General features: G+C 45.1%; 5 protein-coding genes and 2 long non-coding RNA genes across 27 annotated transcripts; 3 read left to right on the forward strand and 4 right to left on the reverse strand.

Moving 5' to 3' along the window:
• Positions 1–13343: 13343 nt before the first annotated feature.
• Positions 13344–20718, reverse strand: LOC100359388 (androgen receptor alpha). Its single transcript, NM_001267691.1, is given in 9 exon segments — positions 13344–13508; positions 15295–15446; positions 15614–15744; positions 16808–16952; positions 17500–17706; positions 17822–17950; positions 18336–18452; positions 18698–18834; positions 19838–20718. Coding segments are annotated over 9 exon segments (2064 nt in total).
• Positions 20719–21363: 645 nt separating this feature from the next.
• Positions 21364–31088, reverse strand: LOC120818470 (moesin a). 4 transcript variants are annotated; one of them, XM_040175589.2, is made up of 15 exons: positions 30954–31086; positions 28422–28469; positions 28109–28192; positions 27932–28027; positions 27626–27748; positions 26872–27023; positions 26686–26769; positions 26449–26595; positions 26188–26284; positions 25376–25539; positions 25103–25233; positions 24742–24902; positions 24232–24324; positions 23221–23454; positions 21364–21987 (listed from the first exon to the last, which is right to left on the reverse strand). In XM_040175589.2, exons 2-15 carry the CDS (start codon positions 28443–28445, stop codon positions 21823–21825), a joined length of 1755 nt encoding a protein of 584 aa, XP_040031523.1. In that variant the 5' UTR covers positions 28446–28469; positions 30954–31086; the 3' UTR covers positions 21364–21822. The 4 variants fall into 4 exon arrangements, with proteins under 4 accessions (XP_040031523.1, XP_040031520.1, XP_040031524.1 ...); XM_040175586.2 differs by lacking the exon at positions 30954–31086 and adding an exon at positions 29037–30122; XM_040175590.2 differs by lacking the exon at positions 28422–28469 and having other exon boundaries at positions 30954–31088.
• On the forward strand, positions 30086–35809 carry zc4h2 (zinc finger, C4H2 domain containing). 2 transcript variants are annotated; one of them, XM_040175611.2, is made up of 5 exons: positions 30086–30361; positions 31014–31185; positions 31449–31621; positions 34576–34738; positions 35124–35809. In XM_040175611.2, the coding sequence occupies exons 1-5, from the start codon at positions 30309–30311 to the stop codon at positions 35235–35237; spliced, it is 675 nt and encodes a 224-aa protein (XP_040031545.1). In that variant the 5' UTR covers positions 30086–30308; the 3' UTR covers positions 35238–35809. The 2 variants fall into 2 exon arrangements, with proteins under 2 accessions (XP_040031545.1, XP_040031546.1); XM_040175612.2 differs by having other exon boundaries at positions 30294–30864.
• Positions 35810–35849: 40 nt separating this feature from the next.
• Positions 35850–36862, forward strand: LOC144406294 (uncharacterized). Its single transcript, XR_013467543.1, has 3 exons — positions 35850–35950; positions 36145–36273; positions 36367–36862. It is a non-coding gene; the product is annotated as an uncharacterized LOC144406294 (long non-coding RNA).
• A 764-nt stretch (positions 36863–37626) lies between these two features.
• LOC120818480 (ankyrin repeat and SOCS box protein 12) lies at positions 37627–46449 on the forward strand. Of its 2 annotated transcripts, XM_078102075.1 has the most exons (5): positions 37627–37673; positions 38022–38078; positions 43162–43486; positions 44116–44644; positions 44739–46449. In XM_078102075.1, the coding sequence occupies exons 3-5, from the start codon at positions 43202–43204 to the stop codon at positions 44882–44884; spliced, it is 960 nt and encodes a 319-aa protein (XP_077958201.1). In that variant the 5' UTR covers positions 37627–37673; positions 38022–38078; positions 43162–43201; the 3' UTR covers positions 44885–46449. The 2 variants fall into 2 exon arrangements, with proteins under 2 accessions (XP_077958201.1, XP_040031541.1); XM_040175607.2 differs by lacking the exons at positions 37627–37673; positions 38022–38078 and adding an exon at positions 42623–42855.
• LOC120818463 (rho guanine nucleotide exchange factor 9) lies at positions 45680–87535 on the reverse strand. Of its 14 annotated transcripts, none has more exons than XM_078102069.1 (15): positions 87217–87535; positions 84413–86082; positions 83071–83403; positions 82219–82345; positions 82000–82100; positions 60995–61174; positions 60223–60312; positions 58918–59118; positions 57261–57440; positions 56810–57042; positions 55704–55833; positions 54658–54789; positions 52660–52903; positions 52326–52394; positions 45680–50291 (listed from the first exon to the last, which is right to left on the reverse strand). In XM_078102069.1, exons 2-15 carry the CDS (start codon positions 86012–86014, stop codon positions 50116–50118), a joined length of 3798 nt encoding a protein of 1265 aa, XP_077958195.1. In that variant the 5' UTR covers positions 86015–86082; positions 87217–87535; the 3' UTR covers positions 45680–50115. The 14 variants fall into 14 exon arrangements, with proteins under 14 accessions (XP_077958195.1, XP_040031494.2, XP_040031497.2 ...); XM_078102071.1 differs by having other exon boundaries at positions 46726–50291; positions 52303–52394; XM_040175560.2 differs by lacking the exon at positions 60223–60312.
• Positions 87536–90114: 2579 nt separating this feature from the next.
• Positions 90115–97378, reverse strand: LOC120818491 (uncharacterized). 3 transcript variants are annotated; one of them, XR_013467544.1, is made up of 5 exons: positions 97087–97378; positions 93657–93963; positions 93073–93173; positions 91799–91901; positions 90115–91435 (listed from the first exon to the last, which is right to left on the reverse strand). It is a non-coding gene; the product is annotated as an uncharacterized LOC120818491 (long non-coding RNA). The 3 variants fall into 3 exon arrangements; XR_013467546.1 differs by having other exon boundaries at positions 90115–91381; positions 93299–93963; positions 97087–97351; XR_013467545.1 differs by lacking the exons at positions 93657–93963; positions 97087–97378 and adding an exon at positions 93299–93439.
• Between the last annotated feature and the right edge of the window lie 46475 nt (positions 97379–143853).

Raw genomic sequence — 143853 nt, forward strand, 5'->3', positions numbered from 1 at the left:
TTCGGGGGTGGAGGCCCCGCGCAGATGTGGGCATGCGAGAGGGAGACGGGAAGACGGAGGAAAAGAGAAGGGAAGAGGCTGAAGCTAAGGCTCATTATGCGTCTTGCTTACAGGCATTGTGTAGACATTCTATTAGCCATATCCAAAGTGTAATTGTACCGTAGGGGAGGAGGCACCGGGGGGGGGGGGGGGGGGGGGGGGGGGGTTCGGTGTTGTTGGAGGTGCCAGGCTTTCTCTCAGCGACTAGCGGAGTGTGGTAATCTCACACACCATCTCATTACAGTTTAAACCCCAGCAGCTGCTCGCATTAGACTTTTATTACACGCTGCCGCTCACAGCTGCGCTGGCGTAGGCCCGGACAGGATGGTGAGAGACGGGAACAAAGACGGACAGACACACTGGGATTCCAGCACAACATTTGGCTCCCATCACAGAAGTGGAAATATCGGAGCAGAGGCTTGTAATGACCCTAACAGCCTCTCGCTGGGATGAATCCACGCCCCCCCGCCGCCCCGCACCCCAAACCGAGGCCAAGGACAGTCGCACAGATGGGTCGAAGTCAAACCCAGTCACACTGGGATTCAATCAGAACTGCCAGAGGAGCGGTCGGCGCAAGGAGCCCCCCGCCGGGAAGGCCTTCATCTGCATTTGTCTCGTCCCCAAAGGAGCGTGGGTGGTAGTCTGTCGTCTCAACAGTCAACATCTGTTTTAAGCAACTGTAAATGGGTGTGTGACTGTGCATGTCAGCAGGCAATGAGCACCGCCGCCACAGGGACCTCCTATTTGATTGAGTGAGTTGAGTAGTGTTGTGTTCAAAAATGAAGAAACGTCACACGGACAGAGGGCATCGCAGATCAAAAGGTTAAAATCAAATGTATTTAATAAAAGAGATGTGTTGTGGTAAAAAGAACATCTCAGCTGAGGAGCCGCTGGTCTCAGCAACCAACAGGCCCCAGGTCAGTCCTTTGACCCCCATAGTGCCCGTCTGTCGCCTCCACCAGTGAACTCGAGAACAATGGTTCCTACAGGTATTTATACCAATGCTTAAAGGTGTGAAACCTCTGGGAGTGGCCTTCTGGTAAGTTCAATGTAACTTGAACTCACCAGAACTGGATTTCGATTGACCCTCAGTCAATATCAGTTGTTGTGCTTAGTATTACATGCACGCATTCCAATTGATTACATTAAATACAATCATAACTGTACATTGGTATTATTCTATTACAGTTGCAGAATTACAGTGGTTTTACAATATTGTCATTACTTTATTGATTACACAGTTTCAGAATCATTTAGCATTGCACTTGAATCAGAATCATGGCTGTATTCTGGTGTACATTATATGCATTTTTATTAATTTTATGAACCGGGTCGTATATTTGTTTGTAATATCCTACAATAGCCGGGATGTTGAGCAGCACTCAAGAGTCAAAGGGATCTTCCTTCTTCTAGAGAGAAGCTGTCATCAGAAATAATGTCTATTCAATATGTGTTGTTATTATATTTCATTTAGGTTTGTGTTTTTAATTATTTAGTAGATTAAATTATCTGTGAAAAAACACAGAGATGTTTTTGACAGCGTTCACCAGCCTGCGAGTGACACAGAGAGGAAAAAAATGAATCTTTTGAAAATAAAGAGAAGAACTAAGACAAAAGAATACCAAATACCATTTTTGGGATTCAAATATGCACCCAAATGCTAATACGTGCAGCATAATTACCAACATCACCCCAGTGTCAGCCCTGCTGATGCGGAGAGTGGCCCGTTTTTCAATCGGCTCCTCCAGTCTGCCCGTTGAAGTGTCCTTGGATCAGACACTGAACCCCAAATTGCTCCCGTAGGCGCAATCGGTGTATGAATGTGAGTGAACGGGTAGAGAATGAGAGTGTAAAGCGTTTTGAGTGAAGACTAGAAAAGGCCTTCCATACATTTTAACATCACCATTCATTTAGCATTCACTAGGATTTGGTCAGAAGGTTTATCTTGTTTTATTCTTGTTTTTTAAGTCTCATGCAACACACATGAACGAAAAACAAGAGACAGAAACCGAAAAATTGTTTTTGAAGGAGACCATTTTTTTGAGGTAGAGGACGAGATAATAATTCCCGCTTGGCATTCAAGATGCTGCTGTCTGGCTTCTAGAAAGGGAAAAGTTTTCTCTGGCATAAATCGGGACACAGAGACGACATTTACTCTTCATTGGCCAGAATGCCATTGACTCTTAAATATCTCGGGAGGTTTTCAAAGAATTTTTGTTCCAATCCAATTCATCAGCGCCAAAAGGGAAAGAATTTAAATAATTAGATGAACAGCTTCACATTGAATTAAATTCCAATTCTGTATTCCACGTGTGTCCAGTGCTTGCGTTCATCTCATTGTGTATTTGTGGCTGCACGTGTAGCCTCAAAGTGTGCGTTCGTGTGTGTGTGCGCGCGCACACACTCGTCCTCGTGTCTCACCTTGACTTCAGTGTGACAGAAAGGACACTGGGACATGGACTCCAGCTGGGGAGGAAGATGAAGCACAGCTGGGGATAATTAAACCCAGCACTGTCACCGCGGAGGCGCCCGGCGAGCCGGGCCGCTCGGCCGGGCGTCCACCAGACCGAGCGCCGCGGTCTCCCCTCAGACCCGACTCAGCGGTGGAAATGGGTCTGGATGAAAACCCAAAGGCTCGGCTTGACTTTGTTGTTATTTTCCCTAAATGAAAAAAAACCCTGCCTTCACCTCCTCCACACCTCGCTTGTTTGTGCATTGCCGAGGTTGCGTGGAGAGCTGGGGGGCATCAAAGAAGATAAGATAATTGGTCGTGGCACGAGGGAACACGGCCAGGCCAACTGTAGCGACCCGGCATTGTCTTTGGCCCGGCATGAAGCATGATGGAGGCTCGCCTGCGTCCTGCTGGGGTTGGAGTTTTCTCTAATATCAGTGACTGTTTGTTCTGTTTCTGCCTGCCTCGGCTGATGGGTTTATAATGGCAGCGCTCTCCGTCTCTCTCTCTCCGCCAGCCTGGTTATGTACCGTTGGGGAAGAAGCGGTGTACCTTGGAGGATGTGTTAGAAAAGTGAAACCCTCTCCCAAATATCTTTTTAAAAACCCGCACGGCACGCCAACTCAAACAGCTTTAGATTGGATGAATTGACCTGCCTCGCGTTTCAAAATGCCTCTACTTGGTGCGATGATAAAACGGCACTTTCCAAGAACCTTCACAGTCCTCGCTGATGCCAGAGCTGCCGAGGTGAATGACCTAGCGCGCGACAAATTGCGGCGCAATTAATGAGGAAAGGCATTTTCGGGGGGAGCGCTGCAGCTGCTGCTCGGTGACGGCGCTATCACCACTGTTTTCTCTTCCCACTGCGAGTTGGAATAAGTCAGACCGCCCAACGGAAAGCGTTTCATCACAAAGGCATCGAGCGAGCTCATTAATGATGCCGTTAATGACATCCTCCATTATTCGGGGATCTGTTGTTGCACAAGCAGTCGATGCAGCAGGCATTTCACTGCCTTTATTAAGTTACACTTTACTGGTCTGTAAAATTTGAATGCAGACATTTTATTTGCCACTTCTTGATGGCTACGCTTGAAATACGCTTGAAATATGAGCAGCGCTCGGGGTGCATCTGTCTTGCCCTCCGCTTCCCCTCTTCCCCTCCTCCTCCATGGCGCTAGCTTATCTTACATTCGCCAGGTTGTAAATAAAGCTCCTCTCCAGCCTTCTCTTCATTTGGCCTTTGGCCAATTCCTTGCATCCTTCAACCTTGTGCGACTTTGTCGTCTTTTTTCGCGAGAGAATCGAAGGAGGCCAATGGGAGATCATTAGCTGTGGTTAGGTCAGTTGTTCCCCTGATCAGTGGCCTGATGGGTTGTCGACGATGTGCAATGTGTCTTCATTACAGAAATCATTAGAGTTGCAAGTGAACAGCTACAGCTACATGTCCCGATGAGGGGATATTACCAGTTCTTGGGGAGTTCACGGGGGATTGTTGTCCTGACAAAGCAAAGCTCATGTCGCTGTCGATTCTCTTGCACGAGCACAGAGCTGTAAACAAGCGAGCAGATAAAACGACGCACGTAATGATCAGTCAGACCCGAGTAGCGAAACAGACTCGGGATGCATCATTAAAGGGATTAGCAGCACAACTGATAAAACCGCCGGAAGCGAAGCAGCTGACAAACGACTTATCTGTTTGTTCGTCTGGCCTCGGTGTTTGCTCCAGTGGCCGCAACCCGACCGAGAACGGCGCCCATTTTGGTATCAGGTTCATGGAGAGATTAGCAAACACGCCCCTTTATTGCTTTGATGGCCATCGCGGTGCCTAACAGCGGCCCTCCCCATGCCTCACTTCCCCACAAACCAAACATTTCAATAGCGGCGCGGTTCGTGCGAGCCTCATTAAACCGAGGCCTAATAAACGCAAGCTCACCATGATGGATGGCCGAGCGACTCCGCGGCCCTCTTCCTGCCTTCCTGCCTCGCCGGAGATAAGTCTTGCAGGCGCTGTGGCGTCTCTGCTGGGTTCTTGTAGGGTTTGGGGAGTGTGTGTGAGGGGGGGGGGGGTTGTAGCAGAAAGAACGCACTCCGTCAGGCTGTAGAGGGGGGGGGGGGGGGGGGGGGCTCGGTGCAGCTTGTTAGAGTAACACGTATGACCATGTAGGAGCCATAATGAGCGGCGGGCTAGCTGGGGGAACTGTGTCTGGACGACAGAGAACATAAATCTCCTGTCCAGCGCTCCGCCACCGGGGACCGCACGAGCCCCACAGTTGTGCTAGTGAGCATGATTCCGCAGGAGGCACACACACACACACACACAGACACACACACATGTATACACACGTATAATGCAGATGACTACAGCAGTATCCTCCTGGGTGTTTCATCTACCACAGCTGAAAGAAGCAGGCTGTTTGAATTATGATCCAACAATAGAGTTCCACTCCCACTCTATAAATGAATCCAATGCTGGCAAATCTATCATGGCCCCGGGACATGCACTCGGCTTGTCTCTTTCTTTTATCGGGAGCAAATTTTGGAAATCAATCCAAGCATACTTTGCATTGCACAAACCATCTCCTGCAGGCTCTGATAATTACTCTCTGTTTTCAGAACCCCTCCTCCTCCCGTCCAATGAGCCCCTGTAAAAAGAAAAAAATGCAGTCCCTGGCATTGATCGGCTGTAGCTGCTTCCGTCCTGCTACCTTTCAGAAACCGCCGTCCTCTGTGCTCATCTGCTGTACCTGGATGATATAATGATCGAGAGGAGCGTAGACGCTGGTAGCCTTCTGCCGGACACATGCTTTCCTTCCACGGCTGCAGTGTGATAAAGTGTAATGAAGGTTTGAAAGTCCATTGAAGTATTGATCTGCGAGTGAATTTCACCTCTTTGTCTGTGGAACAAAAGCTTTGGAGCAAGCTTTAAATAAACTGCATGTTCGTGCCTGGGTGCCTGCATTAGAGAGAGAGAGCGAGAGAGAGAGGGCAAGGGAGAGTGTTGGACAGTGTGCATGCCACAGGAATGTGCACCACAGCGCGTGTGTGCGTTGTGTGTGTGTGTGTGTGAGACAGAGAGAGAGATGTGTGAGTTATATAGCCCCGGGGAACTGCAACGGTCATATTTTAACAACTCACAGTATGTTGGATTATGTACTGTGGGCTTGTAATCGCACCGTCAGGGCAAAGCCCAAACAGATTCTCTGTTAGCTGGCCCTTGGTAAGAAAAAAAAAAAGAAAGAACACACACACGTATCAGGGGACTCACCAAAACATTGTGTTCAATTCTGCAGCACTTGTGAAAACGTGAGCTCCCACATGACTCCGGTTCAAAGGTATGCCTTCGCCGTTTTGTCTGCCTCAGCACGCAGCGCTCTCTCTCCCAGTCACAATGAACAGGGCTCCAGGTTTAATAGGCCTTAAGTAGTGCACCCCCCGCCCCCTTTAGCTGCCTTTGAAGAGCAAACACTCTTTTGCCTACACTCACAGACACACACACACACACAAATATATATAAATGCATACTCACACATTGCTGTGTGAGCAATAAAAAACAGTGGAACAGTGGCTAGTTCTCTCTCTGACGCCTCAAAAGCGGCGCTGAGGGGAGTAATGTGTGGAATGGTGTGTGTGTGTGTGTGTGTGTGTAGACCAAGGCCGGGATGCCATTCGTGGTTGGAGTGTGGTTTTAACTGGCGGAGGAGGCTTGGCGGCTGTGGCTGGCAGGTTCTGGAGCCGGCAGCAGTGTTAACACACATCCCGCTGCAATCTCACGGGTTGTTTATGGCTAATAAAAAAATAAAGATTTGGGTCTTTATTGTTTTTTTTTATTTCTTACCTGAACAAAGTACAGAGAGTAAAACTCTATGGCGTTGATAGGCTTGAGAAAATGGCACCAATATCACACATACGACTCCAATAAAAGGCCATAAACGGTGTTGAGAAACATCCCGTTTCTGTGAAGCGGAAAGTGAAACCGAACTGGGTGCAGAGGCAGCGGGGGGGGGGGGGGGCATATGCATGTTCACGTTTGTGACTATCGTATGACTCAGGCACTGAGTAGGGGAAAGTTACAATTAGCCCGCCGCCGAGAGCACAGCCCCGTCCTACAAGACATGTTCGCGCTTCATGCCGTAATTACACATGTCGTCTTTTGTTTTCTCCTTCAAGTATGGGAAGAAAACAAATAAAAGAGGAGCATTGTACACGGCGCTTTTGGTCTTTGGGCCTCGGAGAATGTCTGTGGGGTTTGAAATGGGAGCAGAGTGGACCGTTAAGAGGGACTTTGCTTCTCCAGATGGGAAACTTCTGTTAAGCCGTAATGAGAATGCATAATGACGCAAAACAATCTCGATGGAGCTAGACATGGCAGCGCCTTCATTGAGGAACACGAACCACCCCCCTCCCCTCAAAAAATAAATCCTATTACGACGTTTTTTTCCCCCTATTTATTTTTATTCTCTATGATATCCCTTCTGAGCTAAGTGCAAGAGAAATGTCTTCATTAAATGTTGAAGCGAACATGTTTCATTCCTTTTTTTCTCTCGAGTTTCTATTTTTTGTTGTTGCGCCAGACGGGCCCAAAAGAGGGGGGGGGGCAATGAAAAAGGCAAGTACAAATGATGGAAAAACAAAGAATAGGAGTGACTGTTCCTAATGGGGCTGTTTTCAGCAGCTGCATTAACAAGCCCGTTTGATTCCCGCCTCCTAAGTGAAGCTGTCAGCCCGTGTGTCCGGCTCGCTGTGTTTAGAAGGTCTAAGAAGATTTGTGTTTTCTGGCAATGGCCGACGATAAAAAAACAGCGAAGAGGGGTGACCTTCCGTGTTGCTCTGCGTCCATTCTCACAGCGGACCCCAAAATACTCAAGAATCCATCAGCGGGGTTGTTATTATTTTTTCTTTACAACAACACGGATTTCCACTCGGGCCCGGGGGACTCGAACCGCCTCGCTCAGAGCTGCACACGTCTCTTTCAACTGAATCTCCCGTGTGTTGAGTTCACTCGCATCGCTCCGAGTGTGGCTCTTCACACATGCAGATGTGGGAACGCGGAATCGTCCGCTTTCATATCCACAACTCGAGTCAATGAATGCGCTCCGGATTCTGCTCGGTTGATTTGAAGTTATGCTCTGAATCCATATTTGGCACTGTGAAAAAGGAGCGAAGATTAGTGTGTCAGGAATGCCAGATTACACACACACATACATTATGATACTGGATACATGCACAAAGAAGTTACACACTATCGATAGAGCAGTGTATAGTCAAAGAGTCCTATGATTGTGAATTACTTTACCATGACTGTTTTGATGAAGATGTGTTGCCTCGTCCTTGGAAATGTGGCACGGCAGTCGATAGTCTATACAGACTCTCTAATACTCTCCACTGTGAAGGCAGACCGAAGACGCTCTCTCGAAACAGTAGGGGGGGCGGGGGGGGGGATCCTTTTGCCAAGTCTGCACTATTGGATTTGGATCGTAACACGGCAGTATCAGGTTAGGTGGAGAAAGGCCATGTGAATATCCCGTCGGAATCACAACAGACAAGGGCCGATTGTTATTGCACCGCCCCCCCCCATTAATGATTCAATCGTTTGACCCGTAACATGATTTCCCCGTAAAACTATCTCAGCCTCAGAGATATTTAAAATCCATGGGTGTGTGCGTCTCTGTTTGACCTTCCCAGGATGAGACAGAACCGATGCCTGAGGCTACAACTAAAAGTGCAATATTTAGAGGAAAGAAGAGAATGGACAAGGTATCATAGTGTAGCGTGCCTTAAGTTCATACATGTATATGGTTCTGATTAATGTTACTGTTACGTAGGCCAGGGTTGGGGTACCGCCCCTTCCGGGGTAATGTGGGTAGTCTGGGAGCACAAGAAGGGGAAGTTGAGTTCTGACTAAAATGATGACCGGGTGTTGTGGAATGGCGTGGCTGTGGCCGACAACAGGCAACAATAAACCCGAGTGATAAGAAACTGGCTCTTTATTGACACGGAACGTTACAATAGTACGTGTATGTGTGTGTGTGTGTGTGTGTGTGTGTGTGTGTGTGTGTGTGTGTGTGGCAGCTGTGCCTGCCCTAGGGTGTTCCAAAAAGCACGGCCACAGAAAAGGAAGGACCTTACTTGAAATATGCACACATACAGTGTGAGCGAGAGGGGCGGACATAAAGGGGCAGCATCGTCGCAACACGTCGTTTGAAGGATCGGTACCGACAGAGCAAATGTTCCTGGTCCGGCTTTCGCCTGCTCCGACACACAGATACGTGCATCCTTCCTTCGGTGAATGGAGCGCCGCCAACACGCTCACCGGCTCACGCAGAGAAAAAGAAAAACCAAGCGAGGGGGAGCCGGCTGAGGGAAGGGGGGAAATCTGTCCTGTGATGGCTGTAAATGAGGGCCCTGGCGGCGCTGTCACATCGCGTTTGGCTGAGACTGGGAGGAGGTGGGGGGGGGGGGGGGGGCATGGACACTGTTTACAGATAATGAACTTGGGGGAGATGGCTGGAGCATGGGCAGACACTGATTGTGTCACAGCTAGTGGTGTTCCACTGCTCCCCCAGCGACAGATACAAGGCAAAAAGGAGCGAGAGGAGAGTCAACTGAGTGCAGAGAAGGAGGGAGAAAGAGAAGCCTAGAAGGCGACGTTCGAGATGGAAACACAGCAAGGGGAACGAGACGAGGCCCGCAAGCAAAAACATCCGAGCGTTTATTCTAATTAGAGCCAGCTAATGTGTCTCCAGGTATGGAGGCCGTCGGCGCTTCTCTGTGAGTAATCCATAGCACGCGTGGTCCCTTCGTACGTGGTTGACAGCTCACTGTTCGTAGGGTGTAACGCGGCCTCCTCGCCCGCTCCGTGTGTTCAAACAGGGTGATGCACGGTTACTCCTTCAGTCTGCACCCCACCCCCCCAAAGTGCCGCATCCATCCGCCCACCCAACCCCGCCACCCTTCCTCGAAGGACTGTTTTCTCCAGCCTCCCGTCGAGGTGATGAACGTGATCTCTCACTCTGATCATCTGTCTTTCGTAAAACACACGGAATCCGACATAAAAGGATTAATCCTGCTCGTGGGAGACAGAGCCAAATGTATAGATTTATAATTCCACACTCGAGTTCCCCGCCTTGTTTTAATGCTTCATAAACACTTGGTGTTTTCAGGTCTCTGTTCCAATAAAAACAGAGAGCGCGGGGGTGTAATATGTGGAGCTGGGGGAAATTAAAGCTGAAGTTCCTCTCCTCCTCAGTGCTTTCCCAGATCTCCCCCCCCCTCTCCCTCTCCCTCTCTCTCTCTCTCTCTCTCTCTCTCTCTCTCTCTCTCTCACACACACACACACACACACACACATGCACCCAGTTAATCAGCAGCCCAGAGAGAAATCTAAGACCACATCTACACCCAGTGGAAGGAACCTGATACAACCACATCCCCCCCCCCCCCCCCTCCCTTCTCTTCCACCATTCCCCCCCGTTCTCTTAATCATCAACACACACACATGCTCCTCCTGCCGATAAATCAGACGCAAGGTTCAGTATGATTACCTAAAGTTAATGAAGACTGAAAGCGATCTTGAACGCGGTTACCACGGAGACGAAGTCTTTGAAAGCGGAGGGCATAAGAAAAGCCTTTTTTTTATTATTTCTTTTTCCATTTCTGCCTCCGCTGCTATTTCCAAAAGTCGTTTTCACTGTGCGGTGACAAACATAACCCTTCTGACTTGTGGAAAAATAAATCATACTTTCAAGTGAAGACAAATGCCTTCTCCGTTGGGAGTAGCCTCGGGCTGTAGTCATAATGGTCTCTCTCTCTCTCTCTTTCTGCCTCCCCCCTCCCTCGTTCTCCTCCTCTCTTTTTCTGTTTGTCTCAGAGCAGGGAGTTTCCTGATCTAGTTCTGAATGTCCACCCAAAACGACCTTACAGGGCAGATCAGGTGTATATTCCTGTTTTAAGACTTTATTTCATGGGAAACCTGGAAGAAAAGCGGCTCCTCAGCCGCAATATGGAAAGGAAAACTAATCAGGAAGATCTTTGCAAAAACATGTAGCGCTTCGTTAACCAAAAGGTTCCCCGGCAGGACCTTTGGACCTTCTGTTGCATGTTGTAACTCTCTCTCTCCCCTCAATTTCTTTACTGTTATTTCTTAAATGAAAGCCAGATCGAATCTTTCTCACTTATGGTGATGTGATCTCACACAAAAATCATGGCCGTCTGTCTGTGTCTGTGTGTGTGTGTGTGTGTGTGTGTGTGTAAGTGTTGGTCCCGGCTCGGGCCCGGGTCCGGCTTGGGACAGGCCAGCTGCAGGAGTCTGTCTCCCCTCCTTGGTGCTATCGGGTTGCTTCTCCTTCTCCTTGAGCCCATTACACAGGCCTCTTTATGCTGCGCTAAAAGCTGCTCATGTTCAAACACTCCTGGGAAAAGCTCCTTAAAAACACGTCAGGAAGAGAGGCCCTGTCTGGTAAAATATTAATAGGAAGTTAATTGGTTGTTAATGGACTGGTGCTTGGGTCGGAATGGCCCTCCACTGGACAGGCCACAGAAACGATCCATTCAGGGGTGTCACCTTACCGCCTCTTTTCTAATTGTTTTCCGGTCACTGTAGCCGTGAGTTGCGGTGTTAAAAACATCATCGCTGGAGTTTTATGGAAGGTCCTGCAAGAAGAATTGAGCCACGTGCCAACCGCAATTCCACACGAGCGGGAACATTATGGGTGTTCGGTTACTTGGGCGTCAAGTTTTCTTCCCTTTTAAAAAATAATTGATGGTTGTTTTCCTTTGTGTTTTATTCTCGCACATCCAGAGCAACGATTGAACTCCCGTTAAGTCTTTCCTTAATCTCCACATGAGGGAATAGTTTCAACTTTTGTTGTTTGTGGTCAGCGCGTTTGTGCTCTCTGCGGTCACCGCTATCCACCGGGAGAGAAATCCCCCTTCTGCTGGAGTAGGCATGTAATATTGATGCAGAGCAGACTCGGAGAAAACACAGGAATCAAATGGAATCCAAACGAAGTTCAAATGTCGACATCAACGCATTCATTTTTAATCATTGCAAAGCTACGGGCCGCCGATCTTTTTAAGGGGAAGCCACATGGGCATGAGAAGCTGGGAATATTTAGAAATACGAGATAAACGTGCCCTTCAAACCCAACTCTGTTCAGCTCCAATTCACTTAAGAGAGCAACAAATACTTGTTGAAAGAGGTTGTCCAGGAAATGGGAGTTAAAATGGCGGTAGAGGTTACCCGGGCAGACTGCTTTTTAGTTTTACAGGCTTTTAAATTGTAAAAACAAACCGGTCTTCAAAGATATGCCATTTTCTCTACAGCTCTAATGTACATGCATTGTAAACATGGTTAAAACATGTATACTTTTCCTATGAATAAGAATAAGATATGATTTTTTTTATTAGTGTATTCTGGTGAGGTTTTCCTTCCAAGTTTCTTACCATTTGAGCCCCAAAGCTGCCTTTGACGACAATACACCCCTCATTAACTCGTCCCCTTCGATTTGACCTCCCCTCTTGCGACTGGCCATTTAACGGTGACCCCGTGCAGATATCGAGTGAATCCGTGTCCGATGACATTAGGAAGCACGTGTCAATGGATGGAACAGATGTTGTGCATCTCTGCTACAGATGCAGATTCCACAGCTGCCACAAGATGGGGGTGAAACACCCTGCAGGTCTGCACACACGGCTGATTTCTGCAGGATAAAAGAAACAATAATAACTTTTCACTGGGACATGCTCATGACTCCCGCTGTGACCTGTGACCCGGCAGGGTGGAGACTGGGATGATCCTGAGTGGAAAAGACGTCGCTGAAGTTTTTTCTAAAAAAAACTCGTTTTTTTTTCCCCCCCCCATAACAAACGGATACACACTCATGCTTCAGTTTTTATTACACAATGAGCTGTTTCTGTGTTGCAACAAAATGAGCAGATTCTTGGCTGGACCCTACTTTTCAAACGTTTAAGCAAAAATATGAAAAGCTACAATGAGTGCACGATGACACACAATAAAGCACTTGCAAAGAACACTTTTTAAGAAACTGTAGAAAAGTCACAACGGTATGAAATGTCCCCCCTGGAAAAACTGTACTTGAATAAGTAGATACAAAACAAGCAAAGTAAACAGTTGGTTGACTAACGAGCATTGTTGATGCCGTTGAAGCGCTTCGTACAATTGTTTTCTTCAGTGTGACATTTTGATGATAGAAAATTCATAAATATACATTTGGAATTGGCATCGGTGCAGTCACTTGCAGTTTAAAAGCGTGTTTGTTTTGTGGACACCTAAAAACGATTAGTTGGCTATTATTCCTATTGATTGGATGCGCCTGTCCTTGTGTTCAGGCGAGACGGCTTAGTGTCTTAGCATGCGTGCCACAACCGTTTATCAACTGTCAATCAACTTCCCTCATCTCAGGTGCACACAATAACATTGATTGTTAAGAAGCTAGTGCAAATATCATAAACCACAGCGCGCACACACACAAGCAATGGCAACGTGAACTCTTTTCTCACCACCGGCTTGCGTCCCGAAATAAAACAGAGCCCGTCGTCTTTTAAATATGAAGCCCTCTACGTGCCAGACAGTTTCACGAGCCTTTCGTGAGCCTGTGAGAAAGAGTGCATTCTAAAAATGAAAAGGCTATTTTTTTTTTTTTTTAAATCGACACCAGGAAACACGTGCCGTGTGTAATACAGATAGCAGGCGGTAAGAATAACAAAGTGGATGCAATTAGATTTGGAAGAATGTGCTTTATGCCGTTCGTGGCTTCACTGTGATCGAGTGTTTCACTTCACCTCGTGAAATCACAAACCCTCACTTGGCGTTTCAACACGGCGGCTCGCCTTTTCAGGCCGTATCGTGGAAAAGGATGGGCTTGACCATGCCGGAGAGGATCTTGGGCACGTGGACGCTGACAATCTCGGAGATCATCTCTGGGAAGTTGACCCGCGTCTGGAGGGACTGAGCTTGCAGGAACAGATCATAAGTGAACTGGTGCAACTTCCTCACAATCTGAGAAGAAAAAGCGAAAAAAGGAGAGAGGTTATTAGGAACGGAGATGTAGCGCGGACGTTTGTGCAGCGTTTTGGGAAGAAAAAAAAAGGACAAAGCCTTCGGATTAAAGAGGAAACGGCAAAGGACATCGAAGCCCGTCTTTTGACACAAGCTTTCGGAGGCGATTTAAAAAGATGACACTCATTGTGACGCCGTAAGCCCCGCAGGCAGGTTAAAGCCGAAAGGTAAAGTCTTCATCAACTCTGGTTTTCTGCCTAAAAGGAACCTGCCAGACGATCCCCGGGTGCCCTCTCGCCCTCATGGCATTAGAAGATCTCAGATGAGAGTGGGCCGCTGACAAAGCTGAGCCCTTACGAGTAAATCCACAGTGAAAGACGTGGGGCTGACACTGCTGCAGCTTGGCTCGGTTAGGGAGGAAGCTTTCCAGCTCCTGTGGTCACGCCCAAACCAATGATAAAAAGAAATAAGTTGGATAATAACTAGTTGTAATATTACAAGCTGCAGCAGCACTAGACGGAAAAAGCAGTCGATTAACGCCCTCCAGTGGCCGCGTCCCTGTAGTGGGCGCATACCACAAAGTCTTTGTTCAAATCCGCAACGGCTCAAAAATGATAAAGAAATCTATGAAAGCAGAGTATACTAATACAATAAATGTGCCAAGGATCATGATCTATTTCAGGTTTCGCCGACTTCACTTGGGTTCTAAAAACCATTTGTTGTGACAGTTTTTTTATTTGGTAACTCAAATGAAGATGTATAGTCGCCATGTTGGATGTTAAAATCAGCTAATTTTGATGGCAGAATTTTACGATGTACTTTTTATCATTTAGGAAGAGTAATATATATATATATATATATATATATATAATGTATATACACACACACACACCGTATATGTGAACACACACACACACACACATACTTATTTAGACTTTTTGAAGCACTTCATACACATACGTTTGTTGTAGATGAATAACAGATGAGTCAATAATTTATTCCCTCATTCTCAGAAACAGAGCTTGGTTAATCTTTTTCTTGTGTTGCTTTAGTTTGCTCTGGATTCCAATTTGGACAAATAATAATCGTGCTTCCGTCTTCCTCCTCAGTAATCCGTTCAGAGATCCCGTGCAGGCGCTCTCCAGCACATTTTAAACACAATTTGAGACAGAATTTCTTTCCCGGTGTTTTCAGCCCCAGAATGTATCTGCTTTAGCGCTGCTGCTTCCTGTCAATACAACGCGGAGGTCAGTGTTGTAGTGCAGCCAGCCGGCCTTAAACAATGTTGACTTGGACTAGAGGGTTCTTCGCGTCATGGACAATGTGTGTCAGTTTGTTGTGGGACTCTACAGTTATAATTTATATTGCAATAAAACCACCAGAGAGTGACTCATTACTTTTCCCTCCTGATTTACCACCAGTGAAGAGACGTTAATGCCGTCACATGACCTTAAGGTCTGTGTTTAACCCCTGGCCGATGGCTCGGAATTAGTGCACAAACCGGTGTACCGCGAGTTACTGTTGTTGGGACGGTGTCACGGTTAATGTACGTCTGTCCGTAACTGCACGTAATAACTGATCGCCTCGATCTAGAGTCAACCAGCCATGAAATGACAAACGCGTCATGATGCCGCCTGGTTAGTTGATAACAAAAAAAAAACACAGATTTGCTGCACCATTTGTTGCTCGAGCAGTAGTTCTGTGGCGTCAATTAGGAACCCACTTCTATAACAAAGTCCCAGCGGGGTGCTCTTTCAGACAAGTGAAGGCAAATAGTGTCCATTACCGACTGGAGGGAGTCCAGCAGCTGTGTGAGCTGAAACAGTCGCTGCGTGCGGGTGGTCTCTCCGCAGTGGCTGGCCAAGCGGTCCAGCTCCTTGATGTAGGAGGTCCGCAGTTCATCAAAACAACGCTGGTTCTTCAGGCCCTCCACTGGCACTGTGAGCACAGAAAGCACACGGCGATAACTCCCCGAGACTTTATCCATCCCATCGATTCTCCGAAGAACTCTATTAACAGTCGTATTTCACTTGCACAGCGGACGCTCAAGTTATTATTTTCAAACGTGTGTCCCTCCCCACATCCCCCCCCCCCGGCAGACTCACTGATGCTGAAGAGGACCAGGGCCTTCATGCAGAGGAACTCCTCCTGAGTGACCTTCAGCATGCAGAACCTTTGGGAGAGCAGCTTCATCCTCACACAGTGTTCATACATACTGGAAACTTCCATCCGTTGGCTGTGAGGACGAGTGGGGGGGGGGAGAAAAAGAAAACACTGTGAGGTGGGGGGCGAGGGGGTAGTAGGAGCACCGGGTGTGACATAAGCAGGAGTGCCGGGGACAGAGGGGGGGGTCAGGCTGAGAGGAATATAGAAAGGACGAAGACAATTAATGGAGGCAGAAGTGAGAAAGAGGAAAAAGCCGCAGAGGTTAGAAGAAATGAGTGAGGTGGATAATGGAAAAAGAGAACGACAGAGAGGCAGAGAAAAATGAGGGTCAGCAACAAGGGCAGGCGTTTCCATTACCATGCAGGTCAGAGGCAGCCCACAGTGACAGAGGTCTAATGCAGACGGAATGAGGGTTTTGCTAATGTCGCGCGAAACGCCAGCCGAGTGGAAGCTGCTCCGACAGGGGCTGGAGCTGGCTTGAGCATTAAGAGCAACATCCTCCTTAATCACCAAAACACCATTTAATGATGAGAGGCAGGCCGAATTGTTATTTGTGTAAATCAACTCCGGGCAATTTGCTCCACAAACTCTGCGTTAAGTCTTTTTTTAAAGTAGAAATAAAAGACAGAAGACAGAAGCTCAGGTGTCGGATACGTTTTTTTGGGGAGGGTCTTATCAAAAGAGGCTGCTGCACGATTCTAAAAACGTGTCAACGAGAAAGTAAAAGAAACGACTCAACTATCTTTTGGGGGGGGGAACTGGTGGTGGGATCGGGGAAGATCAAACGGAATAAACCATCTGAGGCGATCGCTCACGCGGCCACGTATATCAGACGAAAAGGAAACGATGAAAGTAGAACAAAGTTGTTTACCGCCTCACCTTAGAAAAACACGCCGTTCATTGTGTGATTTAAAGAAAAAACCCTCTGAAGCACATCACCCTGTGGCTTTCCCTTCAAATCGCGGTGACAGGTGCAATTATACTCCCACAAGACCTAACGGCCATGTGACTATTTTGGCGGTTAAGACCTGAACAAACAGGAACGGGGAACGTCTCTGTGCTTGGTTGGCTTCCAAACCCAACGTTGTGAACTACTACAGAGTGTAGAGGGAGTGCTTTTTCCCGTGACTTACTCATTGAAAACCAGGTCTGGGGCGAAGTAGAGCAGGGAGCTGTTAGTGAGAGTGTATGACCTCCAGCCCAAAGCGAACACCATCACCCCCATCCACGACAACTGAATCACTGACATCTGGTCGTCTACGTGCATGTCACGGAAACCTGTTGAGAACACTTTGTCTTTTAAACCAAACATCTGCACACATGAGGGAAAAGAACACTTAATAACACCAGCGGATATAATAGACCCAATTACAGTCATGACAGAATGGAGACGTTGGCCTGCTACTCTTGGCTTGAACGTGATCACACACCCCTCTAGTGGCGGATAGCGGAACGAACTGAGGGGATGCTCAGCTGGCACTGACTCCTGGCATTGCCTGTTATCTCTGGAGCAAGAGGTTGAGGCCTTGCGCAATGACAACAGCTCTGAGATCAGACATTAGACTCGTCCCTGGCGGCTGTAGAGCTTTGCGGAATAATTACTGTGAACATGGGAGTTGCATTGAAATCTTCCTTTCCGTTGCTGCGTATGAAAATGTGAGCTCCGCATTTGACCACGAAGCGACTGAGCCGCCCGTCCGCGTTATCGGCGCCGACGCGGCTGACCTTGTGGTGGTTGCTTTATCGTTGCTGCTCGGGCCCGACACCGTGGACGGGGCTCGTCTGGCATTGGGGCTGAAACCTGAAACCAGCGGAAGTGCTTTACCTGGTATCGCCTTGGCCCAACGCACCACCGTTACCAGCTGTCTCTCCCCCAGCTCGTTGAGGCTGGTGAGCAAGGACACGGGGCTGTCCGGCTGCGCGTGGTCGTGTCCCGCGTTGACCACGGCCGGCTCGATGGCCTGCAGGACGCTGAGCAGGGAGAGGCACGAGCGCAGGGTCGGGGGGATGCCCAGAGCCAGGGCCTGAGATGCTGCTCAAGACACACACACACACACACAGACAAATCAAAAAGGAAATACTGAGACTCCTCTCATGGACTGTGCCCGGTGTCAAGTCAGCGCGATGGCGGCCCTCCGAATCCTCACTCTGAGCCATGACAGTTGCGCTTCCTGGTTCCATGACGTCCCTCTTCCCGACCCGTTCGCCGGGCCCTTGCTGCTGCTGCTGCTCCTCCTCCGCGCTCCTCGTCTGTCCGTTTCCCTTCAGCCTGCGACCTAGAACCGCGCCACAGACGATACGGACGAGGAGAAGACATGAGGGCAAGAAGGAGATAAGAAGCTTCCACTTCAACTTGTTATGTCTAATTTATTACACAATAGATAGCTAGGGGAAAAAAAAGACTGGAAGGCGATCATATGAATGGTTTAGTACTTGAAGGGCTTCAACCAGCGGAGCGGTTCTTTATCATAACCATGGGGCAAATGCTCTCAATTCGTGGCCGATGCATTTTTTTTAAGACTGTATTGAAGCTACATTTGATGGATAGGTTCTTATCCAATGCGTCAAAGGCACATTACCGCCCTGCAATAACGCCACTTTCCAAATAAGCCACCACACAGCCTTCCCTCTCCCGGTCGCTCACTCTGATGTTCCCGTCACCTTTAAGGCTCATTCCCGACATGAAGCATCTCTTCAGGCGGCACGAGGCGCAGTTCTTCCTCCTCAGCTTGTCGATGGTGCAGTCGTTCCGGCTGGCGCACAGGTGGTTCTGCTTACCTGGTGGTACAGAAAAAAGAAGAAAAAAAACCCCCCCCACGAGGTTGAGGGAGCGAGCGCAACAATGCCTTCGGTTCGCACTCCGAACGAAGATATGTGGGTGTTGACTGATAACGAGCAAGTCAACCTCGTAATGTCAGGTCACGGCGCCCTGCCCGCGTGGACGGGTGGGCGTAAGAAATTAAATAAGCCGTTGAGTAATTGCGCGAGTGCGTTTTCGTGTTGTTGTTTTTTGTCGCACCCACCTGCTGCGGCCCTTTTGAAGAACACTTTGCAGCTCCCGCAAGTGACAGCTCCATAATGACAGCCGGAGGCATCATCACCGCACACCTGACACACTCTCCTGTCCGACAGGTACACACCTGGAAACAAATCCTCATTTCTACACGCGCACACACACACACACACACACAGAAGTAGAATTGAGACTGTTGTAAAGGATTCCGGAGCAGGCGCGGATACGACGCGGCTTTTACGGTTTCATCCCAGAGAGCGACAAGACGGGAAGACGTGCATAGTAACAAGCTTTTAAGCCACTATGTCACTACGTCCTCAGAGGATGTTAGGCTCCCTGTTATGACATTCAGGGAACTAATTTCCTAAATCCAATCCAATTACTGTAGGATATTTCCCTGTTCCGGGATTGAATGTGCAATAACAAAGTGATTTGATCTGAAAGACAGGCACACCTGTGATTAAAGAACTCTGCAGTTGCCTGTTTAAGGCTTTTGGGGAGGATTCGAAAAAGTGGAAACGGGACATTGTCTTTTTTTTTTTTGAGAGCACACAGCAGGTGCTGTATCTCTTGTTTATGGTGACATTGATGTATTACGTTGTATTAGTGGAAAGTTACGGATAGAGTGAACTTTGATGCTAAAACACATCTTGGCCAAGGCCGCTGAGAGCACATGCGGGTGTTGGGGGACAAATGCCGAGACACATCTGTCTCTGCAGCTGGACTAGGTTTCAGAATTGAGAATAGAGCATTTGATTTGTTTGCCTAGTGGCAAGAGCAGTAATTCCTTTTTAGTCAGGGTCCGGCTGAAAATACAAGAAGAACGGAAGGTGCTAAAGTAATGTCATTGATTTGATAAAGCATTACAATTCTAAACACGCACACACACCAAATCAGACATGGTCAGGCTTATTTAGAACAATTGTAAAGCTTGGCAGATTAAAGCGTATAAAGTTCATCTGCATTTTTGTTACTGATTAAAGAAATATGAGACTAAAATGGCTGGCAGGAAAGAATGTAGCTCTATAACGAGGCTGCCCTCCTGACTTGATGCAAATTTAAAACCAAGTCGTAGCAAATCATTGAAATCCGTTTTGTGTGTGTGCGTGCATGTGCATGTGCACGTGTGTGTGTGCGTGTTTTTTGTCACCTGAAACTGCGATCGGAGCAGTCCATCCAAACCGAAGGTTCGGTCTTGATGGCGGACAGGGCGAGCTGCTCCTGAGGAGCCGCACTTTGGTAACTTTCCAGCGGGCCGTACCCTTGAGCCACGGCCGCTTGCATGCCGCCTTTGCCGCCCTGCTGGTCTTTGTTGAACCAGATACAGCGGCATGGCGGTCTCGATCCTAGAGAGCCTTGTCCACAGTTACAGTATTTACACAACAACTCGTGTCCGCCGGATGCCGCTCTCTCCGGCTCCGATCGGCCGCTGTACGCGCGCCACACACCCGGCGCGTCCCTGAACAGGTTCGGGCCGGCCGAGTACGCGGAGAACGGTCTCAGGGGGAAGAGCCCGTCCAGCTGAGAGGCCGCCGGCAGCTCCGTCGCGGGGCTCATGAACAAGTTGGATTCCCTGTAGACGTATCTGGCGATCACCGAGTCGCGCGCCTCGCCTCGCGCGCCCTCCGCGTCGCTCGAGCGCAGCAGATCCATGCAGCTCACCTGCTGAATGCCGTGGCACACTTCTCCGAATTCGTCGTCCTCGTCGCCTCCCCCCCTCGGGTCGGCGCCGCTCAGCGCGAAGCGGGCGGCTTCTGGGTGCGTCGCTCGGGCCGCCCCGAACTCCGGCGCTCTCCGGGAGCGGCTCTCCGCGGCGGCGTCGAAGTCTGCGAAGGCGCCGGCGGCGCACGGGTGCATGGCGTTGAGCGGGGAAGACGCCGAGTCCAAACTGAGGGACACGGACACGGCTTTGCTGAGCTCGGCCGTGGTCGCGCACGCACAGGTGTCCGCGGCGTTCGGGCGATCGCGCTCGTTCTCGGCCAAAGAGTTTGACGTCTCCTCCAAGTCGGACAGGCTCAAGCTGAAGGCCATCTCCGGGCTCGCGTCGCGGCGGTCTGAAGCGGTGCGCGCTGCTCGCACGGCGAACTAACGAAACCAAACCCTCCCACTCCGCGAGGCTCCGCTCGTACGCTTCAGCGGACACGAAATTTCAGAGGAGTTGACGTCGTAGGTTGTTTTCAGGGGAAGAAAAAAAAAAAAAAAAAGGGACGTCCCGCCGAGGCTGCGCCGCGTACGAAGGAGCCGGCTAACTTTCGTCTTGTTTTTAGCCGTTGCGCACAAAGTACCGGGCGGCACCGCCTGTTGAGTCAAGGAAAGAGTCCTAAATAACGGTTTGAACTCTGTGACTTGACTTTGTACTCTGGCACTCTGAGGAGTCTCGCGAGAACAGCCGGCCGGGACCGATTCATGACGGGACGCGGCTCTCCGCGGCGCGCCGCCTGGTAGCTGCCACGTTCATTTGGGACATACACGATATTTATGTCCCGTTTTGTCCGGTGGGTACATTTACGCCACAGATGTAATACATAGTGTCCTGCACAATAACAATATTTCAATATTTCAAGAAATCCAATTGTTCATATATAAAGAAAAACAATATTAATTCTATTGCAGCGTTGGAACAGTTTTCCAGGTACAGTCAAGGTGATGTGGCCTTCTTCACATGGAAAAAACAGATGGAGTTTCCGTGTATTTTTATTTCTGCGATGATGAAAACATTATGCTGGAAGTATCTTAAATGTCATCGCTCTCATTAATGAATGTCGATGACATTTTCATTGGTTGGAATAATTGGAATGGCAATGTTTTTGTGATTTACAAGGACAAAGGACAACTGATTTCATAAATCACAGCATGGATTATGATTTAAGTGGACCACGAAAGTGTTTTTTTGTTTCCATGTAACATAAATGTATTTTCAACTTGTCTTCACTTGTTTCCAGATGAAATTAAGTTCAATAATGGACTTCCACAAACTGTAACAGCATAATTTAAGATTATTTTCAGCCCGCTATGTCAGGTTCATTTTCTACAGATGCAATAATCTGCATCTACATGCTTCTAAAATATCTCGATGTGTCTCATTTCATCAACTATTCTGATGTTGCAGTCTGAGCGGGCTTACAGCAGCCCCTCTCACATGGACTCAAATTCGTCAATGCGTTGTTTGGTGTTGCCCCGCCGTATCTGGCGAAGGGTCTTGTATTTGTCGCGGCCCGCCTTCACATTCTCAGCGTGGATCAGGTCATTGGGGGTCTTCTTGCTCTCGTCTACAGCTCCAGCCAGCTCAGTGCTCAGGAACTGAAAGAGAACACAAACACGCAGTGAATAAGATCCCCTTTCCTCAGAATCTTTGGGAGACCATTCAGAAGCTTTGCCCCTCTCCAGTCACCCCTGTACTCCACTCAATCCCCATCTGAAAACACGCCATTGTGCATAGTTATTAAGTTCAGTTCTGTGTTGAGTCCTCTGTTCTGCACCATATCTTGTTTGGGCTGTGAGATACAGACCAATGTTATTTCATTTGTTACAGGCCAGGGTCTGGATGAGATTTGCGAATTGAATGAAACCAATAGAATGATAATGTACTAGCGGCAACGTTTTATTATGCAGAGTGCACTTAGTTCTGGGTGAAACACATGTTGTGGTGGCAATTAAGCTGCCATATTTAGAGCAGAGTCAAAACCTCTAAATTACTGTCAACGGGCAACACAGCGAACGTACAAAAACACTTAGAAAAGTCTCCCTGTAGCAACAGGAATGTGGGTTCCAAACCACACACTCTAAAAGTGGCAATCAACAAACAAACTGCTGAAATGTATTAAGCCTAAATCAAATAGTATGGGCTCTAAGTAAGTTTGACATGAGACTAGTTCCTTTAAAAATGACTTATCACAAAACTGTTCTGAAGAACTGATGTCAGTGATCCAGTTTAAGTCTTCAGAAGATGTACTTAGGCACAACGGTGCTTTGAGCAAAATGCTTTTGTCTGCATAATTGACATGTCCACAGTGACAATGCAGTCATACTGATGTGTAGTAGTTAGTATTCATCGGGTAATTTAGCCAGTGGGTGTGCTGACATTTAGGACTTAGGAATCAGGACTAAACACAATGTGTGACCGGGGACGCAGGAGTCCCACCCCCTTTTTTCATGTATTTATGGACATTTTAAGCTTGTGTGGCCAGATAAAAAGGCAAATGGCTAAAATATGTAATAGCTGCCAAGATTTACTCCAAATTAAATGTGTCAACGTCATGGTGAAGGCAGAGGACAAAATACTTATTGAAAAGTCATCATAATAGTGGGACTCATCCTCTGGGGACCATGAACTTGTCTATGTAATTCTATGGCAATCCATTCTGCCGTCGTCCAAATATTATCATCCGGCTGACGGACCGACATTGCCATAGAGCCATAAACTCTCAAAAGCGACGGGGCAGCCCAGGGACTGCTAATCTCTATCTGACCATGACCTCTGACCTTACGGCGAACAAGAGAACAGCAGATTTGATAGCATTCACTTAACCGTACCTTGAGTTTTTTCTGCAGCCGGTGGTTCTTATGGGCCTCCGTCACTCTTTCTTCCTCACTGCGGTCCCGGACCATGTCCGGGGAAGTCAGCTCGGCGCTCGCCTCGGCGCTGCTCTCGTCCGTCTCGTCGTGCTCGTGCATAGGAGGGTGGACTGAGTCTTGGATGTGGACGCCCATGAGTTTAGTCTTCAGCTCCTCTTTGGTTCGCTCCAAATCAGCTTCGACCACCGTTGCCTACGAACACCCACACACACACAAAGCGCTGTAGCTGCAGATGGATATTCAAGTGCAGGGAGCCCACTAGCGTGTTCTAACACGGCCCCTTTTTAGATATTTAGTCTGTTGTTGTGGTGAAATCGGACTCAAGAGCAATACTACTGTTATGTGACTCGCCTTACTAAGCCTATTGATTACCTTTCCTATTTTCAGATATTTGGACTTTTCAATAGTTTTCCTTGCTTACATAGATTATATAGAGGCATCATTATTAACTTGAGACTAATTAATAACCGGTTCAGTATTTGTCGTAACTCTAAAAATATATTTATAACAAATAATCTACACTGACATGTTTTTCGTACAGAATTCGCCATTAAAAGGAAAGTTTACCATTAAAGTTTACCAAATGTGTTGTCCTCCACTACTTTGTTACCTGTCCGGGGTTAGTCTCCGTTGGTCATTAAAATAACAGAAATAAAGTGGAAATAATGTGCCAACGGAAAGTTCAGCAAAGCACTTCTTATTAGCATACGCAAATTTGCATCTACTTTTAATGTGTTTCTTTTCACCAACTATGGCATCAAAGGGCTGAGGCTTGCTATACCCGTGACAATGAAGTGACACCCGAGTTCATACAATCCCAATCTGAAAGTCTACTTGTATAGTACTCTGTGGTCGACACCTTCCTTCTACTTTACCCGGGCCAAAAGCTAAGAAGTGTCAGACATCCCTTTTTGCTCATGTTTGATTCATCCTTTATCTCTCTCTCGTGGTTCTTTCAGTAATTCTCACCCTTTCCTGCCATCTATCCGCCTCCTCGTCCTTTTTCTTCTTGGCGTCCTCCAGCTGGGAGATCTTAGAGGTAAGCTCTGCCAGCTCAGTGGCCTATACACACACGCACACGCACACAAATGGGAAGTGAGTTAAGAGCGCTGCTGATCTGAGGTCATTGTGCTCTGTCTGCGGGGGCGCGTGTGTTAGAGAGAACATGTGCGTGTGTTTGTGCGTGTAATTATGTACGTTATGTGCCCAGGTTAATTGCTCTTCTTTTCAATCAGCTAAAAATAAGAACAATTCAAAGTATAGCGTCAGGGCAGAATTTGCAAATGCCTCGATGACCTGATGTTCAATAGCTTAGTTATCAGCTCGAAGGTGGATTAATCAATATAGGGAAATATAATGTAAAGTAAATTGGAATGATCACTTTCCAGCATTTCTTTTCTTTTTTAAAGTTTGGAATGCAATCCACTTTAGAATTCGATCGATTGAAGTGACATTGGATTTCAAAAAGGTTTCTTTTACCAGACTTTCCTGGCTCTTGATCTGAGTTTCAGACTGGTGCAGCAGGGCGGCTTTAGCCTCCACTGCAGCTCTGCGGTCCTTGTCCAGCCGCTCAGCCTCCTCCAGAGCAATTGTCCTCTCCTTCTCTAACTCAAGGGCCCTGCGAGTCTGCTCCTCCAGCTCTGAAACCCAAATGCACCCGAGCGCAAAAAAAATCATCCTGCACATATAGCTAGACGGGTCCAGATAGTATAAGCTTCATAGAAATCGAAAAATCACAAATATCTCAAAGCACTGCGCGCCGCTTTTGATGTTCTTAAACAGAAAAAAAAATAATACAACTCAAGTTTGAAAAACATTTGTATTCAGAAAGTTGTCAGACCATCTTGAGCTCTCTTTGTCTGCTCTTCAATCTGTCTCAATCTCTCCATCAGCTCCATGGTCTCACGAGCAATCTTCTCTGTTTCCTTCTCAGCATTTTCTCGCTTTTTTTTCTCACTCTCGAGCAGAGCCCTGACAGGAGAATTGTGCATAAATACACATCTGAAAAAAAAAACTACATCCCCTGACAGTTCTTTCTTAAAGCAAAGAGAACACACTGTAAACTTTTTAAAAAATGAAGAGAATGAGGCTTCTTTATGTCCTCCTTCCTCACCTCTCAATCTGCCTCTTGTTCTTCTCCTCCCTGGCCTGGGCCTTCATCTGCTGCACCTCGATGGTGTCGGGTTTACGTCTGCGCATGTAAAGGTCGTGGTTCCCCATACACAACGCCAGGATACGCTTGTTGATGCGAAGACGGGGTACGTAAAAAACAAAGTCCTTTAACACAAAAGTGAGCATTCAGGGACTTATGACACATCATCAGATCTCATTTACAGATGACATTAGGTTTGCGTCCAGAAGGGGTTTGTTTTGTTTGGGAGAATAAATCAATTTTTAATTAGTAAGCAATTGGCTTTTGCTCAAGTCGCGCGGAAATTAAAGTGTGAGGCTGAATCCATGTTTGTGAGTGCAACAAAGTAGCAGCTGCCGCCATTAAACTACTTACGCATGTGAACAAATGGTCATTTCCCTATTAACGAGGATGTGAAATCGTCTTGCATCTCCTGCTTATAATTGCAGCAGATAAATATGAATAGGTGTGTCTCTGAAGAAGTTCTTGTTGGATAGAAACTGTTTCATAAAAATCGCTAATGCTAAATTAATGAGCACTATGATTAATTCCTAAGCACTGGTAAAAGAAGCAGCTATTTAATCCCATCTACAAAGACCGATGAATTGGGTTTGGCTAAAATAAGCTCAAAGATCAACATACCCACGCAAAGTCTCACTGTAGGTATGAAGAAAAAAAAAACCGTGACTAAACCTCCTGTCAATGTGGCCTGTGCGGAGTTTCACGTAATGACACGCCTCAAAGAGTTTGTAGCTGCTGCGGATTAATCAATAGCAGTAATGTGTTTTGCATACCGGAGCTTTCTTGTCAATTGGTTTGATGAGGAACTTCTTGTCGTTGAAGGAAATGTTCCTGATCTCACTCCAGGGGAAGCCAATTTTCGGGGTCATCCTGTAAAATATTTATTTAACATTATTTAACCGAGCTTATTGTGGTCTTTAATCAGTGTTGGAACTTTATTGTGACTTTATTGTGACTTTATTATGACGCTCTGACTGTAGTTGTCCTTTGGACACCACGAATGTCAATGGAGACATTTTGAAAATGCAGCCTACTTGTCCTTCTTGTCATAGATGTTCAGCCCCAGTGCGTCCACTCCCAACCACAGCTCTGATCCTTTCTTGTTCTTGATGTTAAAGTAGTTGACCCCGTACATCTCCAGATCCTGGGCTATCTTGAGGTACTCCACCATGGCGTCTTCTCTGTGGTGCGGAAGAATTGAATGTCTTACAGAACACCTTCTTACAAATGAATGCATGAATGCCTTTTTTGTTAAAGTAAGACTGCAGTACCTCAGCAATCCCTTGTGCTCTTGATGCCACACCTGGATTCTATCCTCCCACTGATTTTTATTCAGCTTGTGCTGCTCCAAAACCCTGGTGTTATCAGTTAAGAGGACACATCGGTTAGAATTCAGATGGCTGAAACTGGCATTAGGTTGAACTTTGGTTAACACTCATAACCGTAGGACTCAGTGCCTCTGAGGCAGCAGCTTCTCTCTAGCGAGGTATCCCGAGACGTGATAGTCCTTCCTGTAGTCTCCTTGTTTGACATGAACCGCATACGAGGCCAAGAGCACCGCAGTCTCAGGTGGACAGTAGATGTCGTCATTTAGGATGCATTCTTTAACCTGAGACACGTTAAAAAAAAAAGAAAAAAAAAAGATCAGCTTGAATGCAAAAAACCCAGTTGTGTTGTGGGATGATATATGAATCGTACTCAATGGTGTTGTTGGTGTTGGTGTTGATGTTGATGCGGCCTACAGCGGGGGAACAACTGTGAGAAAGTGAGAAACGTGTTGTGGTGTTAATTTAGTGCACCCTCCTTTGTGTGTGTGCACTCCCTTATAGAAGAGCCAAGAGGGGATAACAGGATCTACATGATTCATCGTGGAATCCCCGATTGCCGTTAAGACAGGTTTAGTGTTTTGCTTTGATCCCTTTGAAAAATATCCCTTATTCATCTTTTCCTCTGCTAGAGGAACTTGCATGAGACAGCCTTGATAGCAATATCACATGCACTCTGTCCAGATTTCTTAATGTTGATTCCTATTATTGTTTGAATTTAAATTGTATGTGCGATGTTTAGTATACATCAATAGTACATGAGCGGGTCTTGATAATTCTCATTCCATTCAAATCTAATTAATTACAGTGACGCCAATTTTCCATCCCTTGTTTCAGGGTTGCCAATTTTCCTGATTAAGACAATGTGCTTGTAGTTTTTCCCAACCTGCAGAAAGAAGAGGCGTTGGGTTGCCTCCTGGATCAGTTCATCCGCGACATCCTCGGGGTAAAACTTGGCCCTGAACTTAATCAACAAAGGGTTGTCTCTCTTCACATCTTGAGCTGTCACCTGGGATCGGCATCCGGCAACAGAGGGGATGCCGGAATAAAGAAAGACGTACTAATTAGTCTCAATGGGGTAACAGTAGCATAACCAAAAGCATAAGCATGATTACGTCTTCATTTAAATCCAAATGTCGGGGGAGTTGAGTTATGTCATGACTGGGTATGAAGAGAGAGACATTCTCCTCACCCTCTTGTTCAGCTTGAGCCAGGTGGAGAAACCTTTGCTGTCCTGATACTGGAGGCCAAAGAACCAGGTCTCCCTCAGCCCGATCGTCTTCACTATCTAGACATACCAATGAGTAAGACAATCACACACACACACCTGCATGTCAAAGCACCTGCTTGACGGTAGTGCCCAGTGTACCTGGTCAAAAAGCTGTTTCCCCGTTGTGCTGGGCAGGATGGCAAACTCCAGCTCAGCATCCATGGTGGTAACGCGGACATTTATCTGCCAGAGAAAACACTCACACTAAGCCACAGGGGGAACAAGATGCCTGATGCTCATTCATCTGTGTCACTGGAGGAGCATGCAGAACAACATCAGCTGAGGGGGGTAGGGGTGGGAGGGGCAGGGGGGGGGCACAACCAACTTTGTGACCATTTAGTTTTTTCTCTGAAACAATGCTACATTTCTTGGTTCTTTGACAGAAAAAATGACCAAAAAGAGTGTTCCTTACATTCTTCTGTTCAACCAGGAGCATCCAATCGCAAGAGGTTGGTGGGGACTACAATCAAAAAATGAAGCCCACAGTATATTTTAGACTTAACTGAGAACACGCGGTTCATTCCAATGATACATGAGTATTAACGACTGGGTCAACACAATGACACCCGATTAACGTAAAACATATTATCAGTTGCAGAGACTGACTTGTACAATAGAAAGACAAAAAAGAAGAATAGAGGAGAAGCGGATGGCTTCATTACAGAGAAACTATGCTAATATTACAACCATGTGGTACTACCTTGCTGATCACCCTCTGGGGACCGACTGCGTCAATGAATATTCACGAAAAGGGAACGCTTAGCTTTTTGTTTTGTTTATCTGGATATCTGACAAAGCCCAATAAATCCAGGAAAAACAAACACAACCAATTAGAAACATCTGTCAGCCTGGCATGAAAGCTTCACACCTCCAAAAACAATGTTCTCTTAAGTTTGAGAGCTATGGACCAACGGTCGCCTTTAGATACCAAAGCAGGTTCACAAACCACTACATTTGCAAAACAAATACTGCACGTATAAAATACAGTGAGAATGAAGTTATTATAAAATAAAGGCTAGCTACTTACAGTTGACATTTGTATTTTTTTAATCTGTAGCCGATAAACTTCTTCGGAGAGTTGCTTGAAGTAGCCTTTTCTTTGCGGAGTCATATGAAACTGCTTGCAATACCTTCAAGGATTATTACGGTATGAGAATGGACCATTGTATTGCTCCCAAGTAGGCTACTTCTCCCTGAGTTAATCCAGGTCTGGCAGTCTGGGGCCCACATGTTTGTAGGGAAGCCACCTTCGTCTACTTTGAAGACTTTTCCTCTTTAATCGATTAGATTTTGATTGAGTATCATTAGTCGAAACCTCGACACGATCTCCGTCTCCCAAACCTATTTACAGAGGTACACAAATTAGGAGTCGGCCTAACTTGGTAGCACTTGGTGTTCCAGTGGCAGTGAAGGCTCCAGCACACTCTGCTAATCTAATAATCTTTTGAGTTAATGTTTTAAGCGCAAGTTATGGCATACAGTGATTTTCGGGTCAGGGCGGTGTTGTTTTTCGGTTTGTCGGCCCGTTGTTAGCTGCTCAACAGGACAGTGTGATAGCTAACAGGGTTGTACTTTTTTAAATACTTCTGCAATATGGATGTATCCAAATGTATAATTTAGTTTCAATGTCAGGAAACATTTATTAGCCAAAATATGTCAAACATACAAGGAATTTGTCTTGGCGGTTAGTGCGCGACAGTAGACAGACAAGACAACAGTGCACAAGTAATAAAATAAAGTGGAATGAAATGCTAATGCAATGGGTTAGTAGAATAAGGCTAAGGCTATGGGTTAGTATAAAACAAAAATACTGTGTGTGCGTGTGTGCAAAAATACATGTGGTAACATGTTTTGCAATTCGTCCTGATTTCCAACGTGTTTCCTCTGGATGATTCACTTGTGGCTACAGCACAGCTAATATAAACTAATAGATAGAGAGAAACTTGACCTTCTCCGTGATATGAAAAAACATTTTCTTTCTTTTTTTCCTTTGTTGTTTTTCCAGGTGATTTCCCCACCTATCCCTCAAAACTATTCATAAACCCGCCGTTAATGTACTGTTATCAATCCAACGTCAGAGTAAATGCTCGTGCGGAGCGAAGCGTTACGCTGGTGTTTCATTCGAGTGTCCCTGCCGGGCTTCGTACGGCAGCGACCGCGTCACTCGTCGCCATGGTTTCACGTTGCGGGCGCGTGCTCGTCGGCGCGCTCACACCTTCCATTGTGTTTTTTTTTTTTATCAACAAGGAGACCACCGTGACCTCACGGGGGAACCGAGCTGCTCATCTGAACGACAACCATGGCGGACGAACAAGAGATAATGTGCAAGTTGGAAAACATCTTGGAAATACGGTGAGGCGCGAGCGCGTAACGCTGCCAGGTGTTTAGCTCGTACCGGCGAACGGAACCTTAGCTAACGTCAGTCGGCCAAGTGTGAGCCCCTTGACTTGGCTTTTGTTAAGGAGCTAACGCTAGCTAGTGCTAGCCGCACTGCTGCGAACCCCCCCCCGTGTGTTCATCCGGCGTTTCGCTGTTCCTGCTCGTCTCCAACGCGGCTACGGAAACACTCCCACCGGGCCGAATAAGAAACGTAACGTTAGATGCGGAGAAGCTGTGGGCGACGTCCATATTCGGATCCCACACGCGTCAACGTTCCAGATGTGCGTCAACGAAATGCCAGATGTGAGGGGCTAATTTGTTTCTGTGGCTAAGCTAGCAGCTTAGCTAGCGAGCTTATCGGCCTGTCATCTTCTCACTGACTGGTGTTTGAAAGCCACGCGTGGTGACTGCGTGCCAGATGTGCGTGAATCCGTGCACTCGATACACGAATGAACGGCTGAGGTTATTCTGTGAAGGTATTCGCCATCGTAGTCCTATGCAAAGCCCCGCGCGGCATGCTGTTATTTTAGATGTGCTCGTTTTTTGCGAGGTAAACACGTCTCACTTTGTTTGCATCTGAGACCTGACAGCCGCTCTCCGTCTCTGTCTGTGCCACTGTCTGCAGGAACAAGACCGTCCAGATGCAGAAGATCAAGTCCCGTCTTAAGGTTGAGTTTGACGCTCTGGAGTCAGAGGAGAAGCACCTGAAAGAGTACAAACAAGAGATGGATCTGCTTCTTCAAGAGAAAATGGCCCACGTGGAAGAGCTGCGTCTCATCCACGCGGACATAAATGTGGTGAGCGAGGCCGTTCGCAGACACACACGTTCTGTGTGGTGCCGCTGGAATCTCGGGTTCGGTACATCTTAGCAATGCTAGATAAACACGGCATAATAACGATGAAGTAAACGCAACGTCAGTCCTTCGGTGTTATTTTTACTGTACAATGATAAGAGAATCCTTTAATAGTCCCACAGTGGACGTGTGATGACAACCAGGAATAGCTTACACTCGGGCCTGTCACTGTTGTTGTTCTGAAATACCCGTCCCTGCCCTCTCAGATGGAGAGCACCATCAAGCAGTCGGAGAATGACCTGAACAAGCTGCTAGAAACCACTCGCCGGCTGCATGACGAGTACAAACCTCTGAAGGAGCACGTCGATGCCCTCAGGATGACTTTAGGCCTGCACCGACTCCCCAACCTGAACGAAGAAGAAGAGAAGCTCTCCCTGGAGTCAGTATGCACACACCCACAAACGCGCACACACACACACACACACACACACACACACACACACACACACACACACACACACACACACACACACACACACACACACACACACACACACACACACACACACAGTCACAGTAAGATTAGTTTGACCAAATTTTGCTTTGTGGTTTTTACAGCGGATTATATGCCCCTTCGGACATGAGTGTGAAACTAACACGGCGATGTGATTAACAGGTTTCGTTTGAACAGTCAAATCTCATAATTCATGATTCAAACCCAAAGTCCATTCGGTTTTAAATTTGTGTATAGGTCCATTTACCTATGTCATCTATAGTGTAAGCAAACAGATTCTCTGGGATGCGATGCGTGGTAATGGCATTCAGAGAAGTAAAAAGTAAGTAAACAATAGAAGTACTCGATGGTCACTGTCAAAGTCCACCTGAGAAGTACATCACACCTGCAGCCGCTAAGTGAATGCGGCGGCGGTGTCATTTCAGAATGTGGTGCTACGTTTATAGGCTGTGAAAACAAGTTGGTTTTGTAAACTGTAAAGAGCACAAAGGATCCGATTTCAGATTAGTCTCGTAGATTCAAAACCCTAAGTATAATTAGCCAAAACCTTTCACGCATCATAATTGTGATATCTGCCTTCAGAAAGCCTTTGACCACAGTAACAAGTCTCACATTGTGCAGTAGGACACAATTAATCGTACACAGGATTATAAATACTTTTTTACTCACCGCTCCATACGGCGGAGAGGGACAGAGATGCTCACAATCGTTTTCTGTAATCCGCAGCTGCCTGCGCAGAACACAGCATGAATACAGTAGATCTTAGCAATTCACTGCGTGTGCTGTAGCACAATAACTCCTTTATCTGTATTGGTCTTCAAACGATACGGACATTTTCACTTCACCACAATACCCTTAGTGAGACACGACCCTCTGGTCATCAATGGTCTAGAAGGATCCAACTTGAATATGTTTCTTATTTGTTTATCATGAAAGCTGTTTTGAACAGGTCGTTTCAAAATTATTTTCTACTATATTTACACTGTATATATATGTGTGTACATAAATAACCACATGGTATGTGTACCTCCGTGTGAATGACATAGTTTAAAATGATTAGTATCAAGTATGAGTGTTTTCTGGTTTGATTGAGCGCTTTCCTGGAAAATGAATACAGCACTAAAGTTATAGAGGAAATTATTAACAAATATCTCCAGCTGCACCACGACCATGCTTGCATGCAGTCACTCAACTACAGACTAATCAGGTTAAGACAATCATTTCATTTAACTGACTTCGATCAGAACAAAACACCCAATGTCCTTTCTGAAACGTCCCGCTCTATTTTTACCCCCATGTCTCTGCAGCGCACAGCCTCTGGTGTGTCTCTGCGGTAATGTAGAGGACATCCGACTCAGTTCCTCCGATAGGCGATAGTCCCTTCAGCTCCGTTGGCCCATTCGGACGTTCATATCCAACTTAATTGCCCCTCCTTTCCGCATGATTCGGTGCCTTGCAAAAGCCGCAGAGCAATAAATCCATTTGGTAGCTCCAGAATGTCCCGGTCACCCACAGCCCTGCACGCCGAATCCCCCCCCCGGGGGGGGCGGCGGCGGACTCCCAGCTGCACGGAGAGAGCAGCCGCACATCCTCCAACTGGGGTCGATATCAAGATGGAACCGTTTTCTTTGGGATATTGAGGTTGTGCAATCGGACCAACGATCACACACAGGACAGTTGTTTTAAAATGTGCTTTTGCGTGTGAGCTGTTCCTCTACCTACCGTGCAGACGGAAATATTGACCCAGTTTTCCTGTCGTCAATCTGCCAGTTGCTGTGGTCCCTTACTCACGGGTACATTAAGGCAGCGCCAGGCGGGGGAGAGGAGGGGGGGCGTTGTTTCAGAATGTCAGGTTATTTTTCTCACTTTGGTTAGAAGGGATATTTTATGCAGTGGAATTTGTTTAATCGTCTTTTCAAATGAAGAGCCCGAGTTTAGGGAAGGTTTGATGGGCCACTGCTGCTCTGCTGCTTTTGGCCGCGTTGTGCTGTGGAAGCTGGCAGGACGAGTTCATTGGCCAGGTGGTACGCGTCTCGCTTTTCCTTCTTGGTGGTTGGGCTCCCCCCCCCCCCCAACTCCCGAGTTTACAAGGTACTTATAGAGTTCCGACCGACGCTTCACTCTGGTGCCTCTTCTCATGCGGATTTGTGGCGAGATATCTGGGAGATTTAAAAACTAACACTTGCACATTTTGGTGGCAGAAAAAAAACCCAAATTAACAGTGTTAACACTTCGATCGCGCCACTGTTCGAGGGAAGGGGGGCTCATTTTAAGATAAGACGTGACGGTGATTTCAGCCCAAAAAGTGAGCCTTTTACTATGTCTGTAATAGCAAACGATCCAACTTGAATAGCATGTCTTATTAAGACGGGACAGACATGGAATCCATATCAAGGCCGACATGATGAAATGTGTTAGTCGGTGCTTTGGTGGCTCATGGTCGCAGGACACGTTACATTTGTTCTGTTAATGCTCTACTCGGTCACAAACCTATTTTGAGAGAAACCAGAGAGCCCAAAGTAATGGGATATCACTTTTTTTATTTTGAAAATGGGCCAGTGAGGCATAAAGTCCAAGGCCACATTTCTTTCCCAGCCCTCCGCACACACTGACACGCTCCCATGCAAGCAGACAAACACCCTCCCGATAAAAGTACTTTCCGTGGAGTTATACATACAAAGAGGATGTGTGAGATTGTCTATAATGCTCTTCAATTTTAGTCGCCTTTTATATTTGGTTTTGCCACTCCACATCTCTTGATACGCAGAGTAGATGGGATAATCTCAACTGTGATATGATTCATAAGCTCTAAATAAGCATCGCAGCCAGCCAGATTTTTCGTCTATCTTTTTCTTTTTTTCTCTCTTTTCTTCAAACAGCTACTTTGAGAAGCAGAAAGCGGAGTGGCAGAAGGAGCCGCATGAGCCCGCCATCCCAGAATCCCTCGCTGCCGCCGCAGCGGCAGCTCAGCAGCTTCAGGTTTCCAGGAAGCAAGATGCACGCCAGACGGCCACCTTCAGACAGCAGCCCCCGCCTATGAAGGTATTCCTCCCGCTGCCCTAAAAAGAGCTGCAACCTTGAAGGAAAATCACATTTTGCGAGTCTGAAGAGTTGTTGAACGGTCGGACCTGAAAACAAAGCGGCAGTAATCTAGGACCCAAGTTTTATTTAGTTTTGCTGCACTTAGTCGTTTCGCTGTGTCACGAAAAAAGCTTAGTGAGTCTCCGGCATGTTTCCGAGTCCTAGTGGTGCCAAACGTAGGAGAAAAAACCCAACAACTAACACACCAGCCCAAAGTTGAATAAAGCGAAGAATAAGCTCTGTCCGACACGCCCACGTGCCACCTGACAAAGATGCTTCTCGACACAGCACAGAGAGGAAGGCGCGATGTGAAGCGATGGCTCTAAACTTCTCCCCCTCTCTCCAGGCCTGCCTGTCTTGCCACCAGCAGATTCATCGTAATGCTCCCATCTGCCCGCTGTGCAAGGCCAAGAGCCGCTCCCGCAACCCGAAGAAGCCCAAGAGGAAGCCTGATGAGTAGATCCTACTTCAGCTCCAGTAGGGCGTTTAAAAGGGACCTGGTCCAATACACTGATCTAAGATCAGCCACGTACACCACCACAGTGTGCGGCTGAAACTACAGGTCTGTGCTGCAGGACGATTTCGCCCCGCTTTAACAAATGATCTTTTCATAAACTGTCAACTGAAAAGGATGCAGAATCTGCTGGTGTCCTCGTGTCGTTTGGTCTTATCAGTGCTTTGGATGTTTGTCTGTCATTTTCTGACTTTGATAGGATAGACCCTGAGCGTGTAACTGAAGTAATGCAAAAAGGAAACGTCTAAATAACTTTGCCCATGTTGCCAGTGTTTGTTTTTTCTTCAATATTGTACTGTACATTTTGTTTGCAATGCATGCTTGCTCCTATGGCTGTCTGTCGTGTACTTTTAGTGCCAATATAAAATGAAAATTGGTTCGGTAGCGTTTAAATAAAACCATGTTGTTTTAATATTTACAGTGTTCAAGTGAGCACGGACAGGATCAACAAAAAGCTCAGAATAGTGTTGTGTGTTTAACTTTAATAGAGTGATAACAATAAATGGCTGTTTTTTGTACTAACCTTGTAAACAGTTTTTTTTTTTACACGGAACAAAGACTAGACGTTTGTTTTTGCTCCTTAGTGGTGTGAACACACACAGCTGTGGCTGGCTGGTCACCGAGGACACCACCTCAGCATATGGATTAGTGTTTATTAGGTGGGTTTATCCTGTGTGTCAAAATAAAGAGATGGGAATATGTTTGACTCCACCACAACATTGTCCTTTTCATTGTATTATTACTGTGCCCATCATCTCTGCAGCTATCAGTCTGAAAAAGGACAGCGAGGTCTTTCTAAATGAGTTCCTGTTGCTTTTTTGTCAGGGTAACCCCTCATTTCATCTGTTGCCAGGGCAACTCCACGTTCCTTAGCCGTTGCTAAGGCAACCCCAGGTTGCTGTGACCCGCACGTCTCCACCGAGTAGTTCCTCCCAAATCCAGGGAGAGGCATCGAAGGGCTTTACGAGAAAACTCCCCCAAGGTGTGGACTCCCGTCCCAGAAAAAATAAGTTTGCTTCCTTTTTCTGTCCTGTGAATCGGTGGAAATTGACACAAACGTTGTTCCCTCGCTTAGAGCTGCGCCGCGTGTTTAGTCTGCGATGGAGCCGCGGTTGTGTCTTCTCCCTCCTGATAAGAGCGGTCAAGGCCGGAGAAGCCTGTTCCTGCAGCACAACACAAACACGGAGCGGAGGAAAGTATAGCAACTATAGCAACCCCCCCCCCCCCCCCCCCCCCGCACACACACACACACACACACTGGCCCCCAGGGGGCCACAATGAGTCACCCGGGTGGAGTGTCGCCTCCTCCTTGAAGGGAGGCATTGAGATTTTTTTTGGTGGGGGGACTGAACTTCAGGACCTTGACACAGGAGCCCGGGGGAGGTTCGTTCTGTCTCTCTTGCCGTACCGTCCGGGAGGGGGGGAGGTTACATTTTGTACTCTCCCTAAACTCACGGTCGGTCCCTTCGCTCCCTGCGGCCCCTCTGCTTTCCGCTCCTCCTCGAGGGAGGCGGGAGAGGGGGGAGTCCTTTTTTCCTCCTCCCATATTAAATATATTATCTGAATCCCACAACCAACGATGAGCTTTCGTTAGTTAGGTGACATTATTCTGCAAATCAAGCGGCCGGCCGCTCTTTTTATTGGGGGGGGGGCGTAAATCCCAGTATAGAAACCAACAGCTGGGAAGCGGACGGTTGGAAGTGAAATATTAACTTCATGAAGTTCATTGAGGGCGCTGAGGTCATCTTTGCCAAAGCGTGTTTACACGCCCTTTGCTTTTACTGCTTGGTGAAGAAGCCTTTCCTGCCATCAACGAACTAACAGCGCCACCCGGTGGTCAACGCGCCACACGGCGCACTTCATCCGCAGTGGATGGTTTCTGTCATGGACTCGTTGCACACTGCCTGGACATGGAAAAGTGAGAGATGTTCGTAATGGCACTCCAGGTTACTGAGGGGTTTAAAGATTTGACGATGTATATTAATGTTATATTTATACTATCGCACTGTGAATACTGGTACAATTCCAGGCCAAATTACACACAATATGCTATTGTCTGCCAAAGACTCACAAAGACTCCTTTAGAAAACATAAAGAAACTCAAATTTGCCCCCTCGCAAAAACATCTTCTACCACTCAAGTGACAACATTGTGACTGATCAATTCCAGAGCGACGGCTGATATCTGGCAGGAATATAGTTGGAAGCAAGAGATTTGCGTGAGATTTTCTCAGTTGTGTTGCATGTTAAGACAGTTGCTTTTATCTGTCACACACGTTTAGCTTTGCCGCAGCAACGGAGGACATATGGGAAGACGATGGACATTAAAAGATGGACATTAAACCAACTGAGAAAACGTGTTTTCATCTGCGCCGAAGCCCTGAGGAAGGATACCTTCTCATCATTACCAGCTGCGCTGTGTTAAATGTCGTTGAATATTTAAAGCATACAATATATTTACAATTCAGTGGTCTCTTTATCTTTGTTATGAGCTTCTTGGAAATTCCCTAAATTTGAAACCTTTGGACAGAATTGTGTTGCAAGCCAACAGCTTGGGTCCACATTACCTCCTGTCAGCCTATTCTACTGACATACTGCACATTGCAACATTAAAAATAAACTGTAAGCATTCACGTTTGCAGGTTTGAAATGGTGCACTGTGGTCTGTGATGGACACATTCATTTGGTTTAATTTAATTTCCTCAGAAAATCCTTGTTTTTGTGGCTTTTCAGAGTGTTGGGGGAGGAGCAGCCGACGACGCAGACGATGACATCATGGTGATTAAAGGTGGATCCTATCTACTTTTTATTTGTATTTCATTGTATGTTACCAATTTAATGGGCTGACACAGCCCTTTATCTAATGAAATCTAAGTCACATTTAATGCACATTACACAAAGCACTTTGTGATTGTATGTTCAGATATAAATGTATGACACAATATTACATTTATCCAAACCCATACTTTCTTCCACTTTACCTTTCATAAAGGTGCTGTAGTCAGCAGTTATGATATTTTATGGCAGTTTTAATGTGCTGTGTAACCCGAGAACAACACTATTAACACTGAACTTATGATACATAATGTCCAGCACTTTATAGGTAATTATAAAGATTTCATAAAACTTTATAAAACTTGAACCGTATTATTAGTTATCATGCCTGAGTATTTGCATGTATCCTTAAATTAGGTATTATAAAGGAATTCAAATGTTTTCATAATCTACTCAAAATGTACTAAATACATGACTTTCTTGAAAATAACTATAATTATAATTAAGTAATAGCTGAAGTTTTTGCAGTGTTTGTTTTGGAGTTGTTGTGGTCATGATTGTAGCAGTATGAGTCGTTTCTGTTGTGGTAGTAGTCGTTAAAAAGTCATACTGTTGTATTTTATAAAAATACCATAAAACTCTGAATTATAGTATGTCATAAAATGCCATCAAAATGTCACAAATCCCGTAAAAATTGTCCTAAAAAACAGGCCATAAAAATTCATAACACAGTATTGAAAATTATATTATCATATGCCATAAAGTTTCATGGGAAAGAAGCTGATTCCCAAAAAGTGATAACAGCATAAAAATGACTTCAAATTGGCCTAAAACGATCAGTACGATATTCACTGAAATAACAGAAAGCATCTGGTGTAGTTTTATTCCCCCAAACATTATGCCGGCTCCTTTGATTGACACATTCAAAACATTGAGAAATCTCATTTTTGTTGTTATAAAAAGAAATTCACCAAATAATATCGACATATAGTTGATTTTTAACATTTTTATTAGATTGGCACCTGGGTCCCAAAAGTTTCACAGCATGAAATGAAAGTAACAATAGAAATACAAATATTACAGCTTTTAATAAGTCAAGAGCTCAATATCTTTATAGAATTCAAAATCAGGGATTGTGGGGACATTTTCCATCGGTTGGAAGATCATAAATCTCCTCAGTCCAAAAGAAACATTGTTGGTTTAAAAAGTAGACTGCTACATATAGATGTAGGGTTTGTACAAGATGTGTTACGTAAACATGTAGGAAACACTCAAAGTATAAAATAAGAAAATAATAAAAGGTTAAAGTCGAGGTTTGCAGAGCTTGTTGTATAATTAGACAAATTGAATTCAGCTCTATTGTGAATTAATTTGGATGAATCAAGCAGCTGTGGTACATTTAGTCTCGGTAATTTAGAGCTCCTTTTACACTTGTTTGTCTGCTGGCAGTCGAATGAATAAATAATGCCATTGTTTTTATAGAATGTAAATGAAGTTTTCATAGTATTCTTTGAGCCAGCTTTCGGTATAAACTGCATTACCTCTCTGGCCAAAGTACTTGCATAAGGAGCAGGAGTAGTTATTAATCATTTTGACCTTCATGGCTGTTGTTTGGAACTACCGGCTAAGAGAGAAAGTCCTTGGCTGACACGAATGTGGAACGTTATCCTGCTCTTCCTTCCTGTGCACACGGCTGTCAGTATGTGTCACGTCTGCTGGCATTAACGTCAATAACACTTCTCTTGGTACAAATGAATCCCCATATTCTCACATTGGGTTTTTAGGACGAGATAGGGAGAACGTCTCTGTCAATGTTTGGTATGGAACACCCATCTGAGGAGAAAGGACGCTGTGAGAATCCAGGCGCTTTCCTGGTCTTCAGATCTCGTCTCGGAGCGGCTGAGCAGCTTCTGATGAGCCGCGCTTTAGTGTCTCTAGCTGCTCCTGCTGCGTAAATCAAACTGGAGGACGTCAGAATGTCCGTGTGTATTACACAGCGTATCCCATAATTCCATGAAAACCGAGCCCAATAGGACACTGAATTGAAATATTAACTTCCAAAACTCATCGAGATTAAACACATATTGTAGGTCAGAGCCTCGGCAACAGAGACGTTCTTTCTGTTATATTTAAGAATGTTTCTTTTCATCTCAGATGTGATCCATTGAAGCCGCATATCTAGAAGTGTGACAAATAAAAACACCTGAAAAGTGTCTTTTTAGGAAACACTAAATTACATATTATTGTGACATTGATATCAATCATCTGCTGTTTCCTACAATGTTCATGTGTATTACTGCTGGATGAAGTGGTAGAATAATTAAACCAGTCAGCCACTAATCTATGAAAAATATATGAAAGAAATATTTCATCCCATCTTATTGGAGACGAGTGGATGTGACTTTGTTTGGGTCGTTGTTGTTTGTTTGTTTTTTAGTCACTGCAGTGTTCACGTTAATTAACTGGACTGCTGCTGCTCGCCAAAGTTAATTTTTTCTGGCGACGGTTTCATAATAAACCAAAAATAGTTTAACATTTCTCGACGGGTGGCTCTCTCTCTCTCTCAGGGCACATTTCATCTGCACCAGTGAGCAGCACAGACGGAGGGTTTATCATTTCATTATTTACTAGAGCACAGTGAAAAGCGCAAAAGGTGCTGGCAGCAAAATGTACTTAAATGACCATTTCTATTCATATATCCATAGAATGGACAACATATATTCAATATATAAGGCTGATGACCGATGATGCAATAATTGGCTCTTCTTTGCAAACAGTGTCAAATAAATGGAGGGAAGTTAAAATTACGATATTTGCCTCTGAGATGTTATGGAGTAAAAGTTAGATAAGTGCAGTTAGCTCAAAGTTACACACGACCACCGCTGGAACAAGAGCACCAAGCTCTTCATTATGAACGATGCATTAGGCATCAGCTGAAACATCAACAAGGTAAATCCCACAATGCATCGGGTGACGTCAGCACCTCAGAGGAGACGCTCAATGGAAATGGATACAAGGTATTTTCATCTCTCGCAACCACCGAGGCCCAGAAGAGCAAATGCACAATGTTGTAATCTGTGATTTCTTATCTGCGATTTGATTTCCAAATGTGATCAAACAATTACTGCGTGTGTATAGCTATATGTTCTAATAGTACAGTGTGTCATGCAAAAAAAAAAAACAATTTAAATAACACAATTGTGGATTCAAACTCATTTAAAATAAATAAAGGTATGGCAGTAATATGGTGTTTATTTTCTAACTCATCCTTAATAAATAGAGGGTTTGGAAATAAGAACAACTTATAAAAACTACAAAGAATAGAAAGACTCTCTGTGAAATTTTTGAAATATGGTTAAAGTATCTATTGTAGTGGAGCTTGGAGTTTCAAGTAGGCTCGGCTTGTAGAGCGTCTACTCGCACTATGGAGAGCATACGTTGGCTTAATAACGCTGCTTGATTTGCCAGCCGAGAGGCTTTCTGCAAAGATTAAGAATCAGGAATCAGGAAACATTTATTGCCGTAATATGTCCGACATACAAGGAATTTGACTTGGCGGTTGGTGCGTAACAGCAATGACAACAACAATGGACGACAATACAAGAGTGCACGATGAATAAAATAAAATATGCTATGGGTTAGTTTAAAATAAAATAATAAAAGTTAAAGTTAAAGGAAAGTAGAAAAGGAAAATAAACCACTTAGTTAGGCTGAGAAAAAATAGACCTAAGCTACAGAACATGTGCAGTATTGTGGCACCGCCTCGGCCACAGACGCCTGGTTGCTTGGTGCACCGTCTGCCTCTCAAGTTGGTTGGATCTCCAAAAGTATGAATAGCAATAAAAAAATCTTTTCACTGTTCTCGGGTCCGGTCTGTCTTTGTTATCCACACTGAACTGCTACACGTCTGTGTGCTCGGGTGGATAAATAAAGTGTACGTCTGTATTCGAAGGCCAGGAATCTGGAAACTCTTCATCAGCTGCTGAAAGAATGTGATGTGTCCCGGGACCCCCCCCCCCACCCCCCCTGAACGCAGAGCAGGATGAGGACATGGGTGGGTTTGGCAGAGGGACAGCTGACTGACTGGCAGCTCCTGACACTGACACCATGTCTCCTTGGACGGGGGGGTTGTTGAAGTGTATTGAAGAACACAAATACTTGACATTTTCTGGCTCTGGACCTGTTGTGAATCACGGAAACAGGTGATAGCGGAGCAGGCAAACCCAAGGCCATTCTCATTGGCCGTTGGGCTTTATTGTCACAGCGGGGAGCACGTTGCAGGGCAGTGGTGTCGCCTTTAATACCTGTTTGACCAGCTGGAACTGAAAGTGGAGGATCGTGCTCCTTTCGTGCAGCGCGACCTGTGGGGAGACGCAGAAGTCTCCATTCTCCTTTTGGTTTTTATTCCAGGCGCGCTCTCCACTCACAGCCGGAGTGTCACTCTTGTATCACCTTTCTAATTATAACCCTGAGCCTGGACCCTCCAAGAATGGAAGTTCAACCAGCCCCATCTGTGGCCTAAAATTAGCCCTCCCTGCCCCCCTGGAAAGGAGCTCCGGTCGCCTCTGTCTGCTAACACACACACACACACACACACACACACACACACACTCACACACACTCACACACACTATACTGTGCTCTTCACAACTCAAGGCTCCTGTGGAAGCATCACACACTCCTCTTCGTGCCGTCTTTCCTCCACGTGACTTCATGTTGGCGCTTCGGAAGTGTTGTACTTCTTTCCTCGTGCCTTTGGAATAAAAAACAGCAGCACACAGCGGGTGGAGGTGAGTGTGATGCATGTTGCTGCTGCGTAACCCTCGGCCAACCAGGAAGCCCTGCGGTGGATACCGTTCTTTCTTTATGGCTTTGATTTGACTCGATTCGACTCGTGCAACATAAGTGTCATGTGAACGAGCCGCACCGTCTTGTTGCAGTAACGGTTGGTCACGGCAAGAAGTCACTCTCGGCCTTTCACGGAGGAATTTGCATTGTTGAGAGAAGAATCACTCCTCACACAAATAACCCAAGATGTCAACCGTGTGTGTTTGAATGTATTACTGTCTCTCGCTGACATTTTTCGCCCACTGCAGATGGAGGGGCTTTGACTCGCAGCAGCCCCGGGGTGGCATCATGGTTCTGGGACGAGCTGTCAACATGAGTTTGATGGACATTTCCAAGATCTTCTCCCTGCTGCAGCCCAAGGAGGACGATGAGGACGCTGAGCAGTGTCAGGCCTTGAACGACGCCGTGAGCAGTGACAACGCGTCTCTGCTCTCTGAGCTTCTGTCTCAGGAGAGTCACAGGAGGTCTATCAACGCTCGGAGCGGCTGGGGGGTCCCTGTAACCCCCTTGCGCCGTGCTGCCGCTCTGGGACACCTGAGGTGCTTGGAGTTGTTGTTGGAGCACGGAGCAGAGGTGAGATGTGGAGAGAGCCTTTCGTTCGTAGCAAGATGCCGAGATGGATCTTTGGTAGTTGGAGTGTGTGTTTGACTATGTGTGTGTCTGGAGGGGGGAAGGGGGTGTCAACATAGAATAATTATTAAGAAGCTGCATTTATCATAATTTACAATAAAGAATGATCACATGGTTAAATGTAATATGAAGGGGGTCACTGGCACAGAGATGAACTCATACAAACCTCTGCAGTTCACCTCAGGTTTAAGGAACCTTATATATACCTTTTTTCTTCATTTTTGTTTTTCCATCCTAAGGATTGTTTGGCAGAGGCAGCAGGGAGCAAATTAAAGGCTGAGATAAACCCACTGTTTACTACCTGGCAGCACGTTGACAATGTAAGGGACTAGGGAGGAATACAGTGGAACATTTAGCTTCTAATAAGCAGGATATTTCCCTCAGGTGTCGGTGGAGATCATTGAAGTGTCAAAATGAGAGTGAATATTGGATTTCAAATCATTACATAATTAAGTAAATACAAATTGACTGGTGAGAATATGTCAGTATTATTTGGATCGCCGAATGCTGATTCGGCGGCATTGCTTTCCCACTGTCCCAACGCGTTGGCGCGCTGCTGCGTTTGAATCCAGGTCGACAGCCTGGACGTGAAGGCCCAGACGCCTCTGTTCACAGCCGTGAGTGGGAAACATCTGGACTGCGTGGTTGCCCTGCTGAAGGCCGGAGCCGATCCCAACGGCAGCCAGCACAACAACTGCACCCCTCTGCTGACGGCGGCCCGCGAGGGCCACGTGGACTTGCTCCGACAGCTGTTGCGTTTCGGAGCCGAGGTGGACGCCAGGCCCAAGGTGCCCGAGTGGGCCTCCAACGCCACAGCGTGCAGAGGGCCCCTCTACATCTCGGCTGCGTACGGACACCTTGACTGCTTCAAAGTGCTCCTTCTCCACGGGGCCAACCCCGACTACAACTGCACGGACGGGAAGGTGCTGGCCAGGATTAAGCAGCCTAAGACGGTGCTGGAGGTGTGTCTGCGCTACGGCTGCGGGGTGGAGTACATCCAGCTGCTCGTGGACTTTGGGGCGGACGTGTATCTGCCCACACTGATCATTGACAAGACCACGAAGCAGAACGAAGCTCTGGTTCTGCTGCTCAAAGAGAGAGGTGAGACGCCGATCCGGGTTTGGTTCAGGGTGCATTGGAGCGTGCAAAAGTGTGAACAAGTTGATGTACTTTCGTTTGTCTGTGTCTGCTCCAGTTTTTCCCAAAACGCTGATGTCGCAGACTCGGCTGGCAATACGAAGGTACCTCCCCTTTGCCGATAAAGAGCCGGCTATCAACAATTTGGACGTTCCTTTGATCCTGAGGAAGTATCTGAAGCACGAATCCTCTGAACACATATGATGCTCACCATATCATCAGAACGTATGGACAGTGACAGGTCGCGTTTCTGAGGACTGCATTGATGATTTCTACCAGATCTCACCGTCAAGTACAAAAGGTCACTGCGTCTTCCCAATGAGTGCTATAGATTCTTGCTTTTGTCATTTATATATAGATTGAAATGTGAACCTACATAGATCTACAAAGCTCACTGAATTGTCTTGGTGAAACACAGAGAGAGGCCAAAGGGCTCCGTGGTGGAAGCGTGCCGCGTCCTCTCAGTGTAACGCCGCGGTCGACCACTAGAGACCACAGTAACTCTCTCCTGATGCCCGAGTCCGAATGTGGTAACGCCTCTTTGCGTTAACTCTAGTGCTGCTCTCCTCTCAGGTAACATTACACAATGGAAGATTTATACATCCGGACACACACACACACACACACACACACACACACACACACACACAGGCCGTCTGCATCACTCGGTACTTTTGTCAGATCTTCCTTAAAAAAAAACATGGTTTCTCAGCCGTGGACTTCATAACAGGAAGCGAAGATAATTTGCCCAAAGTCTCATTACTTATTGATAACAGCATAGTTGTTTGCTACAATTGTATAAATGTCTCTTTTTGTGCGATGCGGAACCCCTCCTGATACTGTTATTGTCTAACGGCTGCGTGGCCTTGAATCTTTCCTCTGTGACAGGAGTTAATGCGTCAGCTGTTGGGAATTGGGACCTGCAAACAGGAAATAATGCCCCCCAACAGGAAACCCAGCACAATGCTCCCACTCACACATCGACGCCTCGACACGAAGTTCTGTAGAGGTTTTATTTTCAACAAAAGTACAGCTATATCAGATATGGATTTATTTTTACAGCGAAGTACAACATATTCCCAGTGCTTCTGATTACATCAAAACATAGAATGTACATACAGTTGACATCTCCACTCTCCCATTCACAGTTTCTGGATTGAATAGGCATTATTTTTCGGGTTTTTCATTTCTACAACAAATAATCAAACTCAAAGGCCAGCAAGAAATAAAAATGGCATATGCTTGCATATGGTGACAAAAGGATATGGATATAGTGAGTAAATCTTTTCTGTGTGAGGCAAAAATCCAGACCTTAAACTAGATGGTAATATACAATGAATAGATTCCGAACGTGGAATGCCAGTCTTCTTTTTACCTTGTTGTCATTGGACACCCCGTCGCTCTATGGCTGGTAGAAGACTCCGTTTGTACCCTGACTATTCGGAAACGACACTGCAGAGAGTTCCTACTGGAGATGTTGCGATGCTAAACGCGAGTGGCTCACGCGCACTCTGGACTAAAAGGAATTACATAAATCTGAGCAACGCCTGATGCATCCAAATGACTGTCTGCTAAATTGTCTGTCTCGGTTTTATGACCGCAAATGGAAGGGAAAAGAAATCTTCCACACAGAAAGCTGTCCACTCAGTTCTCAGCACAAGGTCAGAATGCTAATTACATAATAAAAATAATGTATACATCCTTTTGAACAATGTGGCCAAAATGGTTCTATTTAATACGCTATTCAATAAATACAAGTGAGGAATTAATTTGTAGTGTCAAGTCATTTCACTTTAAAGAATCATTTCTTAAGTAGAAACAAGAGCATGATATGAATTGCAATGAAGTACTGTGTGTGCGTGTGTGTGTGCGTGTGTGTGTATGTGTGTGAATGCGTCTTCAGGATTATGTTTTATTTTTAGCTCATCCCAAAAGGGTTTCGCATTTATTGAGCTCTTCTGCTTGACTACAAATCTATACACAAACGCCCATGATCAGTGCTAACTCCTATTTGGTTCACTGTTGTCATAGAAAAATGATACCCGTTTTTCCTCAGCGATTTAATGGAATTCCAAAAAAATAACCAGCAGTTTGGACCATGACAGTGCAGATTGGAGTCAAAGAAAAGAGTCGATAAAGACTTCAGAATAAGTTTACAGTTAATAGTACCCAATGTATCTGGGCAAACAGAACATTAGAGTCTTTCATTTTGACTATCAACAGTTGAGTCTTTGAGCACGAGGAAAGGTGTGTCCCCTCAACCTAATAAATAAAAACCCAAGCTACAACCTGTAGTGTCTCGTGAGCAGGAGACGGGTGGACTGAGAAGAGAACTCCCCTCAGTGAGATGGCATGGGTTTCACAAATGAATGGTTCCGCGTTGTGAGGAAACAAACAAACCAGAAAAAAATCCCATTGGAAGTTAAATGAAACCAAACAATCTGTCGGGACTTGTCTAAAGTCTCATGCAAAATATTGGATGCCACAAGCATGCATTTACCGGGTACTGAGGTCTACCGCACGCTAGAACTGGAACAACATTCGTCTCCAACGCAAAATACCAATATCCAAATATATGATCTGTTCTTTTTACATTATTTACAGTGTGTAGCTGATAACGGTAAAATAGATGATTCTTCTTTTGATTCATAACTCACTAGTAATAATATACCTTGAAAAGGGGAAACTAACTTGGCTAATGAAAGTCTGCTTCCTACTATATATTCAAAGGAAACCATCTTTCAACATGTATATGACAATTAAGGAATCCTATGTAGTTTTCTAAACATCTGAAATTAGAATGAACCTCTTTTTGTGCAATAAAATTAGCGCTATGTACGCGTGGTATAATATAATAAGGTGTGTTTCAGTCAGACGGCACAGTATCTACTCATGTGGAAAAGGTCTGACCTCTACGTTTCTGTCCGGGTGGATCTCGTGCACTGGGGAACGAGGAATTCCCAAAGTGTGCGAGCGAGAGAGAGAAAAACAAAGAGAGAGAGAGAGAGGCAAGTCGCACACTGAAGGGAAAATACATGACTAATTCAAATCTGCCTGTGAAACGGAATAGATAATCACTAGTGGAATGCTGGAAGGCACTGTTAGATAGCATCTCTCCTCTCCGCAGCAGAACGGGCCAGCAAGTGCGCGGGATTGTGTGTTTGTGTTTGCCTGCATGCTTGTGTCTGTATGTTGGTGGGTGGTGCGAGTAGGGGAATGGGGGAGGTGAGGGAGCCTGGGGGGTGTTGGAGGAGGGGGGGGGGGGGGGTGCGTAGCACGGGACCTGAGGTTATCATGGCCTGGGAACCATATCTTTTAGCTGTGCCAGACCAGGGAATTATCTTCCAAAACAATCTCACTGGGAGCCGTCTCTCCAGACACCAGCAGCCAACTCACGCAGGTCTAAACCGTCTTTACTGAAACAAAAACATAAATTACACAACACACAAAGCAATTCTACGGTCTCTTTTTTTTTCTCCAATAGGTTATAAGGCCTATAAGCAGGCAAACAAATGACATAGAACTATATATAACTCTTTCATATCACGTTGTAGTGGATAGTGAAGATATATAATGATATATCACATTGCACAAGTTGTCATACTGTATATGTACGGGGTGATATAATTCAACACAAAATGTACTTCTGTATCGGAGGTCCAAATATGATCACAAACCACGGACTTGTGTGTCACTTACATTCCAACTGTAGAAAACAATATATCTTCATGATGTGTGTGAACGGCGCTTGGATCCTCTCCTTTCTAACACTGCTAGTAGCATATGGCAGGATCTCACAACACGACAATCCGACCGGGTCCTGTGTAAATCACTTAACGGTGCCGAGCCTACTGCCAGGACACGGATCAGAAGTGGAAAAACATCGGGGAGGAGTGCCAAGCTTCGGAGCTGCAGCCTTTAGAGATGCATCAATCTGTGACAGGACAGCTGCATGCTACAGATTAGCTTCAACTTTCTATGTTGGCTCACTCTTCTGCACCGTACATTCCTCCAGTGCTGACTCACAACCTGTTAGTTCATGTATATGCTTCCCTTTGTGCTGGTTTAGGGGGTTTGCTCCAAAATGGCGCGCTGTTATCGCCGCTCCTACTCAAACCGGCAGAAAAGGAAACCCCCCCCCCGCAGACTGAATGTGTGCTGTGCTTTTTATAGTGTGAGCAACAGGAAATAATGAAGCCGGCCGAAGGAGTCTTTCTTTTGACAACTGACGTGAAAAAGAGACACGTTAGTCTAGACTTCGGCCAATGCCTCAACATCGCTTCTTAGATCTCGCTGTTTCCTTTCCGGGGAGGGGTGGGGGGGGTCGGCTATTCTCTTTCCAAGCGCCCGGTGAGATGCCGGCACAGTGCTACAGGGGTGGTCTCTGGGGGGGGGAGTGGGGAGGGGCTCTGACACAGGGCAGGTGGAACCACGGCACCACCAATCTCCTGCTCCCAGCTGTTCAATCCGAGCGGCAAAGGCCTGTCGGCGCATCGTCGGCATGAACGCTTATGAATACCCTGTCAAAGGTGGTTGGTGGGCGGATGTAACTATTCTATCGGTGTCCCAACGATTGATTCGTTCCCTGATGCATCATATCACGGCCAATGGCAGGTTTCCAAAAGAGGGAAGCTCTTCCTCTGAGAGCCACTGACTCACGCAGGCGGAGCAGGTGGGTGGAGAGATAAGAGGTGACGAGGGATGGACGAGGGAGAGCGAGGGAGATACTGAACTACACCTGGTGATGGGGGTGGTGGGTGTGTGCGGGTGGGCGAGGGGGACTGCATGCGAGCAGCTAGAGAGCGGAACGTGGGCCGCTGTGAGCGAGGAGGTGATCCGGACGCAGACGTCGGCGGCCCGGCTGGTCTGTGATCAGTGGACAGATGGACGGAACGCTGGGACGACGCCAACGGGCGAGCTTTCGCGGGTCCCTCGCACGCCACGGGGGCCCGTCGTTACTCCATCTCACATTCAGAAGAATTCAACAAGCGATGTCACATAGCAGCACAGCAGGGTCGACACAATCATACCACGAGGAATGCCCTGTCCCGACCTTGTGTTTTCCTCCCGATGATTGGATTAAAAATAGATTAATATGACAATTTGAAAAACTCAGGGACATTCAGATGGCGTGACGATGCAGAATTGGAGGGGAAAGAGCTGTAGACAAGCCACTCAGCTGGAGAAGCATGATAACTAAGAACGTTGCTAACAGATATCAGTTGTGATGCTTTTTTCATTTTTCTCAAAGTTTTAAATCCAAGTCTTCTGTCCTCTTGCTGCTTCCAGTCACACGCTATATTAACAATGGTCCATCATTTCAAAAGTCTCTTGTGTGTGTTTTTTTTGTATTTTTCTTCATCATGGGACAAGATCCTCCAGTGTTTAGTGCTTCTAAGAAAAATAGCTGGTCCTTCAGAAGAGTCCGTGTTTCTCTATTTCTTAAATGGAGCTAATCTACTAAAATTCTGCCAGAAAGGAGCCTGGCCTCTTTTGGATTGACTGAATTCAAAAACCTCTCCTTGTGCCATGTCCTCCGTTACCTCATACTGCCCCGCACTTAGGGGGTCCTGTGGGGGCGGGTATGAGGGGGGCGTGCACCTGTTTACACCTAGGAAGGCAGGTGCAAAAATAGCAAGAAGGGGGAGTGAGGGGGAGGGGGAAAAGGAGGAAGTAGCGCAGGACACAAAGCGAGAGAAGAAAAAAAGTGGATAGCGAACAGGAAACAAAGTCAGTAAACGTCTCTTTAACGGACACAAAAACACAACACCAAGTCATGCTTCCAAAGACAACAGGCACGTAGACGTACAAGATGAGTCTTCAGAGTCAACATTCCTGCATATTAAACCCACGATATGCCACAGTATGACCATGTAGAGACAGCTGAATTGGGACATGAGTGGAATTCAGCACTAGCCATGACACAAGGGAGACTGAAGATGCTATTCAATCAAAGTCTGTAGCAGACAAAACAAGAGAGACAGCAGATTGCATCGGAGCGATGAAACCAGGCATTTGGACAACAGGCATTGTTCTTCCACGTTTGTTGACAGCACATTTGTTTGAATAGCACCCTCGACACTTGAGAACACAAGAGCGGCAAAAATAGAGCCAACAGAAAGCCGTTAATATGCATTTAACTACAGCCTACGATGTCATTTAGCTACGGTCTACAAGCATCACAACTATTCTAGTGCAGTTCAAAATTAGATACAATCAATATTTGGAGATGAAATATTCAAAAGTTGCCATGGCATCTTTGGAAGAAATGAAAAGGTGCGGAACAGTGTCTTTTCTCGAGAGGGGGGTGGGGGGAGGGGGGGGGGTATTTGGCCAAACGCTGTTTTAGCATTTTGAAGGGAAAATCTTGGATAGCCAAGATAGTGTCATTAAACAGGTCAGACTGTGACCTCATGCGCCAATGCCAACGTTAATCACAACACCTCCCAATGCTGCTTAGCAGTTGCCATGGCATCTTATTGTGCTATCTCTAAGGAGAACTCCAATGCATATACCTTTATCATTCTCAAACCATGTCCATACAACATGGCCCTCTTTCTCAAGATGAAATCTATAAATGAATCTGAAATTCAAGAGAGTACTTCACCTTGTGCCAGCCATGTACACATACAGCACTTTGAAACACACAACATTTACTTACATAGACATCTACAGGGATCCTAACGTCAGTGAGAACATTCTAGTGGGGGTCACTGGTTAATTAGAACCTTAATGGATGGTCATGCTCTGTGTGAAACTGGCAATAGCGAGAACATCAGTAATGGTAAATGTACAAACATCTAGCCTGGCCCTAAAACGGCTAAAACTTAAAGGATGATACCGACTCTCACATGTGGGTCCTTTGTCTGGTTGCCTGGAATTAGCATCTTGAATAACTTGCTTGACATGTTTTTCTGATACTGAGATAGTCAGCGGCCGTTGGCGTTTTACCGTATTTTTACATATTTGGCAACAGAACTAGTTCAAATCACCAAAAAAACCTGATCCCTCCTGACGCACTTCAAGGCGTTATGTTGACTAGAATAACCTACTAAAAGTAAAGGTGTTACATTTCAGATTTTTTTGGTAATAAAACCAAATGAATCAACTGCAAAACACTGGTGCAGCGCAGAAGATTTCTGGTATACGTTGAAAATCTTGTTTTAAATGGAAGCGACCAACAACCGCCCTAACTCAGTAAAAGAACAAATGCAAACAGTCGGACATTTGTTGTAGACCAGCGCGTCACAGGACCCGCGCGTCACCATCACCGCTATCACCCTTTAAACTCAATACGTCATGCAAACAGCCCTCTGTCTTTTCATTGATGCTTAACAGCTGCTTCATACCTCCAATGGATTGAACCCTGCGTACGGGCCGACAGACATTTGACTCAAACGAAGTAGATTGAAAATAATGTAACGAGAAGACATGGATCAACGTGACTTTTTCTAGCTTACTCAGCACACAGATAGTCTACGTCCACTCATAAACAAAGTGGGCATGTTCGAAAAAAGGGGTGTAGAAAGTGGAAGACACAAAAGAGAGCAGGTTAAGGAGAAGAGAGTAAACAGCGATGAGAAGACAGAGCACACCAGCGAGGAAAAGAAAAGGGAAATCACCTGATATCTTCTTGTTGCCTCACCTTTCTGTTTGGTCACCTTTCTCACCGTCATGGCTGCCTGCCGCTTCTGGTACTCAGAGATCTCGAAACCTGAACAGCAAACAAAATCGCAAAGGGGCAAGATGATCAGCCATGAGAAGCCAGCGTTTTACAGCGCCTCGCTAAATAGCATTGAGTGCTTTTTCCAACCGTCCCTCGTAGGGGGAATACATGTTTGGTGCTGAAGAACATCAGCCCGTAGCCACTACTGCACCAAATGCAACATGGAGCTGACACTCCAACGTCCATTGTGAGTGGAACTAAAGCGTTCCAAACGGGGATGTACAGAGGGAGGGAGGGAGGGGGGGTGACTAACCGATTTTCTCATCCTCCTGCACCATCTTCCTCTCCTCGTGGAAGGCCCTGAGCCAGCGGATCTTCTCCTCCGGCTTCTTGGCCAGGAAGATGTGGATCTCCTCGCTGTCTTTGTTGCACAGTTTGAAGGCGTTCTTCACGCTGACGTTGAAGTCGTCGTCGCGCCCGTCAATGGCGTCCCGTACGTCGTAGCGGTCCATGTCGATGCGACCCTTGTAGTACAGGATGTCCCGGCGTATCAGATCCTGTGGAGGAGGATGAAGAGAGGTCTGTTAATCTGAACCTCAGAGATGTCAACAAGCATCTGTCCCCTTGTATCTGGAGTCTGCCGCCTTATGCAACCCTTTCCATCTGCTGCCCAGTCGTGCAAACACACTGCAGACTCCCCAAGCACAAAAAAGGTAGAAAGTACTTTTAGAACATTTACTTGTTTATTATGTAGAGCAGCAAAATCCCGCTGTGAGAAATTCTGTCTTTGTGAAGCTCATGCTGGACAGTTTTTGATTGTTTATTCAACTATTGTATTTTCCAAGACCATCGGGATTTTGGTGTACTTGATTATAAGGCTGCAACCAATAAAAAAAATAGGAGGTAAGAATATCTCAATTTACAATCCAAACATCTGCTAAATGTTTACATGTGTTCTGTCGGAGAAACATCTTTGATACGAATCAATTATGAATCAGTTTCAGGCACATTTTCTGATGATCTTGATTTAAGGACACTATTATTTTCTTTCCATTGAGGAATGTTTGAGGGCACTATATATAAGATGCTTGTCAAATGGTAGACAGTACATCAGTACTACAGCTTAAATAAGGACGGCCCCAGTGAACTAGAGATAAACACCGGAGAGTGACACTAACCTTGTGACTAAAAGAGATCTGAAGGAGAAGTTTATTCTATATATATATATATATATATATATATCCCTGGTGGTCCAAAACTCAATGATGTTCAGTTTACAATCACAAGAGAGAAACAAAGTGAATACTAATTAATCAATCATCAGAATAATAACATATGTTTGCCTCTACAACAGTTCATCAGTAACCATGACCCGTGTTACTGTGCCGGAATAAAACATCCCCGTAAATAAAATCCTCATCTTGACTGTTGCCTGAGGGAACAAATTACCTCCAGCCACACTATAAGGGAAGGGCAGGTAAAGATAAAAAAAAAAACAAGAGCAGCAATCTTTTAATAATTGTGCCGAGACAAATCTGCATCCGTGTGCTGATAGGGACGAGATAAATGGAAAAGATGGAAAGCTATATGGGACGTGTTACTTACACACCCTGGGGGCCGAAAGCTACCAGTGTTGTACCGAGGATGCTTTTGTGTGTGTGGAACCAAGAATCTTAGCGGACCGGAACCGCTCACGCACGCACACACGCACACACACACACACGGGGGGATCTGCACCAACGCGTGATTTAATTTCAGGTGTCAGAGATGATGGACAGCGATAGAAGTGATAAGGACGGAATCGGAGAAACAGCAAGACACTGTATCTGCACGTCTCTGTTGGATCCTTCTGTGCGTGTGTGTTTATCCGTGTAAGTGTAAGAAAGCATTGCTCCTCTGTGTGTGCGCACGTGCGCGTGATGACGCACCTCTCCCGCCCCGGTGTGTCTCTGCGGGCGCGCGTGTGTTGTTGAGGTCTAGTCGAGCGTGAACATCCGTCTGACAGGAGAGCGCAGCCTAAGGTGCATTAGAGCCCAAACCACCACCGCTCCATTTTGGTGCTGAGCATTTGATGGCGTCTTCGCCGAGGGCGGTGTGCGTCTCATGCGGTTTTATGTAATCTATTTGCAGCTCTCGAGTGTGGCTGAGGACGTCGCGTGGTCTGTCTCCACGCGCCTCTGCCACCAGCCGTTTCAAGACAACCGGACGAGGGCGCAGTTGAGCTTCTCAGCTTGTTTTCAGCCAATATGGTGTTTTAAAAAAAAAATTAAGCGAACAAAGGGAAAGAGAGAGAGAGAGAGAGAGAACCCACCTTCTTACAGAGAACCAGCTGGTGATCAAAGAGGAAGAACACTCGCTGCTGGCTGCGTCCGTAGGGCTGATAGATCCATGACAACTCCCCGGTGTAGATGAGCTCCGAGCTCCGGTCCAGGATATCATCCCCCTGGACACACAGACCAACACACGCACACGCACGGTGTGTAAATGCCAAAGAATAGGTACAACAATGCACTGGGATGCAAGGGCCAAAAGAAACAGCACACGGGAAAGATCGGTCTACTCATCGTGGTCGCTAGCTAGCTGAAAAGCCTCAGGCTTCAGTAGCCACAGCTCCCACTGCAGCGCGGGGCCGACAAGGGCCTGGTTGTTGGCTTACGCAGGCCATAGCAATACAGCTCTATTAATATCCTTGAAGTAACTTTTCTTTGAGCCTCACATTAGTTATTTTTGTCCAATCCATCTCAAAAGGGCAGCCGTTAAAAAAGTGTTAGTCTAAAGTTAATAATGGATCACAGTTTAATGCTTTGGTACAACAGAATAAAATTTGATCTAGGTTCTAAGTGGGGGGGTGTTTAAATTCAATCCTTGATTTTTAGCTATTTTTAAGGTCTGGTCCAACATGATTCAAAGTAAAATTATGATTAAATTGGATTGAACCCATTTTTGGTTTGTTAAATAGACAAACATTCAAGGCATTCAAGGAGTGACTTTTACAAACAGGTAAAAACAATAACTGAAGCTTAGGTTCAGTCGGGGAGACTCTCTTTATTCTGCCTGTAAATCTTCTACCCCAAACCAACCACATTTTTCCACGATCTCCTCAGACAATCATATTGTTGAACCAACGCTGCCCCCCCTTTGACCTTTTCCCCTCCACTCTTCACTAGATCCACGGTTCCACAAATCCTGTTATTCAGAACTTCAGGTAATTGATATAAATTAAGTAAAAGTTCTTCCCTCCCCTGGGCGTGACTCAACAGATGGACTAAACAGACTGAAGCACATTCTGCCAGTAAAAACGAGGATCAGTGCACATCGGATGCTTAGAAGAAGCCCACAGTCCACGTACGCACGTACCTCCCAGTCCAGAACAGAAGCTTGCCACTGGGCGATCTTGTCGATGTTCTCCAGCCTCCTCTTCCTCTCGTTTATCTGCTGAGTGACGTTCCGCATTACTGCCAGCGCAGCTGCCACGTATCGATAATCACTACGGACACAGTGTATACATAAGTACTCCTGAAGTGTTAAAGGGTACATTTATAGCTTTTGGATTTTGGACACCCATTAAAAAAAGACATGTAATGTTGCAGCAGAGAAAGATACAGAGGAGCCTATTAAAGGACTGGGCTCATAAACTCCAGTAGCAGCTGCTGCTGAAACAGCAAAAACAACATACAACTACCAAATAATTCTAATCAACCAATTTCTCTAGTCACTGTTAACTCTGACTGTGTCTATGCTAACTGAGCTGGGTTTATCCCTCTAGCTCAGAGATGCAATGGATCCAATCCTCACTTTGGAAAATAATGGCTGTGTGTGTGTGTGACAGGGAGCAGACAGATTCTCTACCGCTCCAAACAGTCAAACACTGTGATCTGGCAGGCAGAGCTGGCTGCTGTCCCTCTCTGGCTGAGAACACGTGCTTTGTCAATGACCTGGAGCTCGCTGAGACACGCTGAATCACTCGCACATTTTTTTCTGTGAGTTTGCACGCATGAGCTTGCACATCTGGACGATCTGGTATCGGCAAATGTTTACTGTGCTTCTGTGCGGTGCTGGGAATGTTATTGCTCGGACGTGTGCCAGCAAAAGCCCAAATTCATACTTAATCTGCAATCTATTTATATCCAGAGTTCTGTGCAATGATCCTACGGCCGTGAATTGGAATGCAGATGATGCGGAATGACGATGAGAAGCAGTGTTTTACATTTTTGACGCAATTGAAAGTCCTTGATGAAATGTTTCCCTCCGCAACATTCACAGTAAGCCGGCAGAACAGCAAGACATAACATTTGTATCAGGTCATGCATGGATAATCCCCCCTTCAATAAAACAAACCCAACCCCTGCAACGGCTGCATAGCAACACAATACGTCTGGAACACAATGATGCATCAGTAATGGCATCAAAAGCAACACGTTCAGATCCGGATTTAAAGAGTCTTTGGACAAAGCGTACAGTACCTGTGCTCCTGCGCTGTGTATTTGAGAAGCTCAGCCAATTGGAGTGGATATTTGCAGATTTTCTGGACAGGGGTGAGCAAGAAGCCGTCTATGGCAATGTCAATCATTTGCTGGAGGAGGCGACAGGCCTCGAAGAAGTGCTGATACCTGCCGTCCCTCATCAGTTTGCTCAGTTCCATACAGGCATCCAAGTGGTTGTTACAGTACTCTGAGTAGATCCAAAAACCATCTTGCTGTAGATGAAAAGAGCAGAGGATATGAGATTAGAGGGGCGAATATGAAACAGAAATCCTTTTTAATAAAACGAGCCGGGGAGAAGCGCGGCGACATGTACGGAGGAGCAAATCCGGTCTCTAAAACTTTCATTAGAGCGGCTTTTTCGAGATCATGACTTAATTATCTCATTATCTTGACAAACTGTTTGTGTTATATAAAGGAGAAACGGACTCACGTGTTCTAAAAAGCATGGTCCGATTTCAGAGAGGTGTGGGTCATCCGTGTTGTACTGTTTCTCCAAGTCTCTAACAAAGCCCATCTGGAAGCGGAAGATGTCCTCGATGTTCCCAAAGATGACCCTCAGCTGGTCGTCATTGAACATGTCCACGCGCTTCCTGCACTGCCGCAGGTAGCCCTGAAACAATATGGGTTACAACTAGTACGAGGCGTTCAGAGGCGATGTGCAGTAGTTTAAGAATCTGCTCCTAATTTGTGACATGGTGCGCCACAAGTGCGCGATGCGGGCCACCGCTTGTTACATCCAGTCACTATTTTTGATCATTCTTTGTTAATAAACATCTAAAGTCTCTCCTTGAATATAATTAATTGGAATCCAAATTAACTATGACTCCGAAGCTTCTGCAGAGGCAAAAACTATTTTGTGTAGGTCGAACTGTGGCCTCAATTTCAGTCAGTCTGATTCTTCTGGTTAATTAAATGCCCTAAAGATTCTGCACTTTGGGAAAAGTTTTTCCTTTTTCACACTCCACCAACCAGAATTCTCTATGTCTATGGAATACATACGTTAAGCCGTTTTTTTGTTTTGCACAGTCAACCTCAATGAAAATAATTTAAAGCTGAGAAAAGTCTCTTCCCAAATGGGCCGACAGTCAGAGAGTAAAATACATGATTATGATTATACTTTATACTTATATTATACTTCGCTCTAAAATTTTGAAACCCTAATTTCTGTGACACACAAAGTTTGACACACAAATAGTTATGATGAATAATAATTTGAACATAACATTTACATTGAACATTTAAAGGCTCTTTCGTGCATGCGCCTGTACTGTAAACACGCCGGGTATTTACACAGCCAAAGTGTGCAGGTGAGAAGGTGAAATTTATGCTTTACAGCAGCTATTTTTACATGTTATGCTTCACCCGGACAAAGGATACACAGAGAGAAAGATGATTAGATAAGCAAAACAATTTGCACTATAAAAACTTGCCCGACCCAAAGTCATTATGCAGGTGTTGTGTTCTGTCTTCACATTTGACCTCTATGAATCTTGCACAAAGGCAACGAGGCACTTTTTTAGAAATTACAGCCTGTCATGAAAAAAACAAAAATTACGCCACACTACTTTAACTGACTTGTATTTTTGTGAATTTGTTTTTACAGTTTTATCAGGAAACGTGTGGTTATAAATATTTCCCACATTTTTGAGAGTGAGATTTAAATTTGGACGTGTTATGTTTTGAGTTTTTATAAAAGGCTCGGTGTGCTATAAATGAAACGGACAGCAAGGCCCTTGTTTCATTTCATTAGGTGTGAATTTGAACCTGCCACTTCGGCATGAATCATAATGAAAGAAGAGTGTGGCTGCTGCCACCACTGTGTCTTCTTATCTACAAAAAACAGATTAATAAGGAAGAAAACTATTTTTGGAACGTTTTGATAAAAATAAATATGTCTCGAATGAAAGTGTGAATGTGGGAGTGTTAAGAATTCCTACTAGACACTCGTGTATCATCAAGCTGGCTGCTCACTGGAACTAAACAAGCGTGCCCTGGAACAGCACTGGACGTATGTGTGTGTGTGTGTGTGTGTGTGTGTGTGTGTGTGTGTGTGTGTGTGCGTGTGCGTGTTGGTGGGTTTTCAGTACCTCACAGATGTCCTTGAGGTGTTTGATGTAGTGTCTCTCCGTGCTCATGATCTCGTTGATGACGTTGGCTCTCATCTGGTCTCGGTTCTGGAGGGGCGAGCCCAGACACAGGCAGTCATTGGTCGGGTCCAGGTGCCCGTTCTGCACCTCGCTGGTCCCCTCGGCCGGCTCCCCTCCCACGTCGTCCTGGTTTACCCACAGCTGAGTGAAAACACATCCACACACACACACACACACACATCCACACACACACACACAGCCACACACGTACTTGAATAAAAAATGTGCTCAGCTATGACACTAAATCTGACAGGAAAAAAGGTATAAGTAAACAAACATTTCTTTTTGTTGTAATTTTGTGATTCACATCACAAAACATTGTCATAAAAGTGGTACTACGCAAACCTCATGAGCATGAATGCACAAAAATGAACACACAACTCACACACACAGAGCGTCATTTGGGGGTCTCTGTCAGCTTGGACATTAGGTAACACTGTTGGTCCAGCTTTTTAGAAAGGGACAGACTTAAAATAAGCTTCTTGCTGAGGCTGGTGGCCAGAGGATATTCAATGCCCAACTACGGCCCTGTGTGTGACTCCAAACAATCCCCCAGCCTTCTGCACAAACGCATGCATATACACACACACGCGCACTCACAATTTCCACACATGAGCATGCACTCACCAACACCCACCCACGCACAGGACCACATACATTGTGTATTCCACTATTGCTCATAGAAAGGGCCACGTGTGCATGGTTTCAGATGTCCAGCAGCCAACACCTGATGACACACAGTTAGCCAAGAGAACATCAAAGAACCCGAGGGGTAGAATGCCAAACACAAGATGAGAAATGCAGCGCCACAGACAAGCAGAGTGACGGGTAGTGGAGCTTTGAGTGCAGGCTAGAACTAGTCGCGCTGCATAAACACTGAGAAATAGTAAATTAATAGAGTCAACAGTAAATAGAGAGCAGAAAAATGCACGATACATATTTCAAATCGAAAATCTCCATGAATATTACCAGGAATAATGATTCCAAAAGCCATCCAATTTTATACGAACACTTTTGCAGAATTTGAGTGAAGGCCGTTGAGGAGACATTTAACATTACTTTACATTCGAGTTATCAGTTCTCCCTCTCTATCGACCCCCGTCGAGAATGATGTGAAGACGTCCTGTTAGTTGACGTAACGTTAATGTTTGGTGATGTCGTGGGAACGCCGCGTGGACAGACTGGAGCGGGCGGGTGGGCGGGCAGGCTGGATGGGTAGATGGAGTGGGGGGAAAAAAAACGCACCTTTGACGTGGTGTTTTGGAACCGTGGAGTTGCTATGGGGTTGATATAGAAAACCTGTTTTGTTTGGGGCTGAGGAGGGTGGGGTTCCACCTTGGGAGAGAGAGAATGACAGAACAGAGAGATACTTTTTGGTTGACAGTCGGTCAGCCTGTCTGCCCTGCCCTCTCAGGAGTGAATATGGGAAGGGTGGACAAGTGGGAATGGCCATGATGAGTGTCTGTGGGGGGTTGGTGGGAGGGGGGGGGGGGAGGGAGGGGGAGGGTTGGGGGAGGTGAAGGGGGATGCTCGGCTGTGGGAAGCCTCCACCTGAAAACAAGGATGCTCATTCTTCCTTCGGCCGCATCAGACCTCTGTGTTGGGTTAAGTTGAGCTCACATATTGTATCGGTGATACTTAATCACAATGTAAAATGAGGACGCTTCAAATATAAGTGGATTTTAAGTGTAGGAACTGAATTTGATGCCAAACAAAAAAAAAGGGCTTCATCAGCATCTTTATCTGTATTGTTAATGAAGAACACCTGAATACCCCGATAAAGGCACTTAGCCAGCTATTCTCAGATCTCTTGAGTGTTACGTGTGCTCTAAATAGCGTAATGTTGAACAGTGTGCGTCCGTGTGGGTTTTTGTGTATGTGACAGAACGCTTGTGTGCTCCTTCCCCTGCATGTTTATCAGCTTGTGTGCATATGTTCATGTGCCTCCGTCTACGCGTGTGCGTGGGTGTGTGTTGTGTCTATGGTTGCTGGCCAGCCATGGAAGCGGCTAACTCACCCGTACAAAGCTGGCGGGAAACCATCCTTCCTCCTCGTCAATCTGGCCCCACCACCAGTCCTTGTTGGAGGCGTCCAGCACCTTGATGACGTCACCGGCCTTAAACGCCAACTCCCGGTCCGCCATGGTCACATGGTCCCATACCGCCTCAGCGTTGACGATTGAACCTCCACTTATCAACTAGAGAAAGCGATGGGAAAGACAGGCGATATATTAAGTTTTATTCTCATATCCCAGACAATGTGAAGAGCACCGCAGGAACTGTCCAATGGATATTGATCGCTGTGAGCAAAAACAGCATTTAAATCTAATTTAAAAGTGATCGCGATGCAGTGCTCGGCCTAATTTTGGCCTTGATCTGTGTGAATCCCTGTTGTTAAGCCCACTCGGATTACTAATGGATGCAAATACACTCCCTCACAGCAACGGCCCACTGGCAGTTTAGGGATTGCAAATAGAACAACACAATGTCCGACGCAGGCGACAGCACAACACAACAAAATGCAACAACACAAAAAAGACAGAGCCATTAGTGGAGAAACAACACGGCGTTCAGAAGCACAGAACAAGTCTCCACACTGGGATGGTAATTGGCCCATTATGACATTAGAATAATTACATGTGTTAATGCAATATAAATGCTGAGGAGCAAACAAATGTGAAGGGATAATCTTCCTTCCCTTATGCGTGTTATTTTATCAGCAGCGCGGTCTTTGACAACACAGAAGGATGACTCATCAAATCTCCTCTATTGATTTCCGCATCATGAATAAATAATGTGGACATTATGCAACGCTGAAATAAATGTTTCAATTGCACAACTGGTGCGCATGAACAAGAACAGAGTCAACTTTTTTGCCAGGCGCGCATTGGGCGCAGTGGGAAAGGACACGGAGGCCTGTCAGGTGTTCAGCATGCTGCAGGGGATTTGGAGAGGCCAAAGGTTGTTCTCATTAAAGGACAACAGACAGAAGACAGTGTTCCCAAGAAGGACCTGATTCTGACATCATCCATCTAACCGAGCCGCACCATCCATCACACTGAGCTCTCGGCTCTGTGGCCTTGGGGTGTGCGCAAAGAATACGCAACACGCGTGCAGTCTAACTTTGCATGCATTCAACCCCTGTATGCATCCGTGGCACGTCTGCCACGACGGCTTGTTCCGATTGGTCTCTGCAAAGTAGTGTTCATCAACATCTTCCACTCCAGAGCTAACCATGCATCCACTCCCCGGGGCAGTGGGCAGAGCAGCCAGTGCTAACAGAGCCTGACAGGAGCTGCTTAGGCTCCAGGTAAGGAGTTATCAAAGGCCTTGAGACAGGGATGTGGCATGGATGGACGTTAAATTGGTTCTTTGGTTCTTGCAAAATTGGTACTTGCATATTAATATTGAGCTACTGTTGCTTTCTAAATGTTTTTCTTCCATCCTTTCAAGATTGCTGTGCCTCTTACAAAATTAACCTTTTTAAAATGCACATCATCACGGTGCCGAAATGTTATTCCACCCATGTGCTGATGCAGTGAGTTTGCAGGAAGGTGGGTGAGGCACAGCAGATTGTGTGCGTATGTCTGTTTTAAAAAACGACATCAACCCCCCACGTCTCCTCGGGCGCGCGCAAATATCCGATCTCTCACGCAGAAGACTTTGCCCCTTCAACCTGTGGACATGTCTACTTCCATGTTGACTTACTGAGACAGCTACCGGGGGTATAAGACAATCATGTCAGAGGAGGGAACACAAGGAGGGATGTCTATGCCTGGAAGGGAGAGAACAGCTGTCGCCATGGTGACAGATGAGGATGCTTCACTGACACTTCAGCATGCACCAGAATATTTCCAAATTTAAGAGTGTGTGCCCTCTGAGTGACCACCGATTATCTACAACATTGCCCTGCTATTAAATATTAAAATGACGAGCTCTTCCCGGCAGACAATCCGTTCATATGTTGATTTCCATGTTAATGTTAAATCAAAGGCACATAGTGTTGGCCTGTGCATGCAGGTTTAAGATCAAAGATCGCTTTGAGAAGCCTGACTCAATCAGGTATTACATAAGGTTTGGAGCTGGGGTCACAAAAGATCTACCCATGTGTCACGCTGCCATGGAAACAGGACGAATGAATAGTAGTTCTAAAAAAAATCCTTCGGGATTCAGTAAAGGGAATTGTAGGGCAAAATTGGGAGAGTCAAAAAAAAAAATCCAACGCAGTTAGTAGAAGCCAAATCCACTGTACTTGGTCGCCCCCTCTGACATTGCGGCCTCTGCCTGAAACAGCACCCGTAGAAGAGCGTAAGTCATTCAGGTCACTCCTGTTTCTCGCTCTCCTACAATGTCCCCTTTCTCAAAATCACCGGCCCCCACCCATTCTGCAACCCATGCTCCAGGACCACGCCAATTTCGGCCCCACTCAATCTCTCCAATCCCCATCGATCTGCTGTAATATCGCACACAGACAGGTAGAGTGCGGTATGGCCGATAATCCATATCACGGAATTTAGAAAGATTCTGACGGTATCCCGGTATATCACGGTATTGCTTTTTCAAGTAAACACATTCATTCATTGACCCCGAAAAAAGGACCGCATGCTATTCGAACAGCTGTTCGCCGCTCGCTGGCCAACTCGCTCGCAACTGGCCAGCGTGTTAGAGTGTTAGCTCGTTAGCGTGTTAGCTTGTTGTGGCTGCTAGTTTTGCCACCAGAGGCAATACCAGCGGCTCGACAGATTTTGCAATAAATCTAATTCACGTCAGATTTTCCAAAACCCAAAACTCTCCAAACAGACACAGTTCCTCTCTTGGGCACAAGTTGTGTTACTGCATCTCTGGTCTCTCGTTGTCCTCGCGTATCGCTCTTTTCCGTGTTTTCATGTAGAAACTTATAGTTACTTATTGGTTGTGAGCTGTACCCAGCATGCAGTTCGGCGCGGTCATCGTTATAAATATACAATCATTAGTGTTACAAATTGTTGGTAAAAGCCCTGGTAAAGAGTGTTTGTTGTGCGTTATTCGTTGTTGTTAAAAAGTTATAACCGTGACTCAATCTCAACTCACGTAAGACAAGTAGGTACGACCGCTCGGGCGCTCCATGATGATAAATTCTGCCGCCTGCCGAAGAGCAACGTCAGTTATTACGGCGTAACACCGGAATGAACGCTACGCCAGAAATTCATACCGCACGGAATTCTAATACCGGTATACCGTTAGAACCGGTATACGGCCCAGCCCTAGGGTGAGGGGGAGCGATAGAGATCCATTCACGACCAATGTTCCTCCTTGCCCGCCTCCCTTCTCCCCCCCCCCATCTCCCTAATGAGATCAGTGCTGCCCTTCCCAATACGGTGCATCTTTTTACCCCTCTACATGTCTGAATCTATTAAAAAAGGCATTTTACAATCAATCGTCCCAATCCCAAGCCTTCAAACAACCTCATACCTAGCTTGATCAAACGGCATGCAGTGAACACACCAAAACACAGATGAGTCTCGCCACAAAACTCCTCGTTGCCTGAGTGCCTGCCGGCCGTAAGGACCTGTGTCATCGGGAGAGTTACACTGCGGTTGCAACATCAAAGATCGACGAGTGGAACTGCCGCTTCTAAACCGCGAAACCTGTATTTGGGTCAATGCAAATGAATGCAGAGGAATCCGTCCCTGCACACGGACACAGACGCACACGGACTCTCCGTTTCATGCTTTGACAGGGAAACGTGAAAACAGAGAGCAGATTCACTTAAATCGTCTTTGCAGCACAACACATCAGCATTCACAGCACTGGCAGCTACACTGCATTCCAACATCCTCCTCAATCTGTAGCCGTAGCACATCTGCAGCAAAGCACCTACAGCCTCCCCGAGCAAACACACACATACGCGCACACGCACACACACACACACACACACACACACACACAAACACGCCTTTTGCCAGCCTTACCATGTTTGTGGCATGGAACTGTTCAGAGAGTGTATGCATGGAGAAGTCCGGCTCACACGATCATGATAATTAAATCTCTCTTTGTGGAAGAGGTTCGAGGTGGTGGTCCTTGGCGCACGAGGCTTCTCGTTCCGACGCACTGAGTGAGTCTCGCGGTCCGTCCTCCCTCTGTCTGCCAACCCTATTATGTAATACACTTATACCCCCAGTCTGGGAGCCAATGAAAGCTGCTCTGCCTAAAACCGGTGAGAAAATGCACTCACATCCTCACACACGCCGTCATCTCGCTCGCGCACACCATCCGCACATCGACACTTCTGACTGCACAGCGTTTAACGGTGCTCTATTATAAGGCACCTGCCCTGGAGGGATTACAAATGTGTGAACACTCGGGGACGTGTGCACGACTCAGATTCAAAAAGGAACTACGGATAACATCCAACCCCGAAACATACAACCACAACCACACGCACGTACGACTTAACATGTGAACACACATGTATAAGAAGCACTGGGTTATCACCGCTAGCCACCTGATCCTTGGCCACTGCAGTATACAGTATTAGGATGCTATGTTTACAGTCCTGTGGGGGTCCCCTCTAGGAGGGATGTGTATGCGTTGATGGAGACACGCACCGGCCCACATGCCACAGCATGTGATGGAGCTATTTGTGGCCAATCACTTCTTTCTGCACCTTCAGTACAACATTTATCACTTAACTAGACACACACACACACACATACACAAAAAATAGCTTGGCACTTTGAGTGTGAGAGAGCACATACAGTATCATCTAAAACCCCAGCCAGCCTACCATCCCTATTTATAGGACTGTCATGGAAGGGTCTGGGTTGGGCTTTTAGCATATCTATTTCTGACATTCATTCAACATTCATGACACCTGCGTTCAATCTTTTATTCGATTACGCAACTGCATGTGGTCAGTAAAAAGAATGGGCATTTTTATCTACCCCCACCCCCCCCCGATATGCTTTTTCACTCGGAGCACATTTCATCTGTAACAAATGGGCATATTTACGGACTTTCTCTTATTAGAAACAATTTGATTGAGTTGTGTAGACTGCAGAATCAGCTGTCACAGTGTAATGTTGTCAGCAGGATACATGTGAATATTGTAGGGCTGTGAAATGGTAGCTGAGTTTAGCTGCATCTAAAATGGGGGAAACCTGGAGTGACAGAGGCCCTCCTTTATTAGGCCTAGCCCTGCCTGCTATTGGTTACTGCTCAACTGAGATTACAATGATCCTCTGGAGTCCACCATCAACTGCAACTTCTTACAGGCACCGGGATTTGCTACAAACATTCCAATTACTTCAACGGAGAGAACACTGCTCACAGCTGCCATATTGCTGATGAGGCCGTGGATCACAAGAGGAAAACAAGACCTGACGCAGCAGTGAGCTGCTGGAAGGAAAGAATGAGGACCATCAGAGTAATGTTTCCTCCATAAATCCAATGACCCTAGAATACAATTAATCCATGCGCATAATCCACAAAATACAACATGGAGGAGAGAGGGAGATCGACGTAGAGCAGAGGAGGGATGGAGGGGAGAGGGGGGGGGGGTATGTTTATATGCGGGGTTACGAATTTCCAGTTACTACAAAAAAAGGCCAGAGCATCACAGATCTGTATCCGCACAACTACCACCAGCACCACCAGACAACACTATAACACTATACGGCGAGAGGACACAAGACATGACGGAGGATTGGGGAGGTGGTGGAGGATGGGGTGGAGGGGGGTAACAGAAATACATTATGTTGTACCAACGTCATTCATTTCAACGCGTTGCCGCGATGGAGCGCCGGGTGTCCCCGCTCTCGACCAACGCGCACTGCCTTTCTCTCCGCTCCGGTGCGAAAGTGCGCTGCGCTGCGTACCGGGCCCCAAGCGCAGATCCATTAACGAGTACCGAGGATGAACATCAACAGCACGTTCACGAGCACCAGAACCGCGATCACCGTGAACACCGCGCAAGTCTGGACGTCCAAGGCCATGGCGCAGCGCTGCGGGCCGATGCTGATGCGCTCTGGGAAGCCGTGCGGAATTCAGCCCTCCACGTCTAGACGCGTCGCCTCAAAAGCCGCGGAGAAATCCACCACTACAGTGAGGCGAGGAATGAGCCCACAGAAAGAAAAAATAAAAATAAAATGGGGGGGGAAAAAAGAGAGCGATGCTTCTACGCCTCTTCACAATACGCCATGTAATTCATAAAGGCACGGGAAGAGATGCATCATGCCTCACCATCATCATCGTCATCAGTCTGCACCGCGATTTTTCCCCGCTAGTCAACACCTGCCGGTGTTTTCGCCTCTTCCCCTAAAAGCGACCGGCTCTCGGGCCAATAGACTCTCGCAGCCAACAGGAGGGAGGCTGTGCGCAGGCTGTTTCGCAGCTGCCGAGCCGCCTTCCGGTGAGTGGGGGGCCGGGAGAGATCAGCTGCGGAGCTGAGAGGCGGTGCTGTGTTAATGCTGATCAGCGCTCCGCCGCCAGACCGCCGGCTTCAGCCATCACCTACACTCGGGGAGGGGAGGGAGGGAGACGGGGCGGGGGGGCACAGCCAGCCCATCGCGCTCACCACATCGACCACAGAGGCCAGAATCATAAACCTCATTAATCTCCCGGCCCGTCTAAAAATATCGCCGCGCCCGCGCTGATTTATCGTTTGTCATTAAGGGGCCCGGGTGGAGGCGGGTGGAGGCGCGCGCTCCTCAAAGTGATCACCATCTTATAATTGTGTTGGCGGCGCATCACTCAGACACAGTGTGCCCAGTCGATCTGACCATCAACCTCCACATGCATCCCCAGTGGTTGGCTCTCTGGATGTTTGAAAAAGACAGCGAAATGATGTGATGCTATATGGGAGAGTGGGAGATGTTTGCTACTCTCCTTTGTAGCTGACAAAGGTTCACCTTCCTTTATAAAATCCACTCAAATTCCCATTTTTTTGTGGTGAAGAAATAGGATGAATGATTCACTGAATTCAGACTGACGTGTCAACATTAATTTTGTTTCTTGTCAGCAAAAGACGAGACAAAATGTGTCATGCTAAGCCTGAATAACATCCTCAAACTAAGAACAAGGATAAGAACTTTATTTGGGTTCAGCGGTGCTCATGTGGTTCCCATTTCATTTACACTATTGCAGTTGGACCAGCTCCGGCTCTGAAAAGTGAAGCCATTGCCATAGAACCTTAAACTCGGCTTCTCTCTTCTGGCCAGCAGGGGGCGACTCCTCTGGTTGCAAGAAGAAGTCTGTTTGGACGAGAATGAGAGCATGACTCTTGTTCTCACTTCATTTATTTCCTCGGTCAGGGGGGCCCAATAAGTACCGATCACCAAGGCAGTGCCGGTAGATCACCTGACATTTGAAAAAAAATCACGTTGGGTCACCATGCACGCACGGTCGACCACGGAACGTAAAACATGGTAGGGCTAATTAGGGAGCTTACGAACGGACATATCTAATTCCATCGGGTGAGGGGTGGGGGTTGTGGTCGGGCGAACGGACCAGAACCGGCCGATGGGGTTGGTCGATCCCCATGACTTGGTCGATTGAAAAGTGTGTGGCCACCCCTGCCCTCAGTAAACAGTGTCAACATGTATTTATGGTATCAACCACTAGTTGCAAGTGTTTGGCAAAACAGCTTTATGTTCATTTATTAAACGATGATACAATTTACTGTCAAATGGGCGATATAGTAAGGTATAGCGTAAAATATCGAAATGGCTTTAAATGTCAGTTTGCTAACCAATCGTTAAGACGAGTTCGTGTCACGGTGTGGTTTTATTTCCTGTCTTATTTTGTAGTTTTCTGCTTCTTGTCTCCCTGGGTAACTTCCCTTCCTGCCTGGTCCTGTCATCCCCTGTAATTGTCTGATTGTTTCCACCTGTGTCCAATCACCTGCACCTCCCTAGTGTATTTAAGCCGTGTGTCTCTGGTGTCACTTGTCTATCGTCCTGGATGGTTCTAGTTTCCTGCCTGTATTTTTGCCCCGGTTCCTGTGTGCGTTTTTTGCCTTTTGACTATTAAAGTCTTTTTGCTGCTCGAACTCTGCATTTGAGTCCTGCCTTTCCACGCATCCCCTGACAGTTCGTACATTTGTTGTGAACATTCTATGAGTGAAACTAGACTCAAGGGCATTCAAAGCATTATATGGAAAGATTTTAATAATCATTTTAATCTTGTATGCTATTTTGGAGAAACATCCACACAGCCCTGGATTTATAGACTTCAAATATAGGGAAATGTGCTTACCAGCAGTGTGGGTGGGCCAGTGAGGGATCACATCCACAATGAATTCCAACTGGTTTGGCAGAGAGTGCCCTTGACCTCTTTACCCCCTTTGAGGTGCCCTCGAGCAGCACAGTCAAACCTCAAACTGCACTAACGGAGCTGCTCAGTGTCTCACGGATCAGAATAGGGTTGCAGAGGTGGCTTCCAGATGTGAAAAGTGCGCAACTGTGTAAATGCGGAGCGGGACGAAATCTTTTATAAAGCACGGGGTTCAGAGAAACTTAACTCTAAACAAACAAAGGCACTAAAAACACAGCGCTCCAAACCTCAACCAGAGGGTGTGTGTCTTGAGTCTTCTAAACTAAACACACACTCATTTGTGGAACAGGAGAATATATTGAGGAGTGCTGAGGTTTGCCCAGTACTTATCGTGAATCTCATTTTCAATGCTGTAATGGTGATGTGACGCCCTGGGCCCAGAACGGCATTACAACATGTTAAAGAAATTATTCAAGAAAACAACTGTGGAGCAAAGTAACAATTTCCTGAATATTGTGCAGCACACAGTAAAAACAACAACAACACCATTAAATTGTAATGACCATATCATTTTGTCCAATATCATTTTAAAGGTCACAACCAAGCTGTTTGAAGAATGATTCCCTTCAATGAATCAATTTTTACTCTCAAAGTAGCAGCGAGAGCTCCTTGTAGCACTACCAACGGAAGTGGCGGCTTGTTGTGGGTGTCACACCATTCACAATAAACTGAAAGTCAAAATATCAGCGAAAACTGCTCCAACCATTCATGCCGCTGCCAACCAATAGGCTCCATGCGCAGTGCTCAATGTGTCAGTGAACTCACTGCAGTCGCTTGGTCGAACTGTCGGTAGCATAATGACAAAATGAACGGATGCTAGCGAAGTGGGTTGTGCTTCGCGATCGTTCCTAGAGGTGTGTGTTTGTCGATGCCGGAATGCACGTGCACCGTGACTCTGTGCTGTTTGCTGCTCAAGTTCCCCGCAGGAGGAGCGCAGCTACAAAACCTTTCAGTCAACAGGAGGCAGAGTCTTTGGTATTCATAACCATTTTCGGCGGCGCCTCATTCCTTCGGGGCTCGGCCTTGTGAGTGACGGGACAAAGTGTCTCCGGCTCCCCTCGGATGCGCGTGTTTGCCGTTGGCGCACACAGGCGTCGTTTTGGCCTGCGTGTTCGCAGCGATCCTTGAGATGAACATCGCATTACGCGCAGGCGCTTGCCCGCCTGCAGCGCTTGTCCCGGTGTCTACGCCTCTCGTTGTTGGCAGGTTATGAAGATGGCGCAACATGAATCAGTTCAGCTCAGTTCCAGCCACCACCCAGGCAACACATCCGACACACAGACACAGACCTCCTAACTACACGTCCGGCCACACATCCAGCACACAGCTTTGAGGTGGATGGAAAGGCCCAGCGTTTTAAAGAATAACGACAGACAGACCATATCAGTGCACCATATCAGTATTTTTAAAGCCATAAATAATTTGTAGGGCACTCTCTGCACATACATGCCGATAAAAGCAGTGGCTCCTGAAAGCTGGGCTTATTTTAGTGAGCCGCTGCATGAGGCATCGCAGCTGAGATATGACAAACGTCCTCAAACAAGCTTTCTTTTTGTCTTTGCTCTGCGCGTGCGCGTGTGTGTGTGTGCGTGTGTGAAGCGGAGAGTGAGCAGATTACATAAGCCCGCCCTACCTCTGTGGGCTCCCAGTCCAATCTCCCTGACATTTAGACAACAAAGGTCACATCTGAAAGTCTAAATCTGCGCAGACACCAATGCTAATATACTCATGCATATACAAAAGAGGGGAAATATTTCCCGCCTGCAGAGAATCATGCGTTAAATAGGAATGAACTTAAACTTACTGTACGTGAATTGCGTGCACAACAAGCACAGCTGCATTTAATCGATGGACCTGCCTTGTTTTGTGGACTCTCGTTGTGGTGGGGAATTTCCAGGTTTACTGTTTTGTCTTCATTAGCTGTGTACTCTAGAGTTATATGAGACCCATGCAACAAAGATGTACAGCTTCAGCAGGGCCATGGTATTAATGTCTAAGGCATAGCATGCTGGTATGCTGTGCAGCCATGTTTGAAAGGACTTCATCAAATAATATGCAAGCTTGCATCAAAACCCTTCCCTTTTCCCAATTGTAATTAATGATGACAATGAATTAATGAGTCCAGATAAAAATCTACAGCACATGTCTGGATTGGGAGGGCTTCATTCCAGCCATCCATTTAGACATATTCCCTGCCATTTATCCAGATAAGGCTACAGAGTAATGAAAAAGGCCCAGCAGAGCAATGCAGATCCCTCCACTGTGTAATTGGTCTGGCTCAGGCCTACACTCTGGCTGTACCTCTTGAAGGGCCCTGACTTCCCTCTGCCGGGTTCTCATATAAGTTATGAACTCTCTGGCCTACTTACCTGATCATGTAGGAAGCATCAAAAATAGATTTTCACTTTTGAAAGACATGCCCATGTGTATCTGCTAAAAGTGAGTTTTAAAATTTCCCTTTTAGTTTTGAGTGTTTCCTTGCTGAGCAAAGATATCGTGGGGTCATTTGGTACAAAAAATATTGTAAAGATATCTACTTCATTCGTCAAACTCAGACTGCTGAAGTCTCATATTAACTTTAGTGGCACTTCGCCATTCATCTTTCTTTCGGATCTATTACTCTGAAATTGCTTTGCAGCCAGTATGGACTTGAGGAACAGTTACACTGTGCATGTGGGCACCTGGGCGCTGCATTACGAGATGGAGGGAGGGTGGGAGAGGACAAAAAGTGCTTTAATCTATTTGCAGATAAGCTTCGTGGCAGCTTTCTGTCCGTTTTCTAAAACAAGACAATCAGGTGGTGTTACGATGTCACGCGTCAAGTCCTGACATGTGAAAACGCAGCCTTAATCCCTTCCACAGAAGCAGCGGCTCATGACCTGCTCAGTTTGGAACATCTTTTCACCCCAAGAGAGGACCACAGTGCACATCGGGTATTCAAAAAGAGCCAAAACGTAAGAAAATCCTCCGCGTATAACGGAGGACCATCTAAGGTCAGCTGACTGGACGCTTTCCAGAAACTTGAGCGTGCCTCAACTTCCTGTCAACAGATATAACATCATATTCAAGTACAATGCATATCTTCCACACCTTCCTCGAATGAGGTTGATGATGCCAAGCTTGTAGTATTGTCGCGGAGCACTATTTACAAATGCAATCGGGGGGCGATATCTACTCATAAAAGTAATTGGTATCCTGGTAGAGTATAGAAAGGAAGCTACGCTACTTTAGGCAGCGGTCGTTTGCCACAATATTGGCGTCATCCATCACTGCCACACTGACAAGCGTATGAGGCACAATGCGTGCGCCTCTCACCCCTCGATGAAAGGCGGTAAACTATTCCACACCCTCCTTGTTTTTTAAGCATTACATTAAGTCCAGCTAGGGTGGGACGGGCACAACGCAAACTCTCTCAGTTTAATCTAGACTTTCAGCTCTTTTCTTTTTGCAGATTTTCTTTAACTTTCTACATATGGAAATAATACTGCAGAATGTCCATTCATCGTGCCATCAGTGTAGAAATAGGTGATTATTTGCTGGTCTGAGATCTGGCTGATCTGTCCAGTTGTCACTGTGGATCCACGCGGAGGTCAGTCCTAGTCAGCAAAAGCTCCGTCTTTAGAAAGTCTCGCGTTTCAGGGCTACCAAACCAATCTGTTTGTGGTCAGTAGGCATTTGGCTAATGGGAGGCGAAGCCCACCACACCCATTTCCCCTCCAGTCTGCTCCAATCCTTTTGTTCTCCTCCCGTCCCCACGACAACCACACTGACTTCCTGCTTCCTCCCAGGCCTTCCAGCCACAAAGCGCTCTAAAAATAAAACGCTGGACTTTTCCGGAACACAGTTTTGTCACCATTGTTCAGACATCAGCTGTTTTTTCGTTAAGCTCAATTTGGCCGGTTAGTGTGAAGGTGAGTTAGTGGGTCAGGGCATCAAGGGTTTTAAGAAATAGTGCGAGATAAATCAGATAAGAGAGGTAGGTCATGCCAAGTGGGGTGGAGAAATCCGGGTTAAAGACATCCCAAGTGATATCAGCATTCCTAGAGCTAACTGCCTTGGGAGAAATTCGTCTTCTTAGGAACAAGGCCGGATGTATCATATATAAAGTCTCTCGCCAGAATGAAAACAGGCTTTTGAAGACAAGCTTGCGGAAGAGAAACAAAAATGTGCAGCTGGTTTAATACACGTCTGTCTTATTTTCCAAATAGGAGTACACTACTTGGATAACTGTAATTTCTTTTGCTTGAATATTAACTGAAAGCTGAAAGCACATATTACACAGATAGCTCCACCTCAACACACTGCAAAACTACAAATGATGGGAACCACTAAGCGCAATTGGCTGTGTTCTGTGTTCACAGTGCTCACTTGACTTCTTCCTTCCATGCGTTATGGCAAAGATTCAAGGAATAGTGTGACATGTTGGGGAATACACGTGTTTGCTTTCTGTACAAAATTGAACACATTGATGTTTAACGGGGGTCATGTACACAGCTGTTTCTTGCTGGCTGTAGCATATCTAACCTACATTTGTGAAGGTGGTGTCAATCTTCTCACATAACTCAAAAGAAACTGTTGAGATATTCTTCATTTATGTTTCTGTTGGTCATCTGGGAGCCCGGCTGTGGAGCGAGGGATAAAATCTGATGTCGTATGTTGGGAGTTTGGGGCTGCTTCGCCTCAGCCGTCGCTGCTTTACTGGGTTCGTTGTGAGTGCACTGAGTCCGCGCGCGTCCTCGTTCATCAGAGCACCGCCGGCCTCCCGCGGCCCAAAGCACTGGGAGGTAAGAACCGTAGTGTCTTCCCGTCCTTTCCCAGCGCTCTGGCCACTACATTTGCATACGACCTACGTTTGAAGTTTCTGTAGTGTGTCTCTGGGAGCAGAATTGGATTTCTATTGCAACAGTTTTGAGTGAGGCTAGCCCCCCCCCCCCCCCCCCCCGTTTGAGGTAGAGAGAGGGAGAGAGAGAGAGAGAGCTTTGCAGTAAAGATTCTTCTCCCCTCCTCTAATCAACCATCGCGCATACCGTAACTTGTAGAAGAAAATCTAGAGCTCCGCCTCTCCTCTGAGCTGAAACCCTTTTACATTCTCACTGCCTCCACGCGACGAGAGTTCAAATGCAGAACATGGGATTGAAGTGCAAAATTCTGCAGTGAAATGATATCTGGGCGCAGGGTTGTTTCTCAGCACTGTTTCTCAAACGCTTTCGTCCCGTCGATAGGTCACTTCCATTCCCGCCATCAAACACTTCACGAACTTCAGCGGATACAGTGGTGTCGTGCAAAATATCCTGGCTCAAGGTCGCCATGTATGTCGGCACCGTGGATGCGCAGACACACTTGCATGCTCTGGTACTAACCGGCACCTCGCAGTGCGCGAGAAGCAGGTGTCCTCACGGAGGCCTGGAGGGGGGAACAGGAAGGAGGGAATAGGAGGGGATGGGAGTCAGCAGGGTGTGGGGGGGGGCTCGACCTGAGAAGAGGGGGAGAAGAGAGATGCGAGTGGTGACGTAAAAAGAGGCGGATGCGGAGGGGGGGGGGGAGGGGGGGGTGAGGAAGGAGTCCAAGGAGCAATGGCGGTTGCATAATCCGAGTATGTGTCGCTGAATGAGGTGTAGCAGGGAGCCAGGGAGGTCAGAGGCACAAAGGTACGCTAAATAATGTACATAAGAAGTGGCAGCTGCCAGAAAAATGCAGCCCGTCTCTCACAAAGGCCTGCAGGACACATTCTAACTAGCAGCACACTGTACGGGCAGTTAGCCTCTTTCTCAGTATATTAGGGCAGGGACAAAGGACAGGAGCTGCGTACTTTCTTCGGAATACAACAATTAACGTATATTTAAATCACAGCAGCGGTCAAAGCTTTAATACACACACAACTTTTTTTTTGTAAAAAGCCACACATGCTCACAAAATGTTTGATTACTTATTGCCTTGTCAATGTTGGTACAAGATTTCTTTGGACGCAAATATTTGATTACTGTAAATGTTTCATATTAGTGTGAAGCTTATTCATTGCTCTAAATGTAAAATGTACTCAAATAGGAAAAAGTATGAAACAATCGTTCAGTAAAAACTCTAAATGCCCTTGATTGGGAGATAGACATCGTTGCATAGGACCTCTTCAAAATGGTCCCATCAGTTTGTTGCAAAAGCTGAAGGCAGAACTGCGCTGACTTACAATATTGCGAATGATTGATTCGAAGCAGGTGTGATTTGTGGCACATTGACGAGTAAGGCACATTGAGTTGCTGCTATTTTGAAGATACAGTTTATGCAAAACACACATGATCCCCAAGACAATAGCCAGCAGATATTAGCCTGTAAGTTGACAAAGTAGCGAGATGAAAACCATTAATCGGGTCTGAATAATGTATTGACACATGGTGAGGCTAAATACTCGCCCGCCTACTTTTCTATGTCACAAAAGATTGCAATAGCATAAAGTATACAACATAATAGCAATGGGAAAATATGCTTAATAGAATATGAATTTTTAATGTATATTAGATTACACAGTTGTAAAAATGATTTATTCATCGTGGACCTGGGCAATAGATGAATAGATACCTCCATGTTGATATTGTTAGATTGTCTATTGGTGGTTTCACAGAATATTTACACAATGGGGTGTTTAATAAGTAATCATCGGGATATAATGACTAAGTGGGTAAATGCAAATATTAGAAAATAACAGCAACAATAGTCCAGCAGAAAATTACACCCCAATTATGTAATGCAGCTCGCTATAATATCTACTCTCCTTTCCTGCTATCGGTGTAATATCCATTTTTAGCTTAATTATATAGTATATCAAATAAATCTTCTTATTGTATTGTATGTATATGTATTTTGTGAATTGTTGCTACCTACGTCCTAAAATTATCAGGCAGAGACTTTGGGTTGAAGTTTGAACGCTGATGCCAAAATGTTAAGTATTAACAGTTATTAGTCATTTAAGTCAATTAAATTTCTGTGTCCTACAAATTGTTTGTGGGGAGACGTCGAATGACTTCAAGGTGCGACTAGACACTGGCAGGACCTCCTCCCTACAAAGCAACGTATCAGGTAAGGAATAAGGAGATTGTAATGAGACTATTGAGCAACTATTGTTGCAGTTGGGTGAACAGAACGGCTGCAGTGGAAGTTATCAGTGGAGTTAATACAGATATAAAGGTTCCACAATCTCTCTGGGAAAGACCTCTGGTACACGTTTTTGCCTGTGGGGTTCCTGCTCTCAGATGGTGCTGTCAGATAACAGGGGATCATCATCCTACCTTACACAAGGTGACATTCCTCTGAGTTGACTCAAGACCAGGAAAAAATCTTTATCCCAAACATAAACCTGCCAAATAGCCATGAAAACATTACCCAAAAGGCAGAAGCTGTGGGTAAAATCACCTGAGCAGCCTGAGAAAACTCACAAACGATACAACGGAAGCTTGATAACAAGCACCGGGGTGCCTTAGGCCTTCAACAGTCTCATAACAAAAGCGCTGCGTGTTGTGACATTGCTTCCAACAATATATCCCCACTGTACTACAATGGTGATGGAAGGGTGGAGAAACAGGCCCTGATGAGGTTTAAACCAGAGCTTCATGAGAGCACAAACACAAATCTCTACATGCATGGGCATGCACGACCTGACAAGATGAGAGCCTAATGCGGACATACTGTAGAACAGGATACACCAGTGAGTGGGAGAATTAACACACAGCACTGTTCCCCAAGTCCCTCGGAACGTGCAGCCATCTGAAATAAAGGGGGAGATGGCTTTTGTCAGGAGCTAAGGAAACCCTCTCAACACTTACATAAGAAACTGTCTCTCTCTCTCTCTAGCATAGAGAACACACACCACATAAGTGCATGAGCCGCATGCCTGTGAATATTTTAACAACAACAATGAAACACACCACCTAGACAGAAACCTATTTTTTTGTAAGAAACGGCCCAGGGATGTTCAGACACATTCAGTGGCGATTCCATTGGTGAGCGCCCCATGCATCGTGCAGAACTGCATTAGCTGGTGGCTGCAGTAAGTCACAGCGGATACCTGCCTGCACCTTGGCCGGGGGGCCGTGTCGGACGAACACTCATAAAGGGTTCTGGTTTGCCGGTGGCTCAAAAAGCGGACCGTACATCACACATGCAGCTTCTTTTGAAGGAGATTCCCGCAGTCTGTCAACTTAAAAAATAAAAGCCCTGGGCAAGACAAAATGCCGCACCATCGCAGTGTGGCTGAGCAAGATATCGCTGGCCGCTGCTCTTTCATCCCCGCCAAATAATGAAGCTGTCAATGCATGACTCAGAAATCCCTGACAGATGAATTCAGAATACCCTGGGAGTGCACGTGAAGTGTGCGTCAGAGTGAAGAGGGTGTATCATAGGCCCTGGACAGAGGGAGGCAGATATAAAGTGTGTATATGCGTGTGTGTCTGTGTGTGTGCGTGTGTGTGGTCAAATTAACAGCTGAGCACTGGTGTATGGAAAAAAACAAACAGAAATTGTTGTACTTTTTCCAACACTGCACTACTGCCTGCCCCAACTAGCCGCTGCTGACTCATGCGTTCATAATAAATAGATGGCATTGCATAATATGATTATGACCAGGCAGAGATGGGTTAGACCAATCATACCAATCATATTAATCACATGAGCCCACGATCATCGTTCCTCTTGAAACTCTTGATCCGCGCGAAGCACCTTAATAAAACGGGCCCCCGCTCTGACAAGTTGACAGCGGAGCTTCGGGCGCATTCGTAACGCACAGGGAACAGTCCTCTCACCTGCATGTGGACTAACAAAGACGCAAAGACTGCCGTTGCTAATTGCTGGTTGTGAAGAGAGGAGAGAGGAGGTGGGAGGAGAGGAGAGGAGAGGAGGGGAGGCTAGAAGAGAGGAGACAAGAGGGCAGTGACTAGGGGGAGAAACCCATGTAAATGAAAGGGAGAAGAGAGGCGTCAGCATTAGCAGCTAATCCACTGCAGCGAGAACGCTCTCTCTCTGCCTGCGGCCTCCGGTAGTCCTCCTGACAGGACAGCTGTAACACACACACACACACACACTGTACACACATCTGTATTACTAACAACAGATCCAATCCTGCCCTGAGATCCATACCATGTAAACAATGCTTGACTTACCAGAAGCCAGAGAGTGTCACACAGATCTGATGTTGAAGCATCATCCATTCGTGTCACATGTCATATTGTTTTTGTAAAATATTGATGCAGCATGTACAGTATACATGCTACCTCTATGCTCAAGGCGCAGTCATGAATCCCAGTACTTGAGGGAAATGAACTCCCCCTCGCCATTCCCACACACACACACACACACACACACACACACACACAAGACATTTCCAGTGTTGTGAGTCCACGTTCCCTTCCCCAGGGGAGGGCCATGACACAAAAGTGCACACACGAAGGGGAGCATCTCTCTTCCGCGCTCTGTTTCTCTCCCACCCCTTCTTCTCTCTCACCCACACACTTTCTCTATTTAGCTCACACTAAGAGGCTGCCTAAAGATAGAAGCAAGGAGATGAACAACAGCCAGAGAGTGTCATGGCAACAACGTGCAGTGGCTCCCCAACACCGTTTAGACCAGAGAAAAGAAGAAAAAAAAGAAGTTGTAATCAAAGCTGTAATTAAAAAAAAATTACACAATTTAGTAAATTTCGACGCATGGACCTGCCAAGGCTTAGAGCGCTGTGCTCAGCATTCAGCAGTTGAGTAGACAGCATCTTCCATAAAAATGGACTTCTGATTGTACTTCAAATGCTACAAATGCTTTAAACTCCATATTTTGTCTTACGATCAAGGGGAAAAACACTGCTTGGCAACATCATGCTCGGGCGCATTTCGCTCAAGGAGAGAAAGCAAATCACAGAATGAAACTTTGCAGGTGGGACTCAGAGCAGAGATTCGACGTAGTGCGATCAAACAACAACGTAAATAGTGTTAAGCGGTTCTGCAGGTGCAGGGGCTGGACGCAGTCCCAGAAATGTTCACCAGCCCGTCAGGATGCTTCAGAGAAACTCCTCTGCGTCTCCTTTCAGCCGAATCCCCCCCACCCCCCCCAACCCTCCCTCGAGGCCACTTGCACATCAAAGCAGCGATTCTCAAATGCCTGGGATTGCCTTCCCGAGCGGTTTTACTCCGACCTAGTGTTTTAAACAGCTGACATGGACGCATTACACTTTTCGTCAGATCCGAAGCGCCAAGTATGTGGAAGCGATTTAGCGCCATTGCGCTCTCTGCGTTGTCTGCATGAGCTCTCGTCAAGATTTAAAAACATCTGATCTGTTGGGTGGCCTATTCAAGATGAGTAATGGCCCAAGAGTACTAGATGACATTAATCCATGTGGCCACCCATCTTCACGGATCAGTGGCCCTAATCATGTGATGAAACATTGACCAGTGCTCTGTCATCTCCATAACACCATTATCGGTGAGAGGTTATTTCTCCCACTCCTGCTCCATGATACATCCGATCGTCTCATTTCCGTCTGCTAATAAATGTGACAAGTGGACAAACCCGGTGTACAGTGTGTTTTTATAAATGACTCAGAAGCCCTTGAAAGCCTGACAAAAAGCAGAGTAAAAGCTAGATTCATCTGTATTGGGGTCAATGACATGACATGCATTTTGCGTCCATTTCTTTCCTTTTAAAATAATCAATTCATGACATAATTTATTCTATAAAGCCTATCCAGTTTGATTACATTTTAAGTAGATTCAAATAATATATATATATATATATATATATATATATATATATATATATATATATATATATATATATATATATATATATATAATTTTATGCTTTGACCCCTCAAACCCTGGAAATGTCAGGTAACACAACCTTTAAAACGATTTAAAAATAAAATTGGATGGCATGCTTTTATTTTTGAAACAAATCAAAAACAATATTTTTGAGTACCAAAAATTGTAAGCTGGTGAGATAACCCTAAAACCCTAAAGGCTTGGCAATTCACATTTTCTTTTATGTCAGGGTGGCACAACATTGAATATGGGACTTTTACTTTGCAGTAAAGGACAGCGCAGCTAACAGGATACTGCATCACCAAGAGGGCCCCAAGTGACCTTTGGTGCTGAGTGAAAATGTGTTCAGATCTCGCTCCAATATTGATAAAAATAGCTACTATCAACTTCAAGGTACGACAGTACACTTTTTGTGTCAAGCTTTACAACCGTATTAAAAAAGTAATTTTTATTTCAATGTAACCCTCCCAACATTGATGGAGAGAATATTACCAGTTTAGCTCTACAGCAACCCAAGGAAGAAGTCAAATTGAAGAGAGAACGACAAGTAATAAAATGAACAAAATGAAAGCAGAAATGTTAAGCCACCAAAATAAGGATGGAGCAAAAAAAAAATTCAAAAGGCAAAATGTGAAATGAAGAGAATATAGATTAAGGATTGCAAGGACACCAGCAACCCAGAGAAAAAAGATGAGTTGTTGACTTCTCTTTGGATGAGATCCGTCGGGTTACAGGGACAATAAAACTGAGGCAAACCACCGAGGTGTGTGGTGGTTAAACATTCACTGGGCTCCACTTCTGAAATGCAAAACTCCCACTGGCCGTCTCACCGACAGTGTATCCGATATTGTCCTTTCTCTGTTACACAGCCGAATGTGTCACATAGGAACACATGCGCTTGTTTTATCATGCAAAATGCTGCTCCAACATGGTAGAAATGACAACACCCGGGTTGAAGCGACAGTGATGATCAATGGATAAAAAAAACGTTATGAATTGTTTCAAAGAAGTAAGAAGGAATTTGAAGGAGATTTTGAAGGGCTTTCATTTGAAACGCTACCTCAGAGTAGCCCGATTCTCTGAGTGGAGCCTTGAGGTGGTCTGTTATAAACTTCAAGTCAAATTATGAAATATTCGAACTATGGACCATTTCCGTTTAAATCTAATTTAAAAATAGCGAAACGGCTCTTAACTGTTGAACGTTTTCAGTAGCTCAATGGCCTGGACAAATACCACTGCAGTAGGCTGCACTCAGGGAAAGAGCTTCAAAGAGAAAGCCTAAGAGTTGATGACGTCATCCTACATATGCTGTTTCTATTTAAAAGTAAGACTTTGTTTCTGTTTCATCACTATACATTACACAGTCCGTCGATCTAATCAATGTTTTGCTGAATATGAGTATTCATTATTATATGAGTACCAGTATGATACTATAAAATATTTACTACTAGAGCTTAAAAAGACTTGTTGTATTTGAAATAGAAATAGAAATTATTTTGCATATTTCTTTTGAAATATATCTTCTACTGATATGTGCAGTACAACTGATACATGTCAGTTATAGAATTAAAAAAAAACCTGGTCAAGAAAACGTAATTATCTTAAATTATTTTAATATATAAACTACAACCAGAAAAAAAAAATAGATAATATATATACATATCACAAATAGGCGGTTGCACTACCTAACATTTTTCCGCTTGTGAAGTTAATTTAAAAAACACTATGAAAAGTTAGATAACAACTTTGTTGTTATCTAGCTTCGATTTGTTTAAACACACATGTCTAAAACAGACTAAATCATTTGCATTACATCCATTTAGGATTTATTTAATGTAATTACATTCTTAGACGCCTTATTCGTCACTGACCCCTTCACGCGTGTGTGTGTTTAAGAAGGTATGTGTGTGTGTGGGACTCACAACGTTGACCTGCAGTGGTTCCGAACCAGCTCTCAGCAGCCTCCTCCTCCTGCAGCTACCAGAGCCCGGCCGCAAGCGCACTGAGGACGACTGACCCGCGTCTGAGGTTGGAGTTGGGGGGTGGGGGGGGCAAATAGATGATCAGTTTACACAGAATCATATCAATCCACTGTCTGCATATTGATGGAACGTTTTGTTTTTTGAAAGACGCAAGGGTACCTGACTGAGGAAGGAGCAGCGCCACGACGGTGAGAGTGCTCGGGGGCAGCGGCAGGGAGCGACACCGCAGGAGAGAAGCCTTCAGCGGGGGCTCTAACGGTGACACACCCAGGGGCCGCGACAAGGCCTAGAGGGTACTGGGTGGTTAGGGCATCTCCTATATTCCAGATGTAGCTTCCACACACACACAGTTGCACATACAAAGGTTGACACATCCTCCTGCCTTTCATGTTACATTTCTTTCTTCCTTAGTGCTTTGCCCCTCCCTCCTTTTTTTGCAGTGAATTAAAGTATTTCACATCCAGGAAGTCTATTCTGGTGCATTGGTCAGTGTGCATGCCCTGCAGCAAACCATGAAAGACTATACATCATGCCAACCGGGGCGGTCTCACAGGATAAAAGGGAATGACTCTGAGTTAGGGCAATGAGAGGTAGAGCTTATGGGAGCGATGAGGCAGAAAATTGACGTCAAAAAGAGAGACTAAGGAACAGAGAAAGAGTGTGTGTGTGTGTGTGTGTGAGGAAAAGAGAGGGTAAGAAAAAGGCGAGGGAGAGGGGGAGGTAAGCTGAGGGAAAGGCAGCATCCAGAAACACTGGCCTCTAAAAATGGGGCAGAGCATGCATGCACCGTTGCAACTGACAACTGAGTGGTGGATAAATACTGGCTTAGTACAAGGCCGGCCCTTTAAAGTAGTTTGTGTTTAATTCAATTTGGCCTTGTTGTATATTGACCAATGAGTACCCTCAAACTTTATTTTTTTAATTTTAACGATGCATTTATGTTAACTGCACATAAATGCATTTACACATTTTCATATCGATATATTCATATATATTTTTGTATTATCTTACACTGTGCTGCAGCTCCGTGGACTGCATCGCCCTAGTAGCGCTGGTTTCTATGACAGAGAAGGGCCTGGCGCGAGCGGCCATCTGTCTCTGCCCCGGGGAGTGTTGCATGGTGGGAGCCGGCCTGCGTCTCCGCCGGCACAGAGAGCCAACCTCGCTGTAGTGGCTGTAGAGACCTCGGTCTGGGTTGGGCCTCCACGGGTCCAGTACGGCTGAAGCCGGGCGAGGGCGTGGGGCCCTGTGAGGCACAGAGGTCTTCTCTGTGCTCGGGTCGGGCCCGGCCGGACCCGGCTGTCTGACGCCGCAGCCTGTCTGGCTGGCAATCTGCTCGCACAGCTGTGATTGGCACAGATACTCAGCAATTTGGCCCAGAAAAAAGGTGCACACACTGCATTTCTTGTGTTGGAAATTGGGAGGAACGTCTCGATAGATTCAGTAAAATATACCTCATTTCATATCCAAACATGCTACTAAGCTAATTGCTATGCATTAGTGCCTAGTGCCAGGAAAAGCCCCGGAACGGCATTTAAATGTGAGAGAAGAAAAACATGAGGATTTTTCTGGTGCCGTCACTTCTGCTAAACCATTGTAGGCCTGCACATTAACACCCTTCGCAAAACCCCAGATCCCTGCAGGCCCTTGCATAATAAACCCCCGATGAAAGTGTGCTGAGTATTGAGATGTCACATCTCATTTTGTCATCAGGAGTTAGGGCTAACATGTCCTGACTCGTTGGTGTGACTAGAAGGGGGATGACTAATGCCTCCACTGGAGTGAGGAGGGAGGGTGACGCCATGAGGCGCTCGCGTCACCGAGCTCTGGGGGACGCTGCAGTCACAGCAGTGGGAAACAGGGTCTTCTTTGCAGGCCACACAAGGCCGGCTGAGCGGGAAGAGCACAAACTAATACGGTGTCTTCCACCATTGTGATTAGTGACTGTTTCCTCCTCTCTCCAACAGATGGTGCAAAAGGTCAACTGAAGAGCGGCTGCTCAATTCATGTCCTCACAGGCTGGTGTTTCTCCCTGACAGTTAATGAACCACACCTAGGAACTTCTATCATGAGGAAATGAGCAACAGCTCCGGTGCTATTTGCAGTCTAGTTTGTTGTTGGTGGTTTTGAGAAGCAAATGAATGGAAATGTTTGAAACAGTTACATGTATTACATGTTGCAAGCCTTTTGCGATGTTAATGATGTGAATAAAGCCTGTAATGGAATGATGTTATGGCATGAATGTGAGACGCAGTACACGTGAAAATGCTCTTCAGCAATGCAAACTTCGGACTTCATTAACAAATGCATGTATTCATCACCATTGTTAACCTTGTATTTTAAATTCACATACCTTGAATATTTCCTCTGTGGAATCTGATGCGGGTACGCTATTAGTCGTGCTCTCTTCGTCACCTTGTTGTGATTGGACATTCACTTCCTGTATCTGGTGGGTGAACGGTGGAGCATCCCTGGAATCCTGCTCATTTCCTGTCCGCCCCTCTACCTTTTCCTCTCGACAGAAACAGCTTAATGGATCACTTTCAACCTGTGCTTCTTTTTGAGCCTCGGTGGTTGGACCTGAATGGGGGATATGGTTCTCTACTATGGCCGTGGACCGGTGGTTTGTCTCCCCGTCTGCATGTTTGTCTGTGCCCTCAGAACTCTGAAGGACATCGACCGCTTGAGCTCTTGGGCACGGCCTGAAGGCTTTCAGGACCACCTTAGGGGATCGCCGTCCTGTCACAGGTGCGGGAGCATTGCTGTCTAGGCTTCCTGAGTGTGAGGATTTAGCGTTCTCTGGTGTTGATGGCATGGCCTGGGATTTTGGGAGGCCTTCACTGTGGAGTGTCAGGGACACACTGTGAATGCTGCCCGCTGAGGACTGTGGGACCCGCGGGGAGCCCATCGGTGTCCTTTCTCCCTCCGGAGGAGAGAAAGAGTGCGATGTTGTCCGCCATTTTCGGGCTGTCTCCGCTACACTGTTGAAAAACTTGAACAGACCGCCAAAGTGCCCCTTGGTGTCAGAGTGTCTCGGGGGCGGGGGCTGAAAGTCTCTGACACTCTCGAAGTCGACGGAACCATAATCTGAGTCCGTGGTCTTGTCAAAAGATGGAAGCTCAGAGTCAAAGCTCCTCTCCGAGTAGACCGGATTGGCCTTCCCCAGAATGGAAATCCGCCTCAGGTAACTCCACACGTCTTTGTGCCTCCTTCCTCTGCTGTGGTGGGTGTTCGGGCTACCGCTTGGCTCATCGCAACCCGCGGCCATTTTGTTACAGTTGTTTGAATTTCCTTGGCTTCTTTTAGTGTAGCAAACCCTTTCTGACTGTTTACAACCATTCTGAGTCACAGCCTCTCCCGCCACAGCGGGCTGCTGGCCGTCAATGGGAGCTACGAGGTCGATGTCTTCGAACGAGCAGTCAAAGTCGGCTGTGTGGCCAGCGTACGAGTGCCTCTTGCCACGGTGCCTGAGTGTGCTCCTGCCGGACTGCTGGGGAGTGCCGAGGTCCCGGCAGAAAGATTCCTCATCCACCAAGGAGCTGCCGAACTTGGCAGTGGACAATTTCTCTGTCTTCCCTCTAAACACAGAGGGGGATTTAAGCTTCTTGAAGGAGCGAACTTTGTCAGCAAACGAGAGTTTGGGGATGGAAGCCTCCCCGGGCAGGATCATGGAGTGAGGTCTGCGCTCCAGCTCTGAGCCAGCACGCTTTCGGTTCAAGATCCTCCAGATGCCCCCAGTGGCACGGGGCCTTCGGTTGACCTCCTGTCTCTCCTTGACAGGGGTCTGAGGAGAGGCAGCTTGTGTCTCTCCCTGCCCCTCTGCAGGCTCTGGCCCATTCTGCTGAATATAAACACTGCTGGTCTCATTCTCCACATCCAGAGAAACATTAAACACTCGGTTGACAAACCCATTAGGGTTGTTGCTCGCAGGGGCAGGGTTGTCTGTCTGCTCCATCCTCTCTCATTATACAGCGTCAGCTATCAGCTCCGATGGACGTCATGTCTCGGGCCGCTGTCAAACTACTGGAAGAACAAAAGATTTTCTCTTATTTTAATTCAGAAGTTTGACAATGAATGTATGTTTTCATGTAATGCGTGTTCCGTCCTATTCTGTCAAACAAACTGTGGCATTAATGCAAATGAGTTGCCGTTAAATCGTCTTAGTGTATCACCTCCCACACGGGAGGTCAAACGTCACAAGAATAATAGATATTTGTAGTGCCACTTAAACACAAATGCAGAATGAGAGCATTGGAGGTCGATAGTCAGACGAGGGCTTTTGTACCACCGGTAAACAGTCACAAACACTCGCAATCCCCTCTGCCCCCAGATGTACTCCACAATATCCAAAGCATTCTTTGGAGACGCAGTCCCGCAATCCAACATTTAAACATTTAAATGGCTGTGTTGTCATGGAAATCCTCACCGAAGAGATGCCCGATCATTTACCCCCGCTCCAGCTGGGACATCCTCATCAAAGCTCAGATAAGCTCCTTCTGAGGAGGACGATGCTCGGTGTCACACTACTACATGTTAATTACCCCGTCTCATAATCCCTTTAATGTATGGAAGCAGCGCGTGTGATTGTGAAATGAGATCATCACCTAATAGATGTTGTTTGATCCAAACTGGCCTTTTCGCAAGCGAGTGCCAGTGTGTTTAGTGAACAGGCCCGGGCTTCTTTCTGGTAGACTGTGTTTAAGGAAAGCAACGTTAGTCACTCGTCCGGCTGGGACGTAAAAAGCACTTTGAGCGCGCGAGGCTGAAGCGCGTGTCGGGTCACTTTATTGTGACGTCGCCGCGCAGCCTGTTGGTGGTAAATACGTTAGTTGGCTTATTCCGTCCCGTCGGAACACGTACGGTGACGAACTTTAGCCGCTGGGTTTCACGCTGACAGCTCGTAGCTGGCGGTGGCGGTGACCGCTTCGCTTTACCTTTGCTTCTGCGGCGTCTTCAAAGTGGCGTTGGTTTTAACCAGCAACAGGTTGCCCACTTCTTTTTTGTGGAGTGCACGTTTGTCAAATAGTTTCGTAATGTTGTTCCCCGTTAGCCGAATAAGACCGGAATAAGTCCGCGCGAGTTATAAACTTATTAATAACCACCGGAAATTGTTCCGTCAAATAATACCCGCAGAAAAAAGTTTCAAAGAAAGCTCACCTCGTAACGTTGCACATTTAAACGCGCCGTTAAAGCTGATAACTAACGTTAACGTTACTTCCGCCCGGTTTAACGGGCACCGTCGTCGCCGTCCGTGAAGCCGATAAAAAAAAAAACTCCCGCACACCGGCTCACCGCGTCCACCTCGCGCGGCTCCGCGTTCAACCCGAGGCCGAGTCACGTCGACTCCTTCCCGGCTTAGAGGAGTTCGTGTCCCGCCTGTAAACTCCGTGAGAGAAACTCCCCGAGCCGGCGGACCGGTGAACTCTTGCACTGTAAGCGCCCGCAGACGCCGACACTGTGATTTGTGATAAAGCACTCACTCAGTCGCAGGAACTCTCACACACACACACACACACACACACACACACACACGCACACACGCACACACACACGCACACACACACACACCCTCCGCGCACACACGTACACACCTAAAATCCACACGACTGCACGCTGACAAACACATGGAAATTATGATAGCGAGTTTAGAGCCAATTAGTTGTTTGGTACGTCAGTCATGTATCTTTACAGTACAATATATTAGGATTTGTACTGTGCTTTAATCCTTGAGTTCTATCCTGAACTATTCTCCCAAACCTTCACAGCGTAGGTGTATATTTATGTTTAAGAGATGCTTTTTTTAATCGACAGATCATTTTGATCTGGCCGTCAGTGAAAACAAGTGATTGACTGAACTCTGGACCAGCTGATCCTCCTTTGGGATTTGGGTTGAATGTGAAAACCCTTCTATTGAAAAAGGCACAATGGCGAAAGGGAGCTCAGGGGGGGGGGGCTGAAGGAATTTGCAAAAAACTAAACAGCTCCAGAGCTCCATAACCGTGAAAGAGGAGATGGTGGAAGACGGGGCCTAAATTTAAACATTTCCTCTTTGTCCTGCTTTGGGCCCATTGTCATCGCGTTCTCCCTTCTGCACAGGAAGGAGTGGATCTGACATCAACGCTCTCAGGCTGACAATGCCAGGAAGTCTGTCTGACTGTATGTAAATATCTCTGTGTGTCCGTGCTTCCCTTGCTTGCCCATAGAGACGCTTTCCCCTCCCTGGAGCGCACTTTGCGTACTTGAGCTTGTAGTAGTAGTAGTAGTAGTAGTAGTAGCAAGATGTTGGTTTACATGCTACACTTCCCCAGTAACTCATCCACAGCTGTGAATCACAGAAACATCCTCTCCAGATGACCTCTCCACTGTAGCTTCCTACAAGGTTCCATATGTAGACATAATAAGCTCACTTCATTGTTTCTATGGTATTAGTCTATTTCGGCTTTTTCATGTGTTATATGTGTCATTTTCCCTCAGAGGTTTGTGTCACCGCGGCGTTTGTTGCTCTCCTTCACATCATTTCCCTCCCTCCCCCTTATTCACTCACTTCCTCAGAACCCCAAGCCGTCTTCCTGTTGTCCCTTAACCCGTCACAAAAGACATCCTGGCTCAAACGGGCCAAGCGCTTCAGCTCAAATCTGGCTTATGTCGACATAAAACCGACTAACTCCTCATCTTCGGAGGATAAATCCACCCAAATGCCGTTATGTTTGAGTGACGAAAAGCATGAGAGCGGAAAGAAAAAGAGAGTGATGAATGGAGGGAGACAGATCGGAGATTTATAGACTCCCCACCAGATGGGCCCTTTTCTGAAATGATAACTTTTGTTGACGTTTGGCGAGCCGTTCGCATGCAGCGAGTTTACTTTGACGCCTATTTACCGCGAGTGTTGAACGCTACCAGCAGATCTCTTTGAAATGATGTCATTGGCCTCTCATTTTCAGAACAATCGGCCCCTTCCTCCTCTTCCTACGACACGGAACCCGAACTGGCGGCTTTCGGCTGGAGATTAGTGCAGACAAACACTCGCTGAGTTTAGGCCCAGATGTAATTATTTCACCAGTCTTTGTCAAAGCAGTTGAGTGAAAACAGGCTGGCGTGGAAAAGCCGGGCCAGACAGGGGCGGGTGTCAGAGGTGTTGTGATATCAAATGAAAGGCTTACTAAAAGCCTGGGAACTGGATTCAGGAGGTGTAACTCTTCAGAGAACAGTTATGGGTTTGGTCACGTTTTGTTTCCAGGTGCAGGTGTTTTGGGGACAGTCGGGCTGAAACGCTGCGTAGCTGCAATGTCACGGCAAATTCTTAAATGGAGAGATGCCCATGACGCTGCGTGTACACAGTATGACAACTCATGCTTTGGCGCGACACACACCATTTCTTCCCACCTCTGGAATGATTGTGCCCAGGTATAGAAGCCTCCAGTGGAAGAAGAGAGTTAGAATTACACTGACATTCCTCACATTCCCTTTGCTCTGACCTGCATACTTCGCTGGCCTAGCTGCACATGGCACTATCCCCAAAACACACACACACACACACACACACACACACACACACACAGTTGAACCCCCTCCTTAACAGACACTTTGATCTTGTCTGTTGTGGATAATCAATCAGTTTGGGCGCTCGCAGACATGTAACATCTCACAGGGCACACACATGGCCAGCGGGGAATGTTAACGCGTGTGAAGGGACAACGGGTTGTCGGGATGAAGCGACTCGTATCTAAAGCAGCCGTCGGCGGGGCCAGATTAACACTTCGCTGTACCCTGGGCAAAAATATTCAAGGGCCCCATGATCACGACCCCAGGATGCAAAATACAGAATAATTTACAGGAATATGAAGTTAATATACTCAATAATTCAAAAACTGTCATCAAGTGCATTTTATGTACAGATGTGCAAATGCTCATAGAACAACAAATGCACCTCAATGCCACTCACTCACATATGATTTTATGAAAACAAAACTCAGTATAATCTGGCAAAATTGACCCACTACATAGAGAGGGAAGGAAGGTTAATCCATTTTGAACAAAAAAGAAATAAGCAACCACTTTCAAAGCATCCATATTTATTTAACACCACCTATTCCCAACACAAATGTATTGAACTGATGGATCCATCACAGAGGAAGTCCACGGACAAGGACAATCAAGTTATAGTGCAATATAAACATTTTGAAATCTGCCTGTTTTTTCTCAACAATAAACAATTTACAGAAATGCGACATAATATGTCAACATACACAATTTTAATCCTAAATAATGGGAAAGTGCATGTTTAAATTTGAAATGCTTGGTTTCATTTGGCAAACACATCTTACAGTGGCATTTTCTGGACTTTTCTGCAAACTGGTGTACAATATCAAGGGCACTAACAAGTTCATGTTCGACGTGCAGAGAGCCGTGTCTGTGACATTGTGGTCCTCAGCTCATTTTTAACTCGTTTCAAAACAGAAAACGACCTCTCACAGTTAGACAAAGGCAAGGTTAAAAACATGCTTATTGCAACATAAACATTTGGAAATGTTGTCTTAAGTCCATGTCTCTCAAGAGCTTGCAGAAGATGTACAGGTGAAGTCAAGTGCTTGAACTGAATAAGTTTGTCTGAGAAGGAACTATCCAGATCTGTCGGATAAGTGGAGCACAGCTTAGCAGCGCTTTCACGCACATCACAATCATTGCAGTCCCCCTCAAATCAAACTCCAAAGAAGTCACACGCATGTGTGTAGGCTTCGATGGGCACAAACAAAGTCTGTCAATGATGACATAATATGTTTCAACCTTAAATCTCTGACTATCAGTAAGAGCTACTTCACTGTCAAAACACTCAACCCACAAACAAGCTTTTCACTGAACATGCTTTACCATTTGTGAATTTCACACAATCTAATCTGCAGTCAGTTTTAAAGCATTAAGTGATAAATCATGGGACTATGGCCAGAAAGTTTAACAAGACTAAAGGGGTCGTGTCCAGCCTTAACCCTTATTTTAAAGTGCTTAAATTTGGCAGAAAGTGTGACTTAATGTACAACAAAAATAATACTTTCATCAAAATATATGGACAAAAAAAAAGAAATTCCATGAAAAACAGACACCTGTAGAGTTGTACACCAGGTAACGGCTTGCTGGAGGTCCGTCAAAGATCAGATCATTCATCAGAAGCGTGAGGAATTCCCGCCTCGGCCCGCCGGTATCTAGGCCTTCTTCATCGGTAAACTTCACAAACATGTCATTCTCCTCAGAGTACGTGCAACGCTGAAAACCTCTGACAGCACCATCCCATACATTAGATCTGGACACGTGGAATCTGTTGACTTTGCTGTGGTCAATGGAAAGCGCCAAATTTGCAATTATTTCAGGTGCACTTGTGTGCCTAGAACAAAAAGTAGAAAAGTTACATTGTGTGTAAAAAAAGATCCTCCAAGCAGAATTGTATAGCTTATTAGATGAACACAAATGGGATTAAGCCTTCCTTTCATTCAATATTCATAAATTGTACTCATAACACTTCCTGACTCCTCAGGACAGGAGGCAGTTAATAAAATAGGCTACATTTAATACATTCAGTTCCTTACAACAAGACATCTCTTTGGATCTCTAGTTTTTCAACAACAGTTTTTCTCGGTACAGTAACTGGAATTGTCGTTTCACCCTTCTTAATACAGTGATGTTTATTTGTTTAATGACTACTCGTACAATGGATGGATAATAATATAATATAGCACTCATGACTCACATTGGTTCTAGGAGATGCCTCATTATTTTCTTTGACAGTTAGAACTTCATCTTCATCGTCGTCGTCATCACTGACGATAGGCGCATACAGGTCTGTGTAGTTGCTACAAAAAGAAAATATGTACACAAAATACAATGTAAAGAAAGGGGTCATTGATTGCAAAACCGATTTGACCATGTAATGGTTGAATAACGACAGCTCGGTGGGTAAAATGGACATACAGTGAACCTCATTGATACATTGTCATCGATCCACCCATTGATACCTCTTTCCTATCTAAATCTCACAACTTGAAACTGCAGCTGTAAAACGATCGGTTTCGAAAAGGCTGAATTTGTGACGTCACAAATGTAGCGTCGCCTTTGTCACCCCCCTACCTGAAGTTACGTACAGACCAGCCCTCCGGTGTTCTGGCGCAGGATCTCAGACACTACTTTAGCTGTGCCGCTTTGTGTACTTCCACGGGAATTACAAAGGAGCTAGTTTGGAAGTTTTAAAAAAGGATATTCAAAATGGACCTGGTCCATTTTCAGCGCAACCAATGTTACTGAACATACCGTATGTTCTGCACTACAAGGCGCACCTTCAATGAATGACCTATTTTAGAACATTTTTCATATATAGGGCGCACCGGATTATCAGGCGCATCAGATACTGCAGTCAAGCATTTGACGTCGAGGCGGGTGGATGTGGGGAGGTGGAGACGGTGATTTCAGGGTCCGATCGATGCTGCGAGGTGCGTCCGCTCTCGTGCCCCCCATCCACGCCTTAAATCTTCGGCTGCTCTCCAGCCACGCCGCCTGCCAAGGGCTCCTTTTACAATAACTTATTTCCCCGTTAAGATGGTTCAGCTACTGTAGAGAAAAGGGCGCCGTCTCTCGCTCTTTAATCTCATGAAGTGCTCGGCAAGAACGACAGCTTTGTTTCTCCAACGCGCCCTGAAACAAGCTCCATATCTCACGCGCTTCAGCGCCCGCTCAGCATCTCGCCGCCGTAGACCGAGCTTTGGCATGTTTGGCAGAGCGCCTTGAGCGCCGTGTACAACCAGTATGGATCAACCGATTAACCAACTGATCCATATATAAGGCGCTCCGGATTATAAGGCACACTGTTGTTTTTTGAGAAAATTAAAGGCTTTTAAATGCGCCTTAGAGTGCGGAAAATCCGGTACCCTTTTCAGAGACCTTAAAGAACAGTGTGAAATACCCTTAAAACCCAGTCAATGACCCCTTTAATATTCTAGAATATTTAAAACAAAAGCCCCAAAACCAAACCTGTAATATGTTCTCGCCATTCCAGGACATCCGGAGGTACTTGGACGGATATCCTCTGTATTCGTCTGTATTGCACTGCTTTCATGCACAGGTTCACATGGCTGTAGTAAAGCATTACAAAGACAGTGGGGTTGATCAGAACTTAACACAGCAAACAAAAGACGTTTTCATTAAAAAAAAAAGCATACGATAGAAAACAAAACAACATGCTTTACATAGCACTCACCAACGTGTCAGCTAGCTCAAATGTTGTGAGGGCTCTTTTTATCACAATCTCTGTGTCAGAGTCAGAAATGTCAGACACTTTTCCAACTGGAACAATTAAAGTTAGCTTGATTGGTGTCAGTCAAAGACAAACATTTAAAAAGAAGTCAACTCCAGAAGAAAGTGATGAATGGAAAACTGGTTTGAGGCACTGCACCAGAAACACTTGGTTTTTTTATGCATCTACAACTCCAACTTCTCTTCTCAACTCCTTGCAGTAATTTGAACATGAATACAGACAACACCATGGGGAACTATTTTTAAACCTATTTACGTATGTATCAGAGGTGAAACATCAAGCCACAGAAATAAATGGATACCTTCTTCAAAGTCCGTCTTTGGGCAGATAAAAATTGTGATCCTTGAATATGGTTTGCCTAATTCTGCTTTATATTTTTCTAGAATAAAAGGTCTTTGTGTCCCAGGGGTATTGATGACTTCAGATGCATCTGGATACAGAAGGATGAAGGCTCCTTCACCCAGGTCTTGGTTAAAGTCCCTCATTTTCTTCACACTGTGATGAAGAAGACTTTGAGCGGTGATGTCTGAGACGGTTGATAAGGGAATGGTTTTCCCACGTGAGGGCTTTAAAACACCCTTCTGAGCAGTCATCAAGCCAAGATTAATCTGCAAGAGAAAAAACACTAACTGGTAAGGAGGGTCTTCATCTGGGTTAAAGAACAGTGATTAAAAAAGTGGTTGTTTCTCTGTTGGCAAATGTTACACATAGAGTCCAAATGGATCTTTCTTTCACAGTGTGACTCAAAGGAGAGCAACCTTAATCCTGCCTTCAATTCCTAGTGAACAGCAGTTTTGGAAGGCCCTTTTGTAATCAAAGCTCGATCTTGGTCAACTAACAGGTATTAATCTTTTTTTATTCATTTCCACAGAACACATCAATTCATATTCATGATCAGGAATCAGTTAAAAAAAGTCAAATATTTCCAACAGATAAACTCAGGGAATTCTATGTGGTTTGAGTGAATTGACTACAATACAGAAACCTATTTTTAACATTTACATATTTAATCTTCCAACATGACTTGAAGCAAAACTATATTATTTGCCATTAAATTGACCCTACCGGGGGGTTTAGGTATAGGGTTCAAATGATGATGGGATGTCGACAGCAAGTCAACACTGAAATAATTATTTGCTGTCTCTCTGAGCGATATCAAATCACATTTGCACGGTTTACTTGACAGATATCTGATCATATCTCATTATCACCTTGATCATAAATAATTGACTAAAATATCTGAATGGCAAAGGGGGAGAGGGGCAGTTACTTCAGTTTTAGGCAGGGATGTTGTGGTGCCAACGCGATAGTCTGCCAAGGATCATAATACGCAAATATACATAATTAACGTGATATGTCCGTGGTAACAGCAAAGAAATTTATTTTTTAAACCAATGTTTCTTGTTACCTAACGTTAATTCAATCGAATTTGGAGTGTATAGCTAGCGTGGTCAGGCATGCCATTTACGACAGGCAGGGGAAACCCACCATTACCTTCAAATAAGGTTACGTTAACTTATCCCAGTGAGCATTTTTTGGTTGAAAAGACGTTTAAAAGACGTCTATGCCCGACGTTGCAAAATGGTTTAAAAGTGAAAGTTGTTTCAACGTCTATTCGTAGACGTTGAAAAGACGTCTATGTTTAGACCACATTTCAACGTGATTTTTTAATACGGTAATATTTCGTCCTCTCTTGTGTGCTATATCATTATTTTAGAGGTTTAAAAGGAAACTACGTCCACATTTGTAAGTTTACCACCGATATTATAAATCACGTTGATAACGGGTCTATACGTGAACGTCTTTTCAACGTCTACGAATAGACGTTGAAACAACTTTCACTTTTAAACCATTTTGCAACGTCTTTTCAACGTCGGGCCATAGACGTCTTTTAAACGTTGTTTGAACGGATAAATTGCTCGCTGGAAACTTACAAGTTACATACTTAGTCACAGTTGTCATGTTAACAGCCCTTAACAAGGACAAACACATTATTTTGTTCATTTGCATTTATTATAAATATAACACTATACATATAACACTTTTCCTAATTAAAAACAATACAAAAATAAAATATATATTTCAGGGAAATGAACTATGGATTTAAAAGTGCAGAAACAACATTTCTGTGTTCAACAACAACAATTGTGTTTGTAGACCATTGTTCTGAATCATTTGAACTTCATTTTTAGATTCTGTAACAAGATGTGGATCTGAGTCACTTGAGTTGGGATAGTATACCCGAAATCAGCTGCATCTCCCTCATCCTCACTTGAGGATTCTTTGTGTAAAGGGAGTCAGAGTGCACGGAGCAGATTCCTCTGGTCAACGTGTTTATTCAATTCAAATAATTTTATTTTGTTGAGCTTTGCACTCTGTAAACATGCAACATCCTGTCCCAAAACCCCCAAAATGTAAAAAACCTTCAACCGGGAGAAACCTGAGGGGAAAACAGCAAGGCAGTAGGTGTGTAGAGTATGAACAATTTAAAGATGTACAGTACATCCAATTCCTACGACAGAAATGATTCTAATATTGTGGATTACTAAGCCAGGGGTAAGGCAGGACCAGTGCAGGGACAACCATCATCAGACGTAACCTCCATCAGATGCAACCACCACCCGGAGAAACCTGTGAGGTGGGAAAGCACAAAGGCAAAGTTGGTCATTTGGCTTTATGACAGTAATAAACTAATAATAACAACAGCAGCTGGTGTGTTAGAACCCTCATTTATAGATGGTTTACTTATTACATTATCAACAAGATAACAATTCATCTGCAACTTATGGTATTTCTGGAGTAACATTTCCAGGTATATTACACAGTATCATGCTTTAAGCAGCAGTAACTTACAATGTGTTGGCCCTCTTGTTTACAGAGCTACTTGTTGAATTCAGCCCTTCACCCTTGCAATCTGTATTTAGCCCCATTGCTTTAAAAACGTATTTTCAATGTGAATGCAATAACATTTATGGGTACAGCAACAACCTAACGCATTAGCAACACCAAACACACGGAAAATATTCTGGGATGTTTACTTTTGGTCCAGGTCATCATGGTGCACGCTAGCATGCTAACTAGCAAACTACCTGCGCTAACGCTAACTAGCTTAACAAAAAGGACCATCTTTCCTGTATCGGGTGGGCAGCAGAAGTAAAACACCCGGTTATAGTTCCAGGTGTGCTTCATCCAAACACTCCCGTACTTACAGAGTAGTGGAGCCGGTAGTCGTGGTTCTATCAGCCCGTTCATGTCGCTCTGCTGCCGTAACTTCGCCTCGTGTCGCGTCCGCTCGGAGCTCTGCAGGCGTCTAAGAACTCGCGCATGCGCGTTACAGATGTCAGCGGAGTTACGTGTTTACAAGTAATGTTTGAACCTGACCGCATTATTATGTCTTAAACGCATCTTATTAACAGCACGCAGTCCGTAGTTTCATATTTATGACGTTTTAAGTGAAATATTAAATACGTTGAAATTACGTCTTCGGGTAGACCAAATTTCGCCGACCAGTTCATTAATTATTATGAAAATCTTAACGTTAATATCGTCTATCTTTCAACCTTACGTTACATCATGACACATTTGTCAACAAATTGACGTTTTCTGGCACGTTGATGTTTTATCCCATTTTTAGCCGGTTGAAAAGACGTTGAAATGAGGTCTTAGACGTTCAGAACGTTTCAACCCGATTTCAACCATATTTCAACGTTGAAATTACGTCTTGTGCTCACTGAAGTTGGTCCATCGGTGGGTTGAGCCAAAGACTCCAGACTTTTTCCAAGTATCTGTCCACAACCACTGCAAAAAATCGGTTGGTTCGCCAACAACTTTTGACGACAAACATTCTTTTTTTCGCCGTATTTTCGCGCGGAATGAAGGTCTAGCAAGCGAGCGAGTCGTCATTTCCTGTTGACAGACAGTCCGCCTGTCCAATCAGAAGGGTCCGTCCTCTGCTTATAGGGTCCTACCCTTTCCGTAAGAGGTTCATTTCGTTGTGTTTTCCTATTTGCTGTTGTGTTTCGCACGTCAGTTGCCATGGCAACTGACGTGCCATGGCAACTGACGTGCCACAGCCATTAACGTCATGAAATCCTTTGATGTTGGAATCTACATATACAACTCATAACTTCTCTGGACTTCTTGAGAGCTGCACGCTTTCTGCTCAGTCCTGCATGAGTTGATAACCTTTGACCGCTGACAATACAACGCTCTTTTCAAGTGAAGAAATGGCGGAAATGGCGGAAACGAATCTGACTGTTTCCAACCAGGAGCCAGCAGGGTCATCTGAACAGTTCAACGCAGAACATATGAGCCTGAGTGAAATCTGCAAAGTTCTTAAGTCTATGCGCATGAAAATTCACTCGAGCAGAATACACGTTGAAGGATGGGGATCTTTGAAAGTTAAAGATGATAAATATGAGAATCACAGGCAGGAGGAAGCCATTGCTAGGAGAAAATGTGAAACCCTTCAAAAAGAGGCAAAGAGTCTCCTTGATCAGGTCAAAAATCATGAATATTTTGAATCAATCTACAGCGCCCAAAAAGAACTAAACGAACATATGTCTTCTAGACATCAAAGGCTGGAAGTAGAGGTGGAATTGCAGCGGAAAATGTTGGAGCACTTAAAACGTGTGGAGTCAAAGGCTGCATCCATAACAAAGGAGAATGAGGAGTATGACCAAAAAATTCACCTCCTGGAGACCACACTGCAAAAGGTAACCAATGAATGTAACCTTTTATCTGAGGCCAATAAACGAGATGCCCATCAGCTTGTTATGAAGAAGACTTTGGTAAAGAACTTAACCTCTAAAACAGCTTCGACTCACTTGGATTACAAACGTCTGCAATATAAGAATAAGAAACTGATTGCAGAGACACAGGAGTTAGAAATACAGGTCTCGGCTCTGCAAGATGAGAAAAGCGAAATAAACCTGAAACTTGTCAACCAACGCCGTCAAAATGAGGACGCAATGCACCGTAGGGACGCTTTGGAGAGAACAACCAATAATTTAAAACAGCAAATCCAGGGCTTCAATGAAGAACTCACGTCCAGAGAATCTTTGGCACCGCAACTGAAATGCCAGGTGACTGTTCTGGAGGAGCAGCGGCGACAGTTGATTAAGGTCAGCACGGAGGCCACCAACAAGCTACTCCGTGAAAAAGACTGGAAGGCTGGCTATGACTCACTGAGGAAATACAAAAACGCCCTGGAGCTGAGGAACAATGAATGGAAAGAGAATATCCTCAGTCTAATGAACAGTCTCAAAGATCTTGACGCATGTAAGGCAAACTACGAATCATTGAAGACAGATATAAAAGTTGCAACCAGACTGAATAAAACTCTCAAAAATCAACACAAGACCCTGGAAAACAAGATCTCAAAAGAGCGGAAGTATGTGGAAAAAAACAACGCAACAAAGTCAGAAAGCGAAAGCCTGATGGGTGAAAACTGCACTCTTCAGTGTCAGATTGAGGAACTGCAGAGCACCCTTCAGAAAACGCAAGCTTTGACTCGAGAGGCCGCTAGAGAAGCACCTCTGAAGGAGTGCAACGAGGCAATGAGGGCAGAAAACCAGATCGATTACAGACAATTGGACTTTCTCCCGGGGCAAGTACCCTCCACGTCGCATGTAGAAAGGGTGAACCAGAAAAAGTGTTGGTTTGAACCCTCGCCGGTCCCGAACCAGACACCCTTACCACCCTTAGGGCTGGCGCATGCTTCTGCGTCTGAGTCTGCGTGGTCGCGTCGACACGCTTGTTTCAAATCATGGTTCTAAAAGGCTTGCGTGTGTTGCAGAGCAATTCACCGCCAGAACAACAGATGGAGTAACGTGTTTCTGTTGAAGACAACCTTTTCATAGCGGTATTGTGCTATGAAAACGGAAATGTGAGACTCTGTAAAGGATGTAGTTAGCAGACCAATCGCCGCCTTGTGCGCAGCGGGAGACTTGCGTTTTTGATATGTCATTTTTTTTTTAGAAGATATGGACCAGCTAGAAAAACTCAGTTTTCTAGTGAGCCATGTTTACTGGCTATGTTAGCCTTTGCACAGCCCCAAACTTGGCTGTGTTGGCCCTTTGCACAACCTCCCAACTACTAGCTATGTTGGCCAACACCCCCCCCCAACTACTAGCTATGTTGGCCAACACCCCCCCCCCCCAACTACTAGCTATGTTGTACAATAACACAACCCACCAACCAAAGGTACCTCACTAGAAAAACTCAGTTTTCTAGTGAGCCATGTTTACTGGCTATGTTAGCCTTTGCACAGCCCCAAACTTGGCTATGTTGGCCCTTTGCACAACCTCCCAACTACTAGCTATGTTGGCCAACACCCCCCCCCCCCCCCCAAACTACTGACTATGTTGGCCAACACCCCCCCCAACTACTAGCTATGTTGTACAATAACACAACCCACCAACCAAAGGTACCTCACTAGAAAAACTCAGTTTTCTAGTGAGCCATGTTTACTGGCTATGTTAGCCTTTGCACAGCCCCAAACTTGGCTATGTTGGCCCTTTGCAAAACCTCCCAACTACAAGCTATGTTGGCCAACACCCCCCCCCCCCCAACTACTGACTATGTTGGCCAACACCCCCCCCAACTACTGGCTATGTTGGCCAACACCCCCCCCCCCCCCCCCCCCAACTACTGGCTATGTTGGCCAACCCCCCCCCCCAACTACTGGCTATGTTGGCCAACACCCCCCCCCCCCAACTACTAGCTATGTCGGCCCTTTGCACAACCCCCCTCCCCCGACTACTGGCTACTACTGGCTATGTTGGCCAACCCCCCCCCCCCCCAACTACTGGCTATGTCGGCCCTTTGCACAACCCCCTCCCCCGACTACTGGCTATGTTGGCCAACACCCCCCCAAACTACTGGCCATGTTGGCCAACACCCCCCCCCCCCCCCAACTACTAGCTATGTTGGCCAACACCCCCCCCCCAACTACTAGCTATGTTGGCCAACACCCCCCCCCCCAACTACTAGCTATGTTGGCCAACACCCCCCCCCAACTACTAGCTATGTTGTACAATAACACAACTCACCAACCAAAGGTACCTCACTAGAAACTCAGTTTTCTAGTGAGCCATGTTTACTGGCTATGTTAGCCTTTGCACAGCCCCAAACTTGGCTATGTTGGCCCTTTGCACAACCTCCCAACTACAAGCTATGTTGGCCAACACCCCCCCCCAACTACTGACTATGTTGGCCAACACCCCCACCCAACTACTGGCTATGTCGGCCCTTTGCACAACCCCCTCCCCCGACTACTGGCTACTACTGGCTATGTTGTCCACCCCCCCCACACTACTGGCTTGGAATTGGATTGAATTGGAATGAAAATAAATACCAAGCACACGTTTCGTTAACTAGGGATGATACTATCGTCATTTAGCTTTTATACTAGAACATGGGATATAAATTAGCTAGCCGGACAAGGCCAATAGCGGCGCACGGATAATTTAATTTCACCCGGGGAAATATTCTGGAACATACAAGGCCAGGTAGTTTACTCGTTTTGAGGGAGGAGACGCAGTTCACAGTTTTAGAAAAGTACAGCTTTATTTTAAATACTTTTAAAGTCAGTGCAATTTAATTCAAATCAAAAGAAAATCAATTAGAGGGCTGGAAATGGGTGGATGGACCAGACTAGGTGTGTCTGGGGGGGACCCACCAAATAAAGAAAACAAACTCAAAACCACCCGACGTAGTGAGGAACCCGCTTCCCAGAACACAGGAAACAAAGGGGTAGGACACCACCGCCACCACCAGTCTCCAGCAACAAAAAAGACAAAAACAAATTACAAAATTACAATAAAATAACATCCATCCAACAATACAAAGGGACACAGCCCTGGTTAAAATTAGGGATTGTAGGATTTCTCTCTGCTTTTGGAGTGGCAAAACTTCAGAGTCGTTAGCACTGCACATGAGTCTGATGCTATAACCACTCTCTCTGGCCTGACGTCCTCTACCCACTGCAGTGCAAAAACTATGGCCATCATCTCGCATGTAAACACTGATAAGTCATCACTGAGTCTTTTCCTACAGTCATACTGGAATTCTGGTATTACTGCTGCCGCTGCTGTTCTACCAGTTTCAGGGTCCTTAGCTCCGTCTGTATATATTTGTATATAGCTATGGTAATTCCTCCTGATATATGACTTGCAGATCTTACATTTACCCCCACCCTCATCTCTCATCAGTTCAAGTAGTCCCAGGTCCACTTCAGGCTGTGGCAGTATCCAAGAAGGAACAGCTGGCGGCACCACTGCTGGAGAGTAACTCCTATCCAGTTTACCTAGTTCCCTAGGCTTCTCCCTAGCAACCCAACCAAAGCTCTTTGGTGGCGCCTTATCATGTTCCCAGCACGGCTCAATTGCACTTATTGTTGGATGGTTGATATGTCCTTGTAGATTGGCCCAATATGACATTATTATCTGTGTCCTCAACTCCAACCGCATTTCCCCCATTTCCACCTGCAATGCCGGCACTGATGTTGTTTTAAAGGCCCCACTACATAGTCTTAACGCTTTTACCTGTATTACATCTAATTTTCCCAACACGGTTTTAGACGCCGACCTGTAAGCCACACACCCATAGTCTATTACTGATCTGATCAGTCCCATATATATAGCTTTTAAAGCAGCCCTGTCAGCTCCCCACTCTGTTCCCACCAAGCATCTCATTACATTTAAAACCTTTTTACATTTATTAACAACTTTCTCAATATGTCCCTTCCAGGTAAGCTTCGCATCAAACCACATTCCTAAAAATTCGTACGAGTTCATCCTTTTCAGCTCCTTCCCATATAAATAGATTCTGCCCATTGTCCCAATTTTCTTTCTTGTAAAGAAAAGGGTATTTGTTTTTTCCACTGAAAATCTAAATCCCCATTCCAATGACCACTGTTCCACTCTTTTGATTGTTTCCTCCATCTGTTTCACCACATATTCCACATTCCTACCTCTTTTCCATAGTGCCCCATCATCTGCAAATAAAGATCTCCCTATATTATGTGTATTGTATGTATTTTCATATACATCATCAATCATTATTGAAAACAATAACGGACTAATCACACTTCCCTGCGGTGTTCCATTGTCCACCAAATGGCTGTCCGACACACACCTTCCCACTCTTACTTCTATAGAGTGCCCCACCAAAAATTGTTTAAGCCATCTGAACATTTTATCCAATATTCCTAATTTCTTAATTTTGATTAATAGTCCCTCTTTCCACAGTAAATCATAGTCTCGCCTCGAAGTATTACCCGTAAGGAATCAGAACATGTATCTTAAAATGTTATTTATTTTTACTTCAATGCACTAGTTTAGCTAAGTTAGTTAACATTAGTTTCTTTCCATAACAATATATTTTTTAATCAAGCTAACTTCATAACCTTCATGGATATTCATCGATTGTTCTATCTGACTCTTTTACAGCAATTTCTGACTGCAAAAGCATCCTGTGTCTGCCATCCCACTGCAAGAGTGTCCGGGTCCACGTCACTGACTGCACCATCCCACTGCAAGAGTGTCCTGGTCCACCTCACTGACCTGCTAGGCATAAAACGGTGAATGTTTCTGACTGAAAAAGCGATTCCAATGTTAAAAAGCGCATGTGTCATGGTCTAGCTAAATTAGACTTGCCTAGTTCCCATGTGTTTTTATGTTTTATATGTGCAACCTGCTGCTAGTAAAGGTTGCTCTTTCCGTTGCTATAGGTCAGTTGGAATTTTAGGCCGGTCAGAAAATAGGGGCAGTACATGGTCGGTCTCAGCTCATCACATTCTTGTTTTAATATTTGTTTTGGTTTTGTTTGGCTGATGGGATGTGGAGGTCCACTCTACATTTGCATTTCTGCACACGATCCCGGTAATCATCAAGAGAACAAGCCCCATTTAGATATGGAGAGAAGACTAAATCCCTGAAGTCAAGTGCATTACTATCGGTGTTCGTCACACAGAAAGGTAAGCGAAATGTTTGCAGCCTCATATGCAAATGAAATATTCAATACTATGATCAGATGTTAGTCCGTTTATGTTTTAATACCTGTGGTGTTCATTGTAATGTTTTGGGGGATACAAAACAGGTGACCGTGTACATGGAGTACAGGAGGTGCGCTGGGAAGTGTACTTAAGAAAGACACCCAACCCCTAACTGCTCCCACTGTGTGGGATGGGTTGTACATGTAAACCATACCGTAAAAATGTAAACCATCTAATGCAATGCAAATGCGTCAACTTTAATGACATGTAAATGTAAATGCAAGTCGCTTTGGATGAAAGTGTCACCTTGAATGACCTGTGAATAAACTTGCCTCAACTTGAGTTAAGTTTATGTGAATAATAGGTTAAATGTATTTAATTTGAACTCAATTAAAAATGAAAAAGAAATTAAAGTTAACTAAATCTAGTTGAAAATGATTAAGCCATTCACTTTCAACTGACAATACATGGCCTGAGACGGCGGTCTCAGGCCATGTATTGATTATCGGGGCTTGAACAAGATCACGATGAAGAATCGCTACCCCTTGCCCTTAATGTCCTCAGCATTTGAACTCCTACAAGGGACAACTATCTTCACCAAATTGGACCTCCGTAACGCCTACCACCTGGTCCGGGTCAAGGAGGGAGACGAGTGGAAGACGGCCTTCAACACACCTACAGGTCATTATGAATATTTAGTTATGCCATTTGTTGTCCAATGCACCAGCGGTTTTCCAGGGACTCATTAACGAGGTTCTCAGAGAAATGTTAAACCATTTTGTGTTTGTCTATTTGGATGACATTTTGATTTTCAAATCCCTTCATGAACATGTCCATCATGTCAGAGTCGTCCTCCAGCGCCTGCTTGAGAATCATCTCTTTGTAAAACCTGAAAAATGTTCCACGTCTCTGAGGTGTCCTTTTTGGGCTTCATCCTGTCCAAGGGGAGTCTTCTCACAGATCCCAAGAAGACTCAAGTTGTTCGGGATGGGCCCCAACCATCCTCTGTCCAAGAGGTGCAACGGTTCATCAGAAACTTCAGTTCTGTTGTCGGCCCTATGACCGATCTCACAAGGAAGAAGTCTGGCTCCTTTAAGTGGTCTCCAGCAGCAGAGATGTTGTGGGGGATCGTGAGCTTCTGGCTATTAAGATGGCCTTGGAGGAATGGCGCCACTGGCTAGAAGGGGCCCAGCACCCTTTTGTGGTTTGGACGGACCACAAAAATCTGGAGTACATTCAGAGGGCCAAATGTCTCAACCCTAGGCAGGCAAGGTGGGCTCTTTTTTTAATAGATTAATTGATTTGATTTTGTCCTTCCGCCCTGGTTTGAAGAACCAAAAGGCCGATGCACTCTCTAGACTGTTTCACAGACCAGGGGTTGAAAGAGTTCCAGCGTCCATCCTCCCATGCTAGAGGATTGTAGCTCCGGTCCGATGGGGAGTTGAGACATTGGTGCGCCAAGCCCAGAAGAGAGAGCCAGATCCCGGGTATGGACCCTCCAACCGGACCTAGGTTCTGCAGTGGAGGCACTCTTTGCGTCTGACCGGCCCTCCAGGAATGGGCAGGACTCTGGAGTTCATCAACAGGGGGTTCTGGTGGCCGGGAATGAACATTTTGAACTTTTGTTGCGGCCTGCTCGGTCTGCGCCATAAGTAAGAGCAGACCTGCTCCCCCTCTACGTCCAGGACAGAGCGCCTACCTATCAACGCGAGACCTTCCTCTGCGGGTGGAGTCCTGCAAGCTAGCTCAGCGGTTTGTGGGGCCCTTCAAGGTTGTGAGGAAGGTTAATCCATTAGCCTATCGCCTCTAACTCCCCCGGTCCATGCGGATCAACCCAACCTTCCATGTCTCCCGGCTACGCCCAGTTGCCACGAGCCCACTGGTCCATCCAGCTATGACCCCTCCTACCACCAGGATCATCGACGGCGGTCCAGCTTATACGGTCCAACGTCTAATGGACTGTCGCCGGGTGGGGAGGGGCCTGCAATATCTGGTGGACTGGAAGGGCTATGGTCCGGAAGAACGGTCCTGGGTTCCTTCCCGGCTTGTACTCGATCCAACCCTCATCAGGACCTTCCACCAAAGTCATCCAGATCACCCTCGAGGGAACGTCAGGAGACGTTCATAAGGAGGGGGGTCTTGTCAGGGTTTTTGGACTGCAGTACCCTGAAAGACCATGGGGAATCCTCAGTGTTGTTGTGGTATTGTTTTCATTGTGTTCACCTGTGCCTTGTTTTCTAGCCTTTAAAAGGCCACCTGAGTTTATTTGTGTTTGCAGAGTCTTGGAACTTCCCACCTGGAGCCTAGCCACGTGAGATTCTAAATGCTCTACCTCTGTTAATCGTTTTTGGTTTTTGAGATATTTTGTTGCCTCTTTATTGGGACACCCTTAGTTACCTTGTTAAATGCCCAGACCTTGTTTTTAGTTGTCTAGAAATGTTTTTTGAGTTACTATGGAATCATCCTGCTCTTTTCAAGTAAAGAAATCTTGTTTGATTCGCCACAAACAACTCTGCCCTCTCTTTCTCTGCACCTGAGTCACAATCACTCGTAGCACAGTGGAAGGCAATCCGCCTGCTACATGGAGACCCAAGTTCGGATCCCTGACGATCCTGATACCCGCCCCCCTGGACCGTTTTTCTTGAAAACTCGACAGCCCCGATATAAAGATTGAAAGAATATTATAGGTGAGCGTCGCACAGCGGCAAAAAAAACGTAAAAGCAGTAAAAATTGAAGTTGTTTTAACTCGGCCATACATTTTGTTATCCGCTCCACATGCCCGTCGGAGAGGGAGAGAGGAAAGAGAGGGATGGAGGGGACAGAGGCCAGAGTGTGTGTGTGTGTGTGTGTGTGTGTGTGTGTGTGTGAGTAGCTTTTAGCTTGGGACTTTTCGGCCATTATCAGGATGAATCTGAAAACAGGAAGGCGGGTTTCATTATACAAGACGAGCGGAAGACAACCACAGTTCTACTTCCTGTTGGAGGGCAAGGGAGGAAACCGCAGATTTTTTAGGAATTCAAATCAGAATCAAGACTCCGGAAGGATGAAATTAAGAGCATTCATGTGCTAGAATTTTAATGAGGCGTTTCTTCATAGCTTTCGTAAGAACAAATGCTGCAGTGAAAAGTGTGATCAGGCAGATGTTTATCACCCCAGTTCTGTCTCCACTTGGCTGTGTTTGTGGGTCAGCATGCAGCGAGAGGAAAGCAGCCCGGCATACAAAACACCCTTTTCCGTTCATCTCCCACTTCTCCGGAAAGCAATGCTTCTGATTGGGGAAAGAAACCCATGGGACGGCGTGCCGGAGGGAAGGGATCGCATGCAGCAGAGAAGAAGTATTTAACTCGGAAGACGAGCGAGAAACATTGAGCATCATTGTGTGTGATCTCATCACAATGTGTCAGCAACAGATTAAACGGTGTGAGATCAAAGGAGAGAGAGTAAATAATGAATAGTGTGATTGATAGTAAACCAGCATTCCTTGCCGTTAGGAACGTTCTATTAAACTGTCTTTTTTTAATCTACTTGATGAACATTGACCTCTGAACCCCTCCTTGTCCCTGGTCAGTGTTCTCTGCCCCGGTTAGGCTGTGTAAAAAGCGACCTGGGTTGCCCCGTTTATAACCGAGGCAATAACACATTATTAGGCCCATCAATTTTAGCTGGATGTGATCCCTCCTTCCTTCTGTGTCCCTCTGTCCTCTGCTACAGCTCCTTTACTGTGTCCTAGTTAGAGGCGGAGAGAAATGCCCGGCGAGCTTTCCGTTCCCTTCCTGCATATCCTGTCTTATCACACAGAGAGGGGAGCAAACGAGGGAGGGACGTGGACATTTTGGAAACCTCAGCATTAATTGCAGCATTATGAAATATTTTCACTATCATATCCTAACATCATAGATGGCTTTACTTTCAGGCATCCTCTATAGTTATTTGTTTTTAATGGTCACGCATGTCTACTTGTTTAATTTCTTTCTAAATGTATTTTTTCTGTGTTTCCAAGTAGTTTTTTGTGTCAGCTTTGTTTTTTTTTCTTTCTGGCTAAGTGTGTTATGCATGGTTTGTTTCATGACATGAATAAATCTCAACAACCCACCACCCCTTAAAACACACGCACGCACACTGAGATCCTCTCTGGGTGATGTAACTGCGTGTAGAGGCTGTTAAATATCTAGAAGCAGAGATACACTTGAGTAAAGAGAGACATCTAGAGGAACCAGCCAAAACTGTTCACTTATTTTACTTACAAGCAGGGTGTAAAAATTGTCCGCTTCTTTCACACGTCAAATTAGACACGTGTCTTTAAATACAAAATCCACACATTTCGGTGAAGTAGGCTGAAACATGGAGCCACTCCACTTGTATACTATAAGTTGTGCATTAGAGTTCCTGTGCATCCAATCTGCAGCAAAGGGCTTCTGCCACACGATGGCACTCCGGCTCTTTCCCTGGACGTCACGCATACATCTTTTCTCAGTAGAACTGTGGAATACGAGACAATCCTTTAATATTAGAAATTAGATCTAGCGTACATTGGAGAATATTGTCTATTTCAGGAGTAATACCACACAGGCAAATACAGGTTTCAAGGGAATCTGACTGATAGTGAGAAACCAGAGGAGTTGATCTAAAATGATGAAATAAAATTGACTGGATTTGCTATAAGGATTTGAATAGACTACCAGGAAGGTTCTGGAAGCTCTCTCATTGAATCAGCGGTTGTTGTTAGATCAGCTCAATAAGAAACTGCTATCAAACGTAATAAAGAGACGTGATTGGGCTCTGCACTGGTCCAAATTGAGGCAGTATTAATGACTGAGGGAGTCTTTGGGCTGCTCTCGCTGTAATGAAGGTGTAGTTACATGTGCAGTAACTCCATTGGAATTCAGCCTTTAGCTGCTTGTCAATCAATGGACCATGGTCATACTGCCGGAGCTGTGACCGCAGATACACTTTTTAGAGGAATATGTGCCTCGGGCTGAAAAGTAATTTGGTGTGAAAGTAAAGAATTAGACCTTGGAGATGTGGCTGGCATTCAAGTTAGATGCGATTAAAGCTACAGGCATCGATTGGATCTCTGTTACAAGGTACCAGGCTGCGGGATGCTGCAGAATAGAGGGATCCCTCTGTACTCAATTTCATGATTTTTCACTGCATCACCGGGAGATGATTTCGTTTGCTTTGCACATTTGGGGAGAGGCCTGGTCAAGCAAAGGAAGAAGAAGAAGAAGAAAAAGAAGAAGAGGAAGAAAACATGATTCCATAGAATTCCACAAGGCCCAGTTGATGCAATTCGTGGTTTGGTTTAAATATAAAAGCTGCAACCTAAGTGGAACTTTTCTCATTTATCATCCGGCCAAGCACATCATCCTTGCTTAAAGGCCATCAGAGGCAAGATAAGAGGTTGGTTATACGGGAGACCTTCGTCTATCTCAGCTCTAACTTGCAATCAGTCGAGACGGGGTGAAATCAGGGTGACGTTGTGTGTCCCATATGTGTTTATCCAATTTACCAGGGTGCACATTCATTTATTCATGCGTACTCATTGAGAGTGCACCATGGAAAAGAAGGTATTCTGGTTATTAGAGGGAAAACTGTTGAAGAGGTGAGAGCCCAGTAGTCCAAGATGAAGCCACTTTCGCTTTCATGTTAGCAGCCGCCCGAGCCCGAAATGGCCAATTACCATCATTTCTCTGCTGGTGGTAATGTTAGTGAAAAAGTCGGAGAGAGAAAGATGTGGGAGAGAGAGAGAGAGAGAGAGAGAGAGAGAGAGAGAGAGAGAGAGAGAGAGAGAGAGAGAGAGAGAGAGAGAGAGAGAGAGAGTGTAATGCTGAGGGAACCAAGAGCAGATGAGGCAGAGGTAGCAGAGATAAGCCAGGAAATAAAACCACATTTTCACGCCATGGAAATCAGACCTCCACCATGACAGAAGGTGAATCCGTCATCTGCAACGGAAATCGATTCAATTAGATGTGTCCTTCTGGTGTGTAAATACACAGAGATTGTTTTTATGGAAATAACAATTGTAATTGTAATGTCCCTGGCTCTTTTCCCATTATGCAGCGTAAATAAGCACAGAGACAATGTGTACAACACATACCCATGAATATATATGCACAACGGAAGTAACAAGGACATGGATTAAAAATAAGAATGAATAAAGGAAGAGGAAATGGCCGTGTGATATCTACACATATTCAAGTCCATAAGTGTGCATGTTTTATTATCAGTATTAAGAGCGAGAGGAGGAACAATTCTCCTCCACTGGTCTGTGTCTCAGTGTTGGAGTCGGGTCTTTGCCAGGAGGTAAATGCTGTTAGAGCTTGAAATATAGGACTCAGTATTTCTTATGGTATATACTGTACACTTTGAAACAGCGTGAGGTTTTCATCGCACTCTAAAAGGCCATTCAGTTGGAGGAGTCAAAGTTAGGTAGCGCGAGTGCATAAAGGGTAAATATTAGTGGACTTGTTTCAGCTTAATATTAAACAATAATGATATAACACCTCGAGGAACACGTTGCTTTAGGGACAACAAGTGCAGAGACGACACAAACATGGAGCTTTGCCTTCAACCACGTGGCAAGGTCCAAGTAGGAGAGATGGCATTTTTCAGTCGGGTTAGATGAAGTGTTGCCGTCTTCTCATCGGGATTGATAATGCACCGCTGTTACACTGTTAAAAATACTCACTCAACAACGTAAAATAATTCAACAGGATATTCATTGTCTGCAAACAGGAGACAGACTTGCATCAAACACAAGTCATGCGCCAAAGGTTAGGAATATATAGTTGATAGATACCATAATGAAACACGGGGGGGGGGGTATGGATTATCTTTGGCACCACAAGATTATAAACGTCGACGTTGATTACCAGATGACCCAGAACACAATGTACCTCTGTGCCAAAGAGCACAGACTCTCTGTTGCCTCAGTAATACCGACTAGGGGGGGAACATTATTGCAATTTTTCCAACAACCGCCCAGCAATACATGTGGTTTCTCCTGAAAAGGAATATAGTCTGTTTTCTGACCTTTCATTTGACAGGCTGGACCTTCCAACAGATTGACATCAATATCAGACTCCCTGTAATTATCTGACAGGGAGAAGAAAAAAAAAGAGAAGAACGCCATTTTGTTGACAAAGTACGTTTGTGGAGTGAAAGCGCACGGTGGCAGACGGGTTTACACACACCTGTATGGGAAGAGTGATGATGCCGAGACTAGCGGGCAAAGGTGTTGCAGGCACCAATGAAATGATTACAAAAGAAGCAACCTCAAACAGGATGAAATGTTGTTTTATTTTTGTTTTTTGTAGTTTCAAAAAGCAGCATTTGAAAGAGGCTGAATGCCCTCCACGGCCCTGCCTCTGGCGGAGCCCTTGTAAATTCTCATCTAAGGCCCTCGCACAACATACATAATCAAGCTCTCCTCACACCGAGTTTATTTACCATTGATTCATTCTAATGCGGCTTTGCCCAGTCTGGGAGGATAACAATGTGGGTTGCATGTCTCACTGCCTCCATCTGTCCTACTAGAACATGTCTGGAAACACAACATCGCCACAACACCAGAACGGTTAATCTGCCTTATTTACTTCTCCCAATATGGCTGCTTTGTCACACAAATCGTCCGTCCTCCAGGATAAATATTTCCCCAGCGTCGGTGCACACTAAATGTTGATTTACTCTCAGCCTGTTAAACTGGCCGATCTGCATATGTCGTGTTTGTGTTTTGTCAGGATGCATCCACTGTGACAATATATACTACAATTATCATCTAAGTGTGACAGCAGAGCTATTCATCGGTCTGCAGAGACCTTGGTGTGTGAACCCAGTTGTCATAGTGCTGCAGTGGATTGAAGATGGCTCGTCTGACAAAGGGCTGATTTCATAGGAGAACAACATAATGCTGTCTGATGGAATTTTTAATGAACGGGACTAATTTGTCTCTTCTTAAAGAGAGAGAAATAAGACGGCACTCCGCGGGAGAGAGGATAAGAAATACACGAGCATCTGATTTGTCGGATTGCTATTTATGTTGCTGAAGGAAAAGAGGTTTTGGAGCAGGCCATTTGACTTAATGCTCTCTCTACTTTGCTAACGGTCTGAAGATAATTAGTATTACTAATCAAAACACTTGTGTCTCCTCTCGCCTGATGTGTCATTTCCCCCCAGGGCCGGTGTAAACTGTCTAATTCTATGAAGGGCACTCAATTCTTCCTTTTATGTTTCCATTGGAGGTACGCAAGAGCAATCTAATGCTTTTCCTGTCTGCACTTTCTGCTGCCGTAATGTCACCAGTTCATTGTTTTTCTTTGGATAAGCTCCCAAACATCACATTAAAAAACCCCCAATAAAAATTACCAAATCTTTCTGGTTTGGATCCAGAAACACCAACCAACGTTTAAGGAATGGATGCAAGTTGGACATAATTGAGTACCCAGCATTAGAAGGACAAGCGACCATTATAGCAAGTGATTAGTCATCATTGGCTCAATAACTCATTGCTGAGACAAAGTTAATCTCTGATTCTTATTTGCCAAGTGAAAAATACCAACTGTTTGTTTGCTTATATTCCAAACTGACTCTTAGAGAGTAAGACATCTTGAAAAGTCTGTTATTTTCCACCCAAAGATACAAAGCACATAAAAAATAATAAATTAATTTTTCAGTCATTGATGTTCTCCATGATCACCAGCTTAATTAGGCGTAATAGCATTTGCTATTTTAGGATAGTCAGTATTTCAGCAATCCAACTGACACTTGTTGAGAAAAAGTCAGAAGTTAGGAGCCAAATTTTAAGAATGTCTGTTTACTAGTTGCTGAGAAAGTTTTGGACCAACTGACTCACCATCACTGCCATCCCTAAAGAAATGAATGACACACAATGAACCCGGTAAATACCTCGGACAAGCTGTGTACCTTATACACTTTTGACCACAGTTGGATACCGATACCTATGACGTAAGTCGAAACTTTCTGGCTTATATTGGCGTGTAGCCAAACGAAATGGGAGCCGCCTGCTTGAATCGAACACTGGTTTCCCTGCTGTATGAGGGAAACATTGGCAACCAATTAGGATTTATTGACAAAAATTAGCAATAGAAAGAAGGATTGCTAAGTGGTGTACTCTATTTCTCTGTCCATTGCGGTGTTCCCGTGTAGTTGACACACTGAAGAGTGGAGATTGGTAGTCAGGAGGGAAATGGTTTTTGACTCTATCTCAATAAATGACAGCCCGTCATGGATTATAGATTAATTAGTTTGCTCTTACCTGAGAGCAACGTGTGGAATATCGTGGTGAAAAGACCAATTTTATACATCTCTGATTAAACAGTGTCAAATTACTTTTAAGAAATATGAGCCAGGAGGAAATCACGGCATTTTACTTTTACTTTCACACTGGGGGAGTCTAATAAGGTTGGAGGAGGGCTTCTGGTCCACTGGGCTGCGCATCGGGACGTTAAGGCTGCAAAAGAGGTAATGTGAATTAATAATCACTTAATTAAACTTGAAATTAAGACAAAGATACTTCTCCTGCCCGGGAAGATATCTCCCAGGGTGCCCGCGGATGCATACGAGATAAGGCAAATATTCAAGATATCCTGCAATACCAGAGTGCATTGTGAAACTTGGCTTGGAACCTGAATGGCTTGAGCTGGAAAGGAGTTGTGCAAAGTTCTCAAGGTTTTCTTCATTGTGCTGTCTGTTTTCATTCCACCACAATGCAAGGCATGTTGATGTTCACAAATCAATGCCTTCATGCGGAGAGAAACGTCCTTGTAATGACATTCATTTGTTTTATGGAACTAAATGTTGAATTACCAGAAACACAAACAAAAAAGTTTATTTCAACAACCGTAAAACAAAACTTTGTGTTGTTTCTTTTTGGCTGAAATATGGTCTGTGGATAAAACTATCTCAAAAGAATAATGATTCCTTCTATGATATAAAAATATGTCGGTGGACACCCCTCTGCTGATCTTATGACACTAATCCAATCCTTTATTCTTGGAACATAACATTTTTAAGATTTGACTCCAACAAACAAGGGGTTAACTGGGTTAAATGAGTTACCGTTTCATTAAAGTTAGTAGATCATTTCATTCCAATTGAATTCTCATATATTTCAACAAAATTAAGTATTCATGAGTGAATAAGCAACAGTCACCATGACAACACCAAATTCCCAGAACATCCCTACAACAAGAATCACAGGCTTCATTTCCGGCAGAAAGCATCAATTTTCATCCACAAGCCCTGCTAAAACTATTAAACACACCCTACCAGGCAGTAGAACAAAATAATAATTGTTTGCCATTCACTGAAACAACAATCTTAAAGACCAAGATATTCTTCTTAGCAGAAGAGGGTGAATGTGAAATTTACCGTCACATGGCCGCTGGTCTGCCGAATGAATAAGTGACCGCTTGCTACCGACACACTCCCTATAAATTATTTGTATTATTTTTGAACTCATGTCATTTGGATGACATTTCTGTGGTCAGAGGCAGTAGACGTAGCTGGCAAACATCAGCGCCGGCGACGGTTGTTTTCTTTGTGGTAATTTCACCTAAAAATTGGAGACCTGTCAATGTGGTGTTTACTCCAAGTGTAGGCATTGACACATTTCCAAAGAATTAATTTACCTCGCTCGGAAAACATTATTATTCATGAGTCACCTTTTGTAGCAAAATCAGTGATCATCCAAAAAGCTGTTGAGGGCTCAGATTGGATCAAAACAGAACAACACAGTGAGAGTGGCTGCGAGTAACAATCCGCGGAGAGAAAGCAGCCTTGATGGGTATTCAGACACTGGTGGTGTCTGACAGGGTTGTTTTGTCCCCTCCTTAGAAACCTTATTCATGAAATAAGAACAAAAAAAAGATCAGACTAGCCTCTGTGCTCCTTGTGCTTGATGATGGAAAGCCATATCTAAATAAAATGTGAAACCCGACCGTGCTTGTTTTTGTGAGCTGTTTATTGTCATATACGAGAACAGCGAGTGACAACTGAGGAGGCAGAACGTGTGTGTTTGAATTGCGAAACACAAAAAGACCAAACCACCAAACCCCCCCCCAAAAAAACCTTTCTGAAATCTCATGCATATTCAATTTTAAAGGTAGGGCAGCCTCACTCTTGAAGATGTATCAGATTTTTACCGCTCGACTCATCTGTCACACACTTTAAGCTGCAAGCAAGAGCGAGAACCCTTCTGGGAGACGGTTCATATGTTTTCGCAAAAGACTGCTTTCAACATGTGCTTTTGTAAAGCAATGAGCCCCACAGCCAACTCAGCTGCGATGCGGAGGAAATAGTGTATATTAAGAAAGTGGTCTAAAGTGAAAAACGTGTCATTATTTCTCATTTAGCTATAGTCTGCCCGGCTCATCAGTAAACTGTGGATGGCTCCTGCTGCTGCTGTGATTAAGTGCAATATTCACTCATTCCGTTTGAACGCGTAATTCAGCTGTACATGTGTGTATGCGTGCTTTCCTTTGTATGTGCATGTGTGTGTGTGTGTGTGTCTCCCCGTGAGACGGGATTAGGCGCAGATAGAGTTTTCCGAATAGAACCGATCTCTCAGAGAGACGGGGGTCTCTGGGCTCTTAGCGTTGAGCTCGGCTCTTCCTCTGCTATTTCCCTCCCACTCCTCTCAGCACCACGTTTAAATACTGTGGGGCCTCGGGATGAAACCTGGATGCAACACAGTGCTTTTAGGCGGTTGTGGTTCCCATTTAAAATCAGCCCTGATTCTTCTTCTTGGAGAAAAAAAGAAAGAAAAATGGGAGCAAAAAAAGAGTGAGGAGTCTGAAAAGTGGAAGGTTGGATTGATCCGGCTCCCTCTGCTCCCGATCACAAGGTTGTCAGACCGCAGTAACAGCAACGTGTTTTTGCACAGCTGCCTCGGATGAGCATGGGGAGGGGGGAACAGAGGGAGAGCGGAGAATGGCATTGTCATGTTCGAGGCCAGAAAACAACATTGAGGATCCGTTTTATGTTTCTGTGGCCGAGCGAAGTGAACAGTTTGTTTGTTTTTGTTGTTTTTTTGCCTTTGCGCACAGGGCAAAATTGCAGAGACAAGCAGACATTACCTTGCAAAGTCAAGACCCAACATTTGCGATGTGTATTGACATATTGATTTTCCTTGGCAGCTATTGGCAGACAGAGTAAGGAGGATGGGGCCGTGTGTGCAGGTCCACGGGCGCTCGGTGAGATCCAGGCAGCATTATGCACACCAAGAGAATGAGGCTTAGCATATATTGAGTGTTTATGCTGCAGAATAGAAAGTGTCGAGCACCTTTGCTTAAACTTACTCAATGTTAAATTGGGCTAAACTAAAAATCCCTCTTTGACAAACAGATAAAGTGATCCAGGGTTATTTTTCACCCATCTCCCTTTTGTTTCCTCATGAAATCTTTTTCACGTGGGCATGTTTGCAAAATACGTTCCAATCCTTCTCTACAGTCTCCATGAGAGCACACGGCTAAATGTGTATGTGAAAGAGATGAAGCAAGATGAAGGATAATGTGTTGGAAGAGGTGGTCTGGAGGAGACTGAAGGAGATCCATTGTTTGTCTTCTTAAGGACAGGGCACACATGGGGGGACAGAGCTGGAGTGTATGTGGATTAGAGTGGAGCTCTGTCCTGAATATATAACAGACTCAAGGTCTGCTCTGCTCTCTTCTCCTACAGCACAATGGCCATTATAGGAGCGGAGACAGTGTGAAATATTATTGTCCCGGTAGTATTCATGCCGGTCGGCCACCTCCTTGTTGAGAACGGACCACAAGGATAACGTAAGGCAGACGTGTGGCTCAGCGCACGCTCCTTGCCTGACGCAAAATGGCACAAAAGTGGAAATCATGGTTTTAGGACGCATTTATGTGGGTTGATTCTGATCAGGGGAGAGCAGAATGTATGACAGAATGTATGTTGATACAACGCATGGAAACATAGAACGCTCCAAATGTAAGGAGAAAAGTAGCACAACAATAACCTTGATGAAAGGGAAATAAAGTATTCCTCTTCATGCCTATTCAAAAGTACAGTAAAGTCCCCTATGGAGAACTGAAGCAGCGTTTTGCTCCTCTCGATTTAATATGAAATATCAAACAGATTTAATCATCAAACCACACAAAATATGCACCAAGCTATCACTCACGTAGCCACAGACATTGCTCCCTACGCTTTAAGGTTTAGTATTGTTGTAGTTCGAAACTTGTCTTCATCTTTTCGATTATATGCAGCCTGCTAAGCACCTGAAGCCTTTCCGTGGCATGCGTTTTCTTCCCCCCTGTGCTTCTTTTTTCCCCCGGCAATTAAGAGCTTAACACAGTAAATCATTGCTTTGGCTGTGTGGAGCACGCATGTGGCGTGTGTACAAAAAAACATGACCAATTATGTCATTTTGTTACAATTCTTTTCTTTTGATAGAATGGCCAACGTCAAACAGCCCAAATAAATGCAATAATATCTTTGTACAGCCGGGGGTCAAACAGCGTATTACCGCCACCCGTGTTCCCTTGCCGACCTCTGACTGGTGAGAGTCTGAGCAGATGATGGCGTCTGGTTAGCAGCAGGGGGCATGCGGCTTCGCTGCTCAATGACGCATGTTACTCTGCACAGATTAAATATGTTTCTGGATTGGTGCACAGGCGTACATGTATATGTGGTGTAAAGACAGGCAACCAGAATGCAAACCGACACAGCTTTAGGGGATTGTTTGGATGAAAAGATAATATAAAATAAATATTAGTTTATTTTTCAGCGCTAGCAAAAAGACATTTAAAGCAACAGTTTGAGAGGTGTATAGAGAAGATTGATTCCACTGTAATAATCACCCACTAAATCTGACACTACTTCCAGCTTGGTAACAATAAACAAGGAGAACAACAAAAAACACCTACTAGCACATTCAAAGCTAGCTATCTGTCAAATGGTTAGACCGATCCTGTTTCCTGTCTTTATGTTAAGCTAGCTGACTGTAGCCTCGCATTCAACGATAAAGTTAAGAAAATTCCCAAATGTCAGAGACCTACACTTATACTTCAAGGACGGTAACCCAGCTCAGCGTTGTTTTTACATCCCAGATCCACATCTTAGACTACCACAGCTACACCCGAACCACCCTCTGTGACCCTGTCCCTGTCCCAGGAGACGACGTTCATTAACGCAAGGATGTGACAGCTCAAGCCTTCGCACATACGTGATTTCCACTGATCTCGGCGCCTCGCACGTCACCTCCTGGAAACACACGCGTATTGGGATGCACACAGTGACGCGTGCTGAGAAACTCACACTAACACATGCTCATGTAACACGTTGGAGTTGCAGTATGTTGCAGCTGATGCTTGAGGGCTGGCGGTAAGACACAGCTTACCCCCCAACCGAGCAGGCATGACTGAACCTGAGTTTTACAACCAGCCTTATTGATTTACTCATTATCTTCTTCACAGGCAATCCACCCTTTAGGGAAGCAGAGGCCATCAGTCCATCCTACTCTCTTCTATTCTGCTCTATTTCCTCCGGTATACGTTTTTATTCACATTATTTCCATTCTATGTTAGAGCTTTTGAGACAAACCTTTGATAAATACTTGTAAAAAAAGTTCCTTTCAAAAGTCAGTGCATCCCTGAACTCCTTGAGACACGATCCGGAGGAGCAGAATGCGAGAATCGTTTGAGCTCGACATTAACTGACTGCACCCCGATTGTGCCTGTGTGTGAATAGAGACTCTCATTGTCCTAAATACTGAGATATCCAGAGGAAGAATATTGCAAAATTGTCTAAATACAAGGTATATTGAGCTGTGCAGCTGTAGATTGCACCAGATGATCTTCATCAGCATGTGAGTTTTGCCTTATTGCCCCCCCATGGATTTATTACATTGTTCATTTTCTGAACATATCAGAGTCTTGGGGTCCATGTTGTGGATTGAAATACGAGGCTCTTGGTCCAATCTCACATGTTCAGGAATCAGGAATCAGGAATCCGTAAACATTTATTGCCAAAATATGTCATACATACAAGGAATTTGACTTGGCGGTTAGCAGAATAAGGCTATGGGTTAGTATAAAATAGGAGAATAAAGTTAAAGTAAAAAATATTTAAAAAGTTAAAAATTATTAAAAAAATAAAGTGCACTAGCGAACAAGTGACAAAGTGACGAGTGAAAAATGACAGTAAAGTGACGTGTGCAGTATGAAAGAAAGTGACCGGTGGAATGATAGAGTCAGTCAGTGGGAGACCGGGCTCTGTTGATGAGCCCGACTGCCGATGGGAAACTGTTTGGGTGGCGTGAGGTCTTGGTCCTGATGGACCTCAGCCTCCTGCCAGATGGAAGGGGCACAAACAGGTTTTGTCCGGGGTGAGAGGGGTCGGCTACAATCTTTTTAGCTCGCTTCAGAGATCGTGGCCGACCCCCATTTAGATCATAATCATGTAACTACCCAGAGCAGCAATGACAATGACCTTGTCTTTAGCTCTATTCTATTCTATTCGACTCTATTTATTCTTCTATTCTATTCTAGTTTGAAATTTCTGAAGAGCAAAACTTTTGAATGTCTTCCACATTTCCTTCTTTTTTAAATCACGTTGATGCTGATGCATACATTGACAGACTCAGCTCGAGCATCAATTTAAGATTCCTTTGTTTTTGCTGATGTAACTAGACTAAGAGTCAGCGCAAATCACATCAGGAAGGAACTGTGTCATTGTGCAATAATTGGAATTATGCAAATAGTTGCGAGGCAGCACTTTGTAATAACTGAACATTCATACATTTCCTTTTTTTGCATTAGGCACGGACTTGGCTTTTTTATGGTTTATGTTGTATTCATTATTTCCTGTCACCACCTTATGGTGCTTTTATTGTGTCATCTTGTGAACAGAGGGACTTGTAAAAGCGAGTGCATCCTATTGAACAATGAGCAGGGAAACAAAGTTAACAGTCAAAGAAGCTTTTCATGCATAAGTGTTGATTTCTCTGGGGAGGATCAGCAGCCACTTTTTCTCTCCCTCCCAAATTCGATCCGCTTCTGCGCCGCTGTAAAGTTGGGCTCTGGAGAGACGGAAGAGAAATCCATACGTGTCCCTGTCTGGCCATTGATATTCTCCTTACTCCCTTCTTTTTCTCCACACCTCCATCACCCCTTCCCTCCCTTGTTCTTGCTTTCTCAGTTGGTCCGTAGTGGCCAATCCATCCTCACGCCCTCCACCGGCCAGGTCAGGACATCTAATATCCCATGGATTCACTCTTTCTCTCCCTCCCCAGCCACCTGCACCCAAGTAACAGCCACCCACTCACCGGCTCTGTCTCCCCCCTCCTCTTCCAACCACACATCAATCTCACACTTCTCCCCTTCTGTTTTTTTGTACCTCCTCTTCCCTCTCTCTCTGTCTGTTGTGGCTTATAATTCTTTTTGTCCTTTCGCACAGTCACATTGCCCTCTAAACGCATGAAGAATACTCACTTTCAGGCAGAGGATCACATAATAGTCCTTCCGCTCACTTGCGACCTCCGCTTAGGCAGAATAATCTATTTAAGTTATGAAGCTTTTTCAGAAGGCAGACACAGCGGTAGACGGACAGCCTTGAGCACCAATGGATTGCTTAGTAACCCGAGATACAATTTGATGTTCAGCTGTGATGAATCAAAATCAATCATTGCAGCGATGCTGTGATAATAACGTATAGGTCCTCTATTCGTTAGCCTGGCGCAGAGCGTAGCGGCGAGCGTCTACAAACTCCAGAATACTCAAGTTACTCACATACATATTATAACTCAAAGTTATTATATTTATATTTCACTTGGTTTATCGATCTGGATTCCTTCAGATCGATAATCTTGACTGCGAGGAGGAGATTTGGCTACATTCATACGCGTTTGGTCCAGTTAGAAAGTCGCTTAGACTCTATTATCCCTGTCAAAATGTCCTTGTTTTCTTTTTTGGTCCATGAGACTTATAAAAAAAAAATAATTGAATGCAATATTTTCATTCTCTTGTTTGTTTGGCCAGTTATGTGCCAAATGACCCAAATGATGTTTGTTTTTACTTTAAAATGTTTTCGCCACGACGAGTCAGTACCAATAAGTCAGCGGTTGACGGCCGATAAGAACCTCCAGATAGTTGGCTGACCGCTTGGTACACCAAAACACCTTTTTCTGTGTTTAACACACTGGTGTGTATAAATAGACGGGTGGACGGATGAGTGGATAGATGAAAGAAGATGTGCGTGTGACTGGTTGGTGGTAATGTGAGTCAGTAGTCTAAAATAAAAATAAATTACATTAGCTTGGGGAGAATGTGTACAGGCATTACACACATACTGCCTTTTAAACCAGATTCATTATGGGAGATGGAACAGAGACGCGCTGGACTCTGCGAGAGCATTAGAAAGAATTAAAACAAATTCTGACTGAGCTATCCGCATTTCCTGCGTTTACATCTCTGGAGCATAAAAAAGGTACGGCATGCTCAATAGGGCCTGGTAAGCTAATTGCAGAGGATTCACATGTTTCTCTGCCATCAAATCTAAATTACTCTGAAACAATCGCCCCCAAAGTTTTCAATTTTGTGTGACCTTAAGGGGATATTTGGAGTTGATTATTTTTGTTTCTGAGGATGTCGGATGCAAACAAATAATACTCTTCTGTGACAGCATCTGGCATTTGGCTCTCCTATCATTGCTAACCTCATTCTGTCAAAGCAACAGCTCAGCGAGAGTAGCGGAGGCAAGGTCAGGAAAATCCAAATTAATGCGCAATTTATCGTGTGCATGGACTCACACCTGGACCGGCGTGTGGTGCTACTGTAAAGGGAAGGCTGTTACTGTGGAGATGAGCCGGATGCATTGTTTTAAAGCAGGCACCTTCTCGTGGACCGACGGGGAGAGGAAATTAGACCGCTACACACCGCCACACACTATCTGGGGCCATTTCCAGTGAAAGGATTAGGAAATTAGACACGGAAAGAAGAGGAAGCATTAAGTACAATTGCACAAGTCAGACCTGACTTAGACAGTACAATTATTGTGTTGCTCGCCGTTTTATAGCATTGATATTCAAATCAGCCGGCCATTTTTCCTTATTGCTTTTTTTTTTTTACGAGTGTAGACGTGTAGAACCTTTTGAGAAAAAGGGTCAAATGAAACCCAATAGGTTGGATATTAAAATCCTGCCTGGCGCTAATCAGGCTTTTTAAATTTTTTTTATTATTTCAAAAGCACCATGAAAACTTCACTTGCCCCAACTCCTCCAAAAAGAAAAGGGGAGCATCTCTTAATTACTGACGCAGAGCCAATTTGCATCAAGCGTGTCTCTCAGCAGATAATGATAATCATTATAATAGCTTGAAGAGTTTGTTTCATGCAGCAAAAGCAATGACGTTCACTCAGATCTTCCATAATAAAGGCTCAGCACTTGGCTTCCTCCAAGCCGTTATGCAGTGGCTGGACGTGAATAATCATTAGCGAAAAATGAAATGCAGGCGTAAATACGTGGCAGTGTCTGTCCTCTCCTCTGTACGGCCTGTCTCTTTTTCGTCGGTCCCCGGGTAGAGCGCCAGCGACTGATCAAAGGCCGACTCTGATTCACTCCGAATGATCAAGGAGAAGAGACAAGGGGCTCTGTGATTACGGAGCATTGACGTATCAATTTCAATCTTTTCAAAAATACGCGTCTGTCACACACAAGGTGCATTATGCACTCTGTCTGATCACCAGGGATCCAGTGTTATTGATCATGAAGGTTATTTGTGAATTTTTCATGAGGAAGGAGACGTTTTGTGATAAAAACTGCTGCTGGCTCAAATCCACTGATTACCTTGAAAGAGCGGGGTTGGAGAAGTGAAAGAGGCATGCTCTCTCTCTCTCTCTCTCCTTCACAGCAGCACTGGTTTCAAAGGAATAGTCTGACAGTACTCACTTTCAGACACAAGATCAATACCCCTTTTTGATACAGTTCCATTTGTGTCTGTTTTAGTATAAGGCCATAAACTGCCAGTAATCTATCCAAAAAAACTGAGTAAAATAAATATGTTGGCTTCACGGTCAAGAACAACAACTACTTCAACCCCGGTAGTCGTCTGCAAAGGTCGTATATCTTAAGCAAATTAAATGTTGACATTTCATCTCCAGTGTCTTTGGTTCTGTGACTCACTCGAGAAGTGACGTTTGACTGCAAACCAAGACGTATTTCAGGGGTTTTGTTAACCTGTGATGACTGGTGTTCATTTAGAATAAAACATAATACATTGTGGAAAAAGACACCCTGTCAAGATTACGACTGCAGCTGGAAGGACATCTAGAGCGCTACAGTTTGAAGCTCAGGGACATTGATCAAGCGTCGGTATTTGAGGAGGGAAGTGAGAATGTTTCGACCGGATCTGATTCCGAACGTGGCCGCCTGAGTCCGCCCTCAGACAGAGACTCCATTTCTCTGGCATCTACACGGGCCTCCTGTTTGTTCAAGAATGGATTCTGAAATACTATCGTCTGTCTATAAAGCACTGAAGGAGTTATGGCCGAACTAAATTTCCGGTATTCTGCTCTACATTATGGACCATGCAGGTTTGCTGCAAATCAAATAATGATTCACGCTTTGCTTGTATTACTCTAACCGGACCGGTTTGACAGCAGAGATCACAGCTTAAACATTTGTAGAATGGTATTGAGAAGTGAGCTGCGGAATTTTAGATATGAGTGAAAAAAAGTTGTCATGCTCTGCTTGCAAATTGTCAGGAGATTTGTATTTTTTTTTCATTCTCTGTTGAGATTTACATTTGTGTGGACTAACTTTCCTGAGTTTGTCTCTCTATACTTCTATACTGTACAAATGTACAAAGGTACACTGTCGAAAAATTGTCGTGCTCATTTTATACAAAATGTATTCATACAAAAGTAAATTCAAACTATTTCCTTAAGCAAGAAACTTACAGATGGGCTATTTTGAATGGAAAAAGATGCTCGACAGCATCCGAGAAATGAGAATAGATTCTCAGCTGAGTGTTGCGGGTGACAGAAAGCATGCGAATATTTGATGTACGACCAACCATAAATGGATTTGGTTGTCAAAGCGTGGTTGTCGCATGGTATGAGTATTGCAGTACCGCCACATCAGTGAGGTGTCTTATTTCAACAGGGAAAGCGTCTCTCCCGACGTGATTGAGCCGCTTTGTTTTGGTTGTGGCCCAGCAGTTTACTGTGTTCTGCAGGTGCCATGAATAAAACATTTGGGCTCTGTTAAGAAGAGGCACCTTGGCTGGAGGGTCAGCTGCCCAACAGAAGCAGCAGGATGGAGGCGGAGGCCATCAGGGGAACTGCGTTGGATTGCCGCCGCTTGATAGGAAAGGCAGTGTGGGGGGTGGGGGGCAAGATACCGGGAGATTGGCTGCAGATTTAAAGCGCCATGTTGCATAGCTACAGGTAGGCTTCCACAGGGTAATACCCTTTGAGGATTACATCAATATTGGAGCTAAACATGTAATCATACACTGAAGTCACGCTCTGCATCCGTATGGGTAACCTTCAGTCCCATCACGACGAATTGCCTCAGCTGGAAGGAGGCTTCTTGGAAATATTCATAGAGGCAAAAGCTGATGAACGTCACAAAAAACTTGAATTGAATCTAAAAAATGAAAAAACACTGAAATAAAAGGGACCACGCTGCTAAGCAGTGACCCCGGGACTGGAAAGCAGTGTAAAAACACCTTTTTGTGCTCTCATGTGCCGTGACTGAACCAACGGTCTATTCAGAGCACTCATCTCAGGCATGAAGTAAGCCGAATGGATTCAAGACACAACTCGAGATACAACCGCAACTTTCACTGTCACTTAATTGCAAGACTACTCCTTTGATTAACTTTCCGTCTCCCTCCCCCTTCCCTCCGTCCCTCTGGGAGATGGGGAGGGGTGGGGGATATAAGACATGACTGGCAGCTCGTAGTTTATTAGCAGCCGCCGGGAGCTCTTCTCTACAACGGCAGATGGTCTCTTAAGGATTATAACTGCCTTAAAAAAAAAGAAACACATGATAACAAAATAAAGGCTATTTGAGATGCTGTCAGCTCTCAATTACTGCGATTCTCCCTGTAAAAAACATGGTTAACAAATAAAAAGTTTTTCGGGAGGAATGCGGAGGAATGGCGTCATTCATGTGTTAAACTGAAAATGATTTTGGTCAGGAATCAGTCAGGTTGTGTCTCCCTCCGGTTGGGCAAAGGGTCAGCCAGCTAATGCAGAATCTCTGCAGTAACGATCTCTACATGCTGGGGCCACGCTTTCCATTGACATTGTGCTCCAGGGGTGGCGAAGGAGTTGCCGAACCCCCCCCCGGTGATGCTGCCACTACTGTCAAGATCATCATATTTGAGTCAGAGTGCATTTAAAGAGCCGATCTAAGTGTTAGATTCGAGAGCTGGTCTCAGAGGCTTTGAGACTGAGTGAATAACAACGCTATCTATACCCGAAGAGGTTCCAGAGGTTTACCATCCCGGCTTTTCTGATGAGTTCTTTGACCTTGTCTTATCTCATTCATTAGTGTTTAGTTTCCTGTTTAACACATGATTTCTTGATAAAAACATTGCTGCTGAGTTTTAAAAATGAATATCTGTTGTGCTGTGCTCATGAAGATTGCCAATTTAAAACCCTCTTCAGGTGCGGCATACTAGTCTACTGTATATAAATACAGATAATTAGGTCTGATTTCTACATTCCCCACAATGCAACCACAATGTTTTTAATCTCAATTTATTAGCCCAAGATCGTCACAGTGCTAAATCAGACTTGACAAGGCTCCTCTAGACTCACCGGAGACCTTCCAACAGTTGCTAAAAGGCAGATTGGTCTTCCTCACTAAACTGACCTTTATATGTCAATATAGTGGAGATCCCTTTTTAATGCTGTGGTTGGAGATAAAGCTAATTTCAACTGCTTTTATGTACTATTGGGTACTTTGATATGTCAAAATGTGTACACTGCTCGTAGCTACAGCTATAATGCAGTATGATTCTTACATAACGTGTACTTGGTATGTTAAGACGGGACATAGTGTGGACTGGTCAAAGTCCAATTAGGGAGGAGATTGGGGGGATTGATGATTCTAACAACACTGGACACCCAGCAGACTGCTGTCCATGTAAGAATTGAGACCAGAAGTCAACATTGACTTCTTTCCCACGTAGCTTATGTGCTTACGTCAAGCTAAACTATCTGTTCCTAATCCTAACCAGCCATGACACCAAAAGGTACCCCGATCGCTCGTCTCCATGACAACACTAATAACTAACTTGTCATACATAAAGATACATTGATATCATTTTAAAATGATGTACTGTAATGGTAAAAATATGTTATAACATTGTCTTGTGCTAAAACGGTGTCTCAAGTGTCTGTATTTGACCGTGATGTGCAAAAGCAGAAAAGATTTAAGGTTTCCATATGCAGCTGTGTCTGAAAAAGGGAGTTAACTTGCTCTCACAGGCGCTCGTACAAAGGAGCAGTGTGTGTTAACCTCATCTTAACCTTGGTTCTTATCTCGACTTGGTTTGCAACTTCTCGTACCTGCCACTGAGAATGGCCTTCCTATGTGTATAAAAACTCAGCGTTTTTACTGCTCGGAGACGCCATCTCCACAGAGCACTGTGATACGTGCTGGTGTATTTGGCCTCCTGCTTGCAAGCAATAAATGGACTTTTTGCAACTTTGATCATTCATCAAGACTCTGTTTTTTAATTAGATAAACATTGAAAGAATTTATTCTCTTCTTCCGAACAAGTTTTATTGAAATATTCCACAACAGTATCTTCATAGAATCATGTCATTGCACTGTCAAATTAGTATACAGGGTTACCAAACTGTACTTAAGTACAGTACCTTAGTACTAGTACCTAGTATTATGTGCTTACTTATTTGCCGCTTATGCCGCTAAGAGCAGCGGAGAGGGCTGCCACAGTCCATACCATACTGTTACGTCTTGAAAAAACATCAGAGCAAGCATACAATTGTGCATGTTGGAGTACTGAGAGGAGTATTACATGTGTCACACAGGCGTAACTAAACCGGTGCTTCCTGACTCAGGATGAGGCACCTTAAGGCCGTCACAGCATAAATCTGGGGCGAGATTTACTTCGTCCAGACAGTTCTTTTTCATGCTAGCTTCTTTCATGTCATCACTGTATCGTTCTCCATCCTCAGGCCTCAAACATCGTTTTTGAAAATAAAAAAAGAATACGTTTGTCGGCTTGGTCATAATACAGAGATACACTCAAATGGTGATGATGGTGAAGAAAACTCCCTTTTCATTTTACGTAACATTGTGCATCGATGATTTAAAACTGATTGTGGTTCCAGGCGGAAAAAACATTTTGTTTTATATTCAATATTAAGATTAGTTAATTTTCAAAATGGCCAAAATACAAAGAGAGCCATCAAGCAGCTTTCGCCTCAGGATATACACTGTAATGTGTTTTGCAGCAAGAGCAGAAATCCCATGTCTGACTTTTTAATTACACCCTCGAGAGGCGCAGTTGACCCGCACAGTGAAGTCTGCTCGTCTCAGCGTGGGCTCCCCCAGCCAATCTCGGGTCATGCTGAACCCCTGAGATCTTCTCCTCAAGGACGGCCGCAGTGCTCATGAGTCAGGAAGTGAGACCTGTGAAGTGGTCCAGCCTTCGCCTGTTCACAGCAGAAGACCCACTCCTCCTCTAATTTAATCCTCCGAGCTTTGAGATGGAAGTAGACTCATCAAACACCTACGTACTCATATACACACAGCGAGCTTTACTCTGACTTTACATCTGTGTATTTTACTATTTTCCAAGATGTGTTTTTTTTGTGCTCATTCGAACTCCAAAACGCACCAATGTCTTTCTGGATGTGAACGTAATATATTAAAGGTTAAGATGTGAACGTATCGACGGGTTACAGAAGAAGAAAAATAAGCTGGTTCTCCTCTCAATATTCTGCCTTTATCTGTACACATCTCATGTGGATAATTAAATGGAAGATGGTATAAATGGATGTGTAATATCACCTTTGTTTATGCATGTCATCTCACACAGCCGACTGCATGTTTATGCAGCACGCCGAGCCTATTTGTATCCCAGCATTGCCGCCGTTATTCATCCCCCGCCCCCGGCCTAAAGCGTGAAAGGCTTCTGGCCTGCAGCTTTGTACCAGCAGCTGCAGGTTGCACAGCCTTCCCCAGGCTTCCCCTACTATCTCTTGCTGTTTATCATGCATGGCGCACACCGCTGGACTACTGCAGGCACAGAGCACTTCATCACCACAGCCTGCAGAGAGAAGCAAGAGACAGAGCCGGGAGATGGGCTTAGGGTTCAAGAAGACCCCTATTAGGATGGGATATCCCATAGGGTGGCTGCCTCAGCTCAGCACTTTTGCCCCCCCCCCCCCACCCAGTTTCAAATGTAAGTTGGAGGATTCTTTTCAGGTTACAACGGGATGTTCTCATGTTTTAAGATTATTGGCAAATGGCTCGGTGATAAGGACCAACTTCCTTTTAATTCACTCAAACCAGCAGGCGTTCAAATTCCAGTCTGGGGAGATCCACGGCTAACTGCCTCATGGAGTGGCTTCAGCAGAGAACCCTGTCGGAGGACATCTCGGCCCGGAGAAAAAAGACAAGTTGAGTTGAGACAGAGAGGAGCGGAGGAGGAATATTTCCTGGTGTCAGCTCTAACTGGGCTGGGAGTATTTTAGCTTCTCTGGTACACTGGTATCATCCCTGACTGCCTGCTGTGGAGAGAAAGTTGCACCGAGGTGTCAACTTTAAGTGGGTAGGGGAGTTTTGTCACCGATCAGCTATCAACATTTCACCGTGACTCTTCACTGAGGTGTTCTCAGAGCCCGCTGGATGTGGCTCTCCCATTCTCCCCACCCTCCCTTCTATTTTTATTCCGCTCCCTTTAATCTGTGTGTCTCACTCTCTCTCTCTCTCCTTTTCTTTCCTTCCTCCCCTGTCCTCTCCTCACCTTTCTCAGCAGAGTGAATAATCTCTTTCAGTATCATAGATAATGGCCGCTCTCTCTACAACAGAGCTGTCTCTCCAATTCATCCGGTCTGACCTTCAGGGTGCATCTTGATGGGTGCCGAAAGTAATGATACCGCGCCAGTCTGCGCCGCCAGTGCAAGAAAAATACCCACAGTGGCGGAAAACTATAATCGAATCAAGTTTGCATCTGATGTGATTGCTTGATCTGATATGATTGTCACTCCGATGATGCAGAAGACGTATCGACTTTCTGGTATCTCTTTATCGGGAGTTGTGCTACGACGCTACGTTATGTATTCTCAGGCCTCTCATTTAATTTGCACGGTGTAATTTCCCCCGCATCGGCCGCTAGTCCTTGAGAACACTTCTGTATTCGACAAAGCGCGACAAAGGGAATTTGTCCGTGTTTTCCAAATGCATATTAAAGGGTTACAATGTCCCTGCAGGCATTGGGACTGGAGAAGGAAAAAAACAGAAAGAAAGAAAGTGGTGGTCGTGTAGCGGTGCAGGCTTATCTCCATGGAGACTTGTCCATTGTCTGTCTCTGCGTCTGTTCTGCGCCCTGCCAAGCTGCCTGAGCAGAGTCGCTGCCTCATAAAGGGACGTTCTCTATCCGCTGCTGGTTCTGGGCTGCCGTTCAGCCGTAGGCAGCCCGCTTTCCTGCATGTGTGGGAAGAGCAGCTCTACATCATCTGTTGGTCTGAATAGACAGCTCTTTGTAGAGCGGCTTAGTGTACGCTTTCTCACAGGCCCGGCCAACACATGTTTGACAGTGATCAAATATTTGCGGTGTGTGTGTGGAACCTCCCACTCCAAGTGGTGACGGGCAGCTTCACTCAATCAATACGTATCCGATTCGACGATGACAAATGGGTGAAGGGATTGATAAGCGATGGCCTGTTGTCTTGTGGCTTCACTAGTTGCTCTGGGGACGCACACACACACACACACACACACACACACACACACACACACACACACACACACACACACACACACACACTCACACAGAGCTGCACTAGCTTCATTCAGCTCTCAGCATTTCCAATTTCTAAGGAAATCACAGAGCCAACTGCATTAGCAGCTAGGGCTAACATTAGTTAACATGATAGTTTGTCACTGTGTTAGTGCACATGTCCGTCTCCAGCAGTGAAGAATGATTTCTTCCCCCTGATGGCACAGACAGGAGTCTTCCATCACCGACCTAATGAAACCATCCTGACACATCATTCTCCCAGCACTAACTTTTATCTCCTGTCCTCCTGCACACTGCACTAAAATGACCATTATTCTTTCCACGAGCGTCCCTCTGTCTCTCTCTCCCTCTCTCCCTATGTGTGCGCGCGTGTGCGTGTGTGTGTTTTTGTGTATTTATGCCTGTTGCCTATGTATGCGTGAACAGTCCTCATCCATTCATCAAGATGTCACCTGTAATGGCTGCTAAATTAACCATGTGTTTCGGGGAGCAGAGCTGGCTTGATAAATCTCTCTGTAGCAGGAGGTGTGTGGTCCACTCCCATCCACCTTTACCATGACCTTTCTCCTCTGTGTGTGTGTGTGTGTGTGTGTGTGAGGGGGCGGGGCAGGGGGGCAGGGGGGCAGGGGGGCTGGGGTGAGGCTCTCAGACATCGGGACCATAGGAAACATCACCATATTGTCAGCAGTTGGTCGACTTCAGCACTTTCTGGTTGTGTTCCAGACGTTAGACAACTTGACAAGTTGCAGATTGTTGACAATTATGTCCTACAACTTGACATTGTAATATAGTTTTATTAACGCTGTTAATGACCATTCATTCTCAGAAGTTCAAGAGTGTTTCTAGTTAACCCTCCTCAGATTGACAGCACGGGCCGGATTAATGGCAGTGTTGTAATGCAAGTTAATTACCTTTTTGAATATTTTAGATCACATTCTGAAATTGTGGAACTAATCGGCAAGAAATGCCATTTATGGTATCCTCATATCATAAATCTTTTGTTCTTTAACAACAAAATATGACTGGTGCTTTTCTGTGTTGATTTCATTTAAATAAATATTAACATGACATCCATCCTCTTGTAAGACTGTCAACTGGGATTTTAAGTAACATTTTGAAGCACTACTACTAATCTACGTCACTTGAGTGTTTCCATTTTCCGATACGTTACACTACTATTGACTGATTTTAATTCACTACATTTTTAAAATCATTTAGTCACTTGTTGCTTTGCAGATTCAGATTAATTAAAAATACTCAAATACACTAAATTATCAAAGATACCCTTTTATTGATCCCTTATCTGAATTCACAAGTTGCTAAACAGAATATCAAGTAAATAAGTAAGCTTAGGCAAAAAATTCAGTGAGGTTCAGTGAGTAAGACTGAACAGGCTGTGCCCCTTCCAGGTGGCCTCCTCGCTGAGCAGTGAAGAAGGAGATCAGTTAAGCTTGAAGTAGTGAAAAAACATTTTTGCATGTTAATTGAACTTTTTTTAATCAGAAATAAGGGTTTTAGCATTAAATATTATTCCAGGCAAGTATCAAGTCCAAAGTTCAAAATGACTTGGGGTAATCTCTGGGGTAATGTGTTGACTAAAGGCTGGAGCATGCTTCTGCGTCTGCGTCGTTGGGTCGACAGCACTCGTTTCAATTCATGGTTCTAAAGTCTTGCGTGTGTTGCAGAGCAATTCACCTCCAGAACAACAGGTGGAGTATCGTGTTTCTGTTGAAGACGACCTAGAGAGTCACGTCTTTGTTTGTGGAAGTCTTGGATTGTTTATTTATCATAGACTTTATTGCCCCGTGCATCGACACTGCTGCTTTTCATCGCCGACACATTTGTCCTGTATTTTCCTCCACAACTTTGTTCCTCTCGACCGGCAAACCGACTTTTGCAGAGATCTCCCTCCATGAATCAGAGGCCATCCGCGCGTCCTTATAGTCCGCCAAAGACAGGTTGTAGAAGTGGTCATATTTAGAGATTTCTTCTGATAAAAGCTCTTCAATCCGATCCGTTCTCTCGTAAACATTCTTCGTTTTAATAATGGCAGTATCGGGCCATGAAAGCGGAAATGTGAGACTCCGTAAAGGACGTGGTTAGCGGACCAATCGCAGCCTTGTGCGCTGCGGGGGGTTGCGCAAGCCTAGAAAAATGGGTCGACGCACGCAAGGAGGTGTGAAAAGACACGCAAGGGACACGCAAGGGGGTCTTGCGTCTGCGTTGCTCTGAAAACGCAGAACCCTAAACTAGGCTTTAGTCTCTCTACTAACTACTAACACATCTTCAGCGACTTCATTTTCCGCAGCAGCAGGTAGATATTCTCAACAAACAATGTAAACAGACCGTCCGAGTTGGTGGAGACCAAAGAGGAAAAAAAAGGTGATTTTGGGGCTAGACGCACGACGTACGAAGTACGGCCTGCAAACAGGGTCACCATGACAAATCTTCAGGATTATGTCATGTGTTTATGTACTCTTGGGGGTGTAATAACCATTTAAGATGGGTAAGGGAACAGTTACAGTGTATTACTGTATATTTGTACTAGCATACTATTAAAACTTAAAATGAATGTTCACCCCAAATTCAAAACACATTTCTAGATGGATTTTTTGTGCGTTGCCTAGTTTTTGAGATATCAAAAAATCAGCATAGCTTGCTGCAGCAGTTTCATGAAGAAGCGTGGTTCAAAGGAAATGGTTCCTTTTATGAAGCAGCTCACAAGCAGATCTGTGGACCAGTCTCTTCATGCGCCCACTCTTCTCTTGATCTGAGCACTTCAGGTAAAAATCTTATGGATTAAATTATGGATGGCAAATCTTCAGATATGACAATGAATGGGATGAGAAACCACAGGGACGTGTATTTCTTCAAAAAGGCAGATGCAGGAATATTTAATGGGAGATTGCATCAAGTTACAGAAGCTAATAAAACAGCTAGCCTGAAGACAGCGACAAGACAATGTGTCCCTCCTGGGTTTCAGATGAATATTCAAATGCACTACTGACACTGAGGAGCACAAAAAAAATAGGATCAAGTTATTGCACGGAACATTTTTTTGGCGGTGCCTCAGAGAAAAAGGCAAGGATTAGAATAAAAGCAAAATAAAACGACTGTGCCTGTAACAGGGAGGAAAAACACAACAAAGGAGCAGTATCCTGGGGTGCAGATTGATTCCTATCAGCTAGTACATAGACAGTGACCTGCGGGGGACGGCTTATCTGGGCTCATGCCCCCCTACATTTTGATCCCACTGCTTCAGGGTGTGGACTGGCTGGAAAGAACAGCGGAAGAGTTGGCTGGATGAATGTATGGCTGGATGGATAGATGAATGGACGGGTTTGTGAATAGAGGCAGGGCGGAAGGGGGAGATGGATGAGAGAAGTGGAGTGCGGTTGAAGGGAAGGAAACAGGGTGATAGAGAGATGGAGCGATGGCGTATTTAGAGAAGTCGGATGGATAGGGGACAGAGTTTGGGAGCATCAGAGGAGAGGGACGTTAGGGAGAATAGCCTCCCTCTGCAAAGTTATCAGGGGGCCTTTATCAGCAGATGGGAGGGAGGGGGGGAATAAGAGGGACATCTGGAGAGATGAGGGAGATAAAGCATAGACAGTGGAAAAGGGGGAGAAACGCAGAACAGAGGGAGGGACACCGGCCAGCACGGGAGAAAATGGAAGATGAAAACGGCCGAGCAGAGATGTGGGGAAGCGAAGGGGGCAGAGGAGCGGGAGCTGACAGAGGGGAGGATGATGAAGTGCGCAGGTAGAGGGGCTAATGCGTTCACTGCTGGGTGGCGGTACAGGCAGTCACGTATACGCACATGGCCAGTTGAATGGACAGAGGAGGAGAGGATGGAGGAGGAGATCAAATCGGGGCTGATGCCTTTAACTCAGCGTGTTTAGTCCAAAGAGGGGAAGTTTAGTGCTTGCAAGGTTTGTACGATACGGTGTCGATTCTGGTGCGTTTTCTCCGTACGGGCAAACACATTATCATTGTCGCTATTTTCTGCTTTCTTAGGCGAGTCGACTGGAATATTTTGTTTTTAATATTAATTAGCACAAGTGAGATCAGTGCTGATTCACTGCACCTGACCTTCTGTCCCAGCTCATTACTTCTTCCTAAGCAGATCCAGTTCACCGTCAATTAACTAACTTTTAATGAGGAAAAGGGCTGTTGAGCAGGACCTACAACTGTACCGGTGGTAATGTAACACGCCACTACCTTTAATGCTTTTAATAACACGCTGCAAGTCTTTCATTGCGGAAGAATACAGTTTCAAGAAGCAGGTAATGATAGTCTTGGCACAAAGAGAGAAGATCCTGGATTTAAATCCAATGGCTGGTAGTGACCTTTCCGTGTGGAGTATGAACGTCTTTTACAGGATGGTGTTTGTTACTGTGGGAATGTTGGAAGATGCTCACACTACACCTTTTAATTGTGCTTTCTGCATGGCCATAACCTGCCACTGTTACGCTCACGCATTACATTATAAGAGCTCCAACCCTGTCTCCAGGAACATTTTGTCACTTTCAGGGGTATCTAGGCCTGGCAATATATTGACTTATCGCGCAATATATAATAATAAAATTTTTCAACTTTGGGCAAAATAAACATTGCCCGAGGCTGTCTTGCGAAAGCCAATCACCGTTGAGACGCTCCGCTCGTCATCACGGCCGTCTTGCCGCCAAAGCGTGAATACACTTTATGAAACTGCCAGAGACACACACAGCTGAGACTGAACGCATGTTTGTTAGTTGTGTCTAACCGAGAGAATCTGGTACCGAGCCGACACAACAGGTCATCAGACCGGCTGCTGGACAGCCTGAAACAGCGCTGGAAGCCGCGGTCATCCAGATGCACTTCCCGGAGGAGTCGGTGAAAACACTGCTTGCTATAATTTATATAAGAAACTATAATTTAGTTGAATGGGTATTTCATTAAGAAGAGACCGGTTAGAGATAAGGTTAACACAAAGCCCACCGTCAGCTTTGACCATTGACAATTACAGTAAAGTTTATTCAGTCAACTAACTCCTCACCAACGCTTAGAAAAGGGTAGAAAGGTCTCATTTATTTGTGAAATTCAGCTGTGACAGAATATAAAAGAGAAATAAAACATCCTCAGAGAAACATATGGAAAATGGCTAAAAGATGCAGTCACAGTAAGTCAACACCAAAGTACAGTTTTATATGCTGGCACAGTTAAAACATATTAAAGCCGTTCATAACTGGTCTTCTGACAGCATCACCGTGGGAAATCGGGCCGTAGTACGGCTCAAACTGCTAGACAGCTGACCAGCAGCGAATCACAGGCCTGTGGTCTGGCTCACTGAACACAAACGCATCACTTGAAGCCAGACGAGACAGACTTTTGTGCGTTTTGTGACCCGCCATCCGTGCGCAACACAGGGTTTCCGTTAATTATGGCATTGACCGCTTAAACCACAAAGCCCCCTCTGGAGTCACATATCAAATGTAAAAATGTGAAACTTTTTTTTATTTCTGCTGTGTGCCATTTTTATATACTCTTAACCAGTAAGACACATCTGAACAAATCTCATAGGTGTTCGCTTAAATCACAAAAATGATTCAAATAGACCTTAAGGTTGCAGAGATAGACGCTTTAAAAAAATGGCTATGCAAATTCTGAGCAGAGGCCTAAAAAATGGGCAGGTTTTAAAAGGTTAAAATACAATGGACAGATTTTGTGAAAAGGTACGGTTCAAAATATTCTTTTAGAAGTTCCAAAGATACTTTTTTCTTTTGTCTATTATCAGTTTCCCCCCTCAATAGAAGCAAAGGAAATAGACGAAAATCACACATTAGATATTATGCATGATAAAGATCTATAGGAACATGTTGTCAGATTTTCAAGGAAATCCGCTGTGAAACATTAAAGTAGCACTTTAAGTGCTACTTGGGTAGCAAGAAGTCATCCACCTTGATCTTTCATACTTGAGCTCAACTTCAACTGTCATCAGTGGAGACTCGATGTACTGTTGAAGAACATTTTGACGGGTTGGCTGTTTTGTTCTTGGCTGGTATTTTGCTCAAAATCCATTATCCATTTGGTTTAGGCAGTAGAACCAGGACAGGAGGAAGGCTCGAGTGAGTCAGACCCACAAGGCTATTGCCGTATCTAGGTAAAGCAGGAAATGTTGTTTGTGGGAAGACACATATTCTGAGAGAGAAGGGAACGTTTCATTTTACATTACATTACATGTGATTTAGCGGACGCTTTTATCCAAAGCGACGTACAATAAGTGCATTCAACCATAGGGTACAAACTCAGGAGAACAAGAAACAAGAAAGTGCAATTTCCCCAAATAAGCCAATTTACAATTTGCTATAGATGAGTGACGTTACAAGTACAATTTAAGTGCTACAATTTGTTAGTCTTTAGTCGAGGTAGAGTCTGAAGAGGTGTGTCTTTAGTTTACGGCGGAAGATGTGAAGGCTCTCTGCGGTCCTGGTGTCTTCAGAGAGCTCGTTCCACCATTTCGGCGCAAGGACAGCAAAGAGTCGAGATCTAGTCGAGTGTTTTGCTCTCAGTGAGGGAGGGACGAGTAGTTTTGCAGATGCAGAGCGGAGAGTGCGGGTTGATGGGAATCTGATAGTTTGCAGTAAAGTTAACATTCTTAGCATATCAGTGCCATTGGGAAGCAATGCCAGGCACTTATCTGATTTACACAAAACCGAATGGCTACGTAATTTAACTGCATGTTGACCCCCAGCTTTGCGAAGAACCTCTGAATGGTTTGTTTATTTACAAACAGAAGACAGTATTTTTTGGGAAATAAGTAAAATCGACATTGTTTCAGCCAATTCAGGCCGGTATCATGTCATGAAATAGCCACAGAATGTAGGCTATTGGTTTTGTGCAAATGGACAGTAATTTAGCTGTCAAGAATAAAAATATTGCCAAGGGAAAGTCAACAATCCTATTTCCCTGATGGCCTGCTCACAGCTTTTGTGGCAGATTTCCTCAACCTATTATTTGAAGATCTTTCCTATATATTTTAAGACCAACCTGGATGTTTTTCTTTTACCTGGTGGTAAACGTAGAGACCTACATTTGGCTTTGCAAGGTAATGAAAAAAAAGATATCTTCCAAACATCACAAAGGAAAAGGACAATATGAATCCCTATATATGAAACGGATAAATTTGATGTCCTGACTTTTTTACTGCCGCAAGCCTTTCACCAACAAAAAACAACTGCAAAGTTCATTCAAGGCCTATTTCTACTTGTTTAATTTTGGAGAACAATGTTGGGGGAGAGAAAACGTCATGTGCCCTTTGACGCCAATTTGTAATTTGCGATTTTGGGCTATACAAAATAAATTGAATTGAATTGAATGTGCTTGTGTCAGGCAAACCACATGGTGTGTTTTCTATATCTTTTTGCATAGTGCGAAACCACACCTTTTACAAATGCTAGACATTGGTTTTCTGTACTTCTGAAGGAGAATGAAGTGTGTGATCATGTCTGTTTGAAGGATTATGGAGGGCAAAAAACATCAGCATGCAAAAAGTGTAAAATATATGTGGAGAGGTTCTGTCTTCTGCCTTCATTACACCCCTAACCTTGACCTTAAATCTTCAGATTTTTTCTGACAATGTCCTCACTTCTCAAGCTTTGACCTTTGAAAATATTCATAAATAAAATAAAGATATTTGAAAAGCACTTTTTGGAGAGTTGTAGGAGAATTTGTGTCAGAAGTTTGGGGGCAGTGTGCTGTGAGGTAAAGTTGCTATGTGCTACCAGGGAAACTTTCTGCCTTGACCAAAGTACGCGTCTCTGCGGGAACACTGTCTGCCATGAGTTTCTGAGCTGCCGTATTATCTCTGCGTGTTAGAAGGGAGAGGTTACAGCTGAAGGCTAAGTTCTGCTATTTCATGTGAAGAGGCCACTTGTTGTGGACCCCAGCTTGCTGCTGTAATGAACTCTTTCACCTGCTGCAGTCTTTGCTCTGTTGTCGGGAGCTGAGTGAAAAACTATACCAGCGCAGCATGATGTGGTATAAAGATGCATTAAGTGAGTAATCAGCCACAGGGGCAGTGGCAGCACTGCTTTTCAGTGATTTATTTTTGTTGTGTGTCGTGACCCACAGAGCCGAGACGTGCAATGTTTTTATTCCTGTTTCTTTTAACGTCTTCACCAGAGAAACAAAAGATTTGCTTGTTCAAAGCCTGAAATGACCTGTGGTTATGTATTTATGGCACGCTCCCGATTACGTTTTTGCGAATATTGAGGTGTTGTTGTGTAAAACTACCAAAACCTCTTCAGGTGGAGGTCAAGGTAGCTTTTTGAGACAAAAGGCTGTGTTCACATTAACAAGGAAGAACATGTTTTCAGAACCTATGCGAGCAATAACATGGCAGCATAAAACTATTGGCCATGAAAGGACATAGTGGACTAATGTCTCCCTGAGCAGAAAATAGAGTTGCTCTCCCTCTGTACTTATTGAAATCTGAACATCTTCATTTATTGTTCACGACGGGGGTGGGGGCTTTACGACGTAGGCTTTTAGGGCTTGTAAGTGCATGTGAGTGTGCCCCACCAGCTAGCTCATGGCTATCACCAACCCCCCTTGGTTCCTCCTAATGTAATCACTCAGTACAATGCAATCAGTCAAAGGGTCGACGGTGGCGCATGGAGTAGAGAGGGTGTGCCGGGAATCGCAAGGTCGGTGGTTCGAACCCTGTCCCATGTCCCTGAGCAAGACCCCTAACTCCGGATTGTTCCCCAGGGTTAAAAATGCAATGTAAGTCTCTTTTAGATAAAAGCGTCAGTTAAATGACCTGTAATGTAATGTGGCCGAGACCAGAGAAATGGTGTTGGACTTCATGAAGGAAGACAACGTCTCCAGAACCATTCAGGCCAGTGCTCTGTACTTCACCATTGCCTGCTGGGGGAGCAGCATTGGAGCTGGTGACACCAACAGACTCAAGAAGCTGGGGAAGAAGACCAGCTCCATCATTGGCTGCCAACAGGCGCCTCCAGAAACGGGTGGTGGAGAGGAGGACACTGAGAAAAACTGTTGTCCATATTGGACAACCCGGACCACCCTCTTCACCAACTACTGCAGGGCCAGCGGAGCACCTTTTCCAACAGGCTGATCTAGCTCCGCTGTCACAAGGACAGATACAGGAAAACATTCCTACCAACCACATGTATCTATTCATCTATCTCCTCTCTTGGCCATTGTGGAGAGGTTGTAGTCTGTTTGATTCAGTGTGTGGACAGGTGTCTTTTATGCAGGTAACGTGTTCAAACAGGCACAGTTAATACAGGTAATGAGTGGAGAACAGGAGGGCTTCCTAAAGACAAACTAACAGGTCTGTGAGAGCCCGAATTCTTACTGGTCGGTAGGTGATCAAATACTTACGACATGCAATAAACTGCTAAATGTATTTTTTTAAATCATACAATGTGATTTTCTGGATTTGTGTTTTAGATTCCGTCACTCCCAGTTGAAGAGTACCTATGATACAAATGAAAGACTCCTACATGCTATGTAAGTGGGAAAACCTGCAAAATTGGCAGTGCATCAAATACTTGTTCTCCCCACTGTAAGTAATCCTTTGTTTGTGTTGTTGTGTTGCCTGCATGCCTGCGCACTGTAACAACACATGCTCCAAAGTGTGTACATAGCTGCTTTAATGATGACCACGACGCGTCTCCAACCTCATGAAAGATTATTTTTTCATTTTAATAGATGAGTCCAGCATTATTATCTCTTGATTGGTTAAGACTACAGCCAACATAGTTTAATCCCATCTCTCAGCATTAACTACTAGTCAATGTCAATCCCATGAAAAATTTAAACATTTTTAGACAGATCAGTAAGATAAATACACAATATGGCTCATTTGAGTGTTTTAAGTAGTTTTGTTTCAACAATAGAATTCCATGGCACCGATGAATTAGCGACTTCAGGCTCTGCACACACACACTGCTTATTGTCAGTAGGATCAAATCAATGTTGCTTTTGGTCTCTTCATATAATGTGTTGACAATGAGGAAACTGTAGAATATCAACACACTTAAAGGACCGTATAAGTAGTTTTGTACAAGCTGTCAAAGTACTCATCAAATACACTTAATATCAGAGCTAACCATTCGGCAAACTATGCTCGTTTTACTTTTTGTTAAAGCCATTGATTGTCTTTCATTTCTTTCACTGCATGGAAAAAAAAACTTTTACTTGTTAAGTTTTGTAATGTGTTTTCTCAGGGTTTTTTTTTGGTCAAAGGTAATCATCATTATGGGGTAATTCAAAACAGAATTATCTTGTCTCTCATGCAATTTACCACGGACGACCCAACAACATGATGATGTACTAAATTGCATTTGTGTGTTTTCTTTTGAGCTCCCGTGGTGGGTTTTACACATGTTGCGTATTTGATCATATTTTATGTTCAAGTCTGTATGTTCAAGTATGTGCATGTTGTGCGTTTCATTATACACTTCGAGGAAGTTTGAGAGTCAGTTTCGTTTTTCTACCGCTTTGTGTGTCTGTCACCATAGCAACATATGGTTCTGGAGACACGTTGAAGCTGGAGAAATGTTATAGTTGAGTTAGCGACAACTACCATGGTGGCGATTTTGAATACTTTGTTTGTTCGTTTATTTGTAAAAAAGCAATAGCGCCACGACTGTGCAAGATAAAAGTTGGTAGGTGCGTAGTTAAGATCAAAATCAGGGCCGAATTGAAGGCCCCATGTCCGATTTGAAGCAGCTGGTTTAAGCTCTAGTTTCTTTCTTTGATAACGATAAATTCAAACCAGTGCGTTCCTCAAACAGGGGGAAACTGCATTGCCTGCATTTCGAAATGGTCTTTGGATTTGTCTGAAGCAGTGAAGTCTATCTTCTCCGTGGCGTTGTCCTCAGTCCTCTCGATGCATTGTCGATATTTACCATTGTCTGAAAATGGATGTTGAACGAAACAAGATTTCCCCCGTCAGCCTGCTGAAGAATCAATGGGAGTCAATAGGTGTCAATGAGGGGCCAAAACTCGATTGAACCTCTCAACGACTCCGGATGTCTCGCACATATCAAATAGTGTTTGTAGCTACATCAACTTTAATGAAGTCTGTCGCTTTCTCTGCTTGCACCTTTTAATCTTGTATTGACGTTTCTTGCTGCCCTTGTGATAACAACTTATAAGTCACCTTTATGGAGGCAGCAAATAAAGTGGTAACTACAGCTGTTGAAAGGCCATCAGAGGCAACAGAGCTAGTAAAAAAAAGAAATATGTAATAGGATTTCCTTTATTCCTTATAAAGGAGAACTACTTTACAGACTATTGAGGCGAGATCAAAATCGTTTTTTGATGTCTTTCTTTCCCATCTTCGGTGTTGGGGGGGGTGGGGGGGTGGAGGGGGTGCGCGTCACTCGGCTCATCATAGAGCTCACAGAGTCAGGCTGTTTTCTGATGGTTGGCATGCAGGAGCCGGGCTGGAAGTGCAGGTGCAGCACAATACAGAACATCTGCATCTGTTTGAGAAAAAAAAAAAGAAATTCGGCGCCGAAAACCAAAAAGCGCAAATTGGAACGGCATCTGTCCTCTGTGTTTTATGTGTGCCGGCCCTTCCATTGTGATGTAGATTAGCGCCCCCCGGCAGCACCTCGGGTGATTAACCGAAACGGTGTTTGTGAAACACTGTATGAACAAGCAGGTGTCCTCCACTCCCTCTGCAGCTCATTAGCGCTCTGCTCATTTTGTCTGTTTTTCTTTCATTTTCATCTTCTGTTACTTTTTCGGGGATCATTTTGAAGAAATAGTATCCCTTGCTTATGACTTACTGTGTAATGTGGTTGTGTGTGTGTGTCTGTCTGCGTGTGTGAGTGTACCTGTGCATGTGCGAGAATCTAAGGCTTATTGGAGCTCTTTCCCTGGTCTCTAATGGGGTGTGGAGAGAACAGCTCCGTGTCTGTAAAATGTGACTCGGGGAGACGCACTGCGTTGGCTAATGGCAGGTGAGGGATTGGAATGCTTCATGAAAAGGACAAAACCAGCACACCTCAGCGGCGGACTAATGTCAGCTTTTAGCACATGCTGAACAAAAGGCGGCGGGCAGGAGAAAGTAAGACAAGGACACATGATTTCCTATGTGAACTGGCGGAGCAGATTATTGTTAAGTAAGCCAATATAAGGCAGGCATTCTAGTGTGCACATGTTTTTGTGTGTTGCACGAGCACATGCACGTGCTCGCCCCCTCCCCCCCGAGCTGTAGAGTGGGTGGCTTTGCAGCAGGTTGCAAAAAAAAAAAAATCTCTGCATCAGCATCTTCTGCCTTGCGACCAATTAGCTTAGACATCACCCCCCCTCCCCAAAAAAAGTCCAAAACAGTTTTCCCCATTTGCATCTTTTTCATTTACTTATCTCATTCAACCGGCAGCAATTTCTCTGCCTCATAGGCTTTCTTCGGCTCCAGTGATGTCACACCTGCAAGATAATTGGATAAACTCAACTCAAAGCAAAGAAAAAGACACTGATACCAAGACAGCGAGGCGCCATTTAACTGCTGCAGAAAACGGGCATTGGCAGCGCTCAGGAAGACGAACCTGGTACCTCTTGTGAATTGGGGGATAAAAATGTAAAAAAGCATCATCATTATTTAATCAGTAGATTTATCATGACATTAATATGTGTCTTCCTTTAAAAAGTTATTATAAGATATGGTTTTCCTCCAGATTTCAGAGTGAAGTGCTTCATCAGTTAAGTCCAGGTTTTTATGGTGAGTTTTTATTTTACAAATGTGCAAATGTCCGCACATAAAAGTGCGCACAAGCTACAAGTCTAAAAAACTGTGGGAGCAATTTCTCCAACACTCCCAGCCGTCAAGACTCTTCCATCTCTGTGGATCAATTCCCTCTGAATCCAGATGAATTATTAATGCCCACATTCAGTTTTTTTTACTGATGGGGAAACCGTGTGAAATGGATTTTTTTTCTTGAAGTCCCAATGAAATCATCAGTTGTTTAAGGTGTCGATATTATTTGCAGATATTGCCCCTGGAAGCTCCTGGCGCTGATCAGGATTACTGACACAGTGACGTTGTTGCTCTGACCTTGAGTCGGATACTCAACACGGCACGCATCGATACATATTCATTGACGCCATTCACCCTGCCAGCGTTAACACGGCACGCAGGAGCGCAACGTGTTACAGTGGCAGCAGCATACATTAGAGGGTGATGCTTCTTAAAATTGCTGTTGCGAGCAAATCTAGAGCTAATGGAGAGTTGCCCTGCCCTTCCCTTCAAGTTTCATTACGTCTAAAATTAAACTTTAAATTTCATTTGGCGTCTTTGAGGGCTAAATGGAAGAGGATTCCCCCGCGAATGCCCCTGTAATTCGGCGGAAAAGTGACTTAAGAGACAAATGACATTGTTAGCTTAATGTCAAGGGGGGTGGTGAGTGCCAATGGGGGCCGGCTCTGAGCCGGGTGATTGACGGCTCTGTTTGTGTGAGACCTGAGCCAGAGCAGGATGAATAGAGCACAGTTAGTGTAGCCAGCTGAGATCAATAGGCTACAGTTCCAGGTAAGCACTCTGGCTTCACCCTTTGGGCATTTCCTGGAACGATGATAAATGCTGGTCGGTTTGAAATGTGATGTTTTTCATTTGTCACATTACATCATGTCATATCGGTGATTATAGAGGTAGAAATAAGCAGCGGAGGCTACTGCGAAGCGTCGTTCCATTATCTCCTAGAATAATACGAGCCTCAGTGGACCTCGATAACAGCGAGGCAATATCAACCCCAGGATATTTGAAAATCCTACGTTAAAAGTTTCTGCACATCAATTTTTCTGGTGAAATATCAGTGTGAGCCAGCCGTGCTCGGTCAGCGTCAACGGTAAATTTAAGATTATACCACAAAGTTTTTTTTTTTTGTTGATACTAGAGAATAAGATCCCGTAGAGAGACTACTACGTCCCCTTTTTGCGTTTGTCCAGGGAAAGCGTAAGGGACGAACACGTCCCCCACGTCAGGCTGAGAAAGTTAAACACAAACTCATGGCAAGTTACACAATTTATTACTACTGTTAGACTTCTCTGATCTTAATACAACACAGAAAATTTCAGAGAGCTAAATTGACTCTGTGAGATTTTAACTCTAAAGTGATGTTTATTTTGTCCCAATCTTGTCAGTGTTAAATCAACACTCAGTGTTTACAAGTTAACTCGGAATAAGTGTCAAAAATAAATCTGCCCAGTGTTAAATACATTACATGTCATTTAGCTGACACGTTTATCCAAAGCGACTTACGTTGCATTTTTAACACTTTTGCCTAACACCGGAAAATTAACTCTACGAATTTTGCTGTGAAGGTTGTACTTTATACGAGGGAGGCTGGAACCTGTGGTTGAGCCCAACAAAAGAAAGTAATACGACTAAACTTGGCCTGTCTACACACCTCTAGAAACAGAATAAACTATGGCTATGCATACTTCTCTAAAACGTGGTTGGTAAAACAAAGTACAGAGGTGGCATCAACCA

The sequence above is a fragment of the Gasterosteus aculeatus genome, chromosome 4 (genome assembly GCF_964276395.1).
Source record: "Gasterosteus aculeatus chromosome 4, fGasAcu3.hap1.1, whole genome shotgun sequence".
Taxonomy (NCBI): domain Eukaryota; kingdom Metazoa; phylum Chordata; class Actinopteri; order Perciformes; family Gasterosteidae; genus Gasterosteus; species Gasterosteus aculeatus.

Bases quoted from the DNA above. Each gene is read 5' to 3' on its own strand.
- LOC120818480 (XM_078102075.1), top strand. From the start codon at position 43,202: ATGGTTCTGGGACGAGCTGTCAACATGAGTTTGATGGACATTTCCAAG. The intron at 43,487-44,115 runs GTGAGATGTGGA...GTTTGAATCCAG, and splicing joins TGTTGGAGCACGGAGCAGAG to GTCGACAGCCTGGACGTGAA. The intron at 44,645-44,738 runs GTGAGACGCCGA...TGTCTGCTCCAG, and splicing joins TCTGCTGCTCAAAGAGAGAG to TTTTTCCCAAAACGCTGATG.
- LOC120818463 (XM_078102067.1), bottom strand. From the start codon at position 86,014: ATGGAGCAGACAGACAACCCTGCCCCTGCGAGCAACAACCCTAATGGG. The intron at 57,043-57,260 runs GTGAGTCCGTTT...TTTCATCTACAG, and splicing joins GACCATGCTTTTTAGAACAC to CAAGATGGTTTTTGGATCTA. The intron at 52,395-52,659 runs GTTAGTCACCCC...TTTGCTGTTCAG, and splicing joins GCAGGAGGATGAGAAAATCG to GTTTCGAGATCTCTGAGTAC.
- zc4h2 (XM_040175611.2), top strand. From the start codon at position 30,309: ATGGCGGACGAACAAGAGATAATGTGCAAGTTGGAAAACATCTTGGAA. The intron at 31,186-31,448 runs GTGAGCGAGGCC...CTGCCCTCTCAG, and splicing joins TCCACGCGGACATAAATGTG to ATGGAGAGCACCATCAAGCA. The intron at 34,739-35,123 runs GTATTCCTCCCG...CCCTCTCTCCAG, and splicing joins AGCAGCCCCCGCCTATGAAG to GCCTGCCTGTCTTGCCACCA.
- LOC120818470 (XM_040175586.2), bottom strand. From the start codon at position 29,120: ATGACTCCGCAAAGAAAAGGCTACTTCAAGCAACTCTCCGAAGAAGTT. The intron at 25,234-25,375 runs GTGAGGAAGGAG...TTCTCCTGTCAG, and splicing joins AACAAGAGGCAGATTGAGAG to GGCTCTGCTCGAGAGTGAGA. The intron at 24,903-25,102 runs GTCTGACAACTT...TTTGGGTTTCAG, and splicing joins GACAAAGAGAGCTCAAGATG to AGCTGGAGGAGCAGACTCGC.